Source organism: Mya arenaria, chromosome 9, assembly GCF_026914265.1.
Source record: "Mya arenaria isolate MELC-2E11 chromosome 9, ASM2691426v1".
Taxonomy (NCBI): Eukaryota; Metazoa; Mollusca; class Bivalvia; order Myida; family Myidae; genus Mya; species Mya arenaria.
In genome coordinates, this window is record NC_069130.1 from 52,927,768 (window position 1) to 53,071,946 (window position 144,179).

Here is a 144,179-nt window from a genome sequence, read left to right on the forward strand (position 1 = left end):
GTCATACTGTCATAGGATTTCCATTAAACAACCTGTTAAGACCATTTTAGTTTGTTATATGTTGGGCATGGCAATTTCAACAAATAAGCATCACAACATGTGCATTTCATGTGGACAATTGCATTGAATTTCTCTCCATTACGCCCTCAAATTAAAATAACATTAATAAAGTCGATTAACCTATTATCAATGAAGTGAATTATATCATAATAAATTAGTTTGTTAATCACATTTCATGATGACAATGCATAATCCATAATGGATGAGTTCATTTACCAAAGATCAATTGCGGCCTTGTTTTGCGACCTGTTTTGGCAAGAAACCGTTACCTCAAGTTATGGGAATACAGTTCACACTAACATGTCTGTCTTAGAACGTTCATTGTGACTATAGTTAAGTATTTATGCTGCTTAAAATGTAGCTAAAGAAAATAAGTGAACTTTTACACCAGAGAATAAAACACGATGTTTTGCCTCCCATACCAATCTTTGTACTGAGAAAGAGTCTTAACAATTAGCATAATCCAAGTCCTGTTTCTGGATACAAAAAGACAACACAAGTACTTTTATATTTTCTACATATGTTTACTGTAAATGCCGCTTGTGCGTATCGTTAAGCATCGTTATAATCATAAACGATACGAAGAGTTTTCACTACTTTTGTTAAGCATTTCCCATTGTTTATTTTTATTCAGCTGTTTCAACAACGATTGCTCCCAATCCTTGTTCGCCAAATTCTTGCTTGCATGGCACGTGCACGAGTCAGGGCACACATGTCACTTGCTCCTGTCATAGCGGTTATACAGGGTCAAACTGCAATCAAGGTAAAAGTTATTTCGTTTTGTAAAGTTCTATAGAAGGTCTGGTTTTAAAGGGTTTTCATAAGAAAACTATTTTGGATATCAATTGCATTATTTTACATTAGATTTCACATGAATGTATCATTTATTGTACTTTAATATTGGATTTTGGTTTGGCATAAAGGGTTGATGTTTCTACCAAATGCATAGTTCGAACCCAGATTTTATGCAAAATGTTACTTACCCGACATTTGCTGTAAAAAGCAAACCAAATCACACCTACAAATTTCGACATTAACTGAGGGCCTTGTTAATAATTCCACAAACGCTCCTATAAACTAATTTAAATATATCTCAAGCTTTTGCTGATTTGTTATCGAATGTATTGTTTACAAAGTCCTTTCTGAGTATTGTTAACACTATTTGCCAAGTAAATTCAGTGCATTTGATGTGAACTAAATTTTAACGAACATATATCTGATTGAACACGCATGTAAACAAAATAAACATTCTTTGGTTTCCATTCTATATCTGCGATGTTGAAGTAGCAATGAATTTGATGCCATGTATGACGTCACGCTTTATGAATTGTTGACTACGGAAATCTTAACGAACAGAATATCGAATTTGAAATAAAGTATAATGCTCACAGTAAACATATAAACTCAACATAATGTTTCGGTTTGTAATGAATAAACATGAATAATATACGTTTTCTCTTGTGTGATAATCTGTTGACGCTCTTTAAACGCATTTTGCAAGTATACCACAGATATTCACGTCCGCAATATATCCCTATATTAACATATATAATGGGTGTCGTTTCGTACTCAAATAATCGTATGCATAAAATTAACTAAATAATAAGGTTTAAAATGCAATTGCGTCCATTCCTCTGAAATGTATGTATTTACATTGTGTACGTCATAGCATTTTGTGCACACATATTCATTAATGCTAAAGCTGCAATATTACGGGATCCATGAAAGCCGAATCCATGTAGGCACGGTTCAGCTTATCGGGTGGTTGAACTGCAAATGTATGCATGGATACACAGGAAACAGGTGTGGGACAGGTTACCGTTTTACTTAATTTTATCGACAAAATCAGCAGGTCTCGCTTTACAACCACGGCATGCGCACAATTTAAATCATATTTATATGATTTAAATTGTCATAGGTGCCTAGATCCAGTAGATTGAGATTACTATAGTCAGAAAGCAAAAGACAGATATAAAATAAATGTTTGATTTGGCTGCATCAGGTTAATTTGCGGTATGTTTAGTTTTCACCAGCTTTTCATTTAGGAGAAAACTAAATGACAACAACTACTTTTTAAGATACGCAGTTGTATATATTTACCGTTACTGATGAATGAAGTTGTTTTTATCATTTTGTCAGTATAAAAAAGGGAACTATTTATTGTGATTTATTGTCATTGTTATTACCTATTAACAGTGAGTTTTAAAAAAGAAATAATTGGGTTAGTAACTTTCATTTTCATAAGTGATATTTGGTCTTATTATGGAGATGATACAACATATTTAACATATACTTCTATTCATTGTCCTTTTGGTAAAATGGTATATATAGTCTGTTCGGAGGAACAACGGATAAGAATGGGTGTAATTACTTTTAATGCCTCTCATATTACCTGTATAAACCAATTAGAACGCGTCTTCTTTTTTACATTGGCAAATAAAAGAATTCCTGCGCTTTTTGAAACTACATGTTTCCAAATATATTATTTTTTATATTTTGTTTAATAAAATCCACAGAATAAATGAATTCATACATTTTCTGTAAGCAAAAACAGACGTATTTGCATTTTAAACATAGACAAACATCGTACTTATACATATGATATTGTACACATACATGAAAATTTCAACGATAGTAGTCAGTTTTGATCAAATTAATTGAGAACAGAGAATAAGGCAGTTGAGTAATGGCTATTTCTTTTCTTATTTTCTTAACTATAAGAACAGTTCCTTCCCTTGTCATACAATAACCCACTTATGACTGAATATGGTATGAGTTCAGGGTAATTTTCTTGTACAAACGAGGTATATTCTAAGTAACTTCGATTACTTAACAACTTAAACAACCAGATTTTAAAGCATGCGTGTTCAAAAAACAGAAACAGGCAATATTCTACATAAATTCTCGTCATATAGTTTTATGTTAAACGTCGACTAAGAGTGCGGAAAGATGATGAATCACGCTGAAATTACGGAAGTAATAATTATTCTTCAAAATTAGAATTAAAACTGTGTGGATAATTAAACTTGAACAGAAAAGATTTGCTTCCTTCGAGTGTACAGTGCATTCGGCTATATTTATATATCTGTGCATTGTCACTATCATGGATGCATGTTAAAATCAGTCCAAAAATCATTACCCATAAATGACAGAGGAAAAGGTTTAATAAAAAGCAGAAGGGTACACGTATTACAATTCTGCAATGGTTTGATTGAGGACTGTGAGTCTGAGTTCAAGATAGCAGAGAACAGTTAAAGATAGGTATTTTCCAATCTATTTTTACCTGTAAAGCAGTATTATTATAAATTTCCAAAAACATCATGACGCGCATTTGGCTCGACAACCTCAATGCTGCTCTCGGCTTTTTATTTCAAGCTATTAAGTAACGGAATAAAAAAGTTATTGAAGAAAATCTTCAACGTCTGATATTTACAAACGTGGGAAGCGGGAATTTGATACTTTAAGGGTCGCTTTAGCTCAAAATACATACGGTTTTGCGATGGTTTCGCCTTTCAACATTATTCAAATGGGATATGTTTATTTTCTGATGCTTTCTTTGATGTACAAAAGCCTTCATTGCAGAATAATGTTGGTTTAACCACCTAAATGTGCGGCTGATAACACAAAATACACGTTCGAGCAATTTGTGTGAATACATAATACTTTATATATAAGCATATTTAAACTACGACGTGTATTCATTACATAATAAAACCACTTTAAAGCAATATTTACATTTCACCATTGGTCAAATGATTGTTTGTTTATATTACTATATGTGTTTATTTTTTTCATGTCACCAGATATGACTTAGCAGCCTAAATATCCCCTGTGCTTCAGTTCATGTATTAATAAAAGCCAGTAAATCCCGTGTTTGTTAAATATTGCTCCACTTTTTAAAGGGTTTTAATTGGCAACATTAGTTCAGAGCTGAATAATACAAATAAGAATATAGAGCCTATAAACGATATCCAAAGGACGGCTTGTTTACAAAAAAGTTTGTGAAAATACCCTGTGCTTCAGTTCATGTATGAATAAAAGCGTGAAAAAACGCAGTGTCTATAGCTTAATCTATATTAGAAACAAATACTTGTATGTAAAAATGTTGTTCCTCAGCTTTCTAGTCAAGCTGGATCAAAATCACTTAAACAGTCAATACATTTTTTTTATTTTGCTCTAAATTGATAGTGATGATAACAGTAGTATGCATTGTGGAGGTACAATCAAACAGTCTACAGCTGCAAAGCAATGATCAGCTATTTTCAATTGTTGTCATACATTTTTATGGTTATATTGAACCTTAAAATAAACAACTGCAACATCGAAGTATCTTGAAGGCTTTGCAAGAACCAACGTCATGTATAACTGCTGCCATGAAAATACTACTTTTAATTATTTAAGACGCTACAGTAGAGCTTTACTAAGATTCTTTTCTTTGTTCCTATGAAAAATTGCTTTATTTTACCCTGCATTTGATATTCAAGGATGATGTGGTCGTCGCATATGCATTCAGTATTTTTGGACAATGGCAACACAATTCACTTTAATAGTAAAAAAAGCTAATAGTGATTTGACATTGGACACACAATTAATCTTTGTAATTTTAAGTTCTTTGTTTCGAAAAGCAGTTTAAAAGTTTGGTACTAAATATATAATGATCATATCATTTTCGTTTCCAACGTTAAACACTCTTGAAATGAATTCGTTCGATTTTGTAAAATGATCTTGCTGCATAAAATCTATAAGATTAGGTAAAATAAAACACCTTTTGGAAACAGGGTTTTAGTAACTCATGTCGTAGACGCTGTTTTACCATAACTGGATATTGTATGGTAAAATAACACAATTTAATCTTCTAGAGTTCTGCAACAAAAGTGCTTAAAGGGACTGTACTCCGTTTGATGAAATAGCGAAAAAAAGAAAATTGTCGAAAACTGACATAAACTTGGTATTGATGTGTACAATGCATCAAAACTTACTAACTGAAGAACCTCAAAGTTTACAATTAATTTATTTTTTCGCGTTATTTTCGTAATTTTCCATTTAAAAAAGATTACTAGGTATTTTTACCTAGTAGAATCCATTCACGTGATATTACCAAGTTAGGAATATAGCTTAAATATTCCAACTGCTTAGTGTAAGCCTTTCCTTGCACAGTTGATACAACACTGGACTATAAGTTTGGCGACTCCAGTTCGAACCCGGTCTCCGACTCGATCTTGCTTTAACATTTTGGTATTTTTTACAATTCTGATATCAAAGAGAAAAACATTTTATTAAATAATTGTCCTAAGATTCGTTTAAAAAATATTTGTTTGGTGCATATCTGGTGTAGAGTCCCTTTAAAGCTGTTTTAGACTGGTTGTATGCCGATGCCAAACCATTTAGGGTTGAAGCTACTGAATGACGCTACTTAAAGATAACTGCACATCCAGCAGATAGCAGAAGTTCATTCCCTTCGAACCATTTGGGGTTGAAGCATAATCAGTTACTGAATGACGGTCTTAAAGATAACTGTACATCCAAAAGATAGCAGAAGTTCATTCCCTTCAAACCATTTAGGGTTGAGTTAATGCACACTTTGATAAGATTTACCTTTTACATTTTTTCTTTATTTAGGATTGTTGGGATAAGAGTGAAGTTTGTGCACGTAAACTGGTTTAAACCCCCAGTAAATTTGCGTTTTACTGACCGTTCCAATGCGGTACCTCACCATCCTTGATAAACCTACCTAGTTTTTTTTATATACGAGTATATATAGAATGTATGCACTGTGCTGTTTCTAGAGTTTTGTGTTGTTCTGCCATGTTTCTTGTTTGTATTTTTTGTTTTTGTGTTCTATGTCTCTGGCGTTTACACAGTTTATGTTAAAACATTTGCTACTGAGCTTCTCTATGTAGTTGTGCACATTAATATTGAAGCATAATAAGTTACTAGATGATGGTCTTAAAGATATATGTACATCCAGCAAATAGCACAAGAGTACTCTGCAAGTAGACTCGAACATTCGATTGCTGGCTAAATACTACCACATAGAGTACAGATGTACATACACTAGTTTTAGTTGTATCTTTTTAACAAACTCCATTTTTTAAATAAAATAATAATAGCACATACTACATATGAAATTCAATTTGCATTGGTTCAAAGGCGCTGATTACCATTTATTTCATGCTTATGCGTTTAAGAGTGGAAACTATTTATGGATGATAACTTGATTATTTCACTCTTGCCTTCACTCCTTAACTCACCAATTGATAATTAGTACACTTGGCTGAGAAGAAATTATCTAAATATTAAGTCAACTTTATTACCCAAACTTTTGCATAAAATATAACATTGGCCTTAAACCAAATGTGTTACGATTTTTATGTTATTAAACCTTCACTAAATTTATGATAAATTACAATTAGATATTTCATTAATAAGACAAATTTAAATTAGGTAATTGTATAGTAGTTCAAATGGCGCAACAGTAGCTACCCATTAATAATTATCCGCCATTTTTAATCACACCATAACACGAAACAAAGACGAAATATTTTTAAGTCTTAAAATATCTTAGAAAGTATTTGGCTGTTTTTCACTAGGCGTGTCTCTGAAGTGTAAGGTTGAGCTCTCGTTGACCTGTTTAAGCCACAATGAGTCCTTATTAGTTTTCACTGACCGTGCAAAGGCGGTATCCCCAATAACGATAGTTTGTTACTTGCGTTATGTCTGGTGCCTTGTGGCGTCATGTGTAAATGGTTTGTTTTTGTATATATTTTAGGATCTTCAATAAATTTCATGCTACTGGGATTATTGACGTGTTTTCATTTTTTTGTATTTTGTTTGAATCTAAATATTTTACAGCGTGCACGGACGCTATTAGCAACTGTGCTGACTACACATTGTCGGTATGCTCCAACGCCGATTACGCAACGTGGGTATCCACGAACTGTGCCAAGTTCTGCGGAAAGTGTAGTGAGTGTTATTAAATCCTTCCCTTATGGTACACTCCACCGCCGATTACACAAAGTGGGTCCACGAACTGTGGCCAGTTCTGCGGAAAGGGCAGTAAGAATTGTAGAATCCTACCCGCGTGGTACGCTCAAACACCGATAACACAACGTGAGTATCCACGAACTGTGGCCAGTTCTGCGGAAAGGGCAGTAAGATTTGTAGAATCCTGCCCGCGTGTTACGCTCAAACGCCGATAACACAGCACCAAGTTCTGCGGAAAGAGCAGTAAGTATTGTAGAACCCTACCCGCGTGGTACGCTCAAACACCGAAAACACAACATTGGTATCTACGAACTACGCCAAGTTCTGCAGAAAGTGCAGTAAGTGTTGTAGAATCCTACCATCTAAGCCTCAATACTGAGTACGCCTCATTACTATATAATAAATGTGCTAAGTTCTGCAGAAAGGGCTGTACGTAATATAGAACGCTATTAATGGTGAAGCCGAACAAACTATTAATCATAAAAAAGTATGTATTTTCTCGTGCTGTTGAGTAAAAGTCTATAACGCTAATAACTGATGAAAACAAATATTTCCGTTTTAATATTATATTTATTTTTGTTCCTGTTTATTTTTCTCTTTTTATAAAAATACCACTGTTATATATTTATATGTTCTGGTGAGATGTGTTATATTGCTTAACTGTATTAGCAAAATGAAGTGGACCAACTAACGCTGCGTTTCTCTTCAGGCTCTTCTTCCGGGGGCGGAGCACCACCACTACAAGGTTGGAAGGATCTTGAATAAATACTATTTATCAAATATCATACGATAAACTAACATAGGACTTTATGAACAAACACTACACAATCAAATACGTTCTTTCATGAATCCTCTACACATTTCATGTAACTTCAAGTTTGATCAGTACGAGGATCATTTTGGTTAATAGCATACAAACCACAAAAATAATCGCTTTGTTGTAAACTAGCAATATACGCTCCAAAGACACAAACTTTTGTTTAAGCAATACTAGTCATTCTCCTAACGCATCAGAGTGATTTGCCCTTGATACAGAACTGACACATTATGCTTTAAAATAATTTTCTAGTATAATATATTAGTCTTGGCTACTTTTCTTTTTAAGACTATGATAAAGAAAACAATAACAAGGACCTAAATCTAGAAAAAAACGCGACGTTAAAGCACAAGATTATTATTTTTTGTCAAAACATAACACCACCACCTTATTCGTATGGTCCAATTTCCTTAGACAGAATAGTTTATACATACTCCCCTCTATATACTTGGTAATTATTTACTAAAAAAATTGTCGCCACTCGTTTTTCCATATCCTTTTCAATAGCAGGAACATGCTTTAAAGTCGAAAGTGTTTCGCCGTCCATGACGGTGACCACCGTCAATATTTCATCGGCAAGCTTTAAATATTGCAAATAATTCAGGCCGAGATGATAAGGATCTTCAATGGCCGAGAGTAAAAAATAGGTTCATTTCGACCAAAGCGTAGGGTGTTTTGCGGAAACGAGGTACGAAGATACTCTCAACGGGGATAGTTGAAGCTTTTCATCAATAATGGTACAATCTATAGACGTTTGCGCATGTATATAGATAATCGAAGTTTTAATCTATATAGAAAAGGAAATGAATTACAGTAGCTTTGGAAGACAAAAGATACCAACAATGAAAAGCCCATGTCCGTTCTCAAATCAAATCTAAAATAACATACTAATTAATTATAAAGTCAATGTCAATATAAGAATGATAGTTTGATTTAACAAAACTTTCGCAATCTTTTGCAGGATGCGTGTACAACGGTTTAATCTACCAGCAGGGCCAGACGTGGAAAGATGCCTGCAAGTATACATGCAGCTGTGTGGATGGAGCATCAGGAAAATACCAGTGTCACGACCTGTAATTATATGCTCTTTGTGGTCCATTTCTCCCGCAACATCTAAAGTCCTTTATAACGGAATTAAGCTAAACTCACGTTTTGTGTGGGATAAATAGTTTACTTTTTACTGTTATTTTTTTTGTATAAAGCATGTTTACTTTAAATTAGGGATGCAAACGAATATTCGAATATTCGATCGAACGTTTGGTATTCGAATGTCAAAAATGGTATTCGAATATTTGATGTTTTTGTTGAATTAATAAATTATTAAATATTTTGCCTACAACTGTCATCTTCGTCTGTCTTGTTTTTACAACGATGGACCCCTAATGCCATAGGTGTGAACTTGATGACACTATACACGCGTCATATCGGATATATCGCCGGGAGCTATAAACAGTCCCCGTAATTTTGCATTTACTGGCTGTTAGACAAGTGAAATAAAACACATTCCAACTATTTTGGGTACATTTAAATGATCATGCCAATTATGGGTTTAAGAGATCGGCCTTTATACCAATGTTTTGTCTTCACTGCTAATCAAGCTTGGCGATATTGCTCAAATCTCCTTAATGATATGAAGGACATGTGCTATTTATGTGCTGTTTCCATGTTTTCAATATAACGCTCTTGCGTACAAAAATTAACTGTATGGTTTAACGTTTAAAGATATATGTCCTGTACTGTTGTACAATATCTAAGGCAAAAGCGACGTTTAGTCATGGTGTCGTTTTCTATAATTATATTTCGTAAACATCAATCCCAGAACGAGGCTGCAAGGCCCACGTTAGCGCATATCGTCATTTAACCGGGAAAAACGCAATTCCCCGATTTTATTTTGCATTGTTTACAAAAATGAACGCAGAGGAATTGGTACAATTTATTTTTTGTTAAAGATATATCGCTTTTTCTTGGGATATATTTTGAAAATGGGGAAATTTAGAAGCTAATATGTGGAACTATAAGGTTCCGTCGCGTGTACCGAATACGACCAGGAAGGGTAACAGGGCCCCCGCTATTACGTTAGTGAATAATAATAGTTTACTACAATTCTTAAAGGTTTATTTTGTTGTTCGAATATTCGAATATTCGATCGAAAGAATTACCGAATATTCGAATATCCCTTTTGCCATTCGTTTGCATCCCTACTTTAAATCAAGAAAAACGATGTTTTGGTTAATGAAAGTTCAAATTAGTTTTTTGGCTGAATTAAATATGATATTTAAAACTGCTATGCTTAAGCTATTTGAAAACTTAGGGACATATTTGCAATCGATAGTCTAATACCTTGTTGTAATACATGCAACCTATATTTGTTTTTATTAAGTCATGTAGTCAAGATCTATCTCACTTGGCCTTCAGATGACAGAATGCAACGTACACATACATCCAAAATTTAATAGGCCGATGCAGTTCTAGTACATCTATGTATACATATATATCGATATATCTTTACCGATACACAGGTGCGTAGCATGGATACTTCCTTCGCAGTGCCACCTGCACCCCCCAGCACCGGGCGAATGTTGCCAGACCCCAAGCTGCCCAATAGGATACTATCCCCAGTACCCATCTGGCTACAGGGACCACTAGATATCGCATACGAATGTAAGGTTTTATACGGAATAAAGTTACAAAAATGCGTCTGTTTTTCTATTTTTGTTAATATTGTGAATACAGGCAAAACTCTCATGTTTACTCGATGTTCTGGTTATGTAGAGCTTTTTAAGTGTGTTTGATTATGTATGAAATGTTTTGTATTTCGCCCATCATGAAAGTATTCCCATGGTCTCAATAACATTGACATATCGAGTTTTTAAGTTGGTCGGTTCTAAATAACACTTGAACATGTACAAACATTAAATTTGTCCATATATATATATAAGACATCGTCAGTTTCATATCTGAGAGTTCTAGGCTTGAGAAGACTTTCATTTCCATGTGGAAGACCAGACAAAGTCTGCAGGGGAAGTCCTTACAAAAATAAGCCATTTTGAACGAATACGTCCCCAAAAACCTATATCTATTACTCAGGGATTGAAATTGTTGTGGAAAACTTGTTCAGCATTAGTCCTGAAATCAGCATTGAAAGAGTTTGAATTCAGACTGTTGGACTAAACTACGAATGTATGGGACACAAAGACCATTTACACATACCAGTAGGGGAAGCGGGGGTCACTGACCTACCAATGTATGGGTCACAAAAACCAGTAGGGGAAGCGAGGGTTACTGGCGTACCAATGTATGGGAAACAATGACCACTTACACATACCAGTAAGGGTAGTGGAAGTCACTGACGTACCACTGTATGGGTCACAAAGACCACTTACACATACTAGTAAGGGAAGCGTAAGTCACTGACGTACCAAAGTACGGGAAACGAAGACCGCTCACAAACAGCAATAAGGAAAGCGAAGGCCACTAGTGCACCACCGTTAATAAAGTAAATTATACTAAAACGCAACAGTAAATGACACGAATGCTACTGAAGCATCTCTATAAGGAAAACGGGACCCACTAACGCACAACAAGTAACAAGAATTGTATAATAATTGTAAAATTGAACTATTCACATGTACGTTTATTCAAAGTCAATATATATATCTTAAATAATTAAATGTGTATTCATAAAAATTATTGAATATTGAAAAAACGTGGATATGTTATCATATAATTGACATAACTGATGTATATCTTGTGCATGAGACCTTTTGTTACGACAAAAACTATTCCTTTTGTCCTGGAGAAATAATTCACTATAATTGTATAAGTTTTTCCCCGAAACAGTTTTGAAATTCAAACTGCAAATTGGAATTTTTCAATTATGCAACGCACTCAGTGTACTTCAAGAATGCAATTTAAATCAGACCAAAAATAACGATAACTTTTTTGTTTTACGAGAAACAAATGTGCGTTTATTGTTGTTATTGTTATTCTAGCTCAAAGCGTTCCTGAGATTAAATAAGTGAGCTCCTTTCCTCCAAATACACCACCCAAACGGATGTATTACTGTTCATACCCTATAACATATATTTTAAACAGTTTGGGATTTATTTCAACAATAAATGATGCTGTATAAATATTGTTTTTTGCAGTTCGCCTCAAGGATTTAATCGGGAAATTTATCACTGTCACTTTAACAAACACCAGAGCATTGCATATTTGGCCAAGTGGGACAAGTCGCCTCCATCAGTCTGGGACAACACGTTTGAACGACAGCTTCGGTTATTTGGAAATACGATTTTTATCAGCATCAATTTATTAACGTTTATTTTGTTCTATGCATTGCACGTATTACTAGAGATGGAGCAATACAATTTATTGCAATAACAACATTGCGACTATCTCGATGAAAAGGATTATATTCTGAGTTTTATTTGCACTTTAAACAATTGGGTGATTTCGTAGTTGTAAAAGAGGTTTGGAAACTCTATTTGTATACTGGTATGTGTAGGATATATTAACACTATCAAACTTAAAACTCAAGTGGTTAAAGCGCTGTTTTAGATTGGATACTATTAAAGTTCCACAATTATTTCCGACGTGTGTAGCCATTATAAAATGTATCCATTGGGATTACAAAACGAAACGTATTACTGAAACAAGGTTTGAAATAAATGAATAAAAATATATAAATGTATAGATTACTAACAATATTGCAGTTTAGTCCATAAACTCTATGAATTTGTATGCAGTATTGTTCTATACATGGAACATAGTTCGCCAACAGTTTATTGTAACTTATATTTGAAACATCGAAGGTTTAAAACATTTTTATTGTTTAAGAATTAGACTTTAAATCTAAGATAAATCTAAGATATTTCCTTGTTTTGAAACAAATAGATATTTAGAGTCTAGGAAACCTGTGTTGTACTTTAGTAATTCCTCATTTGGATCCTTTGGAAGAACAAAACACATCTATGTGATTGATACTGATCATTAACAGTAATGTCTGTGCAATGAAACTTTCTGATACATCAACGTTTTTTCTTAATTTCGATAAAAGAGGAAGTAAAGTTTGTATTGTAAAATCTTGTACTGAAACTACAAAAATTGAAAATGATGGGAACAGTGCATTTTTAAGTGTACTATAACACATGAATATGTGTCCTTTTCTGCCATGTGTTTTTGTAACACGAACTTTGAGCCCTTCTAGTATATTTATATTCAAATCTTCCCTGACTTCATAAACAATCAAAAAACAAAAACATGATGGAGATGAAATTAAATCCAATTAGCGCCTAATCGAAGTTCACAGATATTGTATGAAATGAACGAGGTCTGTTCACGAAGCTCAAATACCTCTATAATAGTTTTTGCATTGTTTTAAGTATTCAGATAATGTTTAAAGATGATGTATATAAATGTATTATTTTAAATTTAAAATGAGCCATGGATTACCTGAATATATATATTTAACCTGATTAAAAACAATATTTTAAAGATAATTGCTGACAAGTTATTAATTGCGTCTAATCGCCGTCTGTTCGCACAAAATAAACAACGAATAGCATATGAATGTTTTGGATTATTGTATAATGCTATATTTAAAACATCTGTTATTTATATCAAGTCTTAAGACAGTGAATTTTTGTTCGACTGGACAAAGCCAATAATTTTATAACAGTAGCATTGAATATTTATTCGAAAAACTACAGAAATATGAAACCTTTCAAATACAATATATAAACCATATGTAAAGATTTATCAAGGATAATTGATTCTAAGCAAACACGTATTTAACAGTTATGTATAAACCATACGAAATACATGCACTGTGTACAATTTCACATTTTCATTAGGTTTAAACAAAAGTAGCATAGTTAATAAATAGCTTTTCCAAAACACACACACACACTCAATATCAAGACAGGTTACTTCGGAGTCAAAAAATGACAGATTAATCGTATCACGTATTTGTAAAACATCATTTAGCCATCAAATTAAATTATGTTTTCAACTCTTCAATGAGCATTACCATAGCACTTGATTAACTAGTACTTCTACAATGAACCAATCAATTTTCATATTTAATGAAAATTGATTACCAAAATTCTCATATCAAGGGATACAATTTGTTTAAATAAGATACATTAGCATCCACTAATATTTCATATTTTATTCAGGTTCTGACGAAAATGAATTCAATTTGCTAACACTTTATTTAAAGGCAGGCGATTTGGAAACAGTGGGTTATGGTCCCTGAGGATCGATTGAGTCTGTCATGTCTTACCATTTATCAATATTTCAATTTTCCGTATAAATAATTGTATCTGTGTATTTAATGTTAGTATGCTTTTGTCAATAGTTCATTGTCGTTTCGGTCCTTATCTTGTGCCCCTTAACAGAGTTTATGAGTTTTCGAATACTGTGCCTGTCCATATAGTTTGCTTGTATAATCAATATTGTTTTTACTTAAAAAAGGGCATTAATGACGGTTTCCAAGAGGAACGCGATTTAATTAATTTAATTAACTGTTTTATTATGGTAGCAGATGCTGACGTACTATGAGTACTATGCTTGTGTTGGCTATATATGCTGAGACTCATGATTATATTGTTTGTTTATGTCTTCCGTTAAGAACTCCCTATCTCAAATTACAAAATAATCAAATTACTGACAAATGTAGATATAATTTGTATCCAAAATAGCATTGCGACTAGTTTGTTTACGCCAACGTAATTGAGTTATTCCGCATAGCCAACGAAATTAATCAGCAGCCTCAAATATCTTGCATAACTGACAAACGAAAGAAAGGAGACATTTTAGATTAATAGCAAAATAATATGGGATATCAAACAGTTAATGGCAGTGTCATGTTGAGAACGAAAGTTTAAATCAGTTATATAATTCAGCATTTGGTTCTGTTTAAAAACAAGCATTCATTGCACATAAACAATGAAAGCATGGCAGGAATAACTTGCACACAGAAACAGACCACGCTTGTGGACAAACATTGAAAGTCTAAAATGAGAGAACAAGAAGAGTATACTTAAATCTATCAAATAGTATGTTGAACGATAACGCGTTCTTACAATATGGAAATTGTACATATGGTATAAATAGATGCAAATGCTATTGATGAGAAAACAGTTTTAAGATAAATAAATGAAATCCTTTTACAGATTCAGAAACCACGATATCAACGCGCGACGTTCTCAATGCTGCTTGCAAGTCGGTTGCTCTACAATGACGCACATTATCTCCGTCACTCCACCTTCCTTCTGCAGACATTCTGCTGAAAAACAACACATTAATATTTTGATTTACATTCCTACACACAAGTGCAATACTTTACATGTGTTTACATTGTAATATTAGTGGTAGTTTTTCTACAGTTCCTGAAACGTTTTTATGTGTTTCTGAAATTAATCTTGTCAGCATGTAAAGCTACAAAACACACGATGAATGTATACATTCGTCTTATATTTAATCTCGTCTTAATTGTTTTGAGAAAATTAAACAAGTCTATCTTGTTAATAATAGGAGCCGCTTAAACGAATCCTTTTGCCAAAGGACAAATCACATATACATACAAGCTTCTCTCCAGATTAGTTCATTGATTTAATTTTGAAAATCCTCACAATCAATTTGTTGATTACATTTATTGACAATATTGCGCAATAGCAAATCTTGCCCTTACGCAAAAAATCATCTGTCAGATAGAAAGCGTTTACTATGCGCTGTCGCATTTTATCAAATTGCAGATTTGGCCATATGGAGCAATCGCTTCCATTAGTCGTTGTGTGCATTCGGAAAGACAGCTTTGGGATATTGGGATGAAAACTTCTGTCACTTTCTATTAATTAACGTCCTTTACGGGCATGGTCGTGACATTGTTACTATACTTAGAATATTGCATGATTCCAAAAGCTACTTGGTATCATGTCGTGGTAAATGATTTTATAGCATAACGCACTCATTTAATTATGTTTTTGCTTTGACCGATGGTATCAAAAGCCAGTTATGAATCATTGTTTTAATTGTAGTGTAAAAATGTATTGCTGTTTAATAACCACATCACTATCTTCCGAAAATAATTGTATAGGATATGTTCTGAGAACAATTTGGAAGAAACCAGATTCATAAATGAGACGCTTTGCGCTAGAATACTGTCAGATGCTTTCTTTCCTTGCTTACAGATTTTCGATTATCTTCTCGAAAATCATTTAAACAAGTCTGCGAACCTTGAAGAGTAACTGATTTTTCTAAGCCATCCCTGACGTGTATATATACTTCAACTTCAATGTATAGATAATTCACATTTACAATTGTCCAAATCGTCTGTGTAAATTGTCCATTGAGTATTACAAGATATTCAAAATCAAATGTCGATTGATTCATATGTTTATACAACGCACACGCTTCATGTTGCGCGAAGTCAGAATTTTCTACAAGAACAAAATAAAAAAAAATAAACAGAACGAAATTTTATTAAAAAAAATCATTTGCTTCTGATGTGTTGCCTGCCCACTAATGGATAAATTAAGTAACATGTTGCACTTTATTTCTCTGTTTATTTCAGAAGTTTCTGTTTACTTAAAATATGCCAGAGATGTGGTCGATGTGGTCGATTCGGGGAATTAAATTCGGGGAATTAAATTAATTTCGAAAGCTATGTTGAATAACCAAATAGTTCAGGGGTCATGACATTAGTCTCCCAGTCATCACAGATGCAAATTATGTCTTCTTTTAGCAGCAAATGATTTATTTCGTAATTGGGATAGAGAGGCTGGCACGGTTGAATTAAAACACAAATACAATTATGTGTTCATGATATATAACTATTAAAGTACATTCATTCAGTCACGACTAACAGTAGATCACTATTCGTAATTGTTTTATAAAAGAAATTTGCCTGATTTCTGAACTGTTTTGATTTTTCTTTTAACCGAATAAGTTGATTGATGTACAATATATCAAATCTTGTAAATACTTGTTTCTATTTAAGCAATTGTATATCTCAGTTCTTGAGGGGTCCGACCAAAACAATTGTGCTTGTTTTATACTTTTCGGTAAACACTTTAAAGAGGCACAAAGTAAATTGATGCAAAAACATTTTATTTTTATATTTTAATACATTATAAAATTAGTCTGCAACATGATTTGTATCTATTTGAATGTCTGCATTAACCGTCACGGAGACATGTGTATATATTATTTCTTGATAAACTGGTTTGCATATTTAATACATTATTATTTAATAAATGCATACACATTTTAGCATTATGACGTTGTGGGTTTAGCTCTTTCAACAATACGCTGAATTGGTTCGATAAGTAAGGACACCTTAATGATGTCCTGTTACACGTGAAGTGGGGTTTGTATATATGCATCCGTCAGAACGGCGGAACGGTTGAGGTAGATTCTTGTTTTTACACAGAACGAGACGTGATGCGATATTCTTTCATCCCACTCATCAACTGTAAAATACGACCAAGCACATAGGAAACATAACAAACGAAACATTAATTCCGTGTGTAGGTCTATAAAGGAATACCAAGATTTGTGCTCCTTGGTTGACAACTGTAGGAAATACCATACACATTAGATATACTTTTGTGAGTATCACGAATTTTTTTTCCGATCTATTTGTACTATCGCAAACTGTAGACATATAATCCCCTCCCCCCAGCAATTATGTTTTGTTACGAGGTGCAACAGCTAAAACAGTCAACGAAAAAATATTTTATGAAATAAATCGAATTTTCCAAGTTTTCCCGTAAAAGGTTTTTAAAACGATATTTAAATGCATGAGTTAACAATTTTCCCTCTGTCGGTCATGTTTCTTCACCGACAGCGATTAGTGAGTGTTACCAAGGGAACAATCGTGTGGCATAATTCGGTTTCCGCTAAAACACACTTCTAAATAAACAATATGGTCATAATTGTACAGAAAACCAGCCCCTCCCCAAATGGTCATCATTTCAGGCAAATCCGTGGAAAACAAATAGCAGATGTCATCCGTGTACTTATTCTTATGAAAAAAAAATCAAAATGACACATCGGTTTTACCTAGTAATTATGCTCTGTTTATTAAGCAAGTGTATGTAATTAATGGCAACAATGTGAAGGGAACAGCAAGCATGATTCCGTTTATCGAATCTCCCTGAGATTAATATTAATAACTGGAAGAAATACATGTTATATGTGCAAAGTATGTTATTATAAAACAGTTGTAATCATGGCTAACTGGATTATACCGTAGACGCCCAAGGCAGACGCTATGTTTGTAATCTGTTATTGAGAATTTCTAAGCCACATGCTGGAGAAACAGTCTCTTGGAATACTTATTAAATTTTAAAATACTCAAATAAGTTCAATCAAATTGAATATGAAATTTTGTCTGCAATTCTGGCTCCATAAGCAACACACAGCCATGGAAAAAGCATTTAGGTATTCTTTTAGTAAAATCTATTCTACATTTTAGACATCAGTCGTATTTAATTTTCTCTGCTCGCTACACGGAAACATGAAACAAAATGCATTGGACATGATAAAGTGACACTCTTATTCAAAATCAATACTTACACATGTATAAAAGACATAAATTTTGACTGATTTACCTTCAACTACTTACTAAATAATGAATTTATGGGAAATATTAATTACTGATAACAAGATTGTAATCGTGTATTTAACAGCTGAAAATCCAACAATGTTAAATGATTGGTGACTGCTAAAAGATTTACTGTGATCTACTATAGTCTCATAAGGTAGAAATACCATGTTTTCTGCATCTTTCTTTCAAATAAAACCCGGTATCCTTCATAAGAACCATTGTTTTCGACATTTATTTATCTTTTTTTGTATATAAGAACAATTGTATTAATTGTGCTCAATCTTATTTGGGAGTAAGAGTGCATCTTTTATCAAATTTATGTTTAAAGTATATTTTTACAATGACAGTATCCTCGCGCAGAATACCTCTGGATTGAGTCACCCACGTACAATTTAATACATATATGTATTGCTGTTTCTTAAGATGGCCCTTAACCTTTGTCACTCGGTGGCAAAATTAACATATTTGTATTAGTGGTCTACAAATAAAAATATGCTCAGGTCTCTGGGCTGAAATCACTTATACAAACTGAGAAATATGCATTCCCATTCCGTTCCACTCGGCATTACAAAGCTATACTCACAAAACGTTGCAGGCCAAACGCCTGTCAACACTTTGATTTGAAGTTGATTTTGCAAACAATTTACTGTAGGAATGATTTAAGTAATTCATCTATTAGATAGACTATTCAACTTCAATCGGCCTGAATGAATTGAAGCAAGACAAATGATTATTCTACGAAAACTGCAATTTACCTTTTTCCACATAAAAGGCGAAACGGGCGTTAGAATAACATCTTCCTTCACAACGGCACGTGGTGGTTTCGTATTTCTGTCATCTTGTTTTCAATAGAAACAATGTTCTTTAAGTGTTTGGAGGAACATTTTTTGTCACCGACGTGTTTGGTAATGATCGTCATGAAACGACGCAAACTCGTTCAATGATTCTAACAGGAACAATTCAAAAGTCGCACAAAAAAATGTTTGTTATAATCTGAATCGATAAAATACTTCCAAAAAACGATAATAAATATTGCGCCTTTAAAGTACATAACACTTAAATGACACGCTTTAACATTTTATCCATATAATGAGTAGCTTATAAAAAATCAATTGTATTTAGAATGCAGGTACACTAAATTTAAAATTAAAGTCAACTCAATCAATTTTTTGAGCGGATATTCACAGCCGATATCCTCAGTGCTTTTAAAAATGCAAATATCTACAATGCTTTGCTTTGATTTAAAGCATAATAATATGTTCAGCAGAAACTGCGATGGGTAATTTAAACATATCTGACCTCATGTAACGTTTAATTCTGTCTGCAAAATTTCAAAATAAACGTTCTGGTAAGCATAAAGTATTGTATAGTAATTGGTGTTTGTTAAAATAAAATAGTTTTTGTATAAGCTGTAAGCAGCAAATAATTACAACATTGCACACTTATATGTAGTCCTTCTATTATTGATCTAACAAATTACTCATGTTATTTTGGTTTGGTAAATATATCTATATATTGATCTTGAAGTTAATCAAAAGTGTGCCTACTAGTACAAACTACTTTAACACAAAGCGAGCGTAATCTTATACACTTAACCGTCACTTGAAACCATATTGAACGTTTCGCTATTGTCTTTTATCATTGGAGTCGTTAACTACTAAATACTGCGTTTAAATGAATGATCTGTACACCTAATTTCACATGTTTTTGTTTAAGGTATGTATGCGAAAGTAATGGATAGTATATAAATACGAATTTTATAATTGACTCATTCAAAAGAAAAATTGTATTAATTTAGCAGTACAGTTTAAGTTACGTATACGGTGAATGTATGTTAGTGAAAGGCAATAATGTGTAAAAAGTGTATACGAGTGTTTAACTTATTCCAAAGTAATGGATAGTATACAATTACGTATTTACGTATCCAAAGTAATGGATAGTATATAAATACGTATTCTAATGTGCAAATATTGTATACTAGTATTTAACTTATTTCAAAGTAATGGATAGTATAAAAATACGTATACTAATGTGCAAATAGTGTATACTAGTATTTAACTTATTCCAAAATAATGGATAGTATATAATTATGTATTTTAAATTGACTTATTCACACGATTTTGTTTTACTTTATCAGTTCAGTTTAAGTTACGTATATGGTGAATGTATTTTACTGAAATGCGTTAATGTGCAAACAGTGTATACGAGTGTTTAACTTATTCCAAAGGAGACGTAATAAATTCAATAATAAACAATTAATCAATTTGCTGTGTGTCAATACAGTAGTGGCTGGATATAAAATGGGCTGTACACAATCAACGCCTAGCAGAACCCGTCAACGTCGCCGAGGGCGTGCAAAACACAAATTACCGCTTCCGCTGGAATCCAAGGAAATAGCGTACCAGAAGTCGGCTGCCCCACCACTTGAGGCAGCGACATTCTTTGCGCGGCGAGACCAGTTTCAGGCACCGGAAAGTAACTACAAATCGGAGCATATTGACCAAGTGGTGATATATTTGTAGTACCATATCATTACATCCGATGTGAATTTTAATGAATTGACAATACGAAGAGTCATGAAACATTTATAAAATCAAGTATCCGCTTTAAAGGGACTGTACACCAGATTGGCACCAAAAAACTTTTTTTTTCTGTAACGAATCTCAGGACAATTATTTTATAAAATGTTTTACTCGTTGATATCATAAGTGTAAAAAAAAATACCAAAATTAAAAAAAAATGTGTCGTAAACCGTGTCAGTTTTCGACAATTTTCTTTTTTTTTCGCTATTTTATCATATGGAGTACAGTCCCTTTAAATATATGTATATAAGTATGTATTATCATTGCACCTGCTTAATGAACGTGTTGATCGAATCAAAACATGATTACGTTTTTATATTCTATCTTCCCCTAAACACAGACAGAAATTCCCATCACGGTAGTCAGCCATATTGCCAGCAAGCAGGCGACGTACACAGGTATCTACAACGTGCGCGTCCACCATGCTGACGCCAAGGAATGCCGAATACGAGGGGCCGAATTCCTGCCAACCGGAAATCTTCTGCTAGTGGACTCAGTTAATCACAAACTCAAACTCTTAAGTTCAACTTTCCAGTACCTTGCACATTTTGTTTTCAATGGTACGTTTTCTTATTATATTTCATATTTTTGTAAACACTGATCCATATAACCATGTCTCCAAACTCATTTCGGGCACACTTACATGTAGTGTTGTTATTTAAAGAAACACTCGTATTTAAAACCAAAACATACACATTTATAACAGATATAAATTTTGAGTGATAAACCTTTAACTTCTTACTAAATAATGCATTCATGGAAAATATCAATTACTGATTACAAGATTGTAATCGTGTATTTAATAGCTGAATACGCACAAATATTAAATGACTGGTGAATGCTAAAAGAAGTACAGAGATCAGCTATCGTCTCATGAGGTAGAAACACCGTGTGTTCGATATTTATTTTTCCTTATCGATAAATTAAGACAAATGCATTAACTGTCGTATAACTTATTTGGAAGTAAGAGTGCATCTATAAGAATCATGAATAGCCAATGTTTCTTTTTTGTTCTATTCCATCTTAATACTAGTAGCGGCTTTATTTTAGGTTGTCCTCATGACTTGTGTCTACATTCCTCTAACCGTGACGGAAGTGATGTGTACGTCACAGTTCCGAGTGATCGATGCGTGCACGAGTTTTACGTGGAAGACAGGTTCATTATGCCCGGACGGAAGTTTTTCACGGATGGTTGGTGCTACGGTATCGCGGCATACAAACAGGTAATCAGTGAAATGTGAGTGTAAATCATCATGTGTACAATCGTTGGTTATTTGTACATGTTATCTGTTTATTTTTATTCGGAAATTATAACCAAATAATCTTACTGCTACAGTTTAAAGAAAGGCATTCGAAAAAGTAGAACATATCTGTTTCTTAGATGTTTTCTGAACACAGAGGGCATCCATCACGCAGATGCATCTCCACAAATTACAAAATAATAATTATACATTTATGGTATGACAGACATATCGAAAAAAGTTTTGTCTTATACATTCGTTATGTACATTTATATCAACAGGGCTTAGTTGTAAGTGTTGGTACCAAGGTTGAGTTCATCGATACAGACGGCACAGTGCTCAAGGTCCTCCAATACTCTACATCCGGGATGTCGCTGTTCGGGTCCCCTTTCAATATCGCAGTTACAGGGGCGCAAAACATCATTATAGCCGACTCCATTAAAAACTTCGTCACATGCATCACGCCGGACGGGAATGAAATATTTAGGTATCATAGTATTTGTAAGGATACATAGTAAATAAGTATTAAGATAATTTAAAGGCTGTCGTTCAAGTTTTCCAATGTGTATATCAGGTAAGCCCGATACTGTGGATATACTCTTAGTCTTAGTCTGATATATTATTGGATAATAGTGTAGATAATAGTGTAGATAATAGTGTAGATAATAGTGTAGATAATAGTGTAGCGTGATAATTATCAGATCGTGAGATTTGCAGATTTCACATTTCGGTGTGAAATGTAAGTGATAAGAAATGTAGGACTGATGCATTCAATGCACTTACGGTGGTAAACTATTATTGAAGACGCATATATTGTGTTATGTCCGCGTTTGTCCGTGTATTCTAAAACAGGGATATATATAATAAGATGAAAGAAACTGTTGTTTTTTTGCTATATTCCAGTTTATCGCAGTTTAATGTCATTTTGTATGAAAAAAAAATCTAATTAAACTTTGATATGACTTGACTAAATCAACATTATTTAGAACGGAAACTGTTCTGTTAGGAAAGTGACTGGTCAAAAATAAAGAAAATAAATATAACCGCATGATAAATTTAGATTGACGATGATTGGACAATTTTTATAGGTTTATAATAATTTATGCGACTATTTTATTAATATGTATGTGGCTTGGGGTGTTTATAGGGAGAGGGGATAACATACTAGTGTTTGATTGACAATTTGTGAGACGTTCTTTCCGTAATGTTTTATTGGCCATGAAAAAGGGCCGTTTCGTTATATTCTTAAACTCCCGGTACTGCATGATACAAACACCTGAGCAGAACGCGATTACGCACAATGTACCGCCACATCCTCATAACTGTCGCCGTCTTAAGCCGGGGCTTAGATCTAAACCGTTCGCATTAATGCGGTTCAAAGCAAACACCCTACCAGTTACACATACTGAAAGTATTATATTAAATCTACATTTGTAAAGTTGGATTATTTTTTAATGATAACGGCTTTATATTGACATTACTTTGTTTAAAATATCATCAACAAAATCGCTAAATAATCGCAGTTTAATTGATGATTATTACCTCCCTTTCATATATCCTAATAGTAACGTCATTATACTACGAAAAAGTAATCCATGCTATTTAATATCATGGTTAATTTATATAAATTAAACAAAGAGCTTATCTCGATGTTAATATCTAAATTGCACTAACATATCTCTGCTCTCTAATGATGGATAGCGTATATTCAAAACAACGTGCAATAAAACGCATAACAAAACTAAACAAGACGTCGACATTTTTACCGAAAACTGTAACAGTCTGTTAACGACGATTCTCCGTTGGTATTAAAGAATTACGGCATGCAGGAGATGACATAATTGCATTGTTTTATTTTAGATACAAGGCAATTGGGATACCACATTATGTAATGGTAGACGGGGACGACAATTTATATATATGTGGTAACTATAAACGTATTCGCTTTTTTGAAATGAAGACAAAACAAAAAAACTAATTCAGGTCGTTGGCACTTTTATTGTTCAATTTAAGGTTCATCTAGAAATCTGCTCGTATTACTGCTTCAGGGAATGAGAAAGGTGCTATTGATGTTCTCCACCAGGTGACGGTTAGAGGAGAAAAAGTAAAGAGTTTGTTGTCATGGAGACATGTAGGTTTTACGCCTCACTCCATCGCGTACCGGGAGAAAGATCAACTATTGGTTGTTTGCGGGGAGAATGATCGCATCAAGACTTTCAGGTACGATATAAGTGCATAATAAACTGAAACAGCGGTAAGCAACGGGTTATTGAGTTACTGAGATCCGCCTCGAAATATTTTAAGCGTAATATACTTAAGTGTCTTATTTTTTTTAGCAATATTACTTATTATATTATATTAAATTATAAATAAACACAGTAAGAAGTTTATCTTATTTGCGTTAAATATGATTCATTTAAAAGCCTGAAAACTGTTTCAAAAGATAATAATACACAATTTATAGCGTGCTGAGCTTAATTCTGTTATAAAGGAATTCAAATGTTCCGAGAAATTGAGGCCCGATGTTACAATATCATTTAGGCTGTCATGATAGATCTACATCTGATTTTAATTTAACACGTATTAAGAATAAAACGCATAGTGTTCTCTCACAATTATATAATGATATTTAGAATTATTACTACTGCCCGGTTAGTCATACCATGCCGATAGTTATCATTCAACCAAGTTATTTATTAACCTTACAAACCCAAACCCGATAAAATTGCAGACTGGAGACCCGGCGATCGGGAAAGAGTTACATGAACGACGCTATTATGGACTCCGAGCGGATCCAAACAGAACGTAGCACGCGAGAAGTTCAGGAAATGATGCGCAGGATACTTGATAGATAGCTTTTCCCTTTAAAACAGAACATTGTACCAACTAACTTATCCATAATACCAAATGTACGGCATATGTGTTTAATTTGGATTCATTATCTGAATATGGCGATTATATTTGATATTCTAACGAACTTTTGTGAATTTCAACTCTGAATGGTTGACAAAATTCATTTTCGGATTGTATAAAAAGGTTTTTAATACCGACATAGAAATTATGCTATGAACCCAATCTTAAAATGCGAATAAAACAGTTTGCACTGTTATTACAATGTTTTATCTACCCAAATACTTTATTTTAAAATTGCCCCTTCGATCAGTCTAAAAGTAACGTTGATGAGATTGAAACAGTAATTGGCGTGTTCACAAATCATACTGAGCAGGTGAATGCCGTACAAGAACTTTTGTCAGAGCGTGACAAAACTGCGTTCGGAAGTGTTATGGCCAAATCTGCCTTTTCCGTGAAAATCATTTATGGGATGAAATTTAAATCTACGATATGCGAAATAATAATGCAGAAATGTGCATTACATAGTTCGATAATTGTATAAAAACAAAAACGTGACACATGTGTAAAAAGGTAGTGACAGGACACAAAGGGGAATTTTGAATCCTTCACAAAGGTAAACAAAAGTTTTTACTACCAAACTGATTTGTTTTAGAGTATTTCATGTAAACAGACAATTTCCCTTTCTTAGATACAACATCTGTTCGGCAAATAAATTTTCAATTATCAAACATGGACGATAACTGGGGTACAATGCTCGACTTTCTAGCCATTGTGAAAAAAAAACCTAAGTGTACAATGCAAAGGATCATCAATGTTTAAACAGAGAAATATATTAAATAAAATTTCGGGAGTCATGGGCTCAGCTTGCCGCAGGGTATGAAAAAGAAATTTACCTAAACCACGCATAGTCAACTTGAATTGAAAATTGTCTAAACTGGTAAATTCTACATCATTGAGTACATGATAGAACCGGACGCCATTAACGTAACTTTTAATGCTTTGTACTGATTTTAAAGATCTACTCAAAAATTACACAAAAAGGCATAACGTGTCAATAGAGACTGGAAAATAGACGATGCCGAAGTATAGGCTTAACAACAGGAAAGCCCTTATCTGTGACCGAAAATTCCTGAGGATTCACAGTGCGCGTAGGCTGATCTCTGTGTGGATCTTAACTGGGATCGTAAGAGGTCAAATTCAGATCCGTCTGAAATTTATGAAAAACAAAAGCTCACTTAGCACACGAATTAAATTGTCAACAACAAAACACTTCACTAAGTCCAAATTAGAATACAAATGCCGGCATATTTGCACAAACAACAAATATATAAAGGCACTCAATTGTAAAATGTACATAATACTTTCATGCAATTTATATCAATCGGAACATCTCTGCCTGTATCTATCTCGGAGATGGCCGAGTTGTTATGATTGAGTTGGTATTTAAAATAAAAAAATACAAAATGATAAGCAGGGCTGTTATAATTTAAGGTTTCTTTATCAATTAAAGTGTACAGTTTTATAAAACATACTAAACTTCATATTTTATCATGCAACGTGGAAACTATTGAAAGCGTTGTTCTGCAATTTACGAACTAGTCCCTTAGTTGGAATATTTCTAAAGTAATATCAAATATTGACGGCGCCCTTCTGGGCGCCGACTAATTACAACCAAACACGTGTCTATTTCTGAAAGTACTGACGATAAAATATGATATAAAGTCATTGCATTGTGTACATGAACACGTATGGAATTGAGAGAAATGCAGAAAAACCGGCAAGAGTGGAGATAGTAGAGTTGATTTTGCTATGATTTAACCGCGATCAGCTTCAAAAGTTAACACAAATTGTTCTGTTTTGGTCGTTTGTATACAGACATAAAACAATCATGTTATGATATACTTGTTTGAACACGATTAAAGTTCAATGTGTCTATTTTAACAAAACTGTTTATTTAATATTTCCTTTCGAAATGAAATACGTTTACTGATTTAAAAAGTGTATGTACTGCAAAAGTAGTAACTTATATGATGAACGAACTAGCCGCATGGAAAGCTTTATCGAGTTTTGTTAGTTCCTGTATTTATTATTGCCTTGCTACATCAGCCATCGAAGAAACACAACTCGGCAAAGACTTTCACTTGAAAGCGAATTGATTACAGCCCTTATACGATGTATTCGTTTCGGTGTCAAATATGGTTTTCTGAATAGATGGATTTATGCAACCTTCATTTGTTTATGTGTGTATTCAAAAATATCAGCCTTTTATAAGTTTTCATTGAGATGAATTTATGTGGAATATGAACAATTGTATCATGAAGATACTTACTGTAATTGATCGAACTTCCGTATCGCTCTCATTGGTTAATTACATTGTTGTGGATGGGTTGCTAGATAGCGTGTTTGTGCGACCGACTTAAGCTTTTTAGTTCTGGTCATGACTCTGATGGTATACTTGTTATAATGAAAACTGCATATATGTGTATGGCTTTAAAATACTAGCGATCTAAAAATATTAATAACTTTCGTATGTTTTATTCTTTATGTCCTCTAAATCCCTTCAGAATTAAAGATTGAGTACACGTTGATACCCCTTAACATTTATCTTAAAGGTCCAGCATGTCATCTCAAGGCTTGATGTTCTGTTGAAGACGGTATTAAGCATTATTCATATGGCCGTAAACTCCTTAGGAGAACAGACCCCAATATCACATAAATACCCAAGTAAAATCACGGGGCTACTAGTCTTGAAGTGAAGCAATAGTTTTGACGGTGCTCCGTCAGACCTTTTTTGTGAAAATGTTTGTGGAAGAGTTTTTAGAAACAAAACTATCAATCAAACTCTAATAAAGGCCAGAAGACAGGGCTCTGTAAGTGGCGTAGACTGCGCTATGTTTCATACGAAATGGTGAAGAACTAGTGAAGTTATCTTTGTTGAAAGTATTCAATCGAAGGAAAATTTTGCCTTCCGACGTAGCATTTATGACGTGATTTATCACGTACTATACACACACAGAAGATAATGTCACAAGAGTTGCAGAACGGCACGAGGACACTGGATAAATTCAGGTCGGATAACGTACATTAAAAACACTTGAATGACATTCAGCCATTCCGTATCAGCTCATCCAGCATATTTCATCCTACGTGGGCACCTATGAAACTAACCTAATAACTATTTGTCTGTTTAAATTTTAATAATGAAGGCAAACGGACTATCTTGAAATCATATAATGTTGCTAATGGCTAATTGTTAGCACTTAAAACGTAATGTATTGCATTCAGCTTAAGTCACTAACCAGTGTTAAAAATCTTACGAAGCAGCCATGTACACGCTAAGTCTGCAAAAATCACTCATATCTTGCTGCCACGGCGTTCAAAGTTTGAATATAGCAGTCATTCATAATAGGTTAGAAATAATGAAAACATCATATTGAACAACTTTTCGAAATGATCTGTATATGTATATTGCTGCTACAACTCGTTGCCTATGCAATGGGAACCATTTCAACAAGCGGCTACAAAAAATACGACGGTAGTTCAAAACTAAAGGGGAAACCTTTGATGGTATCCTCTGCGCCGTCGGCCGTCCAGTGCATGACGCTGTGTGCTGGTTATCAGCACACTTCAAGCGAAGTGTGTTACGGGACTCGGTACAACGGCGGTACAAGCTAGTGTGAACTGATGTCACTTGGTTGCTTTGGGGCGGTGATATGGCTGCCAGACAATGAATGGATGATCTTTGTAAGACAGGTATGTAATCAGTGATGATGTAATACATATTACTCACATTTCAATGAATAAGCAACTACATATGTGACACATTTTATTGTCCGTGTTCCTATGCTATCCTATGGTGAAAGAAACTACGTATTCAAATTAATACTATGGTAGTGCTATAAATGCAATGTGAGTTTGAATTCCTAAGGTGGTCAGTATCATTCGATTTGAGTGTATATATGTAGATGCTCTCAGAATACTTCGATTCATGTTTCTTTTGAATTTCACCTCTTTGGCATTTTACCTATTGAACATTAATTGCGATAGTTGTCCGCATGCGTCAAACATTTACTCTGTTTTACTCTTGGCAACCATTCCATTGAAAACGATACCTTGTTCATTGTGTGTTATACCTTTTGATACGCTACGCTTACCTATTGCTTATACGACGCATGTTTTAATTGTTCACGGACAAGCAGCCATAGCCATATTGCTCAGCTAATTTCATGTTATAAACGCAATATTGCAAGTCGCTCAGGTCGTTGATGTAGTATCATATACTTATACCATCTTTCAACAGCTTATATTCCCTTTAACGCTCACTACCTGAATTTATTGTATAATGACTTATCGACGCTTATGCATGCAACCTATGAGGGCGGCTGGTATTCATGCGGAGGTTCCTGCTATTACTTTGCGCAGAACGCTGTGGACTGGCACACCGCAAGGGATATCTGCTTGCTGTTGGATGCGACACTAGCTGTCGTCACGGACTCGGTAGAGAATGAATTTGTATTGAACAAGATTGTATCTCTCACCAACTCTTGGTCGTGGATTGGAGGGTCTGATGAAGATGTGGAAGGCGTGTGGCGTTGGGTAAATGGAGAAAAGTGGAACTATACGTACTGGCCAAGAAACCCTTTTGATGAGAGCAAAGACTGTCTAATGGTACATGGATTCTTGGAAAGTTATGCGTGCAATGAACTATTGTTATACTTTTGCGAGAAACGATACTTTTAAGAGTAGCCACGACAATGTTAAAGACAACTTATAACTTCTTTTTAAGATTAGAATACAACCTACATTTACAGCCAATAAAATTGTAGATATGCAGTCATTTACTACTTAGGCCTAATCGTAAGAATTTCAACTTTCGCGCCTATTGCCATTCATCCGATACACTTTCACTGCGTCAGATTTTGCGGTGTCAATTTGTCTGCCAATGAAGTTGCACTACAAGTCAGTTCTATGACCTGAATTCAATAAAAATGATTAAGAACTATTTCCTAGTCCTGCAAACAAACAACTATGTTATTAAATCAGATGTAGATTTATTATTATTATTATTATTATTATTATTATTATTATTATTATTATTATTATTATTATTATTATTTTTATTATTATTATTATTATTGTTTTTGGTTTTTTAATTTCTTTTTTATTGCTTTTTGGTTTATTTCTGCTCGACATATACTTTAAAAAGTGTACATACTATATACTATTGTTTATATTGTCGCAAATGTTACCAATGGTACATGGTTTGAATTTAAAGTGTAAAGTCTGAATGAATAATGTAATTAGTTATAAAAGTATTATACTACATGGTGTATGTCTATTATTTTTTTTTGAATTTGGCACATGCTTGAATGATCATTTAAAATGTGTTTGTGTGCACCAAATAATTTCAAGGACCACAACTTTAATTTGCAAAATCATACAATGCGAAATAACCACTCTGCATAATAGTTGCTTTGTTTTACCTTCACAACTGCTTCCTTTTAAAACTGCCCCTTCAATCAGTTCAAAAGTAACGTTAATGCGATTGAACCAGTTAGTGTCGTTTTCATAAATCACATCATTGAGCATGTGAGTGCTGTATGAAGTAATATTCAGAGCGTGACGAAAATGCGTTTGGTAGTTTTTCGTTATCGCCAAATCGTCCTATTCCGTAAAAATTATTTAGGAGTTGTAAATTGAATTTACGTCATTCTAAATTGGACTGCAGAAATGTGCAGTTGTTTTTATAAATGCTTGTGAAATTAGAAACGTAGATGTTTTACAAGCAGACCAAAACAGTATATTTCAATAATGAGGCTCGTGCATCTCAGTAAATGTTGCATTAATGGGTTTGAATGATCTGTATTTTCCCGCATTATTAAAAAATTAAGCTGTCGCTCATTTCGATTATGTCTCGTTTTATTTCATTTAATATAATTGAAGTCTTCAATCAGATATTATATTTATTAAATGTATTGACTTTTGACACTTGCTTGAATGCTCATTTCGAATGTGTAAAAGTGAACAACTAATTTTACAAACGTCAACATAAATTTACAATATCGTATAATGCGAATTAACGACTTTGCACTGTTATAACTATGTTTTACCTACCCTACTACTTTATTTTAAGATTGCCCCTTCGATCAGTGCTAAAGTAACGTAGATAAGATTGAAACAGTAATTATCGTTTTCACAAATCATATTGAGCAGATGAATGCCGTACAAGATTTTGTAATTTTTTAATTGATCAAGCCACATCAACGAACGCGTGTTCCCGATATTTAAATATTGATAGGGTTATGGCAAAGCAGAGAATAGGAATCTTCCATTTGGTTCATTTTCACCTTTAAAGTTATATTTCTTATTACAATTATAATTATTATTATTATTATTATTATTATTATTATTATTATTATTATTATTATTATTATTATTATTATTATTAATAATAATAATAATTAGGGATGTCAACGAGTAGTAAAATTAATACTCGAGTACTCGGACGATCGTTCGATCGAGTACTCGGGTACTCGATTACTCGGAAAAATTGAATGTGTGTTCGCAAAGACAAGATTGTGTATACATGTATCGTTAATGACGTATATTGTACGTTGGTCGTATTATTGGTCATTTTCACCTTTAAAGTAAACTTTCATTACGTATTTTAACAAAAAAATGATATAAAAAGAAAACAAATGTTGTTTCAGGCTTTTAATTTGTCATATTCGTTTCATTTTATACAAGTATGCACTGCAGAAATGAAAAACAATCAGAATTACAATGAACGAAAATTAATAGCACACATAAAAATAGTGAACGAAATTCAATACGAAATTCAGTTGTTTACTCTACCAATCATTTATTTTAAATGATAGTTTTTCGTACTGTGTAATTGTTGTTTACCTCATTAATTTTCATAATTCTTGATTTAAAATATCAACCAATCAATTGTGATAATCATTGCAAAAATAGTTAAAATACGCCCATTAAGAAATCAGTTATCGTAACGGTCGATACTCTTTCGCTCGTTAGCGTCCATTGTTTGGTGAAATTGTTTGGTGAAGGTCTCTAATTGGTATACAATAGAATTGTGTAGGTGAAAGAACCGCTATCAAAACTTCGCTAATTGACATCAGTGCTAATTTGAAATAGGGGTCCTTTGTTGACAGTTTGCAACTATCACCACAACTGTCAACTAATTGATTGAGGTCAATTGTGTACACAGCGGGGATTAGAGGGACCGTAAATTGTCCTCTTGGCAACTAACCAGATCTGATATTTTGTCTGTAAATCGTGTATTTGGTGATTTTTATAGATTTCTAAAAAAAAAAATCGAGTACTCGAGTAGTGATTTGGTACTCGAGTACTCGGACGTTCGATCGAGTACTCGGGTACTCGTTGCCATCCCTAATAATAATAATTATTATAAGTAAAAGTAGAAGTAGTAGCAGTAGCTGTAGCAGTATTATGATTATCATTCTTTTATTTTTTTATTATTATTACTATTTTTATTATTATTATTATTATTATTATTATTATTATTATTATTATTATTATTATTATTATTATTGATTATTAATTATTATTATTATTATTATTATTATTATTATTATTATTATTATTATTTTTCGACCGCTATTTTAAGTCCCATAAATAACCGCTACATTGCCTTTAACCTCTTTGGCACAAAACATCGACATTAACGCTTAGTTTCAGAAAGATTTTCATCAAAATTAATGTATTATATAGTTTTTCTCTTCATTATTTGCTTTCATGGAAAATTTACCAGACTAATAATGTTTAATATGGTGTCACCTAACGCTAGCAATTTGCCATAAAAGGCTGCGTATATGTCAATATACCGCGCTCAAGCTAGGATTTAATATATGATTTTGAAAAACAATTTATTATTTGTGTCTCTTTTCTGCATGTAATAATGGCACATACGCACATATCAAGTGTCAGTCACTACAACGCGGGTACTGTATTGACTCTAATAATCCTTATCGTTTTGAATGGAAATAACTATCATTTTCAGGTCTCAAAATGTGTATCATCTGGTATCAGGTGAGCATTAAGGTGGTATTGAATTATTAAGGCTCATCTACACCAAGGAAAGCTAAGGAAATATAAACTCACAATAAACAAACACTTGAGTACGTTTATTGAGCGAGAACGGCAGCCCCACATTGTTATTTTTATCACCTATAACCAGATTCGACGACGGTTTTCCTCCGATAACTAGTTTGCTCCGGTGCGTTCGAACTTTAAAAAACGTCGATAAAGATAGTAAAAGTTAAGGGCATCAACATTTATCGAAAGCATAAGGATACTACTTACCAGGTTAAAACAGTATCAAAACACGGTGTTTAAGCCTCAAACACCTCATTTAAACCCCTTTTGACCCAATTAACGTTTACCCAGCTGTAAGCACGCTTAACCAAATAGAAGTTGATGACGTCATGCAAGTGCTTGTGTGTAACGTTAATTTGAATCAGCTGTGTGTGATACATGGTGCCCTTCTCAATCCACACGACTTGACACAACAGGGGGACTTTGAATGGTATATGTTTTGCAATAAGATCGGAATCTACGCGATCGGGCTGCAAACCATCAAGCGGGTTCTGAGGATGTCACACCATCACAATTGTTTAACGTAAACATGGTTATTCACTATTGACAAAACAACAATGTGATTACAAACAACACTATATTTTATATCGCAGATTTGACACAGATGGAATATATATATTTCTAAAGTCGTTTTCATTCGTAAATATCTTATAACCCAGGAGATTTAAAGCGTGTTTGCACTGACTTTCAATGACTTGTACATTGCTCCATTTGAGCTTTTTCCTGAATTCATTAGCAGAATTTCTGATGTCGTTTGTTATGTCGTTAGTATCAACGCTGTACGTTTCACTATTGTTTCTGTTTTCAATAGCTTGTTGAAGCATGTCGAAAAATGCTTTGCTCAAACGCTTTTGAACTTTGCTTCTATATACATCATCGAATCGATATAATTGTATTTTGTATTTATCAAAATGTGATAATACATTTTCTTCAAAAGGCATATTAAAAAAAATATAAAGCTTCATAACTGCATTAAACGGGTCTTCATTAATGTCCTCATACTGTATTACTTTGTATCGTGTTGGATATGTCTTTATCAGTTGATCCCCATACTGCACATCCATAACAATTCGTTCACATATCGATTTTGCAGCATCTTGAATACTTCTTTGGTTGGCAGTAATGGGCGACCATGGTCTCTCAATGTGTGAGGCAATTATAGCTCTAGGATCCCGGTAAAGCTGAACTACTTTCAAATTTGGCCTTTCGTAAAGCATTTTGTCAATGATTTGTGTTGATAATCTTAGAACCTTGGTCGTGATGAACGAACTGTTTGTACATTCATTGGTACTCATTTCCTTCAGGCATTGTGATTCAGAGTGGCTTGACTTCCTGCATGCTCTGTACGTATTCCATTTGAACCCTGAAAATGAAGTAGAATTGAAAAAGCTGACGAAAACCAATATTGAAACGATGTTTAACACATACATACGCTGTCGTATATTTGAAAGTAATTGATAACTAGCTTATTTCTCGCAACTCATACGTTTTTTTTTTTTTTTAATTTTATGATATTTAAAGAAAATAGTTCATTTTCCATTATATTCATAAAGAAAAACGTGATATTTCCTCGTTCTTTATAAAAACATACTATTAAAGCGTTGGTCACAATTTTTATTCAAAGCAATTGAATATTGACGTCATGAACATAAAACAAATTATGACGTCATCTTAGCAGAACAGACGGAATAATTTCAACTAAAACACAGTTTGCTGAAAGTATAGTGTTTCTGCTGTTCTTCTTAATGGAAATCATTTCCATCTCGATTCATTTTACTAACAATCGAAATTAGAGATATCTGAAGTATACGTATACGTTGCTGTAATCCATGCGCGCGGAAAGTATCTTGAATTTGTAGTATTACGCTCCTTATTCAACTCCAAAAGAATACGTTAGCAAGCTCTCCAAAACCACGTTTACTAAATCATGTTTTTCACTAGTTGAATACAATTGTGTATTATATGACGGCACATGACATGTCATATATAGCATTGACATATATATATAATACACATAAGATAATCAGTCAAACGTTGTGTTGAAAAAAAAAATTTCTGTTGATTTATTGCTATAATGCAGCTTTAGATGAAGTGTTGGATATTTCCAAACAAATATCATAATTATTCACTTGACTGGTAGTGTATTTAAGTTGTGTATGTATTGTCAACAACCCAAACCATGGAAGTGTACATGAGAATTACATTAATATATGACATTCAAATAAAAATAATCAATGTATTACCTGACAGTTTTGCGTTGATATTTTCCCGGAATATGTTAGAAAACGGAGGGCTTCCTAAACTACATGTGTAAATCTGCTCTAATGCCTGAACCGCAGGATTCGCTGTACCTTGCCTGAAACAAATAGCTATGTTAGAAAAAGTTGATCAAAGGTAGTTGTTATCGATCAAACAGACTTTATCAATACATATTGGAACCATGACTTAATTTTAAAGATAACATTTTAAATATGTTTTGTACGAACGTGAAGCAATAAAAGTAGGAAACAAGTTGATAAGAAACATAAAACATTTATAAACAAACACACACACGTGGGTAAGCATCTAAATTCAATAATCCAATAACATTACAGGAGCTCGGCAGTCAAAATTTAACCAACGAAACCTATAGGGACAGCTCTTTAAACATTCCCACTATGAAAACTTCAACGACAGACACAACAGTCAGCATTTAAACAGTGAAGTACATTGGAAAAAGACCCAACATGTAACATTTTAACAGAAAACTAAAAGTACAAGCCGAAAACCCACCACTTAGATATAAAAACAACCAGGACAAGCAAAGCAGTTACCAATAAGATAAGGAAAATTACAGGGACAAGCAAAGTAGCTACCATTATGATAATGCAAACTAGAGGGACAAGCCAAAGATCTTCCATTTAGATGAGGCAAATTACCGGAACAAGCCAACAAGCCACCATTTAGAGGAGGCAAACTACAGGGACAAGCCAAGCAGCCACCATTTAGATAAGGCAAAGTACAGGGACAAGCCAAGCAGCCACCATTGAGATAATGAAAACTAAAGGGACAAGCCCAGCAGCCACCATTGAGATAAAGCAAACTACAAGGACAAGCCAAGCAGCCACCATTGAGATAAGGAAAACTACAGGGACAAGCCAAGCAGCCACCATTGAGATAAGGAAAACTACAGGGACAAGCCAAGCAGCCACCATTGAGATAAGGAAAACTACAAGGACAAGCCAAGCAGCCACCATTGAGATAAGGAAAACTACAGGGACAAGCCAAGCAGCCACCATTGAGATAAGGAAAACTACAGGGACAAGCCAAGCAGCCACCATTGAGATAAGGAAAACTACAGGGACAAGCCAAGCAGCCACCATTGAGATAAGGAAAACTACAGGGACAAGCCAAGCAGCCACCATTGAGATAAGGAAAACTACAGGAACAAGCCAAGCAGCCACCATTGAGATAATGAAAACTACAGGGACAAGCCAAGCAGCCACCATTGAGATAAGGAAAACTTCAGGGACAAGCCAAGCAGCCACCATTGAGATAATGAAAACTACAGGGACAAGCCAAGCAGCCACCATTGAGATAAGGAAAACTACAGGGACAAGCCAAGCAGCCACCATTGAGAAAAGGAAAACTACAGGGACAAGCCAAGCAGCCACCATTGAGATAAGGAAAACTAAAGGGACAAACCAAGCAGCCACCATTGAGATAATGAAAACTACAGGGACAAGCCAAGCAGCCACCATTGAGATAAGGAAAACTACAGGGACAAGCCAAGCAGCCACCATTGAGATAATGAAAACTACAGGGACAAGCCAAGCAGCCACCATTGAGATAATGAAAACTACAGGGACAAGCCAAGCAGCCACTATTGAGATAAGGCAAACTACAAGGACAAGCCAAGCAGCCACCATTGAGATAAGGCAAACTACAGGGACAAGCCAAGCAGCCACCATTGAGATAATGAAAACTACAGGGACAAGCCAAGCAGCCACCATTGAGATAAGGCAAACTACAAGGACAAGCCAAGCAGCCACCATTGAGATAAGAAAAACTACAGGGACAAACCAAGCAGCCACCATTTAGATATGGCAATTTTCTGGGACAAGCCCCACAGCCACAATTTATATAAGGCAAACTACAGGGACAATCAAAGCAGCCATCATTAAGATAAGGCATACTACAGGAACAATCAAAGTAGCCACAGTTTAAATAAGGCAAACTACAGGGACAAGACAAGGAGGCACCATATAGATAAGGACACTACAGGTACAAGCCCAGAAGGCACCATTTAGATAGGGCAAACTACAGGGACTAGCCCCACAGCCACCATTCAGATATGGCAAACTACATGGACAAGACCAGAAGGCACCATTTAGATGAATAATAACTACAGGTACAAGCCCAGTAGACACCAATTAGATAAGGCATACTACAGGGACAAGCCCCACAGCCACCATTCAGATATGGCAAACTACATGGACAAGACCAGAAGGCACCATTTAGATGAATAATAACTACAGGTACAAGCCCAGCAGACACCAATTAGATAAGGCATACTACATGGACAAGCCCCACAGCCACCATTCAGATATGGCAAACTACATGGACAAGACCAGAAGGCACCATTTAGATGAATAATAACTACAGGGATAAGACCAGTAGGTGTCATTTAGATGAATAATAACTACAGGGATAAGACCAGTAGGTGTCATTTAGATGAATAATAACTACAGGGATAAGACCAGTAGGTGTCATTTAGATGAATAATAACTACAGGGACAAGACCAGTAGGTGTCATTTAGATGAATAATAACTACAGGGATAAGACCAGTAGGTGTCATTTAGATGACTTATAACTACAGGGACAAGACCAGTAGGTGTCATTTAGATGAATAATAACTACAGGGACAAGACCAGTAGGAGTCATTTAGATGACTTATAACTACAGGGATAAGACCAGTAGGTGTCATTTAGATGACTTATAACTACAGGGTTAAGACCAGAAGGCACCATTTAGATGACTTATAACTACAGGGACAAGACCAGTAGGTGTCATTTAGATGACTTATAACTACAGGGTTAAGACCAGAAGGCACCATTTAGATGACTAATAACTACAGGGATAAGACCAGTAGGTGTCATTTAGATGACTTATAACTACAGGGACAAGACCAGTAGGTGTCATTTAGATGAATAATAACTACAGGGACAAGACCAGTAGGCACCATTTAGATGAATAATAACTACAGGGACAAGACCAGTAGGTGTCATTTAGATGAATAATAACTACAGGGACAAGACCAGTAGGTGTCATTTAGATGAATAATAACTACAGGGACAAGACCAGTAGGTGTCATTTAGATGAATAATAACTACAGGGATAAGACCAGTAGGTGTCATTTAGATGACTTATAACTACAGGGATAAGACCAGTAGGCACCATTTAGATGACTTATAACTACAGGGACAAGACCAGTAGGTGTCATTTAGATGACTTATAACTACAGGGACAAGACCAGTAGGTGTCATTTAGATGAATAATAACTACAGGGATAAGACCAGTAGGTGTCATTTAGATGACTTATAACTACAGGGACAAGACCAGTAGGCACCATTAAGATGACTTATAACTACAGGGACAAGACCAGTAGGTGTCATTTAGATGACTTATAACTACAGGGACAAGACCAGTAGGTGTCATTTAGATGACTTATAACTACAGGGTTAAGACCAGAAGGCACCATTTAGATGAATAATAACTACAGGGATAAGACCAGTAGATGTCATTTAGATGAATAATAACTACAGGGACAAGACCAGTAGGTGTCATTTAGATGACTAATAACTACAGGGACAAGACCAGTAGGCACCATTTAGATGAATAATAACTACAGGGATAAGACCAGTAGGTGTCAATTAGATGACTTATAACTACAGGGACAAGACCAGTAGGTGTCATTTAGATGAATAATAACTACAGGGACAAGACCAGTAGGTGTCATTAAGATGAATAATAACTACAGGGACAAGACCAGTAGGTGTCATTTAGATGAATAATAACTACAGGGACAAGACCAGTAGGTGTCATTTAGATGAATAAAAACTACAGGGATAAGACCAGTAGGTGTCATTTAGATGACTTATAACTACAGGGATAAGACCAGTAGGCACCATTTAGATGAATAAAAACTACAGGGAGAAGACCAGTAGGTGTCATTTAGATGAATAATAACTACAGGGACAAGACCAGTAGGTGTCTTTTAGATGAATAATAACTACAGGGATAAGACCAGTAGGCACCATTTAGATGAATAAAAACTACAGGGACAAGACCAGTAGGCATCATTTAGATTACTAATAACTACAGGGACAAGACCAGTAGGCACCATTTAGATGAATAATAACTACAGGGACAAGACCAGTAGGTGTCATTTAGATGAATAATAACTACAGGGACAAGACCAGTAGGTGTCATTTAGATGAATAATAACTACAGGGACAAGACCAGTAGGTGTCATTTAGATGAATAATAACTACACGGATAAGACCAGTAGGTGTCATTTAGATGACTTATAACTACAGGGACAAGACCAGTAGGTGTCATTTAGATGAATAATAACTACAGGGACAAGACCAGTAGGCACCATTTAGATGAATAATAACTACAGGGATAAGACCAGTAGGTGTCATTTAGATGACTTATAACTACAGGGACAAGACCAGTAGGTGTCATTTAGATGACTAATAACTACAGGGACAAGACCAGTAGGCACCATTTAGATGAAAAATAACTACAGGGATAAGACCAGTAGGTGTCATTTAGATGAATAATAACTACAGGGATAAGACCAGTAGGTGTCATTTAGATGACTTTTAACTACAGGGTTAAGACCAGTAGGTGTCATTTAGATGACTTATAACTACAGGGACAAGACCAGAAGGCACCATTTAGATGAATAATAACTACAGGGATAAGACCAGTAGGTGTCATTTAGATGAATAATAACTACAGGGACAAGACCAGAAGGCACCATTTAGATGAATAATAACTACAGGGATAAGACCAGTAGGTGTCATTTAGATGATTTATAACTACAGGGACAAGACCAGTAGGTGTCATTTAGATGACTTATAACTACAGGGACAAGACCAGTAGGTGTCATTTAGATGAATAATAACTACAGGGACAAGACCAGTAGGTGTCATTTAGATGACTTATAACTACAGGGATAAGACCAGTAGGTGTCATTTAGATGACTAATAACTACAGGGTTAAGACCAGTAGGCACCATTTAGATGAATAATAACTACAGGGATAAGACCAGTAGGTGTCATTTAGATGACTTATAACTACAGGGACAAGACCAGTAGGTGTAATTTAGATGAATAATAACTACAGGGACAAGACCAGTAGGCACCATTTAGATGACTTATAACTACAGGGACAAGACCAGTAGGTGTCATTTAGATGAATAATAACTACAGGGTTAAGACCAGAAGGCACCATTTAGATGACTAATAACTACAGGGACAAGACCAGTAGGCACCATTTAGATGAATAATAACTACAGGGACAAGACCAGTAGGTGTCATTTAGATGAATAATAACTACAGGGACAAGACCAGTAGGTGTCATTTAGATGAATAATAACTACAGGGACAAGACCAGTAGGTGTCATCTAGATGAATAATAACTACAGGGACAAGACCAGTAGGTGTCATTTAGATGAATAATAACTACAGGGACAAGACCAGTAGGTGTCATTTAGATGACTTATAACTACAGGGATAAGACCAGTAGGTGTCATTTTGATGACTTATAACTACAGAGACAAGACCAGTAGGTGTCATTTAGATGAATAATAACTACAGGGTTAAGACCAGAAGGCACCATTTAGATGACTTATAACTACAGGGACAAGACCAGTAGGTGTCATTTAGATGAATAATAACTACAGGGACAAGACCAGTAGGTGTCATTTAGATGACTTATAACTACAGGGACAAGACCAGTAGGTGTCATTTAGATGACTTATAACTACAGGGATAAGACCAGTAGGTGTCATTTAGATGACTTATAACTACAGGGACAAGACCAGTAGGTGTCATTTAGATGAATAATAACTACAGGGTTAAGACCAGAAGGCACCATTTAGATGACTTATAACTACAGGGACAAGACCAGTAGGTGTCATTTAGATGAATAATAACTACAGGGTTAAGACCAGAAGGCACCATTTAGATGACTTATAACTACAGGGACAAGACCAGTAGGTGTCATTTAGATGAATAATAACTACATGGACAAGACCAGTAGGTGTCATTTAGATGACTTATAACTACAGGGACAAGACCAGTAGGTGTCATTTAGATGAATAATAACTACAGGGACAAGACCAGTAGGCACCATTTAGATGAATAATAACTACAGGGACAAGACCAGTAGGCACCATTTAGATGAATAATAACTACAGGGACAAGACCAGAAGGCACCATTTAGATGACTTATAACTACAGGGACAAGACCAGTAGGCACCATTTAGATGAATAATAACTACAGGGACAAGACCAGTAGGCACCATTTAGATGAATAATAACTACAGGGACAAGACCAGAAGGCACCATTTAGATGAATAAAAACTACAGGGACAAGACCAGTAGGCACCATTTAGATGAATAATAACTACAGGGACAAGACCAGTAGGTGTCATTTAGATGACTAATAACTACAGGGACAAGACCAGTAGGTGTCATTTAGATGAATAATAACTACAGGGACAAGACCAGTAGGTGTCATTTAGATGACTTATAACTACAGGGTTAAGACCAGTAGGTGTCATTTAGATGACTTATAACTACAGGGATAAGACCAGTAGGTGTCATTTAGATGACTTATAACTACAGGGATAAGACCAGTAGGCACCATTTAGATGAATAAAAACTACAGGGACAAGACCAGTAGGTGTCATTTAGATGAATAATAACTACAGGGACAAGACCAGTAGGTGTCATTTAGATGAATAATAACTACAGGGATAAGACCAGTAGGTGTCATTTAGATGACTTATAACTACAGGGACAAGACCAGTAGGTGTCATTTAGATGAATAATAACTACAGGGACAAGACCAGTAGGTGTCATTTAGATGAATAATAACTACAGGGACAAGACCAGTAGGTGTCATTTAGATGCATAATAACTACAGGGACAAGACCAGTAGGCACCATTTAGATGACTAATAACTACAGGGATAAGACCAGTAGGTGTCATTTAGATGACTTATAACTACAGGGACAAGACCAGTAGGTGTCATTTAGATGACAAATAACTACAGGGACAAGACCAGTAGGTGTCATTTAGATGACTAATAACTACAGTGTTAAGACCAGAAGGCACCATTTAGATGACTAATAACTACAGGGATAAGACCAGTAGGTGTCATTTAGATGACTTATAACTACAGGGACAAGACCAGTAGGTGTCATTTAGATGACTAATAACTACAGGGACAAGACCAGTAGGTGTCATTTAGATGACTTATAACTACAGGGACAAGACCAGTAGGTGTCATTTAGATGACTAATAACTACAGGGACAAGACCAGTAGGTGTCATTTAGATGACTTATAACTACAGGGACAAGACCAGTAGGTGCCATTGAGATGAATAATAACTACAGGGACAAGACCAGTAGGTGTCATTTAGATGAATAATAACTACAGGGACAAGACCAGTAGGCACCATTTAGATGAATAATAACTACAGGGACAAGACCAGAAGGCACCATTTAGATGACTAATAACTACAGGGATAAGACCAGAAGGCACCATTTAGATGAATAATAACTACAGGGACAAGACCAGAAGGCACCATTTAGATGAATAATAACTACAGGGACAAGACCAGTAGGCACCATTTAGATGAATAATAACTATAGGGACAAGACCAGTAGGCACCATTTAGATGAATAATAACTATAGGGACAAGACCAGTAGGCACCATCTAGATGAATAATAACTATAGGGACAAGACCAGTAGGCACCATTTAGATGAATAATAACTACAGGGACAAGACCAGTAGGTGTCATTTAGATGAATAATAACTACAGGGACAAGACCAGTAGGCACCATTTAGATGAATAATAACTACAGGGACAAGACCAGTAGGCACCATCTAGATGAATAATAACTATAGGGACAAGACCAGTAGGCACCATTTAGATGAATAATAACTACAGGGACAAGACCAGTAGGTGTCATTTAGATGAATAATAACTACAGGGACAAGACCAGTAGGTGTCATTTAGATGAATAATAACTACAGGGATAAGACCAGTAGGTGTCATTTAGATGACTTATAACTACAGGGACAAGACCAGTAGGTGTCATTTAGATGAATAATAACTACAGGGACAAGACCAGTAGGCACCATTTAGATGAATAATAACTACAGGGATAAGACCAGTAGGTGTCATTTAGATGACTTATAACTACAGGGACAAGACCAGTTGGTGTCATTTAGATGACTAATAACTACAGGGACAAGACCAGTAGGCACCATTTAGATGAATAATAACTACAGGGATAAGACCAGTAGGTGTCATTTAGATGAATAATAACTACAGGGATAAGACCAGTAGGTGTCATTTAGATGAATAATAACTACAGGGATAAGACCAGTAGGTGTCATTTAGATGACTTATAACTACAGGGTTAAGACCAGAAGGCACCATTTAGATGAATAATAACTACAGGGATAAGACCAGTAGGTGTCATTTAGATGACTTATAACTACAGGGACAAGACCAGTAGGTGTCATTTAGATGACTTATAACTACAGGGACAAGACCAGTAGGTGTCATTTAGATGACTAATAACTACAGGGACAAGACCAGTAAGCACCATTTAGATGAATAATAACTACAGGGATAAGACCAGTAGGTGTCATTTAGATGACTTATAACTACAGGGTTAAGACCAGAAGGCACCATTTAGATGAATAATAACTACAGGGACAAGACCAGTAGGTGTCATTTAGATGACTTATAACTACAGGGACAAGACCAGTAGGTGTCATTTAGATGACTAATAACTACAGGGTTAAGACCTGAAGGCACCATTTAGATGAATAATAACTACAGCGACAAGACCAGTAGGCACCATTTAGATGAATAATAACTACAGGGATAAGACCAGTAGGTGTCATTAAGATGACTTATAACTACAGGGACAAGACCAGTAGGTGTCATTTAGATGAATAATAACTACAGGGATAAGACCAGTAGGTGTCATTTAGATGACTTATAACTACAGGGACAAGACCAGTAGGTGTCATTTAGATGAATAATAACTACAGGGATAAGACCAGTAGGTGTCATTTAGATGAATAATAACTACAGGGACAAGACCAGTAGGTGTCCTTTAGTTGAATAATAACTACAGGGATAAGACCAGTAGGTGTCATTTAGATGACTTATAACTACAGGGATAAGACCAGTAGGTGTCATTTAGATGACTTATAACTACAGGGACAAGACCAGTAGGTGTCATTTAGATGACTTATAACTACAGGGACAAGACCAGTAGGTGTCATTTAGATGAATAATAACTACAGGGACAAGACCAGTAGGTGTCATTAAGATGAATAATAACTACAGGGACAAGACCAGTAGGCACCATTTAGATGAATAATAACTACAGGGATAAGACCAGTAGGTGTCATTTAGATGACTTATAACTACAGGGATAAGACCAGTAGGCACCATTTAGATGAATAATAACTACAGGGATAAGACCAGAAGGCACCATTTAGATGACTAATAACTACAGGGACAAGACCAGTAGGTGTCATTTAGATGAATAATAACTACAGGGACAAGACCAGTAGGTGTCATTTAGATGAATAATAACTACAGGGACAAGACCAGTAGGCACCATTTAGATGACTTATAACTACAGGGATAAGACCAGTAGGTGTCATTTAGATGACTTATAACTACAGGGATAAGACCAGTAGGTGTCATTTAGATGACTTATAACTACAGGGACAAGACCAGTAGGTGTCATTTAGATGACTTATAACTACAGGGACAAGACCAGTAGGTGTCATTTAGATGAATAATAACTACAGGGATAAGACCAGTAGGTGTCATTTAGATGACTTATAACTACAGGGATAAGACCAGTAGGTGTCATTTAGATGACTTATAACTACAGGGATAAGACCAGTAGGTGTCATTTAGATGACTTATAACTACAGGGATAAGACCAGTAGGTGTCATTTAGATGACTTATAACTACAGGGACAAGACCAGTAGGTGTCATTTAGATGACTAATAACTACAGGGACAAGACCAGTAGGCACCATTTAGATGACTAATAACTACAGGGACAAGACCAGTAGGCACCATTTAGATGACTAATAACTACAGGGACAAGACCAGTAGGCACCATTTAGATGAATAATAACTACAGGGACAAGACCAGTAGGCACCATTTAGATGAATAATAACTACAGGGATAAGACCAGTAGGTGTCATTTAGATGACTAATAACTACAGGGACAAGACCAGTAGGTGTCATTTAGATGACTAATAACTACAGGGACAAGACCAGTAGGCACCATTTAGATGACTAATAACTACAGGGTTAAGACCAGAAGGCACCATTTAGATGACTAATAACTACAGGGACAAGACCAGTAGGCACCATTTAGATGACTAATAACTACAGGGACAAGACCAGTAGGCACCATTTAGATGAATAATAACTACAGGGACAAGACCAGTAGGTGTCATTTAGATGACTAATAACTACAGGGACAAGACCAGTAGGTGTCATCTAGATGACTTATAACTACAGGGACAAGACCAGTAGGCACCATTTAGATGAATAATAACTACAGGGACAAGACCAGTAGGTGTCATTTAGATGAATAAAAACTACAGGGACAAGACCAGTAGGTGTCATTTAGATGACTAATAACTACAGGGACAAGACCAGTAGGTGTCATTTAGATGACTAATAACTACAGGGATAAGACCAGTAGGTGTCATTTAGATGACTTATAACTACAGGGACAAGACCAGTAGGTGTCATTTAGATGACTAATAACTACAGGGACAAGACCAGTAGGTGTCATTTAGATGAATAATAACTACAGGGACAAGACCAGTAGGTGTCATTTAGATGAATAATAACTACAGGGACAAGACCAGTAGGTGCCATTTAGATGAATAATAACTACAGGGATAAGACCAGTAGGTGTCATTTAGATGAATAATAACTACAGGGACAAGACCAGTAGTTGTCATTTAGATGAATAATAACTACAGGGACAAGACCAGTAGGCACCATTTAGATGAATAAAAACTACAGGGATAAGACCAGTAGGTGTCATTTAGATGACTTATAACTACAGGGACAAGACCAGTAGGTGTCATTTAGATGATTTATAACTACAGGGACAAGACCAGTAGGTGTCATTTAGATGAATAATAACTACAGGGACAAGACCAGTAGGCACCATTTAGATGAATAATAACTACAGGGATAAGACCAGTAGGCACCATTTAGATGAATAATAACTACAGGGACAAGACCAGTAGGTGTCATCTAGATGACTTATAACTACAGGGACAAGACCAGTAGGCACCATTTAGATGAATAATAACTACAGGGACAAGACCAGTAGGCACCATTTAGATGAATAATAACTACAGGGATAAGAACAGTAGGTGTCATTTAGATGAATAATAACTACAGGGATAAGACCAGTAGGTGTCATTTAGATGACTTATAACTACAGGGACAAGACCAGAAGGCACCATTTAGATGAATAATAACTACAGGGATAAGACCAGTAGGTGTCATTTAGATGACTTACAACTACAGGGACAAGACCAGTAGGTGTCATTTAGATGACTAATAACTACAGGGACAAGACCAGTAGGTGTCATCTAGATGACTTATAACTACAGGAACAAGACCAGTAAGCACCATTTAGATGAATAATAACTACAGGGACAAGACCAGTAGGTGTCATTTAGATGAATAAAAACTACAGGGACAAGAACAGTAGGTGTCATTTAGATGACTAATAACTACAGGGACAAGACCAGTAGGTGTCATTTAGATGAATAATAACTACAGGGATAAGACCAGTAGGTGTCATTTAGATGACTTATAACTACAGGGACAAGACCAGTAGGTGTCATTTAGATGACTAATAACTACAGGGACAAGACCAGTAGGTGTCATTTAGATGAATAATAACTACAGGGACAAGACCAGTAGGTGTCATTTAGATGACTAATAACTACAGGGACAAGACCAGTAGGTGCCATTTAGATGAATAATAACTACAGGGATAAGACCAGTAGGTGTCATTTAGATGAATAATAACTACAGGGACAAGACCAGTAGGTGTCATTTAGATGAATAATAACTACAGGGACAAGACCAGTAGGCACCATTTAGATGAATAAAAACTACAGGGATAAGACCAGTAGGTGTCATTTAGATGACTTATAACTACAGGGACAAGACCAGTAGGTGTCATTTAGATGACTTATAACTACAGGGACAAGACCAGTAGGTGTCATTTAGATGATTTATAACTACAGGGACAAGACCAGTAGGTGTCATTTAGATGAATAATAACTACAGGGACAAGACCAGTAGGCACCATTTAGATGAATAATAACTACAGGGATAAGACCAGTAGGCACCATTTAGATGAATAAAAACTACAGGGACAAGACCAGTAGGCACCATTTAGATGAATAAAAACTACAGGGATAAGACCAGTAGGTGTCATTTAGATGACTTATAACTACAGGGACAAGACCAGTAGGTGTCATTTAGATGAATAATAACTACAGGGACAAGACCAGTAGGCACCATTTAGATGAATAATAACTACAGGGACAAGACCAGTAGGTGTCATTTAGATGACTTATAACTACAGGGACAAGACCAGTAGGTGTCATTTAGATGACTAATAACTACAGGGATAAGACCAGTAGGTGTCATTTAGATGACTTATAACTACAGGGACAAGACCAGTAGGTGTCATTTAGATGACTAATAACTACAGGGACAAGACCAGTAGGCCCCATTTAGATGAATAATAACTACAGGGATAAGACCAGTAGGTGTCATTTAGATGACTAATAACTATAGGGACAAGACCAGTAGGCACCATTTAGATGAATAATAACTACAGGGACAAGACCAGTAGGTGTCATTTAGATGACTTATAACTACAGGGACAAGACCAGTAGGCACCATTTAGATGAATAAAAACTACAGGGACAAGACCAGTAGGTGTCATTTAGATGAATAATAACTACAGGGACAAGACCAGTAGGCACCATTTAGATGAATAATAACTACAGGGACAAGACCAGTAGGTGTCATTTAGATGACTTATAACTACAGGGACAAGACCAGTAGGTGTCATTTAGATGAATCATAACTACAGGGACAAGACCAGTAGGTGTCATTTAGATGACTTATAACTACAGGGACAAGACCAGTAGGTGTCATTTAGATGAATAATAACTACAGGGACAAGACCAGTAGGCACCATTTAGATGAATAATAACTACAGGGACAAGACCAGTAGGCACCATTTAGATGAATAATAACTACAGGGACAAGACCAGTAGGTGTCATTTAGATGAATAATAACTACAGGGATAAGACCAGTAGGTGTCATTTAGATGAATAATAACTACAGGGACAAGACCAGTAGGTGTCATTTAGATGACTTATAACTACAGGGACAAGACCAGTAGGTGTCATTTAGATGACTTATAACTACAGGGACAAGACCAGTAGGTGTCATTTAGATGACTTATAACTACAGGAACAAGACCAGTAGGTGTCATTTAGATGACTTATAACTACAGGGACAAGACCAGTAGGTGTCATTTAGATGACTTATAACTACAGGGACAAGACCAGTAGGCACCATTTAGATGAATAATAACTACAGGGATAAGACCAGTAGGTGTCATTTAGATGACTAATAAATACAGGGACAAGACCAGTAGGCACCATTTAGATGACTAATAACTACAGGGATAAGACCAGTAGGTGTCATTTAGATGAATAATAACTACAGGGATAAGACCAGTAGGCACCATTTAGATGAATAATAACTACAGGGACAAGACCAGTAGGTGTCATTTAGATGAATAATAACTACAGGGACAAGACCAGTAGGCACCATTTAGATGAATAATAACTACAGGGACAAGACCAGTAGGTGTCATTTAGATGAATAATAACTACAGGGATAAGACCAGTAGGCACCATTTAGATGAATAATAACTACAGGGACAAGACCAGTAGGTGTCATTTAGATGAATAATAACTACAGGGACAAGACCAGTAGGCACCATTTAGATGAATAATAACTACAGGGACAAGACCAGTAGGTGTCATTTAGATGAATAATAACTACAGGGACAAGACCAGTAGGCACCATTTAGATGAATAATAACTACAGGGACAAGACCAGTAGGTGTCATTTAGATAAATAATAACTACAGGGATAAGACCAGTAGGTGTCATTTAGATGAATAATAACTACAGGGACAGGACCAGTAGGTGTCATTTAGATGACTTATAACTACAGGGACAAGACCAGTAGGTGTCATTTAGATGACTTATAACTACAGGGACAAGACCAGTAGGTGTCATTTAGATGACTTATAACTACACGAACAAGACCAGTAGGTGTCATTTAGATGACTTATAACTACAGGGACAAGACCAGTAGGTGTCATTTAGATGACTTATAACTACAGGGACAAGACCAGTAGGCACCATTTAGATGAATAATAACTACAGGGATAAGACCAGTAGGTGTCATTTAGATGACTAATAACTACAGGGACAAGACCAGTAGGCACCATTTAGATGAATAATAACTACAGGGATAAGACCAGTAGGCACCATTTAGATGAATAATAACTACAGGGACAAGACCAGTAGGTGTCATTTAGATGACTTATAACTACAGGGACAAGACCAGTAGGCACCATTTAGATGAATAAAAACTACAGGGATAAGACCAGTAGGTGTCATTTAGATGACTTATAACTACAGGGACAAGACCAGTAGGTGTCATTTAGATGAATAATAACTACAGGGACAAGACCAGTAGGCACCATTTAGATGAATAATAACTACAGGGATAAGACCAGTAGGTGTCATTTAGATGAATAATAACTACAGGGACAAGACCAGAAGGCACCATTTAGATGACTTATAACTACAGGGACAAGACCAGCAGGTGTCATTTAGATGACTAATAACTACAGGGACAAGACCAGTAGGTGTCATTTAGATGACTTATAACTACAGGGACAAGACCAGTAGGTGTCATTTAGATGAATAATAACTACAGGGACAAGACCAGTAGGTGTCATTTAGATGAATAATAACTACAGGGACAAGACCAGTAGGCACCATTTAGATGAATAAAAACTACAGGGATAAGACCAGTAGGTGTCATTTAGATGAATAATAACTACAGGGATAAGACCAGTAGGTGTCATTTAGATGAATAATAACTACAGGGATAAGACCAGTAGGTGTCATATAGATGACTTATAACTACAGGGACAAGACCAGTAGGTGTCATTTAGATGAATAAAAACTACAGGGACAAGACCAGTAGGCACCATTTAGATGAATAATAACTACAGGGACAAGACCAGTAGGTGTCATTTAGATGAATAATAACTACAGGGATAAGACCAGTAGGTGTCATTTAGATGACTTATAACTACAGGGACAAGACCAGTAGGTGTCATTTAGATGACTTATAACTACAGGGACAAGACCAGTAGGTGTCATTTAGATGACTTATAACTACAGGGTTAAGACCAGTAGGTGTCATTTAGATGACTTATAACTACAGGGTTAAGACCAGAAGGCACCATTTAGATGAATAATAACAACAAGCACAAGACCAGTAAGTGTCATTTAGATGACTTATAACTACAGGGACAAGACCAGTAGGCATCATTGAGATTATAAGTATCTTCCATGGCCGAGAGTGTAAGATAGCTTCATTCCGACCCGAGCGTAGGGTGTTTTGCGGAAACGAGGTTTACCGGTTGTCCGGTTAGCGCAGTGGTTAGCGCACTCGCTTCTCACCTAGGCTCGATTCCTGGCCTGGGCGCATGTGAGTTTGGTTTGTGGTCAACAAGCCGGACAAGTGGGATTTCTCCGAGTTCTCCGGTTTCCCCCACAACACAAGACCACACTCTCGCGTAAAATCGTACCAACGAGAGTGATTAATAATAATATTTATTGTAAAATAAATATGTTTAAACTAAACTAAACAAAATTTAGTAAAAATGTATTTTTTTGCTGGAACTCTTTTGTGGTTAGTGAAAATAATTGCGTACGGATATGCGATAATGCGTGGTTTTCATGGATATACGCGCAGTGATTCAGAGTATGTAAATGGTCTGATCGGTCTTAAAATAGTTCTAAGAAGAGTGAAGCATTATTTCTTGAAAGGTGCGTGAAAACTGTTTTCTTGTGACATTTGAAGCGAGAAATAATTAACTAGCGCTCTAAATATAGCCACAAGACATGGTTTCCATGATGCGCTACAGACGATAGTCTTCAACAAGGGAGGTAATTACAATGTGGTGACCATTAAAAGAAGTTCCATACGGGCATTTTATCTTTGCCCGTGGGCAAGATAAGAATTTCTATCATGGTTAAATTAATGGCTCTACTTATCTGAGGTGGGAGAAAAGGCAAACTACAGGGTCAAGACCAATAGGCACCATTTAGACATAGAAACTACTAGGTACAAGCACAGGTGTTATTAAAATGCATACCTACAACCTGGTGTATAAGTGCTACACCTCGTATTCATATCCCGGAAGTAAAAGTCCTTGTCCATCCCCCAGAGAGGCTCGTACACATAGAATGTGTCAGAACGGAAGCCGAGCAGACGACCAACAAATGAGGATCCCGACCGCATGTAAGTGTTTATGAGTACTTCCGGTCTACCTTCGTTGATTCCTGTTTCAAGAATTTGTGTTTCATGTTAATGTTTAATTCGCAAGCTGACGGGCAACAGTATAAATGTGATAAATGTGAGCTCTATGTAATATTAAAAATTATAACATTAAGGGGCTAGACACCAGATGGTCCAAAACTCGGCAAATACAGTTTTTCCTCAAAACAATCCTAAAATTGTCAATGTAAGCTAGTAAGAAGCCGATGATACGTCACTTTACATGGTTGAAGTAATTAAAGTAACTATCATGTTGCTGCCTCATCTGTGTTTCCTCGTTTAAAATAGCGCATAACGGTTTCTTAGTTTAAATCATATATGTTAATGAGTACAGATAAGTTTACCGACTCCTTTTTTAAACATAGCGGGATTTTACATTGGAGCCAACCGCAGTAAATTTCGAATTGGAAAGATGCGCAAAAACTGCGAAAGATGCATGTGTCATAAGCGATGTAAAACATAAGTAAGTAAGATTCAATGCGTTGTACATGTCATTTTTATGTGAGTTTTTGACCAAAAAAATAAATATTGCAATTGTATCACCTGGTGTCTAGGTGTCTAGACCCTTTAATATTTTTCAGGTCAGATGGAGCCTGTTAATATATAGTTTTCAGATTGGTTCAAAAATACGAGGCAAAAAAAAAAATGCAAACTATAGGAAAATACTCAGAAGACTGATGTTTAACCATTTTTTCAAGATAAAAAACCTAGGCCATAGACAACCTAGTTATCCTTTAAAACGTCACAAGAAAATAAATCATATGTGAATTTATAATTAAAAATAGACAAATAAAAGTGTCGTTTCTTGGACACATTTTCCACAAGGTTTAATGCATTAATGTAAACAGAATTAAACAAACTAAGGTATATTCATCTGTTGGAGGTATAACTTCGATTTATTTCACTAATTCTAATTTTGACAATAGTTTGACTTGGTTAGGCGTACCATGACTTAAAGGTAATGTTTTTTCGATATAACATTAAAGTGTTTATAGTTCCTTTCATTTCTGAAAGACACTCCGACATAAAGAAAAGCGTGTTAGTGTATTTTTTTTATAATGGCATGTATCAAATCTGAAAACATCAGTGTATAAACCCCGCCTTTGAATAATTATTATTATAATACAAAACAGCATTTATTTTACGTATTCAACTGTTTCCTTGAAAGCATATGGTTCTTCAGTATCCATTTAATATTTAAACATTTTGTACTTGTATTTTCTCGATATAAACCATGAATACCTGTATCGGCTTCCACTTCTTCTCGTCCTTGTAGATTATGACTACCTAACAACTCGTCTAAGTGATGCCCTTTTTCAGGAGACTCATGCGGTCCTGGATTATGTTTTAAAACACAATATTATAAACCTTTTTTTGATAAACAAAGCATTGCATCTGGACTTTGAATTGTTTATGACATCAATTTATTATAAAATCTCATATATCAATTAGGTTTAATTGTGCATTTCTGATGATGATTATGATGATTAATGTTGCTGCTGCTTCTGATGCTGCTGCTTATGATGCTGCTGCTGGTGATGATGATGATGATTGTTTGTACAAAGCTTATAATACAACAGGTTTTTTTATACATATACGATTATCTTAATCAAAGTATGTAGAAGATTAACTTACCGTCGAAAAAGTAAAGCAGGTGCATCATCAGTGCAGACCCCAGTACAAAAAGCACCAGAGCGGAATACCTGTGAATCGCTCTTTTACCGGCTCGAATCATATTTTCAACTTAGTTATATCCTGTTTCACAGTCTCATGTTTGTTAAAAACATAATTTTAATCGACTAAAGGCTTTCACTTATGTCGAAGTTTCAAACTATATACTTGTAAAATAAATGAACTATGTAGACAATATTTAAAACAAAAGTATTGTCTTTTATATATATATATATATATATATATATTTGCAGATTTTCACCATTTCATTGCATATATCCCGGTGATGCATGTGTTTGTATCCATCCTATTGTATTCGTCAAATTAACAATCCCGTTATCTATTAAATTAAAAGTCAATTATATTTTGCATAAACGAATGTTTGTTTTATATGGATCGCTTCGGGTGAGTGTGCCCCAGGCTGATGTCGCGTATTTATCTTAATTTTATATCTATTTGAAGAAATAAATGTTAAAACAAACTGGCCATTTTTTCAGGAACATAAATTTAACGTGAAGTTAAAATTATATTTTGGAATTTGAATATTAAGTCTTTTTTGAAATCGGTATCATCTGTACATGCATAACATGTGTTCAGGGCTCGAGGGTTTTAAATTTCTTAGTGGCCAACCTTTTTATTTCAATGAGAGGGCAGTATTTCTAAAGGTCCCAACTAAAAACGCAGCAAGAAGTTATTTAATCAGGAGAAGCGATAGCTATAAACAGTGGCTGGCCCTTAAAGTAGGATTAAAATGTAAACCACTAAAAAGTTAAAGGTATGTTTTTTTAACTTTTTACACGAAATAAATGTTAATGCAACTGTGTCGCATCAAACTATTTATTTGTTTGTAAAAACATACAAACAACATTGAATCATTACGAATTGGTTCAACTCAGTTTTGAACCATTGAGATTAAAACAGTCTGTTTTTTCAAAAACATTGTATTAGACATTTAAGACATTTTGATATCATTATTTTATTTGATTCACGATTTATTTGTCGTATGTCCCCAACATATTGGTCGTTCATTTTGAAGGCGAAACTGTGTAACTCATCCGACTTGTATATGTGAGTGATGAGTGTCATTCAACAAGATGATTTAAATGATATTTGTATTGGAAATATAACAGTAATGCTGGAAGTACATAGTTAATTTTCTTTTTAATATAAATAAATCAAGTAAAGAACCACAAATGATGTGTATCGTTAGTATTAGGAAGACGTTAGTATGGGGAAGACGTTAGCATTGGGAAGACGTTAGTATGGGGAAGAAGTTAGTATGGGGAAGAAGTTAGTATGGGGAAGACGTTAGTATGGGGAAGACGTTAGTATGGGGAAGACATTAGTATGGGGAAGAAGTTAGTATGGGGAAGAAGTTAGTATGGGGAAGGGAAGACGTTAGTATGGGGAAGACGTTAGTATGGGGAAGACGTTAGTATGGGGAAGACATTAGTATGGGGAAGAAGTTAGTATGGGGAAGGGAAGACGTTAGTATGGGGAAGACGTTAGTATGGGGAAGACATTAGTATGGGGAAGAAGTTAGTATGGGGAAGAAGTTAGTATGGGGAAGACGTTAGTATGGGGGAGAAGTTAGTATGGTGAAGAAGTTAGTATCAGGAAGACGTTAGTATGGGAAAGACGTTACTATGGGGAAGACGTTAGTATGGGGAAGACGTTAGTATATATACCTTTGATGTACCGACCATGTTGAAAGAAAAAAGACAATACAATATATTTAAATCAAATGTGTAATTAACAAAATACCTACTCTACAAATACCTACATTTATATTGCTTCTTTTAACATCTCTTGCGTAATCAAATGTTAAGACAAAGTATATTTTCTTTTCCTTGGGCGAGCACTCAGTGGCTTGTCGAGTTTTAGTAAAAGTAAAAGTATGTCAAATATCTTTAAGAAAGGATATGAGCGGTCATAAAATGAAGCGTGTAAGACAGGTTCTCATTTAAATCTTTTTAAAGATCAAATAAAGATATAAATACCAGATAATGTAACAGAGTTTTTGTCTGATTAATGATAAAATTGCATTGGTGTGATGCGGTTAAAAAGGGGCGGTACTTCGCTCTTTCATTCATTAGTGAAGTGAAGAGTAGTTCCCTTTCTTATGTAAAAATTAGCGTGTTTTAAAATGATTTCGAGAAAATCCGAACTACAATAACTGGAGGCATTCATGCGGTTTAAAATGACACTTAACCAATGAAGCGCTAACGCCACCTCAATCCGTTGATGTTAACGACCCATTCGGAACTCCTCGGCTTTTTTCTATCGAAATTACCATCTGATGTATGCTGGTACATCAGTAGTGTGTTTCTTAATATTTTGAATAATATTATTAATTGATTGTAGCAACGTGTTTTTGTATATCTTAGTTTAGAATGAAATGGACTCGTCAAAACATAATTAAGATTACAAAGAGTTATGTCATTAAGTTTATCTCCTACATTGAAATTACTACGCGATCTACTTTCAGCGTAGTTAAAGTTCAAATATTTCTGACATTGTAAACCGTCCATATACATCCGAGGTTGTTTTCGATTTAAATTGGCGGATGAGGTCAGAATGGATTACGACTAAACACGTGTGTATTTCCGATAGTACTGACGATAAAATATTATGTAAACTTAAAGTCATTGCATTGTGTGGAAATGAGAGAAATGCACAATAACCGGCAAATATTGAGTGGAGATGGTGGAGTTGATTTTGCTACGATTTAAACGAGACTAGCTTCAAAAGATAGTACACAAAAAGGTCGGGTTTTGGTCGTTAATAAAAAGTCATAAAACAAACATGTTATGATATACTCTGGTTTAACAAGAGTATGGTCATTGTCTCTATTATAACAAAAATGTTTATTTGATATTTTCTTTCGAAACTCGTTAACTAATTTAAAAGTGTTTGTACTGTATAAATAGTAACTTAAATGATGAACTAAAAACGCCACATTGAGAGCTTTATAGAGATCTTGTTAATTCCTGTTGTTACAAACGTTTTATTACATTCAACCATCAAAGAAACACAGCTCGGCAAAGGCTTTCACTTAAAAGCGAAGTGATTACAGCCCTCATGTGGTGTACTCGTTTCTTTGTCAAATATGGTATTTTGAATACAAGTATTTACGCAACATTCATTTTTTATGTTCGTATGCAAAACTATCAGTATTTTATAAGTATTCATTGAGGCGTATTCATGTGGAATATGAAAATTTATATCATGAAAATACTTACTGTAATAGGTTAATAATAATACTAGTTATTTACACGTTGTCTCCGTGTGTACGACGTTAAGGCATAAGTGGCTGTACTTGGTACATGATTCATGAAGTTCTTGTAAGCTGAAATTATCTATTATATCGTTTGCACTAATCTAGATAAGCTCGACTGTGACGAAAGCTTATAGAATCACCCTCGAGCCCGTTTCCTGGGCAGAAGCCATTACTGTGTCCTTTTTGAGAGGCCATGAAAATGTACCCCAAGTGGGGATCGAACCCACGACTTTTTTGGTGAGAGGCGGACCAAATTAATGAGTGTCATATATCAGTCATTTAGCTAGATATTTGTGTGAATTGAATATTATTCAGCATTTAGGTTGAAAACTATGGTGATAGATAAAACTGATTCACTTGCCAGCTGTTAGCTCCCTGATTCAGGGTTTTATGAGTTACGATTCAGATTCTCATGAAACGGACCAATGGGCTTTATAAAATACAAACACGTGACTTTACGAGTATTAAAATATATTTACATTATGGGGAATGATTTAAAACTGGAATGATAAATAAATCATTATGACTTCGAGTAAAATGAATCAAAGCCAAATAAACCATAAAACAAGAACGTAATTATATACGTATTTTCAACAGAGATATGTTAAATGATATGTTGACAGTAAAAAACTCTCATATGGTAATATTGTATAGAATTCATAAAATGTATTCATTTTATACGCAACAACAAAAATAAATAGTGAAACAATTACTATTCGTATATATGTATAAAACAAAGATATTGAAAAAAGATCTGGTAAGTATGAAGCTGACATAGACCTGTTTAAAAAATTAACACGCCTAGTTAATATTTCAACAATGTTAGAAAATGTAAAAGGGATCAGGACAAGGTTCATCTTATATGTGCAAAACCATCAAGACTTCATTATTTTGTAAAATAAGTAAAATATAACTTAAATAAAAAATCGATCTAACATTTTATATTAAACAGATATTATTTTACTGCTTTATAGTTTAAAGTATATAAAACATGCAGCAACATGTATTTTGCAATGTGTTTCATGTACAAATAAAAGGTAAGGATCAGGTGAACATTCAAGTTGAAGATAAAACAGCCAATAATGTATATCATAAACTATGAATAAATGGAAATGACATTTGAACATTACAACTTCTGATTCCATCACTTAATTGTAAGTTAAAAGTTATACACGATTTCAAAACTGGAACAAATGGTGTAAGTAATATTGGCGCTCCCTTGTTTTCTAACATTTACACAGGGAAACAGCTTTGCATACACATATTTTCAATAACGTTTAACACTAATGAATATAGTAATCTATAAAAGGGCAACAACTCTTTACTAAATATGCAATATTTTGTTTATATCCCTGGATGACATTTATACAGTCAAAATAACGAAATAGCTAATTATAGACTACATGTTTATATTTCCATTAGAGTTCACTGCCCCTGGGTTGTCGAGACCATACTTCCGCTCCATCTCAAAGGTATTCTGTAAGGGGCGCTTATCACTGCCGTCATTTGGTCCCCAGTCTGCGTCAGGAGTTGTTATCTCCCTTAGTCTATCGATCAATCCGCCCTCGGCCCGTATAAATTTGTATACAAACGTGATCGGTATCGGCAAAAGCACGAAAATTGTTAGCGCCCAGCCGATTCCTTGGGCAAATTCAGGGTACGGAACATCTTTGGAAATTTGAGGGGGAGTGAATTTGACCATTTTGTACAGGAAAAGTGCCTACAAGAGAAATGAATTAAATATGTCAATCAAAATCAACAAAACACAGGTTTAGTATCGTTTATCGAAAGAAAACTTATATAACACTAAGCTGCAGTCAATTTTATTTTTGCGGACCTATCTGGTCAATGTTTAAAAAACGGAATGTTTAATAAAGCATGCTTTAAATGTTATAATGAATAAGGATAATCAATTATTAATGTTATGCATGTGAACAGTTTTGAAAATACAAGTATCAGCTGAACCCGGCCCTGTAACCATATGTGTGCAGCTCATGTTACATGACCAATAAACAGTAGCAGTCTTTATTGACAAAAATACAACTGATATTTACAACCATCAAATACTTGTTTGTAAAATATTACAAGCGAAATTGCTTAGATCCTTTGATAATTTTCATTCGAAATTGAAACAATAGCAGAGTATTGCTATTACAAATGTACGAGTTGCACTTACCCCGATTAGCAGCGGAGCGCACCCGGCCCAGCACACAGCCCAGAATATAATCGGGCGGGGAGGATGGCCCAACATGTATGTGCAGTCAGCGATAAACCGGTTCACGCCTGTGAACAGATATGTTATTTAAAATAATTGCATAATGGACATGTTTGCGCACACAACAACATAAGCAAAGGGAAGATCATTGTGTTTTGTTCTTCCTCCGTAAATATTACTGCTCTGTCTTAATTAAGAGCCCAAGTTCGGGAAGCGCTATTTTTGACGCAGTGTCAAATCGACCTGATTGTTATGCAATGCTTGAAGTAGGTTTTTTTAAAAAGGTTCAGCTAAAAGAACAATGTCAGTCTTTCAATGAAACAACACCCGTCTGAAAGAAGTTGATCATCGTAAGAGCATTGGAACACAAATGGGGAAGACTTGTTGCAGCCATAAAAGCTGAATCAAGCTGGTGCGCACTTAATCTGGCCGATCTCCTTTGACAATTATAGCTAATCCCTGTTTTTCCTATATTTTAGATTGTGCACATTTTCAAGGTTTCTCTTATCGTTCATTGTTGGTATACAACACGTTTTATGGCATAAATTGCACAACACGCAATAAATTAAACGCTGTCCTTGACAAAATATAATGAAACATTGTAGTCACCCACTATCTTGTGATTAAGATTACATATTCGTAGAAAACGGTTGTTTATAATTATACGTTGTACGTCAGTTGGTATCTACGTACCGTAAACCCACATGACGCCAATACATTCACACGTGGCCACAAACAGCACAGAGAAATCGGCACCGTAGGCGTCCATAAGCGTCACAATGTAGTCACCGGCCTGGAAGATTATAATATAAGACATTGTATAGACGGCACTTACATCATGGTGTCGCTCAATAGTTCAATATATAATCCACGTATAAAGATAGTAAATGTTGATTTAAATGTCTGTCTTTTCTTCAGAGAAAGGGCAGTACCACTACATTTATATTAAACGTTCATAACTGAAGTAAAAATGTATGGTTATCTATAGTAAAACCTATAACCGGTGTAACACAGGGCAATACAAGAAGGTAGAGGCTACAGTAAAACCTATTACCGGTGTAACACAGGGCAGTGCAAGAAGGTAGGTGCTACAGTAAAACATCTTACCGGTGTAACATAGGGTAATGCAAAAAGGTAGATGCCTAAGTAAAACCTACTACCGGTGTAACATAGGGCAGTGCAAGAAGGTAGATGCTACAGTAACACCTATTACTTGTGTAACACAGGGCAATGCAGGAAGGTAGATGCTACAGTAAAACATCTTACCGGTGTAACACAGGGCAGTGCAAGAAGGTAGATGCTATAGTAAAACCTCTTACCGGGGTAACACAGGGCAGTGCAAGAAGGTAGATGCTACAGTAAAACCTCTTACCGGTGTAACACAGGGCTGTGCAAGAAGGTAGATGCTACAGTAAAACCTCTTACCGGTGTAACACAGGGCAGTGCAAGAAGGTAGATGCTACAGTAAAACCTCTTACCGGTGTAAACACAGGGCTGTGCAAGAAGGCAGATGCTACAGTAAAACCTCTTACCGGTGTAACACAGGGCAGTGCAAGAAGGTAGATGCTACAGTAAAACCTCTTACCGGTGTAACACAGGGTAGTGCAATAAGGTAGAGGGCGACGCCGAACCCAACACACATGTGGCTCTTGTACTTCCGGAGCTTGGGGTATTCATCCTGTATACAAGTCATCACCGTCTCCAGAAGGGCGAACTACGGAGATAATATTAGTTTATCAGACAGGTGAACACTGTAATTGAAGGTTAGTCATGTGTGGTAGCACGCAGATTCACTCTCTGTGGATAAACGAATACCTCGGGCGATATATGGTTTACAGCAACATTTACATTGCTTAATACAGAACGCACTAACAAATACAACGTAAATGTTGTTATTAAATTCGAGTTTTGAAAGCCGTACCGATAAGAATGTACATACTACAACATTAATAGTAATGACCTAAAACTATAAGTTTACCTCACTATCCAGTCCAAGGGTAAACAACATGAAGAAGAATAGAATGGACCACAGCTGGGGAGGCGGAAGGCTAGTAAGAGCTTCTGGGTACGCGATAAAGGCGAGACCGTAGCCGCCCTTGGCCACGTCTTTAACCTCGACGCCGAGTTTCTTGGCCATACCACCAAAGGTGGTGAAGATGACAAAACCGGCGATGATGCTGGTGACGACGTCCATGATACTGATTAGCAGGGCGTCACTGGAAGGGTTGAGAGCATGGTTACATAAATGCGCAGATATAGGTATTTGTCCTTTCTACCATGTGGATTGCTAAACTATTCCGTGAGTTTAGTTTTCGGTCACATTTTCGATCCAATACTATTGTGATTTGTATACAAATTATCACATTGGACACCCTGTATATTTGTTTTATATTTGAAAATTGTTTCATATTTGAAATTTGTTTCATTTTCAATCATTTAAAAATAGATTGTATACATCATATCTATATGTGCATGTTTATTCATCAATTCCTGTTATATGTGTTTTCCTCATTATCTATTTATAGTTATATTCACATATCTTTATAACTTGATGCAATAAAGTATTGTATTGGATTGTGTTCTCACTTACGAACTAATGCATTTAAATGTCTTATTATTTTTCTATTCTGCATTTAGTCGTCATGTGATCAGTATATTTAAACAGAGACTTGGTCAATAGACAAAAAAACATAATGCAATAATGTCAATTATGTACATGTGTATAAAACAAAGGATTTAATTCATAAGTATTGTAAACCATTTACTCACCCATAGACATTGTTATTGAACTTGTTGTAACTGCCAAACATGAGGATACCTCCGAACGAGACGGACAGAGAGAAGAACATCTGACCAGCAGCGGCCACCCATACCTGGATGAAAACAGGAGTTTAAATGGACCGTTTACGTTATATAGGGTCAGACATCAACATATATTTTCGTGTGAAACAGAACTGATTGCTTGTTTCTAGGGCAAACATTGAGCTCTAAAGGTAATGATTAATCAAAATGCCACAATAAAGCTTTATTCTCACAGACCGACAGTTATTTTAACTCGTTTTTATATTTTTTTGTATTAAAATGAGCATTTTTTAGTAATGTCTGAGAACCAGTGATAAAAGATTGCTGACGAAGGATCAGATCGCAGTTTTCATATATATGTGTTAGAAAATTTATGTTTTATGCCAAAACACTCCTTTTTCACTTAAGCGTTAGTAACGCTTTTAGCCACAAAACTTCAATTTTCGAACTTAAATATTTAAAACTGCGATCTGATATTTTGTCACCAGTCTTATATCACTGGTTTCAACATATTTATGCATACATTTTATCGAAAAGCGTTAGTAATGGTATTGAGAAAGGAATTTATTTACGCTTGGATGAACAAAATTATGCTTTGGTTGGTATTTGCCAGTTGTATTTCTTCCTTAAACTAAGTAAAATGACTTAAATTAAAAATATCAGTTTTAAACAAAGAGTTGCCAAAATAAAAATGTGTGAGCGAATTTTTTTTTGGTATAAATTCAGTATACAGTGATTAAATCATTTTTATCATCATATATACTTTAACAGATACAATCCTCTTATTTCCATGATAATCATTGTAATATTCGAGCCAGCGAACGATAACATACGATACTATAAATGACATAAACTTTCAATTTTCTTGAGCAAGAAGTAATTCTTAAAAATGGTTTGTTTGTTGGTGGTCTACGATTGATTAGCTGAAAATTGAATTGATACTATATAATTGATTATTGACTGATTGATTCATTGACTGATTTTATTAATAATTGAACATTATTTTTCTGCGTTTCATTGATGTATGAAGTGTCGGAAAAATAACACCTAATTTGCATAAACACCGAAGGTTTGCATACACGAATGCTTAATGGAGAAATGAATGAATGTCACATGGGTTGTTTTATCCAATAGGATTTAAGCATTTAGTCGCACTTACTGAATTACTGTAATTATTATTTGATTGAACGTGTGCTAGAAAACGTATAACACATTGATTCAGTATATGTTTTGTAAAGCATAATCATCTTTCAAGTAATGAAAAAAGAATATTATTTTGGCATTACTCTCAACCTAGTTTTAACATATCTCCTTAGACCTCACCTCTATGTTAAGAAGTTGGTCCCATTCCGGAATGATGAAGTACTTAACACCATCAATGGCCCCGTCCAACAGACAGCCTCGCACAAGCAGGATAAGCAAGATCACGTACGGGAAGGTAGCAGTGAAGTAGACGACCTGTACGAGAACAAAGATTAGTTGTATACCTGTATACGTCAAGTTTAGATCAATACGTTATATTAATAGTTGAAGCCCGGAATTGCACATATTCTGGTTTTCCCAAGCTAATCCCCCGGAAAAAAACAAAATTGTACCGTTTTAATATACACACGTTACTTTGGAAACAACAGAGACATTGATCCGCTACATTAAATTCAATAGCCTGAATTTCAACTTTTTATTTGTACCGCCATGGGAAAACCCAATTATGTGAACTCCGGGTAACATGTATTAATAAACGTAAAGAATATAACACCTCAAATGACCCCATCCGCGAAACAACTGTAGAGCATCAGAATTTGCACTAGCTCGTGGAAAGAGGTACATCACATGGAATACCATGAGTTGGGTGCTTACTGTATCTTGGACTATATAACGTATATGGAGTGTATTGGGAATCGTATATTTTGTTTATGCACCAGTCAATTTTAACCACGCCCCCTCAGGTACCAGGGTGTACCGGGGATAGCAGGCGAAACGGGTCGTGTTTTTACCTTCCAGGTGGCCGCGTAGTGCCGAGTGAGTGCGGTGATATTTTGTTTTCGCGCCAAAAATAGCGGAGGATGGTAGGTATCCCGGGGTGCGGGGGCATTTGACGGGGATTTCAATAGCAAGTTGTGCCCGGAAGGCGGTGTTTTTACCCGGGTTTGGCTGGACCGAAAGTCGAAGTCCCCGCTATTCCCAGGACCGGGGGCGTGGTTACAATTCACTGGTGCATTAGCGAAATGAGGGAAACATTGTACATGATAGTAAGAAAACAAACCGATTCATATAGAGAGTACGGGTTGCAATTACATGTAACCTTGGCGACATACACTTGATTCCATACTGACACTTCCTGTAATTGGATCATGACTGTTAGTGTTCACGTACTTTGCCGGATGATTTAATGCCCTTGATGAGGCAGATGACAACGATAATCCAGGACATTAGAAGACAGAGGGAAAGCTGCCACATGGGTGCTCCTACATCTTCCGGGTACATGTTGGGTGCCCTCTGGATAACAGTTTTTCTGCAAGAGAAGTCAGTAATGTAATATACATGTCCTAAATTAGTCAATTTTAAAGATATCAGCTTAAAACTTCAGCATTTTATTTCCGAAACATAGCACTTTCAGAAAATGCAAAATGCTGAAAATGTCATTTTTCCTCATTAGGACTCATTTTCGCAGACTTGGTCACATATGTAATATTGGTTTATTAGATTGTTGCCATTGGCACGAAAATGTCACAGAGACTGACTATGAGCATGCTGCCTAAGAAAAGTGCTCGTTTAATTTAAAAGACGTTACGCTACGACAAGGAAATGAAATGAACCGAATGTTAAGGTTTGATTGTAATGATATTGGCTGCCATAGCGACGCTACTATTAATCATTGACACAACATGACAACACTAAGTAAACGTCTTGCAACATGGGTGTTAAGATTTAAATTATACACAAATGCTCGTCAGTATGTATTTCGAAAGAAGTTGCGTGGGCGATCGACTCAAAACATCGACGACAATACATTTGAATTAGCCAAAACATCGACGACAATACATTTGAATTTGCCAAATTCTAAAGTTACTTACTCAAAGTACAGCTCTGATACAGCCACGTTAGTGGTGTTGGTGCAGTTTACAGCGAGTTGTGAGTTGAACGAGGAGTCCGTGGTGTTACACAGGCACTTGCCCACCATGAGGTCTATGGTAGAGTTACCCGTGCACGGTTGAACCTGTTTTTGGGTTTTCTCCACGCAGCCTAGGGGTAGCCATTCCTGCAAAGGGAACATATGGGAATATTAAGATATATGCACGGGAGCAATAAGAGAAACCTTAGACATTGCATTTGCCAAACTGAATTTGTTGTTTGAGTTTTTAGCTTTAGCCATTTCTGTAAAAGATATAGAGCTCACTTCAGGAGAAATGACTGATGAAAGATTAATTACTCCACTGTAGCTGTACCAGTACGTGGTTATAAAAGGTCCTTAACAGATTGAAACCTTAGTTTTATCGTACAAACTAAGGCCAAGATAAGATATTTGCTAGATGTTCTTCTACTCTATTTTTTTTATGGGGGGGGGGGGTCCTTTTTGTTTGTTTATTTATTTATTTATTTTTCAAAGATTACTGTTTCACCGTTGAATATGTGTTCATGTTCTTTCTTATATCATGGTATGGAGAAACGCCGTTCCTTGGACATTATCGGACCAATACCAAAATACAGACCCCAATAATACATTTTATTTGGTTCATTAAAATTAAAGGGGCAGCGGAAAAAAGTGGCCGGCGGGGATGAAACTCTAGCAATTAATTTATAGTCGCCTAAAAAACTGTGACTTTCAAGCATGATTCATAATAGTGTTTTACTCGTTTTTATTTATTTTTTCTGCAGCAATGTCGTGTAGTGTTCATGAATTGACAATTCATATAAAGGTTTTATTTGAACCACTTTTTATACATAACTTGACACGGTTCGTTGACTTGTTTAAACGTAACGTTTGGCGGCGATGAGTAATCGTATTTTATTGCAAATATTGACTTTAAGTGCATGTTCATTCCATTTATAAAACCCATTAAATGCCTGTTTAACATCTTTGACGACACATAGGTGTGTTTTGTGTTAAACTTCAGTTTAGCAATACTTACATCTATTTAAGTATTGCGTAATCATGATTATAAATGGTATGTTATTATGAATAACTGCAAAAATCTCTATAATTTTAAGTACTAGAAAACTAAAAATAACAAGAACTTGTGTATGATTAAAGTGCACCAAATCCCTTCCTTATTTAAGATTGAGTACGCTTTGAAACCCCTTAAAACTGCAGTCTCACAGATTGAACGTTTTGACAACTATTTTATTTTTCGTCTTGGAAAGAGCCAATTTGCCATTTTTATGCGAAAATGTATGGAAACTAGTACTATAAGACTGCTGACAAAAAAATCAGATCACAGGTTTTCATATTTATAAAAAAATGATGTTTGTTGCTTTTGTTTCCTCAAAGCGTTTAAAAGTAACGCTTTTAGCCATAAATATTGATTTTCGAACATAAATGAGAAAAAAAAACTGCGATCTGATCTTTTTGTCAGCAGTCTAAATTGACTGGTTTTGAAATGTTTATACAAAAATTGGCTTATTCCAAATAAAAAAAAGTTGTTAAAACGATAAATCTGTGACAGTGCAGCTTTAAAGTCCATCTTAAAGGTCCATTATGTCATATCCATCCCATGGTGTTCTGTTGGCGACGGTTTAAGCATTATTCACATGCCACTAAACTACGAATGACATCAACTTCTTTTAATTAATGTTCTCGTAGGACTGTTGTCAGCATCAACCTTGACCAAACAAAGTTATATTTGAGGTAAAATCCCGGGGCAACTAGTCTGAAAGTGACCTAGCAACCTAACCAAAAGGACTTTTAAAGCGGCTCGTCCTCTTTCTGTGGGGTCGGACATCGAGAAAAAATGCCATTTGAAATGAGAACAAAATGCTTTTAACAAATGATAAAATATAATCAGACGTTGAATAATGAGTGTATTTTAAACAATTATTTGCAAATATTACAAAAAATGCTTTTAATTTTTTTTACAAATAAGAGTAAGCAATGCTATTTAAAAGTCAATGATTTTAGGCTTGAATTAATGACATTCTGTTCAAATACCTTCAACTTTAGTCCTTTTCAATTTTTACGTACATATTTACAGACAGTCCAAGATAGGGTCTTCTGCATAGAGGCAAAAAAGTAGTAAAACATGGTTTTAAAAGGGCCTTAACAGATTTAAACCTTAATTGTATCGTATAAATTACGGCCAATATAAAACCATTGTTTTAAACGGTGACGGGGGCTTCCATTTTATCTATTTATTTTTCTGTGAATGAGTCAGTTTCAATGTTTACTTACATCTTTACAGACAGTCCAAGGTAGGGTCTTCTGCATGGACGCAAAAAAGTAGTACAACGTGTAGGCCATGATGACGTTGTAGTAGATGGCCACAATCAGCGATATCAGCGCCATCGATATACCGACACCTGTGATAGGAACAATTTGCGAATCATGTAGGAGACATTATGAAATATATGTTCAACAGTATACATGCAATTGATACATAGAGTAACAAGAGAAAAATCACCAGACTTCAAGGCATGGTTTGGTAGTAGAAACTCGCCATAAAACAGGACAACAGGCTTGCAAAAGTTGCATTTCAGAGCACTGCAATCATTCCTAAAAATCAAATTACTACAAACCCTATGCCCATACCTTTTGCACTGGGGTTCATTGCCCACACTGCAGTTGGACCACGCCCCGAGTACTGCCCCATCACCAGTTCCATCATGTACATGGGCTTGCCGATCAGAATCTGCAGGATCAGGTAGGCGATAAGGAATGCGGCTGAAAATGTAATTGTTGTAAATGATGAGAGTTTTTTACCCAATAGAAAAAAAAATCCGTCAAAACATGCATCTACATAATAAGACTTAATAAACATTTCCGCTAAGCTTGTACGCGATTTACCAGACATTGGATACGCCCTGATCATTTGCGTTGTAACATTTCACTCCTCCCCCACCACACCAAAAACTAACAATAAACAAAAAAAATCGTTAAGGAAGTTTCTGTATTACTCACCTCCGCCATACTGATACGCGAGGTAAGGAAACCTCCACACGTTTCCTAACCCCACCGAGAGACCCACACAGGAAAGAAGGAACTCCCACTTTGAGCCCCACTGTCCTCGGTCGTCGTGGATCCCGGGGGTCTCCTCGTCCGTTTCCACATTAGCAGTGACTCCATTGAGCTCAGAGGACGGTGCCTGAAATGAATAGGTGAAATGCTAATATAGAGCGGATGTTCGAAATTACTTATAATATTACTTTCTTGGTACAAAAAAGCTAATTTTGTGTATAACGCTTTTAAATAAAGCAATAGAAATACTCAGTCATAGCAATTGTTTCGTAAAACGTGTGTCTTATATGGCGTTGTTGTTCTTTTAAAATAGAGTAGCTGGGTAAAAGATAGATACAATAAAATAATTTTGTTACCAGCTATATATAATATTAATTAGAATAAAAGTTAAATATTTATCATAGTAAAATTGAAATGAATTGTTGAACTACTAAAACATGTTTATTTATTTTCTCCCATTATGTCTGCTTAATTATTAACAATAATTTGTGACCGATCGCTATGTATTTATGTATAAAATTACGTTTACAAATGATCAAGGGTCATTTTGACCTATCACATTGACTATAATTGTTTGAATTGTTTAAAACGAAATAAGTTATATTCTGTTCTATTCTGTTTGCATAAGTTTGCATATACTGTTTAGGCCGATGCTGATTTTGACTTCTGCTGTTGTTGATGTTTTTGTGATTTTCCAAATTTGTCCATTTATACATTGATGTGATGTCTGTTTTTCGTGTGTTTAATGTATGCAATAAACTCAGTATTCGCATTCATTATGTTGTATAACTTTTCGCTCGATCCCCTAGCATATTTGGATAAAAAAAACCAAAGCTAATAAATATGTATAAGCCGTCAGGAGCTATTGGTTTTCATACTTACTGCTCTGTTTAGCATTCACTTAACCTACAATGAATTATATAGTGTCGCCACTGGGGTTGACTGATGTTTATTTGAGCAGCACAAATGATGAGAATGTTTAGTGTTTCAATCATACTAAAGCTAACTTCTTCAAGGAATCATAATTCCCAATGAAGTGAGTTTATAAAATGATATTTTAATTATATAGGTTTATATTTGAAGGCGTATTTGTATTACTTCAATAATAATTTACTGTTCTCTTCTGTTTTTATCAAGACATACATATCATGGAGTGAATGCGATAAGGTTCTAAGTGACATTAAATAAAAAAGCAGATATAACCTTTTCACTTTCACCCATCGATATAATACATACTCTAAAAAGAAATCTAAGTTATTACACCATTAGTGTTAGTCCTTCCCAGAAACACTACTACTCTTGTTCACTGATTATGTAATAGTAAAATGACATGAAGTAACATTTTAATGTTTAAGAATGGGCGGAGTAAGCGTTTTTGAACCTTATTGGCTGACACATTTCAACGCCAAATCTGACACAGGGAGTGTGTGTCGAATTTGTGGCAGTGGGTGAACCTTTAAACACCACGGGAAAGTTGACATTTTTAATGATTAAGCCTTGTACTTTGCAATTCCGATGGATTAATATGTAGGTTGTATTCTAAGAAAATGTAACCTAAATGGACAAAATGCATTATACAAAAACGTTCCTGTTATTTATGCTTTTAATGGATATGATTCCTACGGAAGGAACATGAACCATTGGGTTCGTCAACTTTCAATTGCAGGATGTATCAACTGAAGATGCAAATACCGATTAAAACTAAATCCTGCACCATAAAATAAGCTGAAGGAAAGAAAAAGGTTTTAAACCTGATTAACTAACCATGGTTTTAAACAACTGCCGTTCTTGTATGCAGAACATAGTGGATAATTGACAGATATAAAACACACAATAACATTCGTTATAGATGTATTAACAAATCAATTATAGTTTCAGACAGCTAACGTTATGACAGTTTACATGATAATTATTAGGTCAGTGTTCGGGCCACTAAACCTACAGACGAACACGCGTGTTAATCAAATACTCCCACACTACAAAAACGTCTTTTTAGATTTCAATATCACTAAGGTACATGCGTGTATACTTTTCAGTTATTGTACTTTATGGAATCATGTGCACGCTCCGTGAGGCGGGAAAATATCGATCAATATTATAAATTTGATACTCTTATATAACATACGCTACCGACATAAACATGTATACAAACACATTTCGAACTGACCGCTTGCACAATATTTCTAAACAAAAACCAATGTGACACAAGTTCCGCTGATGTTTGGTGATAAATGTTATTGCTCATTTCTACGAAACAAACGATATTTCGAAATACTACGGGGATAGTCCCCAATTAAATAGATGTCTTTTCTATTCTGACATTAATCATTTTTATATATCTAGTGATGTGTATAATAATTAAGAAGGGGGGGGGGGGGGGGGGGCTAGTCACCTTAGTAAAAAATATGTTATATAATAAATTCTAACTGAACAATGTAACTTTGTCATTTTTCACGATAAGCCACGACTTTATTGGTTGTCCGGTAAGCGGAGTGGTTCGATTCCTGACCTGGGCGCATGTGAGTTTGGTTTGTGGTCAGCAAGCGGGAAAAGTGGGTTTCCTCCGGGTACTCCGGTCTCCCCCACAACACAAGACCACATACTCTTGCGTAAAATCGTGCCAACGAGAGTGATTAATATAATGTTGTAATATCTTATTTCACAATCGTTGTAAAATTAATAAGTTTAAGCCTTATATTGGAGACCGATAGGCGATAAAACTGACTGTAAAGGAAGGTTATAAAGTACAGTTGTCCACATATATCAAGTCTATTTATCTGCATCATACCCGGATGTTGGCTTGATGGACCTAACTCATAATATAAATCACTGACTACGATGGTTAACTAGGATGAGTCACTTTGAAAACAAGAAATGATATCATCTTACAATATTTTGTTTAACAATGGCTAATAACGAAGGAGCGGTTTACGGCAGTCTTAACTAGCACTTGTGGTGTACATGTCCGTGTGAACAGTAAACAACGGGTATGTTTACAGCGAAGAAAACCTTAAAATTGACACCCTATAGCTACTTGATAAAGATTTTTAAAAGATTTGTCCTGGTGTTTTATTTTCTAAATATGTCATAACTTTTGGATACATTTTAATATAAATGTATAGAATATAGCTTGTTCGTAAGTGTTTATTTAAAGTGACACTTTTATTCAAAATCATTACATACACATGTATAACAAATATAAATTTTGAGTGGTAGAACTTTAACTACTTACTAATTCGTAAGAGTTTATTTAAAGTGACACTCTTATTCAAAATCAATTTATACCCATGTGTAACAAACATAAATTTTGGGTGATAATTCTTTAACTACTTACTAACTAATACATATTTTTTATGGAAAATATCAATAACTGATACCAAGATTGTAACCGTGTATTTAATAACTGAAAACGTAAAAATATTAAACTATTGGTGAATGCTAACAGATTTACTGCGATCTACTATCGTCTCATAAGGTAGAAATACCGTGTTTTATGCACATTTTTTTCTCAAATTTAACTCTTTCATAAGAACTTTTATTTTTGACGTTATTTATCCTTTTTGGAATATTAAAACAATCATATTAATTATGGTAAATCTCACTGGGGGGTTAGAGTGCATTTTAAGTGAGCAGCCTTGAAGGCGATCGAAATATTGGACAAATACCTTTAAAGCTTAAACATTAAAAACCTGCGTGATATTTGGCTTTGAAAATTTCCACTGGATAAAACTGGCTTGATTACTCATCCCCAAAACCAGATTTCAAAAAGACTTTTTACCAAATTTAATGGTGAAAATATACGTGATTTAATGATAATCTCATGGTCATACACCAATTCATCATGGTGGGTTGCGCAATCTGCTCAACGATCAATAAACCATAGGCGGCTGTATCAGTCACGGAGGGAGGGAAACAATTTTATATATCATAAAAATGTCTCCGAAATTGTTTTCATCCCTTCATCCCTTCGCCAATTAACCTGAACGTTTTGAGTCATAAAACGAACTAAATGGGTGCATACCTACATTTGTCCTATACGCATGGATAAAACAAAGAAAATAAATAAATAAAGTCTTTTGTTATATAATACACGCAAGTCTTTATTTATCCATTTTAATATAACAACGATTAACAATATCAAATGGCTTTTGAGAAATAGGCCTTTTATCCAGTGATATCGCAGTTTAGCTTATCCTATTATTATCGTTAACAACATAGTAAAAAAGTCAAGAATTATATAACAAAATGAGGTTTTGTCAGCATCGCTAACTGACACTGCCGCCTATAAACGGCAGAAACTACCGCCTCCGCTAATATTGTACATCTAATTTTATGTGTGAACGCGGCCTCATTCTCCTTCAATAAATTGCACCTAATGAACTTTTACTCCTTGTGAGACTTTTGAATTCATGTTTATTTAATAAAGAAAAGTCAGGCAAAACAATACATTGAATAATGTTCTAATGTCCTGGTTACATAAAATGTGCTCATGTTCAAATGATTTTTTTTCTTAATTAAGGTTAAAATATACAAAATATTAATTGGGTTATCAACGTCATTGAAAGTAACATTAATATACATATAGTAGAACCCTGTTGGCTCGAACTCGCTTGGCTCGAATTCCTCGCTGACTCGACTTGGATGTAAAAGAACCGATTTCTATAATTATACTGATTGTAAGCATTCCTGCTTGGCAGGATTTTCGTGAGGCTCGAGGAACTTTCGCCGGTCCCAAGGAGTTCGAGCCAACGGGGTTGTACTGTATTGTTTTTCTTATTTAATATTTGAAAAATGGGTAAAGTGGAGTACTTTATTATAATTGAACTTAGCGAAATGTATTGCGAAATTGCACTTGTAAAAAAAACATAAATCCCCTGATATATTGACTCTTTTTTATTGAACGTGATAAACTGTACGCCCCTCTATTCTTGTCAGACTGCGCAAATATATGACCGTGTCGTAAACTCCGCTTGGCGTTCCATTAAAGACTTCCTGCGTCATAGTCTTAGTGGTCCAAGCCGATCACATGTGTGTGCTTTCAAATAAGCTCATATCGTTGTTATGGTTTATTGTTAGAGGTTGCAAAACATGACGTGTACGTGCACGTGTTCTTGTAGCAACAAGTGCATGTATAAAATGCCGATGAGATATCAGCGAAATTTCCCCTTAAAGGGGCTTGACACCAGTTTGTCCAAAAATCGGCAAATACAAAAACCTCAAAAACAATCCTAGACGTGTCCATGCGAGCTGGTAGGAAGCTGATTAAACGTCATTTTACATGGATTAGATCATAAACGCAAGAATCGTGTTGTTGTCTCATCTGTGTTTCCCCGTTTAAAATAGCGCATAACGGTTCCCGGTTTAATTCATATCGATTTATCTATTTTCCAGTACAGATAAATATACCGACACTATTTTAAAACTTACCGGGGTTGGGTGGGGGGACTCGTTGTAGACCACCGTAGGAAATTTCGAATTGAAAATGCGCAATAACTGCGTAAGATTCATGTGTTAGTAAGTAAGATTCAATGCGTTGTGCACAGCGATGTCAACTTTGACAATTTCTTTTTCTCTTGCATTTGTATCATCTAGTGTCTAGTCCCCTTAAACTCGCATATATTCGCAAAAATAACTGATCACTTCTCTCGTGCTATTAAACATGTTTTACAACTTTACAACTTGCACGCACCTGGATGACGGAAGTTAACGTTTACGTAACCGTACAAATAGTGTTTCAATACCTCTATAATATGTCGCTTTTGGGTTTTCATAATATGCATTTTGCCCAAAGCACGCACTTTTAAAAAGGTGACTATCATAAGAATGTTGAACATAATTTTTGCAATTTAAACGACTTTTAACGCATGATTTGCTCAGTCGCTACATGATCCCCATGGAGTACTTAAGAATTATATTGAATGCAGTATGAAGACTATCCATTTGAAACACCGTAAAGGCTTAGTAAATCGGTGCATTAAGAAGCAAGGCAATGAGACATCACTTTGAACTCTGATACCTTTCAATTTCATTATATAAAACAGACACCAAGTGTTTGATTAATCCCTAAACACTCGCTTTGAAAATATCTCAAAAACATCCCATCACTATTCATGTATATACATGTCCTTATGCACCAGTCAATTGTATCCACGCCCCCTCCCAGGTCCGGAGAAAAGCGGGGACTTTGACTTTCGGACCAGCCAATCCCGGTTATAATCCCCACCCTCCGGGACAAACTACTGGTAAAATACCCGCCTAATGCCCTCGCACCCAAGGATACCTAGGTTAGGCCCATTCCCCGGTACTCTTGGGGCGAAACAAAACCACCGCATTTACTCGGCACTGCGGGGCCACCTGACAGGTAAAAATACGGCCCATCCCCCCCGCTATCCCCGGTATAACCCCCGGATCTGGAGGGGGGGGGGGCGTGGTTACAATTGACTGGTGCATTACATTTAAGAATGTCTTTAATTCTAAGACTAACTAAGAGGCCCTTATTACCATTCCACGGTGACGTTATAGCAAGTTATGCTGAAGCAACGTACGTAAGCCAGGGGAAATTCCTAGTTGACGTTTCAACAAGTTACGCTGAAGCAATGTACGTAACAACACTGATAATGTTTTTAACTGTAAAGGTATAGAAAGCGAAGCTATGCGTTCACGTCGCCGCGAGGTCTGTTGCTGAACTAATGTCTCGTGTCGGGCAACACTCTGGAATGACAACGCTTTTTTGTAACATTTGTTTCCTACATGTATATAGACATGAGTAATGACACTTTCTCCCCCAAGCTTAATTTTAAATTTACTCAATCATAACTCACGATCCGAAACACTATAATTAATTAATGAACCTTTGAAATGAAAATAAGATGTTCCTATTATACAATAAAGCTTGTACATTCCTTTCTAATTCTTTTTGCTTATGTTGAACCGTAATGTTCACACTTACGAATATGTCACCTATAGGTGAGAAAAAAGTTGCCTTAGCACCTCCCCCCTTCCCCCTCCCCTCAAGCAAAAACGAATAAGTCTCATGTAAAATAACAGCTGTAGAGGTATTGTTCATACGAATACGTAACTCTTCAATATTATCTCAACTCAACTCAACTCAACTCAACTCAACTCAACTCAGTGTATCGCATGAAATATTTAAGAACTCACAACATATGATGATATGAATCGCCTAATCGACACACAACATGTCGTGATATAATAGATCGTCAAATCGGCACTCAACATGTCGTGATATAGATCGTCAATTCGACACACAACATGTCGTGATATAGATCGTCAATTCGACACTCAACATGTCGTGATATAGATCGTCAATTCGACACTCAACATGTCGTGATATAGATCGTCAATTCGACACACAACATGCCGTGCTATAGATCGTTAAATCGACACACAACATGTCATGATATAGATAAACAATTCGACATAAAACATGTCGGCGAGTCTACAAGTTCGCATTATCAGTATGTACAATATGCGCTTCCATATTAAGTGTGTTGCATAGGTATGTGATAACTATATAAGGAAGATATAAAATTGTTTACTTAAGATTGAAATCGCAATAAAGAGTCACTTATTTGCATATTACATTTCACTTATACGTTGTTCTGACATTAAAGGTCCTGGCGAATATTATGACTTACTTTATTCGCTTTTGAATAATGGAACATTAACTAGGTTGATACAATACCACGCAATGGAAACATTTAACCAAGCGAAGTAAAGCCTAAAAAATCTATCATAATTAAACAGTTAAAAGTTCACATTAACTTAATTGCATTCCTCAGTTTTGACAAGGTCTGTACATCTTTCTGCCCTCGGGTTGCCATTAAATATGACAACTAGCTGCTGGTTTTGTTTTGACATGATCAAGCATTCAAAATAGGATTTTTAAGGAAACTCTCGTTCTTCAACATCTCATTATAATTAAATATGCATAAATACATATATAAATGTATACCCTTATGAATGCTTTTTTATTATTTCTACAACCTGTTTAACTCACATATCGCATCTTAGTTCATGCATAAGTTATGATGTTTTAAATACTGATCGTGTTTTATCAAAGAGACATATCCACGACATGATTATTAAAATAAGACTAAAACTAAACAAATAAATAATAAAATAGCTTACCCCATTCGAATTGCCTTTATTTACTTCGTAGGACGAAGGCATGATCAACAATGCACACTTTTCAGAATATGATAAATCCTACTTAGAGCTTCAACGGCATAAGGCGAAAATAATAAATAATAAAATTAATTATGAATTTCTTATCAGTTTAAGAAATACGCACAGGATTTCGTTTTGTCAAAATATCATAAAAATAACAAATAAAATCAGTTTAATCCTCTTGAAACATAAAACGCGAAATGTTGCTCGGAGCAAGAGGCTTTCATTTTAATATATGTAAATCAGCATACGGGGATTTTCCCTTTCGACCAATCCTAGGGGAGTTACCTGTGATATTTCATGACGTAATAACACAGGTAAACACTTTGAGATTGGGATTGTTAAACATAGAAACAAGACTTTACTGATGCGAACTGATTTGGTCGACTGGAATGAAACAATAAAACAGTTTTAAACGCACGTATCTTTTGATAAACAACTACGAAAGTTGACTCAATATATTGCCACTTGCTCGATAATTAACTTAATATATATCAAAACCTCCTTCTGATTTCTAGCGTGAAAATGAAAAAAAAACTTTCCGTTAAAGTAAATGAGTGCACATTTCATGAAATAAAAATACTAGTTTAATAAAACCGTATTACACACTCTGTAAATATATCTTACCTGTTAAAACATGAGGTGAAAAATGCAAGTGTGCGAATTATTAATAACTTTAAATGCTTTTTAAAATTAACCGGGTTAATGTACAATCGTGTTTATGAATGTATAGTGCATTAATTAACATAAATTTGACATTTTAATGCGATATTCTTATGTTAATAATTTCATTCCAAAGGCCATGTAATGTCAAGGTTAAAATATGAACATTTGCCTATCATTCTTTAAAAGTACTAGTTCCTGAGTATTTCTATAGCATGATCATGCCATGAAAACAGTTTAACCTTCGTATTCTCATGCTTTACATGGTAGCGTGGACAAAATATCACGTGACGTGTGTTCATACAAATTATCATTATATACATGAAAGCGTGGACCGAACGTCACGTGGCGCGTGTTCCTATGTATTATCAGGTTTTTCATTGAAGCCCGCATCGAACGTCACGTGGCGCGTGGTCATGTGTATAATTTTTCTATACTTGAAAGGGTGCGGAGAACATCTCGTGGCACGTGTCCATGTGTATTATATTTTTATGCTGAAAGCGTGCGCCAAACGTCACGTGGTGCGTGGTTATATTCATTATCGATTTATACATGGAAGCATGCCCCGAAGGTCACGTGCCGCGTGTTCCATATGTATTATCATTATACATACATACATTGTGTACCAAACGTCACTTGGTGCGTGTTCATCTGTGTTATTATTATATTTATTGAAGCCTGCACCTAACGCTACGTGGCTCGTGTTCCTATGGGCCGAATTCAGAACAACCACTCTCACTCACACTCAATGCGTTAATCCTCTGTAAACACATAACGGTCCAGATATTTTCCAGTGAAAAATATATCCGTATTCACAGGTGTGAGTGAGACTCAAGTGTTTTGCGTGAGTGGGACATTTGTGAGTGCTCGGCTAGGCCACTTAAACAGCCCTCGAGGATTGGTTGTGATTAGGAATTAAATGCGTGTGAGGGATAAATGTACATGACAAGTAGAAAAGGTGAAATATATAAGATTTTGGAACACACAAGGGATTCCTCATTCCCAGAACATATTTAAGAGACCGGGGGAATCCATTGAAGTACGTGTGCTTCAAAAACGTTGCCTTCTATAAAAATCAAATTTTCAAAAATATGCGCCTATCATACACATTGTATTTGTTTTGTTTTGCCCAGCAAACTTGATGGTTGGGTATCATCGATGGCTGCAAGAACATGCAGCTAAATATACGAGAAGTTAGCAGCCTAGCGGCATGAAGTTAGCGGCCTAGCGGCGTTAACTTGGCGGACTAGCGGCCTAAATTTGCTTTTTCAAAAAGTCGATCAAGCATGCCATCGGCCTAGTGGCGTGTAGTAAGCGGCCAAGCGGCCTACAATTCCCAAAAACTCAATCCAGCCCCCAAAAGGAGGAATTATTGATATTCGCTAAAGGATGTAGATTTATGAATATAACATTTAATTAATCATTGGGCCGAATTCAGAACAATCACTCTCACTCACACTCAATGAGTTAATCCTCTGTAAACACATAACGGTCCAGATATTTTCGAGTGAAATGTATATCCGTATTCAAAGGTGTGAGTGAGACTAAAGTGTTTTGCGTGAGTGGAACATTTGTGAGTGCTCGGCTAGGCCACTTGAACCGCCCTCAAGGATTGGTTGTGAATATAAATTGAATGAGTGTGAGTGAAAAAAAGTACATGGCAAGTAGAAAAGATGAAATATATCAAATATTTGGAACAAATAAGGGACATCCTCGTTCCCAGACAATATTTAAGAGATCGGGATAATCCATTGAAGTACATGATCATTCAATAACGTGGCCATCTATAAACAAAAAAAAAATCAAAAGGATGCGCCAATCATATATTTGTTTTGTTTCGCAATGATTTTGAACGCCCAGCAAAGTTGATGTTTTTAATTCATCGAAGGCTACAAAGACAGGCAGCTAAATGTACGCGAAGTAGCAGCCTAGCGGCAAGAAGTTAGCAGCCTAGCGGCATGAAGTTAGCAGCCTAGCGGCATGAAGTTAGCGGCCTAGCGGCGTGTGAACTTGGCGGACCAGCGGCCTAAATTTGTTCTTTATTTCAAAGTAATTGTTCATGCGTTTAATTGGGAAATATGATAAATCAATGTGTTTTTATTCGTACATAAACAGAGCGGTCTCAAATTGTTTTCTAAATAAAAGCATTTTTCTATGAGTTTTTTCTACGCTATATGCATCATGCTGGAGCGTTTTTTTTTCTTCGAAAATTCGATCAAGCAGTCCAGCGGCCTAGGTGCGTGTAGTTAGCGGCCTGGCGTCCTAGTGGCCTAAACTACCTATAAACTCAATCAAGCAGCCACCAAAAAGGGGGAGATCCTGTTATTCGCTAAAGTATGTGGATTTATGAATACTAGTATAACCTTTAATTTATCATTGTTTTGGAAAAGAACTCATATAAAATGCTTTGGAATAGGAAACAAATTCAGGCCGCTAGGCACTTAAGCAGCTAGGCCGTCAGGCCGCTAGCTATACGCCTCTAGGCCGCTAGACTTTATGTTCACGTTTTTACGCAAGGTTCATGTTTATTTCAAAGCGTGGTCAGTGAATTGATATGTATTGTCAAGCCTAGCTATAGATCATCATCATCATCATCATCATCATCATCATCATCATCATCATCATCATCATCATCATCATCATCATCGTCGTCATCATCATCATCATCACCATCGTCATCATCATCGTCATTATCATCATCATCATCACCACCACCACCACCATTATTATTTTTATAATTATTATTATTGTTGTTACTATTATTATTATTTTTATTATTATAATTATTATTATCGTCATTTTCATCCAACATTTCTTAAGTTGTTTTTCACTCCGAGGTGTAATTTGCCCATAAGAGGTAGATTCATTCGTTAATTCTATCCATGTGTTATTTTTAATTAAGTGTTTTTAACTCTCATAAAAAAAAAAATGTTAAGTTTCAGAATCACAATTATTGTCATTTGTTTGTCGCCATGTCTACCAAAAAGGTACTCAAATCGCAAATAAACATATATTTACTGTAAACATCGCCATAAGCAAACAGATAATCCGCTATGATCATGAAAACATACATGTATTTGTACTGTATTGGTCACTTGATGAAGTGGAGTGTTAGCGAGGCGTGCAAATACAAACAGATCACTTGAGTGTCACTCCCCTTATTTCGCTCAAGTGATCACTTGAGTGTCCCTTACGGGAATGTGGTTGGAGTGTGAGTGAGAGTATACGTTCTGAATTCGGCCCTATGTCTTATCATTCTATCGTGACATGGAAGCGTGGAGCGAAAATCACGTGGCGCGTGGTCCTATGCGTTATCATTCTACACATGGAAGCGTGGACCGAGTGCCACGTTGCGCGTGGTCATATGGAGGCGTGGACCGAGAGCCACGTGGCGCGTGGTCATATGCATTATCAGTATACACATGGAAGCGTGGACCAAAAGCCACGCGGAGCGTGGTCATATGCATTTTCAGTATACACATGGAAGCGTGGACCGAAAGTCACGTGGCGCGTGGTCATATGCATTATCAGTATATACATGGAAACGTGGACCGAAAGCCACGTGGTGCGTGGTCATATGCATTATCAGTATATACATGGAAACGTGGACCGAAAGTCACGTGGCGCGTGGTCATATGCATTATCAGTATATACATGGAAACGTGGACCGAAAGTCACGTGGCGCGTGGTCATATGCATTATCAGTATATACATGGAAACGTGGACCGACAGCAACGTGGCGCATGGTCATAAGCATTATCAGTACATACATGGAAGCGTGGACAGAGAGCCACGTAGCGCGTGGTCATACGCATTATCAGTGCGGTCATACGCGTTATCAGTACATACATGGAAGCGTGGACCGAGAGCCACGTGGCGCGTGGTCATATGCATTATCAGTACATACATGGAAGCGTGGACCGAAAGCCACGTGGTGTGTGACATATGCCTTATCAGTGTATACATGGAAGCATAGACCGAAAGCCACGTGGCGCGTGGTCGTATGCATTATCAGCATATACATGGAAGCGTGGACCGAATGCCACGTGGAGCGTGGTCAGGTGCATTATCAGTATATACATGGAAGCGTGGGCCAAAAGCCACGTGGCGTGTGATCGTACGCATTATCATTATAAACATGGAAGCGTGGACCAAATGTCACGTGGTGAGTGTTCATATGTATCATAATGCCAAATGAAATGATGCAACAAACGTCACGTGGCGTAAGTTCATATGTTTGACCATTCTAAACATCATATACTTTTGATAATGTATGTGAAATGTAGAACACGCAAGAGCGTTGTTTACTTTTACACAATTGTAATAAGATATGAATGCGGATGTAGCTTGTTTAGAAGGCACGGTATCAAAGCAAAGGTCATTATATCTGACTATAACATCTCTCTAACTATCTATACCACATAATGCAGAAAAATGTACAAAAAAATTCCGAAGCCGAGAATGATACCATATCTTTATTTGTAGCTATTCAAAAGAAACCACAACAACTATCTCGTAAATAAGTGCAAACACTCCAGGTAATAGTTTATTTAGCCTGAAGCTAATACTTTAAGAGAAGTACAATTTGTTTTACTGCTGTGAAAATTACTAACTTGGTATAATAAACGACTTTCAAACCCTTCATCTGGTGGTGAAAATAACAGGGTTAAAAGCGATGCACCGACGTTTGAATGAAGGTCAAAACGGTTTAACATTTCCAATCAAACTGTGAAAATGATATCTTTGTTTAGTAGTGAAATCGACTCGTTTAAGATTAAGGTGGTTATGTCCAGTTGGTTTATAAAATGTCTTATTTATTCTTAAGTATTTATTTTATATTTATATCTTTACACTAGATACGGTAATGCTAAGGACGTAATCGTAAGTGAAAGCATTACTCTAGTTCCTATGTACAGTCGAACCCCGTTGGCTCGAGCACGCTTTGCTCGAAATCCTCGTTGGCTCGAATTGGATGTAAATGGAACGATTTATATATACTGAAGGTAAGCATTCCCGCTTGGCTTGATGTTTTTGAGGCCGTTCACAGGAAGTTCGAGCCTACGGGTTACGACTGTATATAAACATTGTCAGACTATACATGTCTTTTGACTATCCGTATATAATTGGTCGTACCTAGAACATTATAACGTAGTATGTGAATTATGACTTTTTTTCTTTCAGGTTTTATAAGAATACGTGTTCAAACATATCATACAGAATTTTTTTTTCTTTCAGGTTTTATGTGAATACGTGTTCAAACATATCATGCAGCATTTGCATCATTTTTTGAATTTAAGTGCATAGTACATCAAGCAAAAAAGGGCAAAAAAATCTCAAACATTTTAAATGAATTTTATAACTGCAAAAGAACATCGACTATTTTATATAAATATTTCATATGACCTTCCATATTGAATACGTGAGTATATGTGTTCATAACACACTATATTAAAACACATATGCTAAAAATGTGTACCTTTTCTTTTCCCATTTCAGAAAGATCCGTTTCGACCCCAAACTATCACACCATTGAATTTTGATCAACAAGTCCTCAATACAGTCATTGAAATCGGAGTGTCCCGCCCAAAAATGAACACTCGGGGCTTGTAATACCGCATTGACGACTTTACGGCAATAAAATGACCAGTTATATTGTTGTCGGTAGGTCAGGGTCGGTCAACCATTCTGCCGACAACAATTGTGTGTGTTGGACTATTTTTTACGGCCATCAATATGTTTGTTCGTGAACAGAAACATTTAAGTTTAGGGGAAAATAGCACGAAGAAAATTAAAGCACATAAACTCATTTAAAAAAAAAATAAAACTATGAATTTTTCATCCAAAAGTGACTCAATAAGGTTGTATGTCTTTTTTTTAATGAGAGCCTCAATGAAAGCCATCTCATTTATATCATGAAATGAAATTGATTCTATTTATGTACCAGCCAATTTTAACCAAGCCCCCCCCCCCCCTAGGCCCGGGGAAAAACGGGGACTTTGACTTTTTTTCCAGCCAATCCCAGGTAAAATCGCCGCCCTACGAGGACAAAGTGCTGGTAAAATCCCCACCAAATGCCCCCTCACCCCGGGACATTTTGTAATCTGAAACTGAATTCTTTCAAAGTGGGAGAGAATCAGGATGAGGCGCCATTTTTATAAATATCCCGCGAGATATCGTTAAACTTCGGGAAAAGCTTGGCTAAAACGCGGACGCAGACAGAAATTTCCAGGCACAAAGACACGGCCTATTTCCGGCTATTTTCGGCGCGAAAGCAAAACCACAGCATTCACTCGGCATTGCGGGGCCACCTGCAAGGTAAAACACTGCCAATTCCCCCAGCTATCTCTGGTATACCCCCGGACTTGGGGGGTGGGGGCATGGTTACAATTGACTGGTGCATAAAAAGGAAGAACAAGACATCTTAGTATGTTTAATAATTTTTCGGAACAGTCATCACTAAAATGTCGCTTGATTAATATAAATTGTGACGTCATTGCCATTTGAACTCCTCGTTACGATTGTTTTGACGTATCACAGCCAGTTCGTGAAAGAGGCACGAAGTTGTAGACACCTGTGATGTCAGTAAAATTCTATGTTAAAGGGTCAAACGCATTTTAACTCGTTTTCGCTGTTACATCAATGACGTCATCGTCATGATTGGCAGTACAGATTCTTCTTCGAAAATCGTCCTAGATATTTAAATGAAAATTTAGTAGTTGTCGAGATTTTTTCCTTAATAAAGGAGAGATAAAAAAACAACAGAAAAGCGTTGGCGCTGTTGTTTAGGTTGTGTAGACATAACTATTTATACAGTCATAATACTTAGACCTTTTACGGTAGGGCTTGACTTTAAGACGTATATACGAGGAGTGTAAAACTAACATGTAATATAACATACTACGCCTCATTAAGCAGATAACGCACAATGACAACGACAAAGTTAATGTTTTACATGGGACGTGGGAATTATATTTACCAAATCACTTACCGTGAATTTTTAAATGCGTGTATTAAATTTTATGTGTATGACTGTGTTACTGAAGGTAAATAATTTTTTTTTTTAGAATTAGATCTTGTTTTTGTTTGTTTCATTAATAATTGTGTTACAATGAAATGGTTCAGTTTAAAACGTAGCTTAAATGATACGTAATACTGTAGGAGGATCCGCTTCGTTTAAGGTTTTAAGTCTTAACTTTAAAGTCTCATTATATTTAAGTAATGTACACTTTTTAATTTATAGCCATTTCCAAATGATTTATTTAAACCTTTTTGACATCTTTAGCCACAAGAATGATAAAAAATGTATTTATCGCAATTACAAAACAAAAAGCAAATCTTAATTTAGCGCTCACAACGTCATTACATTACATTAACTGTGTTTTCATCTTGAAAACACTGACTCAAGTTAAGTTTAGGCAAAAATATTTTAATATCATTCTCGATTACGGCTAAGATCGCTAACGAAGCGGCCACAAGTTTCGATATAAATCATCATTAAGCAAACTAATAAGGTACTCTTAGGGCTTAAAAAGTTCTGCATTGCTAATGTTTTGAGATTAGAGGCCGTAATTAATCCCATCACGGTGATGAGCGTCTCTGAAGCCACCGATATTATCTGGGGCTGGACAATATTCAGTTCAATCAGTGACGACGCCTGAACCGCCAATACTGACAGACGTCAAAAAGATGCAGCGGCGCATCGGAAATGAACAGGCGTTTTGAGTGTCCGTTCAGACCGAATACAGCTACGGTGATGAGCAAGCATAAGTTTATGAGCCCCAGAATCTGCTTCACTATTCCGGGAACCAGGCCGATTATGACATCAACCTCGTTCACGACAAAGACGTTCAGTACCTCCTCCACGCCATGTATCCACGTCAAACATTAGTTTAGTTTAAAAATATTTATTTTTACAACGATTGTGAAACAAGTTATTACAACATTAAATCAATCACTCTCGTTGGACTGATTTTACCCGAGAGTGTGGTCTTATGTTGTGGGGGAAACATTAACATCAGGTATGCGGTAATAGCAGCCATAAGTAATGCCGTTCCTACCATATAGTAAACATTTTATGGAGACAACTAATTTTTAAGAAGTATGCACTCCCCTTTGCCAACATAGAGCCTCTGTTGTCAAAGGGGAATTCACCGCTTTCTTGTCGCAATTTTTTCGGACGCTTATTGTCGCCCTTGTCTGATAAATATCATCGGTTCCATTAAAGTATCTAATTATTGTATCCTCACTGTCACTGTTGAAAATCGGGTCTTTATTAGTTGTTAATTGTAATTTCTATGCGGGTTTAAATGGATGAGAATCGGTGTGAGCTTAGAAGAACGCCTCATTTTACTTACAATTTTATTTCGTTGAAGCTAAATTCGCTTAAAACGCAGGTAATGCACCAGTTAATTAATTGCAAACCACGCGCCGCCAGGTCCGGGGATATACCGGGAAAAGCCGGGAAAATGGACCGTGTTTTTACCTTCCAGGTGGCCCAGCAGTGCCGGGTGAATGCGGCCGTTGAATGGGCCTTACCTAGGGTCCCTGGGGTGCGGGGATTTTACCAGCAGTTCGTCCCTGCAGGGCAGGAATTTAACCCGGGGTTGGCTGGACCGAAAATCAAAGTCCCTGCTATTCCCCGGACCTAGGGGAGGGGGGCGTGGTTGGTCGTGGTTACAATTGACTGGTGCATAAGTCAATCATTAACGAAAGCAACGCGGAAAACAAAATGAATAGATTTAGTGACGTAGCCTAATAAATGAAATACATTGCATTATATTCTAGGATCTGAAGGGCTCTTGAAGGTGATGAACTTTCACATGTATATGTACACAATGATTCGAATTGCTGCGACATGTATGCTCGTTAAATTATTCTTTTTCGTCTTTTCTAAAAAGTCTGCAATTTGCATAACATGCTTAAACAATTACCCGCTAACGCACATGGGAATCAAAATAGCGGCGAGAGCATTACACTCGATCATGCGGATAAGACGGATAAGGCTCAAGACCACAGTTATCTGCCCCCCGTTGACCATAAGGCTCAAGACCACAGTTATCTGCCCCCGTTGACCCGGATCCGGATGTTAATACAGAAAAAAGCGTGCTTGTGTTCAAGTATCAATATTTTATTAAAATTGAATGAAAAAGAAGCAAAACATATTCTTTTTGCAGAGAACTTGACTGAATTTGACACTCTATTGCAGAAATTGATAGTTTTCAGTGTAAATATTGGAAAAATCATAGCTTGTGGAAGTCTGAAAAATAGTTATTTTTAAAAAAAATACCTACTTTCACTTTCAATTTAATGTTTGGAAATAGTTCCAAATGATGGTAACTAATGAATGAAAGCCTCACTTTCAATTCCAAAGTATAAATAGAGGGATTTTTAAACATAGGAAGCAGACCCAGGAGGAACTGTTGAAGAACCAGCCAGACAGCTCCCCCCCTCCCACCAAGCTGTCCACCGGGCCGAGCTGTACTTGGTGTTTGTCAACATGCTGTAATTTGTAAGTAATTCAAGATTTTATAATGGAAAATTGTATCCAAACTGAAGTATAAAGTAGTAAGTTTGGTCATATAAGCCCATTGAGACTGTTTGTTCCATTCCTAAATGAATTTCTTTCATGTTGTCAATCATTTCTGATGTGGCTTTGATAATAATATTATTTTCTAATGAAACTGCTGTCTTGTATCAGTCTTTGGTCTGTATTGTGCATCTATTCACACATTTTGTTTGCTCTTTAAGCAAACATTACATCAATTGCAAATTCTATAAGCAATTAAACAAAACTTACTGCACATAGGATGTAGAATGATGTTTTATTTAGTGTGCATATGATGTTCAGCTTATGGACAAGAAAACATCTACTTTAACAATCACAGCAACATAATGAGATCCCAATTTTAAAGAAATAATGCCACCTTTCATTAATTCATTAATTCATTCTATCAATCATTCATATATATTCATTAAATCATTCATTTATTCAGTTTATTCATTGAAAAACTTGACATTTCTCAAGGCAAAAGAAATAAAAAGTGAGCAGCTTTAATAAAGAATAGAGCATTTTCCAATCATGCATTAAAAAAACAACCTTAATACATTATAAATGTTTTAAAAACCCTAATGTATTGCTTATTTTAATAGCCAGCCTGGTTGCTGTAGCCACAGAGGAATTTTCAAGGACAAGAACCAGTGCTGGTAAAATGTGGTCTCGTGTGGTTTTCCATACCGGCTCTCGGCAAGGATTTTCAAGAAAGGAATACCATCTCCAATTAGAAGAAATTCTAAGCATGTCTGGTTTGAATGCTTTCAAAATGCATCTGGGAACTCAATAAGATGAGATTTACCTTTGAGTTGTTAAAAACCGATTGCAAAATGTCCAAAAGACTATATATTTTATTAAATTTGTCCTGAAAATCTTTGAATTCATGAACTTTTCTGCATATTTATCACATTTATGACTATATTAAAGGTTGTGTATGCCTCAAATGAGTGTTTACATGTCTTTTTCAACCTTTAACAGTAGTGGCAGATAGTTTTATTTGTGTAAAACATTGCTTTTGTGTCTTGCTTGCAGATCATGATGTGCCAATAAGCTCCAGTTAGCTGCAGCCTTTTCCCCAGGCGGTAGTCCTGCAATCTGAATCCAGGAGATGCAACTCTGAATCCAATATTTCAGAAGAATGAAGATGTTAGTCAACTCTGTAGTACTTGTTTGTGTGTAAATGATTCCAATGAGTGAGATTTATAGCAAATCAGGTGTAAATAAGCAACTTATAGACAATGGTGAAGTGCTATACTTTGAATTTAATGCCAAATCTAGCCTTCAAAACAGATTCTTAAAGTTTTTTTGTTTGTTTTTAAATGGGCATAATAATGCTATCTCTGCATTTTCTACATCATGTAGCCATCTCATACATGAAAACACTAGCAGTTGTCATGAATCTTTAAGTTTTGGTGTTTTCTTGCCATTTCCTTTGTTGCGCCATTTGTCCCGGAAGCCAACAATTTGGCATATAGTGTCGTTTAGACTGTCTATTAACACATGATCACTAAATTTCTTGTGTTAAACTGAACAGTTCGGTTACCTTTGTATATAAGTGGACCAGAAAAGCAAAATTTTGACAAGTTGAGGCATTTCAGTTTGGCTCTATGTCATTTTTTATATAAAACACTAAGCCGATGAAGTGGAAAAACCTTATTTTGCTTAGAAAAAAATCTTAAAAGAGTAGGCAGGCCATTTTTGTAGTGCTGTTCTATAGACACCATTGAAAGCTACAAGGAAAACTTTACTTGGTCAAATTATTCCAATGCATAAGGAAAAAATGGCTCTTCAAAGGTTTGCGGCTTAACATTTGAGGGAAATGGCTGTTTCTGCTTTTTATGAAAATACCACAGGAGCTAATATTTGTCTCATTCATTTAGTGTTTGATATATCATTGCCAAACTTTCAGTATGTGTTGCTTATAGCCTGAAGCTGAACTATAGGAGTTTTGAAGTCTGTTTCTGAAAATATGTTGCTTAGATAGGCTCAAGACCACAGTTATCTGCCCCCCCGTTGACCAAGATCCGGATGTGAATACAGAAAAAAGAGTGCTTGTGTTCAAGTATCAATATTTTATTAAAATTGAATGAAAAAGAAGCAAAACATGTTCTTTTTGCAGAGAAATTGACTGAATTTGACACTCTATTGCAGAAATTGATAGTTTTCAGTGTAAATATTGGAAAAATCATAGCTTGTGGAAGTCCGAAAATTAGTTGTTTGTAGCCGATTGACTCCTTGGCAGAAGGGTTATGCATTTGAACTCAATTTTAACAGTCGGGTCAATGGTCAACATGGTGCTTTCTTGTGATTATATTTTGTGTCTTGAATTGTTCTAGAGATGCCATGTTCTTGTTTTTCAATTGGGATGTGTATAAAGTCAAAAGCCAGGTTAGTGTCTATATAAAACATATAGTAAAAATAACTGTGGTCTCACGCCATAAGTGCACCTGGCCCCAATATCACAAAAATACTCAGTCAAATCTCAATCTCAGTCTCAACTCATTTTTATCTACATTAAAACATACATGTAGTATGATTAAATATCTTGGATTTTTTAAATATTTTTCAATACGTATTTTCTCATATAATGTTTTGAAATGGTTTTGTCAATTATTCAAAGAAAACTTGTTTTAGAGCAAACAATATAGGTGAATTGTACTCAAGTACAGTTTTGGCTGTAGACTTATTTTCTCTTTGAGCCTAAAGTTTAAATCAACACACTAAATGATATATATTTTTTGGTTTTAAACGTATGAACACATATATTATTTTAAGAACTTTCTTATTTTATGTGGTTAACCGAGTTGAGACTGAAATTGAGTTTTGACTTAACCTTTTAGTCTTAATCTTTAGTTTTTAGCATAAATATTAAGTCTTATTGTGATACTAGGGCCTGAAGCTTTGAAACATGTTTTTTTTTTCCTCTGAAATTGATACATGAAGATCCCGAAGTGATAACTTCTGTAATGTTACTAGTAAGGTTACATCCATACTCTTTGTAAGCGGATAATATACTCACTAGACTGATACTTCCTTCTTGAAACATGCTGGCTTGTGTGTGTGTATTACAAGATTTAGGCATTGCGGCTACCGAGACGTTAGGCGAGGTAACTCGTGTATTGACCTGAATTTGTGTTTGAATAATTTGCTTCCCTTCGCATGGAGTATACATAACATACAAAAAGACCATGATTAATGCATCTTAATGCAAATTAAACGCATAGCTATTTTAATTTATGAAGAGTTGTGATTTGCTGCATGGATTTGTTTAAAGGATGTAATAAATAATCAGTCTATTCATTAAATAAGTTTCATACAGATGATATTGAATACAAAATTAAGGTTGTTCTTGGATGACATGATACTACGCTGTTACACGTTTTTGTATAGGTAGCGTTAGGTTATTTTCCGGGCAGCCTTCAATAAAAAGACATCAAAGAAGTTTTTGAATCAAAAGTGACTGATAGGCTGTACTGATTCATCTATTTCATATTATGACTTCAAATTAGTAATATTTCAATAAAAAACACAATCCATACCAAAAAGAAGACATTTCAATATTTGATTTGTTATAATTTTCGAAACAGTCATTATTTCATCATCGCTTAGTCTTTGCGTGCTTCATTTAATATACACTGTGACGTCAATGACACGTGGCCTCCTCGTGGCGAACGCTGTGACGTAAAGAATCACAGCCAGTACGTGTATGCTGATGGTGATGTAAAGCACGAGGTTGTAGTCACTGGTGATGTCACGGAAATATCCTGAAAAAGTAACAACACTTTTTAGCTCGTTGTATTATGATACAATTTGCGTTGTTGTCGTCGGCGCGGATCTATATAACATTATTCAAATGAATCTTGGTACGCATGTTACAGGAGACAAAACGCCAATTATATTGATGCATGGAAGGCTCATTACACTGGTTTCAAGAGGTTTTGGGTCATGTCCCATTACAAGAGAGACAAGCGTCGCGTTCGGACTGTAGCGCTATTGTTAAAGTTGTTAAAACATAAACGTAGCATTGAAAACTCTTTTTATTTTTAAACGTTTCTGCAAACTGGTCAAGTGACAGGTAATTACATAATGCACCACAATGATTTATAAACATTAGCCAGTATAACCTCAAGGACGTACAAATGTATATAATATATATATGTATATATAAATATATATCGAACCCGAAGGCTCGATTGTTGGACCATTGTCATAAGCATTAAAACAATGCGACGGTATCATTTTCACTGCTGAATTTGACTGAATTATGTTTTGAATAGCTATTTAAGGCATATGTGTATGACTTGTTTAAGTTAATTGCGTTCTGTATTTAAATCACGACGTTACGCAAAATAAGTAGAATGTTTAGCTTTCTGTAATTGATCATACTTTGGCGACTTAGTTAAAGATATGTTCTTTTGTGGCTTATATAACGCAAACAAAAATACTCTGAAGTGTTCAACATTTTAAATTTTCTGCTTACCCAAAAGAGGCCCAGACGCGGCCGTCAGCAATCCCATCATAGTAATGAGCGTCCCTGACGCCACCGAGATGAGCTCGGGCCGGACAATCTTCAGTCCGATCAGGGACGACGTCAAAACGCCACCGAGGGATACACCAATTAAGGCGGATGCCAGAAAATACAAAAGCGCACCGGAAGAGAGTAGAATTAATGAGTGTCCAGTCAGACCAAATACCGCAACGACGATAAGTAAGCATGAGTAACTTAGTCCCGGAATCTGCTTCAAGAAGCCGGGAACTAAACCTGATATTACGTTTACGCTGTTCACGACAACGAAGGCATTTTGCCCCTCCTCACGTGACAACCCGCGAGAGGCGGCTATGTCAAGCTGTAACGTCAGATAAGCGTTAATAGCAGCCATCAGTAATCCAGTTCCTACCATATTAAGCACATTTTCTAGAAACAACACTTCTCTCATTTCAAGAACTACTTTCCGAGCAGTAAACACTACCTTTTGCCAATATAGAGCCCCTGATGTCACGGTTGTATTCACCGCTTTATTGTCGCCATTTTCAAGGTCGCTGATTATCTCCTTTGGCTTATCATTGGTACGACTTATTATCTTAATATTGCATTTTTCATTGTCATTTTCAATGATTTTGTCTGGGATTTCTGATGTCATTTTTCTAGGCTGGTTCCAATAAATGAGTATGGATATAATCCAAACATTAAGGAAGAGACCACCGAGCACAAGAAATGTTCCCATGAGCCCGAAAACCTCGACAAGTCTGGGCAACAGAAATGGGTAGAACACACCGGCAAGCCCGGTTCCGGTGGAAAGGATGCTCAGGCAGACGTGACGTTGACGTCCGGTAAACGCTTTACTGATTGTCGTGATGCAGACGACATTGAATAGACTGATACCCGAACCTGGATTAAAAAAAAAACATAGATGAATTACATGGACATTCATTATTAAACATATAAAAAGAAAATGTTGATTGAATGTAAGATCGCGATATATATATTACCTCATGAACCTCCAAAATAAATAATTCATTCATGGCTATGCTTCTCGTTAAATATAGATTTTGATGCTCACTTGGTGAAATATATTTTGAAAACAAATCACACTTAAGCAAACAATTTAATTATTTCGACATAAATACGATAATTATTAAGCGCTCTCTGACGTCACTCTTTACCCACAGTTCTCTGATAGGTGGCACTGTTTTTAGCGCTTTTATTGTGAAGCGCGCCTCCAGCCGTGCGATAAGATATTAAATTTGTCCTGTTAAAATAATTAATTATTAACAAACTGGGGCGTATGGTGTTATGCGGTTTGAACCACTCACATGTAGTGCAAATATCCAATATTGTTTAAAAAAACATGGTCCAGTACTCTGTAAAACAGTCCGAGCGTTCTTTGTATAGATTAGTCCTGTGAAATTCCAGCAAAATTTGACCAGGTCTTTTTAGAAGAAGCCCGCGCAATGATCTCTTTATACACTTAGTGTGTATTTTTTAAGAGCGACAAATGGCCATAACACTGTAATCTAATAGTCAAAGTGAACCCTTCCGACGGCGTTCACAGCTATGCTTGATATAATTCACTACCGTAACGTTGAAGTATCTGGATTCAGCTTGACCGTCTGTCTGTAGACACAATATTTTGCACGATTTATGTCCCAAATTTCACAGGAGTGTTTGGTATTAAGCAACGTGGTGCATGTCGTCAGAGTTCGCTCTGACTAGAGTTATGGTTATTTCTTTAAATTCATGTGTACATTGATATTCTTGGCTGTGCACACTTCATCTCGAAACTTTATCTCCAAACCCCTGCTGGCTAGGGTACATACGGTACCGTAACATACTAAACAACATTATAAAGAAACACCAGTATCAACAGAAAATACTTTGAAGTACATATACCTCCAACCAAAGCGAGGCTGATATACAGATGCTCTAGACGCTTGGCGTAAAAGCTGCACGTAACACCTGTTGGAATCAAAATGGAGGCGATAATCGAAGATCGGAACAATCCTATCCGTCGAATTAGGGCGCCGCTCAATATTCCTGGAAAATGGAAACATCTTTTTAACATGAGTATATCCATAAGTGATAAGTTTTGTTATACCTTTAAGGTTACCCCCATAATTAATTTCAATTTCTGCCCACTCAACATACTGGCTCAAAGTTGATCAACCTAAAAGACGATTATTAGAATTTTGTTGTTTATGTTATTGTAAATATTAAGTCATCGCTGTGTCTATTAAATGAAGATCGATCTACTGACGCCCTTATTCATTTCATAATCGGAGCTGATAGTCCAAATTAGCTTGCACTTATATATTTTAAAGTAATTTTCTTCCCCTCACATAAAAACATACTTACATACAAAACTCGTGTTTTTGGACTTGAACTATTTAAAATAGATTTTTTTACCTAAATCATGTCTGAAATTCGCATTTTTTTTTATTGTTTGTTTATACTGATCCAGTCTAAGTTCCAAATACATATAAGTTATAACAGTGTTAATTTAAAATAATATAGAATATAAAGCATGCTGGAAAGCATACAAAATGCGACCGATACGTATACATTGTGAGCATACCACGTGATAAATTACGTCATAGATGTTACGCCAGAAGGCAGTATTTTGCTTCGAATGAAGACTTAAAAAAAATATAATTCACCATTTTAAATGAAACATGGCACAGTCTACGCCGCTAACGGAGCCTCGCTTTCGGTCTTATACAAGAGTTTGATTGAGAGTGTAGTTTCTTAAAACACGTCGACAAACCTTTTCACAATACGGCCGTCTGACGGAGCATTGTCAAAACATTATTTTGGAAACAAGTTTGTCGAAGTGTTTCATGAAACTAATCACCTTATTAAACTCCGGTAATAAAACGAAGGCGTCGCTCTTTAAGCGGCTTAGACTGTCCTTGTTTCATTTAAAATGGTGCAGTCAAAGAAAAGTTATCTTTGATTAAAGTCTTCATTTGAAGCAAAATGTTGCCTTCTGACGTAGCATTTATGACATTATTTATCACGTGGTATACACACTAGTACATAATGCTTAAAGACTTGACCAAGAGTAATATAACCAGGATAAACCTAGTGAGTTGACGACGCCCACGAGGCCCGCCAGTAGACCGGATGTTGCGGTGCGTCCCCGCTGAAAGTGAGCCTCAATGTCGAGATAGAGGGTGCCCATCGTAAATGAGATGCCGACGACGGCGCTGTACCCGACAAAAATGAAACACATCAGCCGCCATCGACCTGACCATTTGCTGAAATATTGAAATGTTGTTTTATCAAAGTGGTTAATCGGCGTGTGGATCTAGAAAATAGTTATTAATCATTTATACTGGAGCATTATTGTAATTGGGCTTTATAACTTTCAATAAGCTTAATGTTTTCGGCGTCGAAAAAGGCAACAAATTCTAGTTTATTTCAAACGTTGAGGCCAATCTGGTTTTTAAACAATTTCGAGTCTTAAATTCAGTTTTCTTTGTAGATGTAAATATTATGTTAATTCACTTTTCTTTGTGGATGTAAATATTATGTTTGTTTTGGCAGTACCTTGTAAGGAAATAAACAAAGAATACAAAGTATAGATATGCTTGCCAAAGTGACATGGAATTGGAAAATGAAATAGGATAATTGATGAATGATGGTTTCCGATAATGTTTGAGTCCTAGTATTTCACAACATTAAAAAGCCACTTATTTTTTCTCCAAATTTGTAAAGGGCACGTCCCCACATATACATGTATGTTCATTATAAGCTGTGTTATTTCATGCGCACATTTCATTTTGCACAATTACACACTGAATGGTGTTAAATTATCACTTGACTCTTGAGTCATACTTCAAATCATATATACACATTGTCGTAGCTACATAAAGGACATTCAACTGTTCCGAAAATTTACCATATTAAAAAGTAAATAAATGACATTATGGAAAAATTGATTTCACTGAAAAGTAAAAAAAAAATGACACTATCGTGCGTTGAATGGCATGTACCTTCTGGGGTAGATATTATAAGTAACGGAGTTTGTAGATGACCCGATATGGGATATACGGGGCAAAGGAAAGAATATCGGGTGAGAGGGAAGCTCGAACCCGAATACTATTTCCTGCGCCCCGTTTATCCCATATCGGGTCACCTACTAACCCCGTAACGTAAATATCATGTCGACAACATGTTTACATTTTTTTTAAACTTTATTTATTCATCGGAAAATAGAAGATGTAAATTGTGTGTACCAATATGGAAATATATGGAGTCACCGCGTGACCAGTCCAGGACCAATGGCTTTGCGTCGTTCATGTTGGAGGCGTGATATATTAGCTATTACAATATGCAACAACTGATCCGAAGTCTTTTTAGCTTCTCTGGCGGTCATTTTTCACGATTTTCATCAAATGATTTAAAGCGTTAATGAAATTCAAAAGTCAGTAAAATCTTCTTATCTCCCTAACCCTTAAAATGTTGGTCATGTAATGCCACACAGCGTAGCTCTTAATTATGTTCCTACTAGTTTGTTTTTACTTACTAGACATAATATCGAACAAAATGCTATATGAATGTCATGCCTTTTTGTTTCGCTGTTTATGTGCAAACTGCCTTAAACCAACTGCAAACGATTCTACTACTACTACTACTACTACTACTACTACTACTACTACTACTACTACTACTACTACTACTACTACTACTACTACTACTACTACTACTACTACTACTACTACAGCTACTGCTACTGCTACTGCTACTACTACTACTACTACTACTAATACTACTAATACTAGTACTACTACTACGTCTACTATCACTACTGCTACTACTACTGCTACCGCTACCGCTACCGCCACCACCACCACCACCACAACCACCACCACCACCACCACCACCACCACCACCACTACCACTACCACTACCACTACTACTACTACTACTACCACTACCACTACCACTACCACTACCACTACTACTACTACTACTACTACTACTACTACTACTACTAGTACTACTACTACGTCTACTACTACCACTACCACTACCACTATTACTACTACTACTACTACTACTACTACTACTACTACTACTACTACTACTACTACTACTACTATAACTCATACCACTTCTACTGCTGATACTGCTCTTACAACTACCATTACTTCTGCTACTGCTGCTGCTATTAATGCTTCTGCCACTGCTACTGCTACTGCTTCTGCTACTGACGATTATAGAACAAGAAAAAAACCCACACAATTGTTCCAAAATCGTTTACATCAATTAAATTAAATGTTAGAAACGCAGGGAAGTAATTATGAATATTAGCGTACTCAACCACAAGCTATAAAGTGGTGTTTTAAAGGAAGAAATCAGTTGAAAATGCTTTAAATGATCGCTTCAATCATAGATATTACACTAATATATCATTTGAATCTTAAAATTCATATTCGCTGTGATATTAACACGGATTTATGCACAAGAATGTCCTACCTGCTCTCCATGTCTTTATTTGAAACGTATCATTTGTTTGCGTTTTTGGTTAAAAATTTACACTATTCGTTGGCTTATATTGCCCACATTGTTGGGTGTTTATTTCCAAATGAAATGTAAAACTTTCCTTTAATGAAACACCTGTTATACTTGACCATTAAAATATTGTATAATTTAAGTGGTTTTTGTGTGGTCAATCATTAGTTGATTGGGCGTGATCCATTGATAAGCCGCTACGATCCGAACATAAGAGCAGCAGGGGTGCGGCGGGTACTTGTTGGTACCTTTGTCTGATGAAATAAACATGAACGCACAATTGTACCAGTTGCGATATTAGTTTAGTATACTTACTATAAGTATGCACATCTCAATAGTCATATTAAGAAATTGTGCCATAAGAAATACATGTACTTTTACTGTAAATCATTGTTTAATGAACGTGTGTGTGCTTATAAGCTGCGCATATTAAAAAGTGTATTAAAGAAACGAACGTTTGTCTATTTAAAACACTAACAATGAAATCTGCAAAATTCCATGGAAACAATCTTTTTATTATAAGAACATTAACACTGAAATATGCAAAAGATAATTACAACAACGCTGTCAGTTTTGCATATGGTGGGCTATGCGCTGTATCTAAGAATACCACTTACACATATGGTATGCTATGCGCTGTCTTAAAATATAACTTACATATGGTGGGCTATGCGCTGTATCTAAGAATACAACTTACACATATGGTATGCTAGGCGCCGTCTTAAAATGTAACTTACATATGGTGGGCTATGCGCTGTATCTAAGAATACAACTTACACATATGGTATGCTATGCGCTGTCTTAAAATATAACTTACATATGGTGGGCTATGCGCTGTATCTAAGAATACAACTTACACATATGGTATGCTAGGCGCTGTCTTAAAATAAAACTTACATATGGTGGGCTATGCGCTATATCTAAGAATACAACTTACACATATGGTATGCTATGCGCTGTCTTAAAATGTAACTAACATATGGTGGGCTATGCGCTGTATCTAAGAATACAACTTACACATATGGTATGCAATGCGCTGTATCTAAGAATACAACTTACACATATGGTATGCTATGCGCTGTCTTAAAATGTAACTTACATATGGTGGGATATGAGCTATATCTAAGAATACAACTTACACATATGGTATGCTATGAGCTGTCTTAGAATGTAACTTACATATGGTGGGCTATGCGCTGTATCTAAGAATACAACTTACACATATGGTATGCTATGCGCTGTCTTAAAATGTAACTTACATATGGTGGGCTATGCGCTGTATCTAAGAATACAACTTATACACACTGTAAATCCAAGTGTTAAGTTTAAGAACATGATTTGAACACCCAAATGCAACAGATATTGAACGCGTCTTTCCGTTCAAAGAGTGTTCTAAACCTTAACACTACTGTTCAATAATTGAACATCATGTTCAATATTTAACACTCCCAGTGTTAAAAATTGAACACCTCAAGTGTTCTATAAATTAACACCGGACGCGTTCAAATTGGATGCAACAGATATTGAACACTTAGAACACGTTCAAAGGCAAAGTGTTCAGCTTTGGAACACATAATGTGTTCAAAATTGAAGTTTTCGTAATCTTGACAAAATTGGAAGTGTTCAAATCATAACACTAGTGTTCAAATACATTTAACACCAGTGTTCAGATGGCATGGTTATAAAAGATTGAAATAAATCATATAACATAAAAACAATTTTATTGAAAGGGATTGTTATAACAGACACAAACAAACCCTAAATGATATTTCTGAAATCATCACTCAACAAACGAAAATCCACATAAATGGCAGAAAAATAATACTCAAACAATACTTATTCACGCAGCTTGTTTTAATACATTTTACAATAAAATTGACAATTTCACTGTACATGCAACATACAGTGATACTGAAATGTTTCATTTATTAGTTAAAGGACAACAGGTTAAGCAGTCTATAATAAAGATCCAAAAAGTATATATTTTATAATATATTATATACACTGTATTTCAAAAATATATGACAATACATGACAAAACTGCATATCCTTAGAATCAAATTTTTAGTATCACTATGGCATTAAAAACATAATGTGAAACATTTTGTAAGATAAATATCAACTCAAAACCAAACAGTAACAAATTATTGTTCAGTTGATGCCTCAAAAATCGGTATGAACAGTTTCGAGTGATACAATTATTTCTCTGAAATGGACTAAGTGACATTCATTTGAAACACTATGCACCACAGTCCATTTTGACAACTTACTGTTGAAGGAAGCCCAGGAACATGGCAATAGGTCTTGGGTAATCAATGTCAAAAACATAGTTTACAGCCAAAAGCTGTATAATATAAACCATATAGCAATCTCCATAACATTTTATGGTTACATCGTCTCTTGTGATGTAAGCACAGTTGACATCTCCTTTTAGGATCGTTAATGTAGGGGCTGTACCGGTTTTCGATTTCTGCAAGACATCTATTTCTGTGTTCGCTTCACACTATAAAAATGAGGAACACTGCATATCAATTTAACGAGTATGTTTCAAAATAATCATTCAACCATAGTTGACAGCAAATTCTAGTGATCAAATTATTGCTGTTCATTCTTAAAACAGCAACAAATGCCACCAGTTATTCCAACTAGGTTTCTGCCAATGCTATAAATATATATATAAAAAACATGTTGATGTATAATATGGTCAGAATTAAGACTCATTTCCTTAATTTAAGCTGTAATGTACTGAAAATTGCCATAATTACCAGGGGTTTCAAATGACTCAGCGGTTCTATTGTTGTAGGACTACCTGGATACTTTCTTACAGTCCCTTCTTCATATCATATGACAGGGTGTTCAAGTCCCCGCCTACTTTTACTACTTTTACTGTATGTATTAACTGTATGCATAAAAGGATTACCTCGCACACTTGAATTGTGGGTTGATGGCGTTTTGTGCCCTGTTTCCCCCCGGTCAAACTTCGTCTCGCTTTCAATTAGCTGCAGGGATCCAAGGACAATACTCCAGATCTCATTTCGTTTCTGGAATGATGGAAGTTGAAATAATTTCTTTATCAATAAAAACATGCAATTATTTCCTTACCAGCACTAATATGTTTTGCAGAGACATGTGTATTAACGATGTAATAAGTCAACACTTTTGTCATTTAACCATTGAATACATTGTGAACAGACAAGAATGAGAGAATGTCCTATATATTTAATAGTTCTTTTTTACCTTTCCATCATCATCAGCATTCAATGCATCTGGCCCCAAAACCGTATCCATTAGCCTTTGAGTAGCCCGCACCAAAACTTCTGTGTTTCCTACAATGTCTGCAAATTCTCCCCCAAACATCTTCTTGAACTCATACAGCACCTTAAAAAGAACTTATGTTTGAAAAGGTGTACAAAACATTTTGACGAATACTTTGATCATGAACTTTTAAACTGCTATACGAATATTTTGCATGTTGTCTATTGTAATTTGAGAGCAGTAATTCATTTCAATACTGAAAGCTCTTTATGTGTTATGGCACTATCATTTTCACAACCAAGCAGATAAAAAGGCAAGGATGTTATAATAGACTCCCTGATGTTTTCTTTTTTTAAATAAGTAACATAGCAATCACACTAACGATCTTGCCCAGCAGATCAGAACTACTTACATATTTTCCTTCTCCAAAACAAGGCACCGATTCAATGACACTCTTAAGGATGGTCGTATTTGTTTTCAACAGCTCACATCTGTATCTTCTAGTTTCATCTAGAGCAAGCAACTGAAAAACCAGGGTCATCCTTGTGATAACGTATTGTATGATTTTGAAATGACAGAAATGTATCAGCAATAAGACAACACATGTTTACATGTAAATCCAGACGTTATATCATCATTCATTTTCAGTAAAACGATCGAAGTGATTAATTTTATACTTTTCAATTTTATATGCAATGCAATGAGTTTTCGCGAGGAAATAAAATCAGAATAAACATTGGATTAACTGGTGATTAAATTGCGGCATGTGCAATACAAATGGCACTGTTAATACATGAGTATAAAGGGGTGCGTTTTAACCATGCATGCAGTATCTGTTTGTTTGAAAAGTATGATTAAAAGTAAAAAATATCTAAAATTACCTTTCTTCTATTCCAATCTAACACGCTCTGTTACCCAGAATTCCATGAACCGGTTGCGCTATTTTTAGCTTTGGCTTTCATTGTGATAACGGCTGGTGTGTTCAAGATTGGACGCGATTTGAACGCTGGTGTTCAAAAGTTTTAATTCAGTAAAAAGTTCGTTCAAATTACTCATTTTCAAGATCGTTTGTAAAATATGATATATTTAAATATAATTTACATCCACTTTAAAATCACCTGAACACATTTTAAAGGCAATCTTTATGTCAAGAATTTTTTGTACACTTGAAGCGTTAAGAATTTGAATACCAAAGTGAACACCCGATACAAATTAATCAAATGTTTACACTTATTTGAACACGTGTGTGTTAAGACTTGAACACTTGTACGTTAAAATGTCTAAAATTGAACGCGTCCGGACGCGTATACCGTCCGGTTAATTAGCAGTGCATATGGTATGCTATGCGCTGTATCTAAGAATACAACTTACACATATGGTATGCTACGCGCTGTCTTAAAATGTAACTTACATATGGTGGGCTATGCGCTGTATCTAAGAATACAACTTACACATATGGTATGCTATGCGCTGTCTTAAAATATAACTTACATATGGTGGGCTATGCGCTGTATCTAAGAATACAACTTACACATATGGTATGCTATGCGCTGTATCTAAGAATACAACTTACACATATGGTATGCTATGCGCTGTCTGAAAATATAACTTACCTATGGTGGGCTATGCACCATATCTAAGAATACAACTTACACATATGGTATGCTATGCGCTGTCTTAAAATATAACTTACATATGGTGGGCTATGCGCTATATCTAAGAATACAACTTACACATATGGTATACTATGAGCTGTCTTAAAATATAACTTACATGTGGTGGGCTATGCGCTATATCTAAGAATACCAGTTACATATGGTGTACTATGCGCTACCCTTAAAATATGACTTAAATATGGTGGGCTATGCGCTATCTAAGAATACTCCAAACAAATGGTGTGTTATGAGTCTTAAATAGCGTAAAGCATATCACATGTAAGTTGCATTCTTATAACGTACATAGCAACTAACGTGTGAGTTGTATTCTTAAATAGCGCATAGAATACCACATGTAAGCTTCTTTTTAGAAATGAATTGCGGGGTTGATGTCACTATCGGGGTATGAACGCATTTGGGCAAGGCAATGTGCGTGGAGTCCGAAGGAGCTTCTGGAATTTTAAATAATTCTAAAACGGTTGGTCATAAAAGTAGGAAAAATACACAGAAAGCAAATGGCGTTCTTTTGGTAAAGCTGATTGATTAGATCGATTATGACCTGACTTTGCATATGCAGAGTAATTATGTGGCTGAGTAATTAAGAGTTTAATAATCAATTATACAATTGTAAATATTTCTTATCAATCTTGATTTAGTAAACGGAAAAAATGTAAATGGTTGTGTTTAAAGTAAATCAATTTAGTTTGTAATATCCCAATAGTTTGTATGTACGTAAGGTGCTTCATTCGTTAGAGAAGAAATATGAAAATCGATCAATCAAACTAACATAACCTGTTTGTACGCGGGTTATCAGTCTTCAACTCCACCATTTTTCTTACAAATAAGTGTGAGACATCTTAAAAAGTATTGCATTAGAAAAAATAGTTAAACTTCGTTATTGGACACGTTGGTATGTCGTACACCCATGTTGACCACAGTCAGTGTACACGTAGGTACGTAACACGAATGTAAATGCATAGCAGGTATTAGATGTAGCCATGTTGTCAATTCATTAACATATGTTATTTGTGGGGCGGTGCAAATTTCTTTATACTAGCACTCGAGCGAAGTCCATTCGGCGAATTTACTGATATATATATATATATATATGAGTGTACACGTACATTTCAATCGAGCGAAATATCTTTAATTTTAAAACTAGGTTACCCAAAGCTTAACATTAAGTTAATGTATTGAGCCTTAAACGATTTCAAAATTGGCTTCTTCATGTTACATGACAGTAGACGAGACTTTATTAAATTGATTCTTAATTGAAATTTCGACATATATTCGTAGTGTATTCATACTTGATTTAACTAACCACAAATGAATACTACTGTTACTGTATTCAGGAGAAACCACAATGGTTATTAAACATATTCTGAAATATATTTACACGGAAAGTTATATTAACAAAGTTATTGAATGCGATTGCATTTAGTTTTTTAATGAACACACGAAAAAAACGAAATTAACAAAAAGCAAGCTTGGTTATTCACTAGCTGGGATAGATAAGTGTGCCATTATATCACATCCTGTACTCAGCTACAGGAAGAAAACTACAAAGACAATACTCCAGCAGCCTTACTCTGACCAGAGACACTTATTAAAGAGACACAGGGTGGTTGTATATCCATTTATTTTTAACGAAATGTTTGGTTATGTGTAACGTGTTATGTTCTCATCGACGTTGTGAGTATCTGGTGTTATGTTTGCTTGGGAAATGATCTCACTTGAATTTAAAGCTATTTGATATGTAAATGTAGTTAACACAGCACTTCTTACACATTACAACACGTTTACTTAGATATTCAGATATTGTGTGTTGTTACATGTAAGAATTACCTTGTAGGATCAGTCAGCATTACAGAGACGTTTATGTTTAAACAGGTTTTCGTGATCGCGCACCCTTAATCCCATGTCAAGAAGATTACATATAAACACAAGGTCATCTTACCTTCAACTCAGTTAGATCTCACCGTTGGAGAAATCATTCAATGATGCTTACTTTATAAAATGGAAAAAAAAAGAACCTGAAAAAGTTTCCTTTTAAAATAAATATAAACGACATTGAAATGTTACTATTTATCAACTTCTAGCAACTGGATTTATGCTTTAACAATAAAAGCACGCATTAATAATACTGCGGGGTATTGAACACATGCATTTCTAACACCAGTTGATGTCTGGTGCCCCGCATTTCTTTACCATGAAGAAGAATTGTATTAAGATCGTGCAGTATTCCAAGCACTCTTGCAGTTTGGCTTTTGACTTAGTTATTGAAAAAAACACGAGGAAATAAAACCGTCGTGGTACCACATTCAGAATCGAAAGTGTTCAGTGCCACTTGCATTTCACTTAATGCATTGTTATCAATCTGTTTATTGATTTGAGTTAATTATGCGAATAATAATATCGTTATCGGATTTTTATATATATAGTGCACATTTAGATTCTTGTTTGTACGTAATCTCCAGAACATGGTCGTATTGATCATTTGTTCTTATGAGTGAAACGAACAATTCTTTGATGGTCTGTTGAAGATTTAAGTGTTCGTGTTCGGTCTTTTCTTTAATAATTATTTCAAAGTGTCAGTGCAACTGACCTCATAAGACCACAAGATTTTTTTTACTAATCTTGAGCAGATTCCAGTTGTACAAACGCTCATGAAACATAACTTGCAGTGAACTTAGTTCTGATTGTATTATGTCTCAACATTACTATTGCAGCGAAGATAACTCTTTTAGTACCATGAGACTTACAATTTTACTTCGTCAACCATAGATTCCAACAAGTACCAGCCGCTTCCCTGTTGCTCTTTTCGAATCGAAACTGCTTATCAGTGGATCAAACCCAATCAGCGAATAAATGACACACACACACACCGCTTAAATGATATATTATAATGGTCAAGTAACATTAAAATAAAATATCACTGTATAGTTTTCTTTCACAAAAAAGAAGAAATGTAACATTGTATTCATGACGAGTATGCAGGTTCTTTTTATGCATGCTTATGCATCGATTCATGGCAGTATCATAGTGAATATTAATGTAAGATTTAAATGTTACGTTATTGTAATAATATACATCATGTCAGCATGACTGAAGTGATTAGTTAAGTTTATCATCAAGAACTTATTAATAAAATGTAAAGAAAATTTTACTTATTTAAAAAAAAACACGTAGTAGCATGCTGTTAACTTAACCAAAATATAATTTGACACTTTGATACTAAAGCCACTATCTATTTCGTACCGTTTGTACTATCTGAAAAGATAGATTAAATAACGCTCACGTCCCTTACAGAAAAAATACAAAGTGTAAGACGATCTTATGCACAGAGCGCAGCACGTCTGACTATATTCAGTATCAAAATGTTAATTTATTCACGCGACAAAGAGTTTATCTTTTTATTCACTTCTTTCAGATCTTGCAATCCGACCAAATGCTTTGCGAATAGCATTTCTAAAAATCAAATTTAATACCGTGTTAAAATTATCAATATTATACGTAGATAATGGAGAGAAGGTAGGACAGTATTGTTTATATTGTGTATAATAATATCATATTTATTTGGAATCTATGTATTTAAACGTAGAGGCGTAGCTAGACCAGAATGAACTTTTAGGCTCAACTTGCTAGGTGGGTCCAGGTGCATGGTCCTCTTGTCATAAGGTACATACATTTTTAATCAAAATAGAGCTATATTTTACCGGAGTGGGAAATATTGAATATCAAAACGTTTGATATGAATAAAGAAGGAATGAACACGTAGGTTTTGTCTTTTTTACAGGATGACATTTATGTTTTTAAGACAGACATATTTAGTTATAACCTTCCCGATATTACTGCAACATCATATCGCTCAGAAAATAAGAGAGGTATTAATACTAAATGTGTATTATACGTAAGTTACAGCAGCTTCATCATTATTTCCAATGTATTTTGTACAACTAAAACTATTGACACTTTATCACAAATGTTCATTATCCTCAACTGCTATATAAACGCGTTGAAATTAACAAAGGAGTCAAATTTGCTCACGTGGGTATATTTGTCCCCAAGGCGAAAATTTGGCCATGGACAAATCTTAACTTTCAACAAAAGTGTCCATTTCAAATTGACAAAATTATGAGTGATTCTTTTGTAGTGATGTACTAGTACAGAATAAATTATTCATCAGTAATAAAATTTTATTTTCAATTCCAAGATTCTTTGGTAAATACATAACAATTTGTATTCTATGTTTCTTTCCTAACAACCTACCACAACCTACAATGAAAAGACATTTATTGTCGGAGGAGATTTTAATACTGTTCGAAACTGTACCCTAGATAAAAAGAATGGCAAAATAGACACACACAGAAAATGAAGAGAAAGTATACATAACATGATCGATTCTTGTGACCTAGTGGATGTGTGGCGATTACTCCATCCTTTCTATTTGCAAATTTGACGACAGCTCTTTTTCTTTGCACCACCGTAAAGTGGTTGAGCTGGCGTTTAGAGGCCGTGATATTCAAGAGTTGAATTAAACATTTGTTGATTACCACATTCTACGGATCAGTGCAAGAAAACAATTAAGTTACCTTTTTAAATTGTACATAATTTAGCTATCGAATCCGTCATAAGGTTCATACATTTTTAAATAAAAGAAAGTCAATTAATCAAACGATCTTTTACAGGAGTGGGAAATATATATAACGAATTACAGAAGGAATAAACATTTACAGTTTATGTATTTTATAGCAGAATGACAATTTGTTTTAAGATACACATACTTAGTTATAAGCTTCCCAACATTATTGTAAAACAATATCGCTAAGAAAATAAGAGAGGTATTAATACATATATGTTTATTATACGTAAGTTATAGTAGCTTTGTTATTATTTCTAATGTACTTTGTACAATCCAAACTATTGACACTTTACCAAATACGTTCATTGTCCTCAATTGCCATATAAAAGCGTTCATATAACAAAGGGGGCAAATTTGCCCATGCGGTGTTATTTGCCCCGTAGGCGACAAAAATCGCCCATGGACTAATCTTAAGTTTTAACAATAGTGTCCATTTCAAATTTGCAACATCAAGAATGAGTCTTTAATGTAGTGATGTACTAGGAATTAAAACATCTTCATAAATAATAATATTTTATTTTCAATTCCAAGATAGTTTGAAAGATACATATATTAAGTTGAAATCTATTTTTCTTTCCTTACAACGCCGAAACAAATATATAGTATTTTAAAGTACTATTTGCATCTCGAATAAAATTAAAATCCACAACCGTTACGAGAGAAAGCAACTCGAATGAGTAAAGAATTAACACCTATTATTATTCGCTCGATTTATGAACAGCTTGGCTTCGATAATTATAACAAAATAACGTTTAAAATAAACTAGAATGTGTTCCTTTTTCGAACGACCGAGGTAACATGAAACTGATAAAGCTCGAAATGTCGAAACGATTGGCTTTAGAACTCTCTGTAATATAAATGCCCACATACAAAAGGTTAATACATATGTTGCTATATAAAGTAACAGATTTGTACAGGGATGTTTCGATTATTTGCATGACTAAGCGATTATCAGTTTTGCCACCCAGGCCGATTTTCGATTATAATGTCGAAACATCTGAGGTTATAACTCTTTGTAATATTAATACACACATACAAAAAAGTAACACTATTGCGAAGATCTTCACGGTGAAAAATCATTGCAAAGAAACACAATTTTAATATTTCAGTAAATGGTCAGGTCGATGGCGGCTGATGTTTGTCATATTCCTTGCGTTCAGCACCGTCGTCGGAATCTCATTCGCGATGGGCACCATCTTTCTCGACATTGAGGCTCACTTCCAGCAGGGACGCACCGCTATTTCCGGTCTAATAGCTGGCCTTATGGGCGTCGTCACCTCACTAGGTTGGTTAATCTTGTAATTCTGGCTTTTTAAGCTTTCTTACCAATTGCTCCATTAATGGATACGTCCCTAAATAATGCTAAATGTCTTATATTGATTTAAATAAGCACTGCGCTTTTTATTTTTGTATCATAAGCATGTGGTGAACAGAATGTTGAACGAATTGGTTTAGCTCTGTGTCACCTATTTTGAACGATTACAAGTCCAAAACATAGTGAGTTTTGCATTTTATGTATTGATGCGACGGGAAGCAAATTATCTGAAAGAATGATTGCACATTTACGAGTTACTTCACGATTGAGGAAGTCGGTAGACCCGCATTAAAATTATAGACTCAGTTAAGACTAAACTTTGACAATAAAACAGACAACATGATTCCATGAATTGTTTTAATAAGATCTTACTATGATCCAGTATTAATAGTGAGTCGACACCCGCCAACAAATAAAACGGGGTTGACCTTAGTCGTATTATAAAGATATATTAATATCTGAAAAAAAATGTTTTCATCTTCCAGGAATAGTAAGCGGCGCCGTAATTCGTCGAACAGGATTGTTCCGATCTTCTGTTATCGCCGCCATTTTGATTCCAATAGGCGTAACGTGCAGCTTTTTCGCCAAACGTCTTGAGCACCTGTACGTCAGCCTCGTTTTGGTTGGAGGTACCAAGTGAAGCATGTTCTTCGATATTCGTGTATCTGTGTTACATTTGTGTCACATTACCATATGTAAAATGCACTACATCTATATCGCTGCAACAGTTGTCATAAAAAACTGCGTTATATGTGAACTATTTAAAACATCAGTCCGAAATCAGTGCTATTCAACGCTACAACACACGTTAAGTTTTTTTAAAAAGGCGCTTTCTACCTTCTTCAGCAATACTTAATACTCAATAAGGTGTATATTTTAAGACAAATGGTGCAGCATTCAATATTTGATGTATACGTTACGACAAATGGTGCAGCGTTCAATATTTGGTGTATACGTTACGACAAATGGTGCAGCGTTCAATATTTGGTGTATACGTTACGACAAATGGTGCAGCGTTCAATATTTGGTGTATACGTTACGACAAATAGTGCAGCGTTCAATATTTGGTGTATACGTTACGACAAATAGTGCAGCGTTCAATATTTGGTGTATACGTTACGACAAATAGTGCAGCGTTCGACATATAGTAACGTAATATTTGTGTAATATTACTTTGTGTACGGTCAAATGCATTTTACGTGCCATGATGTACTAGAAGTAGGAACTACAACTGTATTGCGTTTAAGGCCACGTTACTTAATAAGTGCACAACTAATATACGGCCGCACTGCCTTATTTTAACGATCTTCCTAACGTGGTTTCTGCGATATTTCTTGTAGGTATCATGCTGTCGAATCCTTGCAATACAAGTCGTAATACTTTGGGGATATTATGATAGGACTCTTTTTTGGTGACCTGTATCACGTTGAATTCGGTGTGTAAACACATAGCCGTTGATACCGCGGGCCGAGACGTTGACATGTTTCCTCACCGAACGATACGTGATACATGTCACCAGAAAAACTTTTTATCGTAATTTCCTATTTATTATATACCTGTTTATTTAATTATTCCTTTTATTTTCGGTTTCAATTTAATTTAAAGTAACCGCCATCTGTCAAATGCGCGAATGAATTCGAATGTGTTATGTAGTTTTGTGTAATGAAGTCAAGGGAGGCTACTACAGCGAAACGAAGTCAGAAGTTACATAATTTACTTTAATGAGCAAAATAAGAACAAAATAGTTTACAAATTAACAGATTGCTTTAAACAGAACAGTAATTAATGTCACATCACAAAATAACAAAAACAACAACAAAAATATACTTATTTTGCGGGATACACTTATCCTCATGTCCTGTAGACGTAACGCGACCATTTTAAACAAAGGTAATATTCGTGGGATTTTTTTCATAAAATGCAGAATTGAGGGAAGTTCGTGAGTCAATCATTTTTTCTATCGATGACTCGAATTCGCCTTCTTCTTTGTATTGAAGAGCTGCACATAACTTTGATAATAACATGGATAATGCAACACTTTATGGATTTCGTAATGGCTCACTGAAGCAGCTATCCAGTAGCTGATAGAATGGGAGCGTTCTCTGTTTTGCTTATCCTCACGGTCTTTTGAGGAACCTGGATTTTTACATACTTCTGGAGCGTGTGTAAAGTTAGATAATTTAACGTATCTAAAAGTTGACTGGTTTTACCAGTTGTTTGTTTTTGGTCACGCTATTTTTATCAACGTGAAAGTAGTTAAGAGATAACACACGGTACTCGCATGATACGGAATCAGAAAACGACAGTATCACGATACGGATTTTTCAATAAGGCGTGTTGAAATTTCTCTGTTGGACATGGTAAAGAAATTTGATAGGAATTTGATTAAAAACGTACTCAAAGTAAAACGTGATACTTGTACAAATAGACCTTCATGTTATATTTAATTCAAACACCAATTTATATCCATGTGGTAACATTCTTTATTTTAAATTTCAGGTTTGGGTATTAGTTTATTATACGTCGTTTGCATCACGACCATTAGTCAAGCGTTTACAGGACGAAAACGTCACGTCTGCCTTAGCATTCTTGGCACAGGAACCGGACTTGCCGGTATATTCTATCCCTTTCTTTTACCCAGTCTTGTGGAGGCTTTCGGGCTCATGGGAACATTTCTTGTGCTAGGTGGTGTCTTTCTTAATGTTTGGACTATACCCGTTCTCATTTATTGGAACCAGCCTAGAAAAATGACGTCAGAAATCCCAGACACTACTTGTGACAATGACAATGCAAGTTGCGGCCCGAAAGCGGTGAATACTATTTGTGCATCAGGGGCTCTATATTGGCAACAGATAGTAAATGCTGCTCGGAAAGTAGTTCTCGAAATGCGAGAAGTGTTGTTCCTAGAAAATGTGCTCAATATGGTTGGAACGGGATTACTATTGGCTGTCAATAACGCTTACCTGACGTTACAGCTTGACATAGCTAGCTGGCGCGGGTTATCACGTGAGGTCGGACTGAACGCTTTCGTTGTTGTGAACAGCGTAAACGTAATAGCCGGTTTAGTTCCAGGCCTACTGAAGCAGATTCCGGGACTCAGCTACTCATGTTTGCTTATTGTCGTTGCGGTGTTTGGTCTGGCCGGAAGCTTTCTAATTCTACTTTCTTCTGGCGCGCCTCTGTATTTCTTAGCGTCCACCCTCATTGGTGTCTCCCTCGGTGGCGTCTTGACGTCGTCCCTGATTGGACTAAAGATTGTCCGACAGGAGCTGATCTCGGTGGCGTCAGGGACGCTCATTACCATGAATGGATTGATGACGGCCGTGTTGGGGCCTCTTTTGGGTAAGCAAATTGCAAACGCTGCTGCAAAACATCTGAGTCTATCTGCGTCTTTAATTCTGCGTTATATGCTGCAAAAGAAAAAAGATTTGACTTAGTCGAAAGGTATTAACCATTCAAGAAAGCTAAACATAGTCAATATGTACAACGTCGTTTTTAAGTTTAAAATAGAACGTCTTTAGAGTTAACGACCTAAAACAGCTCTGCCATAGATATATTAGTTTGAAATATGGGTATTCTGGTTTTGCTTGTCACTTGACTTTTCTTCAGGGGTGTTGTCAAGCAAGAATTATGCAATGTTACGTTTACATCTTCAACATCTACAATAACGCTTCGTCGCAAATGCGACGCTCGGCTTTCTCGTTCCAGTTTCCTTAGTGACATTACTTGAAATCTACCAACCAGAGTAATGAGACCTGCCATGCATGCACGATTAGTATCTTGCAACATGTGTACAAAGATTCATTAAAATACTCGAATTTCAATGAGCTAAATTTTGTTTATACCTTTTACAGGATACTTTCGTGACATCAGCAGTGACTACAACCTCATGCGATTGACGTACTGGTTGTGATTCTTTATGTCACATCATTCCTTGCGAGAAGGCCACGTGGCTATGACGTCACAATGGATAAAAGACGAGACACCCTAAAGGCTGAACTTATTTCATTCCATGATAATAAAGAGATGCCTCGGTACAGCCTTCATCAGTGATTATTAACATAAATTTAAAACTCGTATGTGTCACTTTGGATTTATTTCTTTAAAGAAATTGTATTGGTTTGGAATTTATTTCATCTGCTGCAATGTACTTAAGTTTCCAAAACCTTAACGTTTTTACTCTTGCTTAATATAGATGGCAGCAACACCAGGAAAGTTGTAAACAGAACCGTTGATCGACCCTGACCTACTGACAGCAAAATAACTGTTATCCTAATCCTAATGCTGTATACTCGTCCAGCTCGTTATTAAGAACTGGAATTGTTTTTGAAAGATTTTTGTATTTAATATTTTTTGATCGTGATACGAATACCAATCAAAGGTATTTGAGAACCAGGAACAAATTGTATACATGATACTTACAGTGTTACGAAAGATAATTTTTCAGGTCATGCTTATATTGAATAAGTAGAATTTAATGTCTTAACTCGAAATCTGCACACTTTTTTTCCATTAATCCTGGTGTTCCAATGCCGTTATAGTTTGATTCACAATAAATATTGCACCTTTATAAGTTGAACAACATTTGCAAAAATGCAACAAAAGCGTTAATGTTATCCTCAAAGACACATTTTATTCAATCCAAAAATTTAGAACTGTTCTAGTACTGGTTGACTTTTAAATATAGAAACTTAAATTTTATCCAAAGACCCAAGATCAAAGAAGTTTGCTCTTATATATAAAATAGGAATGTTCTATAAGAATCTTGTTAATTCTAAAACATTTAGACATGAGATAAATAGAGAATTTATGAACATTCTAAACATATCCCCCCAAAAAAACAGTCCAGACCTATAATAGGGTTGCAACATGAATCTAGACCAGCTAACAAAATAGAATTCAACTATATAATAATGCATCAATGAATTTAGAATACATACCTGTGTAAAAATCGAAATGAAATATTATGAATTTTCATGTCGATTTGTCGAAAACAGTCGCGAGAATGACACTGACATGCATCATTGTTATATTAAACGTTTTATTTGTCATCTAAATAGTGATTGACTTGCATGTATGCATTGCATAAAACTCAAATGGTTAGTAATTGTTTACGTCAAAAATACAAAGGTGTACCGTATAAATATAAAACATTATATTTCATTGTACTATATTGTCATAGCATAACTCTTAAAGGTGCAATAATTCATTGTTTCGCTTACATTTACATTATTTGCTCTGCCGGTGTTATCAACGGTGCATTTGCGCCGCCAATGTCTGTCCCGTTAGTATGAGGTTTCATTTAACTCAGGTCACGCGTGCATTTCATGCTTGACTACTTAATATATAAAGCGATGATATTTATATTCGACAGAAATAAATATTTCTTTAGACCATTTTTGACATGTAAATAATAATATATTTTTGACATTACATGTGAAACATCTTTATTAAATACAAACACAATATGATTATTGTTAACTATCTGGATTTGTGACCAAAATTGAAAAATACATTTGAAGTGAGTTTGTGTTTTTTAAAAGATTCATTAACGCTTGAAGAAAGTGTATGTATTTGTTTCTCTCAACTCCTATGTGGAATTTTAAAACAAGAGAATGTTGTTGTTTTTTTCCAAAATGGGAAAATAAAGATGCATGCTTGTATTTTACTAGCGACCATAATAACGACAAATATAAACGTTTAAAATATGATATTTGATAATTAAAAAGTTAATCTAAATTAATCTATAATTTTCATGAGCAGGAATAACATACATTTAAGATACTACTAAAAGATGTAACCATTAATTATATGATCGATGCATTTTATTAATCATTTGATACGTGCTGACGGCGATCTTTTTATTTAATTTTAAGTGATCTCTACGCAAACAATGCAGCTTATTTGTGAAAGCTATCAAGGTTTGATGTAAGGAACCTGACATCTAAGAATGTTTCTTTTATATCGCCAATTACATTATATGTTCGAGCTCCGACAAACAATATACTGATTTGCAAAGAACAGGAAATAGAGGGTTTCATATGCCGATGCAAGTTTGGTTAATTCACAAGTACAGTTAGTTCATTGCAATCACAGACAAAAAACTAGAGATTGCTTTTTTGAATAAGCGCTTGTGTCCCCTATTGTGTGGTCGTAGCTAATAAAAAATAAATGATGGACATGAAATTTGTAATTTTGGACTGGAGACAAACAAACAGTGAAGTTTGGTTTCTTCACCCGTATTAAATAGTGAACATCTACTGTAGAGATCAGTGGTCCTATGAATATTAAGACTGTGTGTGATAGATGGATGTCAGGAGTACCATTTAGTTTTATTTCAATCTGGAGTATGCAATCATCACAGATGGTTTGTGGACAGCTGACGACTGCATATGTGATGTTATGGTAGCTGTAATGTTTTGGAATTACAACCTATTCTTTGAAGTTGTCATTTTTATCTTCACCTCAAGGTCACGGCGACCTTGACCTGTGACCTACTGATGACAAAATAAATATGTTTCATCTCCAAGTCATGACCAACTAGCATACCAAGTATAGAGTCTCTTGATGCAAGCGTTCTGGAGTTATTGAGCGGAATCCGTTTCTTCACCGTAATATCACGATGACCTTGACCTTTGACCTACTGATCTCAAAATCAGAGTCATCTACTAGTCAAGACTAACTAGCGTACCAATTATGAAGTTCCTGGGTACAAGCGTTCTTTAGTTTTTGAGCAGAAACCATTTTAAGCTTAAGGTCACCGTCAACATATCTTTTTTACCTGAAGGTAACCGCGACCTTGACCTTTGATCTTTTGATCTTAAAATCAATAGGAGTCATCTACTAGTCATGAACAACTAGAATACCAAGCATGAAGTTCCTGAACCAAAAGAATCTTTAGTATTTAGCGGGAACCTTTTTTTTAACTCAAGTGTACCGCGACCTTGACCTTTGACCTATTGATCACAAAATCAAGAGTGGTCATGTACTTGTCATGACCAACCAGCATACCAAGTATGAAGTTCCTGGGTTTCAGTGTTCTATAGTTATTGAGCGGAAACGAAGTGTGACATAGAGACTGACAGATATGACAAATCAATATGCCTCCCCATGAATGGGGGAGACTATAAGTATCTTCCATGGTCGAGAGTGTAAGATAGGTTTATTCCGACCCGAGCGGAGGGTGTTTACCGAGTTTCCTCAAAACACCTTGCGCGAGGGTAGGGATGAATTTATCTTACACGAGCGGCTATGGAAGATGCCTTTTCACCCACCTCAGTTAAACAAAATAAGGTAAAAATGTATTTTTTGCTGGTACTCTTTTGTGCTTAGTGAATATAATTGCGTATGGATATGCGGTAATTCGTGGTTGTCATGGATATGCGCGCAGTGATTCAGATTATGTTAATAGTCAAATCGGCCTTTAAATAGTTCCAAGGAAAGTTAAGCATTATTTCTTGAAAGGTGCTTGAAAACTGTTTTATGGTGACATTTGAAGCGAGAAATACTTTATAAGCATTCTAAACATTGCCACAAGACAATGTGTCTATGATGCTACAGACGACAGTCTTCAACAAGGGAGGTGATTACAATGTGCTGACCATTAAAAGGAGTTCCATATGGGCATTTTATCTTCGCCCGTGGGCAATATTAGAATTTCTAGCATGGTTAAATTATTGGATCTACTTATCTAAGGTGGGAGAAATAACAATCCGTTTGGAGGACTCTTTACTACTAGGCAGTCGCCTTATGAACGAATATAAAAACTTATACCCTGGCCTCAGATTCTGAAGTAGAAAAACAAAAGTACAAGGCAGAGGCGAGGGCCAACCGCCAGTTGATTTCAGAATAATGCAATAAAAACACAGCGCAAGATCATGGCCATACAGAAAACAAAAAGCGTCACATAGCAATTTTACAGTTTTATTGCATTAAAAAGATGGGTGGAACAACACTTGAATTGAGTATATTTATTCGTACAGGTTTAATATCCATTTAAACCTCAATTTATGTTAAAGATCAATACAACTGTAGCCTTCGTTGTCGCGCATGGTCTGTTAATACCGTGTTAAATTATTAATTATATAATATATTTGTGATCATGCAGTTTTGCATATTTTTTTTCTGGTATGAGCGATCTTAACGAAATAACGCACACAAGTCAGCCTACTTGCTCAAAATCATTAGAACTCATTTGTCAACTACAACTGTTGTTTTATCATATTTTTCACCGCTTGATCTTTCTTTTACTTATGTTCCACTATAATCATTGCAAACCGGATAAATAATTTGATAAAACCCTTTAATCCTACAGGAATTTCAGCGACATTCGAAGATCAACAGCCAATACAAGCCACATGAAATCCTGATCTTCTACTGAAATATGAGCAGCAACTGGAGCAAGACAGAAGACGTTTGGTGAAAATCCAAACAATCTATTTAGAGGATGGTCACTGGACACGAACAGTCCAACCACACGCCACACTTAAAGATGACCTCTTCCTTTAAAATATATTAAATGCCCCTCTCCTCCTTCGACAGTTTCCTTCCAGAGTAGATCAATCTGTTATCTGGAATAGGGAAACGAGTTTGCAAAAAATATTATTCCTTGACTTAATAGTTCATACAAATAATAATCATGATTTAGGAAACTATAAAAAGTCATTGTATAAAAATCATAGCTGCTGTTTAGTGCTGTCGATATTGCCACCTACTGATGTCTGACTATCTAATACTGATCACTTGTTCTAAACTGGGTTTGATTAGTAACATATCTATGAACATATAGCGTTTGTGAATTGAAACGTTCAAACTATGACATTGCCTTAAATGAAAAAGCACATCAGATGCGAGGGTGATATCGTACATTGTCGAGCCTCGGAAAATAATTTCAAACGAGACCCAACTTTATTTTTTTACCGTTTCTTGGTTTTTAATAATCCACAAACTGTATATATTAACGTACTGTTTCTGCATGCATTCTAATTGAGCAATTTTCCGGAAAAGGTACCCAGATAGGTGACCGAGGACCTTTATCATCAGAATTCTTATATCTAAATAGATCATCATCCCTGGGTCCTGGATCTAAATATAGTATTTAGATTACACCAACTTGTTTTAAATAAAGCATACCCCAATGAGTATGCTTGTATCTGATCGTTGGAAGAAGATGATCAGTGATAGAACTTTATAGAATTGAAAACAAATCTGAAAAAGTTTCCTTTTTAAATTAATCTAAACGACTTTGAACTGTTAACCTATATCGACTTCTAGAATCTGTTCAGTGTCACTTGACACTTGCGTTTTCTTTCAGTGCATTGATGTCAATCAGTTTAATAGCAGTATCAACCAAAACATCGTTGTCAAATTATCGGACATCGAACAATGAACTAATTTAAGTTGTTTTTGCTTACTTGTTTGGCTCAGAGCTCAAAACCAAGGCGCACGAGGACGCTCTCTAAAATAACAAAATGGGATAGCTTAATGGGTTGTCTGCAAGTGTTTCTTTAACATTTAACCAGACCAGCCCGAATTATATTCGACAACATCCTAATTATATCTCCGTATTGGTTGGTAGACCTTTTAGATATTCTAGCCATTTGATTGTTTGTCTCGTACATGTATGCGCACAGACTGAAATATAACTGAAAAAAGTGATTTTATTGCTGTGATTAGAGCCTAGCATATTTGTTCGAAAACATCTATATATCTGTTCGGGTAACGTGTTTATAGTTTTATTGCCGTTTGCTTTTCTATTATATCCTAAAGCAGTTTTCTTACACATAGTGCACATATAGCTTCTTGTGTGTACGTACTCTAGATATCGTGGTCGTTTTTATTCTTTGTTCTATTAAGTGAAACAGTCAATTCTTTGATGGTCGTTTCAGATTGAGGTGTTAGTGTTCGCATGATGATTCTTTAATAATGATTTGCAAGTGTCAGTGCTACTGAGCTAATAAGACTACAAATCGTTCCTTTACTGATCTGGAGCATATTGCACAACAGCTCATGAAACAACGTCTTGCAGGGAATGTAGTTCTAATGAATTATTCTTTAACCTGACTTTTGCGACTAACATAATTATAGTAGTACGCTACTGGGAACAATTAGACTAACATGCTCACTTCGTCAGATAAAGGTACCATGAAGTTGCCACCGGAACCCTGTTGCTCTTTTCGCATCAGTGGGTCAAGCCCAATCACCGAATAAATCACCACACACACACACACACCGCTTAAATGATATTATAATGGAAAAAAATTAAGACTGAAATATAACGATCTTGTAATACTATACATCATGTCAGCATGACTAAAGTTATAATTTAAGTTTATGATCAAGAACTTATTAATGAAATGTAAAGAAAATATTACCTATTTCTAAACAAAGCCACGTAATTGCATACTATTGACTTAACTAAAACAAGAGGGCCATGATGGCCCTAAATCGCTCACCTGAGTAAAAGAGTTTAACCTTTGTTATTAATATAGCTTGTTTCTCAAAGAATATTGAACAAGAGCTGTCAAAGTATGTGACAAATGCCCCCCAATGTGACATTGATCTATGAACAAGTACATAAAAAGTTGATCTTGCCTTTATGTGTCAAATACATATTGCAAGTTATATTAAATTGCCTCTGTGCATAGAAAAAAACAATCATACTAAATGACAGCCAACACTCTTTATGTCCTCATATTCAGCGTTCCATTGTGAATAAACACTTAGTGTATCTTTCACCTTAGAGGTAGGGACATGGGTCTTGCACACGACACGTTGTCTTGGTATGTCGAAAACATATGTCATGTCATTTTAAAATCTGTCCATATAAGAGTAAGTCACAGCACGGACACGACAGCCTATATTTTCCTTCAGGTTGCCATGGCAACCAGAGTTCTGCATGGAATTATTTTTTTTGAACAATTTTGAAAAAGCACCAACCAAGGATCATTCCTATGAAGTTTCATCAAAATTGTCAAAGCGGTTTAGGAGAAGAAGATGATTATAACCAATTGTTGACATTTTCCTTTAGGTTGCCATGGCAACCGGGACAAGCAAAATTATGTGAACAAATTTAAGAGAGGTCCATGCAAGGTCACTTCAAACCAAATTTGCTGAAGATCTATCAAGGGTTCATGCGAAGAAAATGTTAAGTTTTTTTTAATAATTTTAGCTCTGGTGGCCCTTAAAAGGGGCCCAAACAAAATTATTTGAAAAGACCTGACAGAGGCCCTTGCTAGGATGCTTCAGACTTGAAGATCCATCAAGCAGTTAATAAGATCAAGTTGTTTAAAGGTTTTTCTATTTTTTGCTCTGGTGACCCCTAAAAAGGGCCAAACAAAACCATTTGAACAAAGTTGAGAGAGGACCATGTAAGGATGCTACATATCAAGTATGGAGCCATTCTGACCTTTACTTTCAGAGGAAAAGATGTTTAAGTGACAAGACAATGTGAAAACAAATGACCCCTGAGCAAGGCCAATTTGACCCCGGGACAATAATTTGAATACCTTTGGTGTAGGTCCACTAGGTAACACTATATACCAAATATGAAAGCTCTAGGTCTTATATTTTGGAGAAGAGGATTTTTAAAGTTTTATTATATAAGACAATATAAAAATATTGAAAACCTAAGCCTATGAACACGGGGCGTGGCCAATCTTGACCCCAGGGCTAAAGTTTGAACAATCTTAATAGTGGTCCGATAAACAATGCTTCATACCAAATATCTAAGGCCTTCGCCTTTTGGTTTCGGAGAAGAAGATTTTATAAGTTTTCATCATATACATATAAGGAAACCCATGACTGCCCGGGTGGGGCCATTTTTTGACCCCAGGGCCAAAGATTGAACAATATTGGTACAAGTCAACTAGATGATATATCATGCCAAATATCTAAGCTCTTGTCACTACTTGATTTTACGTGTGTATCTATATATGTATATTTGTTATTAATTGTTGTATGTGGCCCATATTGAAAATTGGTATGTGTACTAAATATGTTATCCAGTTTAAATTAAGACGTTACTTGTGTTTGTGAGTTCGGAGAAGATTTTTTAAGTTTTCACTATAACACATATAGAGAAAACCCATCAGCCCCGGGGTGTGGCCAATTTTGACCCCAGGGCCATAATTTGAACAAACTTTGTAGAGGTCCACTAGACGATGAATCATGCCAAATATTTAAGCTCTAGGCCACGTAAGTTCAAAGGAGATGATTTTTGAAGTTTTCACTATAAACATATAGAGAAAACCCATGACCCCCGAAGGGGATGGGGCCAATTTTGACCCCAAGGCCATAATTTGAACAATCTTTTTAAAGGTCCACTAGACGATGAATCATGCCAAATATCTAAGCTCTAGTCCAAGTAAGTTCAAAGGAGAAGATTTTTGAAGTTTTCACTACAAACATATAGAGAAAACCCATGACCCCCCGGGGCGGAACCAATTTTGACCCCAAGGCCATAATTTGAACAAACTTTGTAAAGGTCCACTAGACGATGATTCATGCCAAATATCTAAGCTCTAGTCCAAGTAAGTTCAGAGGAGAAGATTTTTGAAGTTTTATCTATAAACATATAAAGCATACCCATGACCCCCCGGGGCGGGGCCAATTTTGACCCCAGGGCCATAATTTGAACAAACTTTGTAGAGGTCCACTAGACGATAAATCATGACAAATATCTAAGCTCTAGGCCAAGTAAGTTCAAAGGAGAAGATTTTTTAAGTTTTCACTATAAACATATAGAGAAAACCCATGACCCCCCGGGGCGGGGCCAATTTTGACACAAGGGCCATAAGTTGAACAATCTTGGTAGAGGACCATTTGGTGATCCTACCTACCATATATCAACGGCCTAAGCCTTGTGGTTTGGGAGAAGAAGATTTTTAAAAAAATTCCTTTCCATTGCCATGGCAACCAGAGTTCTGCATGGAATTCAATTCTTTGAACAATTTTCAAAGGGGACCACCCAAGGAACATTCCTGTGAAGTTTGGATGAAATTGGCTAAGCGGTTTATAAGGAGATGTCGTTTAAAGTAAAAGTTTACGGACGGACGGACGGACGGACGGACGACGGACGCCGGACAAATTGTGATCACAAAAGCTCACCTTGTCACTATGTGACAGGTGAGCTAAAAATAACTGAATACTTCGATACAAAGGCCACTATCTAGTTCACATCGTTTGAACTCTCTGAAAAGATAGACAGACAAATAAACAAAGGAAAAAACAACAACACTACATTAAATTACGCTCATGTCTCTTTCAGACAAAACTATAGTACAAACAGATATTATACACAGGGCGCTGCGCGTCTCACGATATTCAGTATGGTAATTTATTAACGCGACAAAGAGTTTATCTTGTTATTCATACCGACGTTAAAGGGGCTAGATACCATATGATATAGTTGCAAGAAAAAATGAAAATTGTCAAAAACTAACACAAAATTCACATTTTTGTGTACAACATATTGAATCTTACTTTGTATCATATCGCTTACGACACATGCATCTTGCGCGCATTTTAGGCGTATTTGTCCAATTCGAAATTTACTAGGGATGTCTACCATATAAATAGTTTAAAAATAACGTTGGTATATATATCTGGACTTATAAACAGATCTGACGTAATCTGGGAAACCATTATACGATATTTTAAAGCAGTACAATCACAGATTTACCATTTTGACACATTTTTGTTTTGCTTTGGAACGTGCCAATTTATGCGAAAATGCATGAACACCAGTTATTTATGACTGCTGACAAAAATCAGATCGCAGATTTTCATATTTAAGCTCAAAAAATGATGCTTTGTGCATATTTCTTAAACCGGTAATAACGCATTTAGACATAAAACAGTTTTCGAATCCAGTCCAATACAAAAAAATAAAATAAAAAGTTGTCAAAACGTTAAAGCTGTGAGAGTGCAGCTTTGAACGAGGAAACACAGATTTGACAGCAACACCTTTGTTGCTTTTATTCTGTTAACCATGTAAAATGATTATTACCGGCCTCTTACTAGCTCGCTTGGACAAGTCTAGGCTTGTTTTGAGGAAATACTGTATTTGCCGTTTTTTGGACTATCTGGTGTCTTGCCCCTTTATAATATATGTGCTCAATTCTTTGACATCTTGCAATTCGACCAAATGTTTTGCGTATAGCACTTCTAAATGACACATCTTATACCGTGTTAAAATTATCAATATTATACGGAGATAATGGAGAGTAGGTAGGACAGTATTATGTATAATAATATCATATTGATTTGGAATCTATGTTTTTAAATATAGGGGCGTAGCTAGACCACAATGAACTTGTAAGCCAAACTTGCTAAGGGGGCTCAGGTGCATTATCCTCTTGAGATTGTTTTATACAGTTGTCGATGGACAAATCAAACTTTCATTAATAGTGTCCATTTAAAATTTACAGAATTAAGAGTGATTCTTTAACGTAATGACGCACTAGGACTTTAAACACTGTGAGAATAAATTATTCATCCATAATAATATTTCATTTTCAATTCCAAGATACTTTGGAAATACATTATAAGTTATATTATATGTTTCTTTCCTAACAAGGTATCTCCATTCATATATACTATTTCACAGTAATATTTAAAACTGAAATTAAAATAAAATCCTCAACGAGGGTTTTAGAGAGAAACATATTTTACAACTCGAATGATTGAAAAAATAACACCTTTTGTTATTCGCTCTACTTTTGATTAGCTTGGCTTTGAAAATTATAACATTATAACGTTTGAAATCAACTAGAATGTGTTTCTGTTTTGAGAGACTGAGAGAATGTGAAAATGATGAAGCTCGAACCCATCGAATGTCGAATCATTTGAGGTTAAAATGCCTTGTAGTATAAAAGGCAAAATTCAAAAGTGTTATATTATTATGAAGACCTGCACGGCGATTACTCTTTGGAATGAAACACAATTCAATATTACAGTAAATGGTCAGGTCGATGGCGAATGATGTGTTTCATATTTCTCGCACACTCCGCTAGCGTCGGTATCTCATATAGCACCTTATATCTCGACTTTGAGGCTCACTTTCAGCGGGGATGCACGGCTACTTCAGGTCTATTTGCGGGCCTCATGGGCGTCGTCACCTCACTAAGTTCGTTTATCCAGTATCTCCGACTATATTAAGCTTTCTACCAATTATTCCATTAATGTATCTTTATGCTCTTATGCGTATGACATTGCTAAAGTTTTTAAATTCATTAAAAAAGCACTGTACATTTTTTTTTGTATATCAATCTTTGTGGGACTGCTTTAATGTGATGTTTAAGCACTGTGTCACCTATTTTGAACTGTTACACATCCAAAACACATACAATTTTGCATGTTATGTATAAATGCGAGGGGAAGCAAATTATCTTTAAAATATTTGCACATACACGAGTAACTTCACGCAGGAGGAAGTCAGTAGGTCTGCATTAACTTTATAAACTCAGCTTTGACCGAACATTTACAATAAAGGAGACAACATTATTCCAAGAAGTATCTTATATTAAGACTTACTTTGATCCAGTTTAGCGCGTGGACAGCCGTAATAAATATGAAGGGGGTAACCATAGTTGTATTACAAAAGTTATACCAGTCCTTAGATATGTATTAATTTCAGAAAAAACCCAACTGTTTTCATCTTCCAGGGTTAGTAAGCGGCGCCTTAATTCGTCGAATGGGATTGTTCCGATCTTCTGTTATCACCGCCATTTTGGTTCCAATAGGCAGCTTTTTTGCCAACCTGTTTGTCAGTCTCGTTCTGGTTGGAGAGAATTTCCTTCGATATTCCTTCGTAAAAGGCATCTTGGCGTCGTCAGGGACGCTCATTATCATTAAAGGATTGCTGACTTCCGCGTTTGGGCCTCTTTTGCGTAAGCCAAATATGAAAATGCTGCTGCAGAATCTGTGAGTCCATCAATGTCTTTTATTTTGCGAAATATGCTACAAAATAACAAGTCTTTGACCTAGTGGACAGGTATAAACCATTCCTGAAAATTTAACATAGTAATTATGTACAACGTCGTATCTTAATAAAAAATAGAACACCAATAGAGGTAGCGAACTATAAACAGCTCTGCCAGATAATATATAAGTCAAGTTCAGCTGTGTAAATGAAGCCGTCACATTGTTTTTAAACAATATGACAGTAGACTCGCATATCAGATATTTGGTTCCAATATATATATACAATTCTACCTCCTTGAAATTTAACTGGCTAATTGTACAGCAATGTGGGTAGTGTGGTTTTCCTTGCCACATGACTTTTCTTCTGGGGTGTAGTCAAGTATTAGGACTATACAATATTACGTTCACATTTTAACAACATCTTCAATATCGCAACGTCGCGAACGCGACGCTCGGCTTTCTTGTTCCAGTATACTTAGGGACATTTTAAACTTTTAAATCCAGAGTAATGAGCCCTGTCGTGCATGTACGGTTAGTATCTGGCAACATGTGTACCAAGATTCATTTGAAAAGTTTCTCGAGGTTGGAATTATGAAGTTTTTGAACAACGAGGCCGACACATACGCATATGTGTATCATAGTATCATAATATAAAGAGCTAAAATGTGTTGTGTCCTTTTACAGGATACGTTCGTGACACTACCTGTGACTACAACCTCGTGTTTTAAATCACCATCAGCATACACGTACTGGCTGTGATTCTTTACATCACCGCGTTCGTCACGAGGAGGCCACGTGACGATGACGTCACAGTATAAAACAATCGAGACACCACAGAGACTGAACTAATTTAATTCGATGATATTAAAGAGATGGCTTAGTACACCCTTCATCAGTGATAATTAACACAAATTTAAAACACGTTTTGTGTCATGTTGGAATTATACTTTTAAGGAATATGTTTTGATTTGGAATATATTTCATCTGCTGCAATGAACTTTACGTTCTTTTCAAAACGATTACGTTTCTACCCTCGCATTGTAAAGATGGCTGTAATGGAACGCAAATCGAAATTCATAAACCTAATATAAAGTTGTATAAGATACATGTACCAATTATTAGCCATGATATACTTAATACATGAACCAGTTAATCTCCATTGTAAACTTAATACAAGAACCAAGTAATCTCCTTGATATACATGAAACATGTACCAAATAATCTACATGATTTACTAAATACATGAACAAATTAAAGTCCATGCTATACTTCATACATGTACCAATTAATCTCCATTCTATACTTCATACATGTTCACATTAATCGCCATGCTAAACTTCCTACATGTACCAATTAAAGTACATGCTAAATTTCATACAATCATGTACTAATAAATCTCCATGCTATACTTCATACATGTTCGCATTAATCGCAATGCTATACTTCATACATGTACCAATTAAAGTACATGTTATATTTAATACATGTACTAATTAATGTCCATGCTATACTTAATACATGTACCATTTAATCTCCATGCTTTAATTAATACATATACCAATTAATCTCTATGTTGTACTTAATGCATGTAACGATTATTCTCAATGCTTTACTTAATACATGTTCAAATTTATATCCATGTTGTACTTAATGCATGTACCAATAAATCATCATTAATCTCCATGTTGTACTTAATCCATATACCAATTAATCTCTATTCTATACTTATTACATGCACCAATTAAAGTACATGCTATATTTTTACATGTACAGATTCATCTCCACGCTATACTTTATACATGTACCAATTAATGTCCATGTTATACTTAATGCATGTACCAATTAATTTCCATGCTATACTTAATACATGTACCAGTTAATTTCCATGCTATACTTAGCACATGTACCAATAAATCGTCATATTGTACTTAATACATGTACCAATAAATCTCCATGTTGTACTTAATCCATATACCAATTAATCTCCATGCTATACTTAATACATGTACCAATTAAAGTACATGCTATATTTTTACATGTACAAATTCATCTCCATGCTACACTCCATACATGAAACCTCTTAAATCTACTCTCTTCTGGCGAGCCTCTGTATTTCCTATCGTCCGCCTTAATTGGTGTCTCCTTCGGTGGCGTCTTGACGTCGTCCCTGATTGGACTAAAGATTGTCCGACAGGGTCTGATATCGGTTGCGTCAGGGACGCTTATTTCCATGATTGGATTGCTGATGCCCACGTTTGGACCTTTTTTGGGTAGGCAAAACATGAAAACGCTACTGCAAACCTACTTAATCCATCATTGTCTTGTATTTTGTGCTATATGCTGCACCCCGCTCTCCCCAGATCTTCGACTAAGTTACCCGGTAAGAACCAGATGTTAAACTCTCTTGTGATTATGTACTACGTCGTAATTAATTAAAAATACATTGAGGTATTGACCTAAAAACAGCACTGCCAAATAATATTTCTCAAACTTAGCAGTGAACATGATGCCGCCACATTGGTCTAACAGCAATTCAGCGATTCGGGTTTGATATATATATGTTATACAATATATAAACAATTGGACTTTCTTGAATATAAGCTGGCCAATTGCACTATTAAGGATTAAAATTCGCTTGTCGAATTTTAATGCTTATATTTACATTTATTTAAATCTACATTTCTGCTAAAATAAATAGATTATTCAAGGGTATTTTCTCTTTTTTCTTTCTCTTGTTGTTCTCAACCGTGGGTAAATTAGAACAGCTATCGTAACCTAATTTTATACAAATATACAAATTGAGTTATGAAAAATTAACATAACAAGAAAACAACAAAAATATCGCCACTTACAAAGTTCTCATTATATCTCGCGTGATACGAGATACTAGCGTTTGTTAAATCACGAGTTTTCAAATTGGAGAGAAATTCCAGTCAATTTACTTGTTGAGCATTATTCTGAAGAATCAGTTGGTGTATGAATCATGCTGGAATACGGTGTTGGACAAATCAGCAAGTGCATTGTGATTTCTTTGGAAGTAAACAATTAATGAGGATGAAACGTCTCTGTGGAAACGATAGTGGCTGTGGGTCGGGTAACGTGAACTTTCGCGGAAGGAAAGACAGAGGACGCGAAAAGACTTGGTGTTGAACTGAGCTTTTTCTTCTGGAAGTTGCTGGGTGCACTAAAATATGTTATTGTTTCATTTCCTCAATTTCATGTTTTGTCAGATGCTTTATTTTTACCAAATGTCAATTCCAAATTCCGAAATAAGTTGTCAGTTTTATTTTTACGAAATGTCAATTCCAAATTCCGAAATAAGTCGTCATCATTGTTATTTAATATTTCTTCAACTGTTCCAGCCATCATGGAATCATCTACATTAAAATCAATTGATTTATCGCTGCTGATTTTGTTTTAACTGCTTTACTGCAAATTACAGTTTTGCCAATAATTTTACTACGATTTCATTGAAAAAATCCGTAGTAAATATGCCGCGCCCATTAGTATTTTTGCGCCCAATAACAGGACAGAAGTACTCGATTTCGATGTGAAATGCCATTGCACTTTATACAGAAATAATATGAAATTGATAAACAACAACCATCGTTAAGGAATGAAGTGTTAATGAAAATATATAGCGATGGTGCGTAATATGGTTTCGCATTTCACCTGTATTCTCTTCAATAACGTTTTCAAGTAGGATTTATTAGGATAGGATTTAACAATGTTACGTGTATATCTTAACAATTTTTACCATTGCGCTTTCTTGTTCAAGTTAACTATGGGACAAGACGCGAAAACTATCAAAACCAGAGAAATGAGCCCTGCCATGCATGATCGTTTAGTATCTGACAACATGTGTACCAAGCGAAAAAAACGCCGACGACAACGACATGATAATACAACAAGCTAAAATGTATTAATACCTTTAACAGGGTACCTACGTGATATCACCGGTAACTACAACCTCGTGCTTTACATCACCATCAATATTCACGTACTAACTGTGATTCTTTTAATACAGCATAGCATTCGTTACGAGGTGGCCACTTGGCAATGACGTCACTGTGGTGAGAAAATGAGACACCTGAAAAGCTGAAGATGTTTAGAAAAGGATTACAAATACTAAACTGTCTTCTTTTCTATATGAATTAAGCTGCTGTTGAAATAGTACTCATTTTATTTCAGGGTATAAAATATATACTGCAGGGTATTGACACTTGACACTTGCGTTTTCTTTCAATACATAAATATCAATCTGTTTGTTAACGTTATATATTTGAATGAATAATAATACGAATTACAATACCGTTATCGAATCAACCAAAATGTAGTTGTCAACTCATCGGAAAATGAAAGTATTTAAGTTATTTTGGCTTTCGTGTTTTTTGCTGATAGCTCATAACCAAAGCGCAGGCGGACGCTGACAATAATAACAAACCTTCAAGTGTTTCTGAACATTTAGCCAGACCAGCCCCAATAATATTCGACACCATCCTAATTATATCCCCGTCTTGGTAAGTAAATATTTTTTTTCAAAATATTCTAGCCCATGTCTGTCACAATGCATATCTGCGCAAAATCCCCAATATTACTGCAAACATGATGAAATTTTACTGGAGTAATTAGAAGCTAGCACATTTGTGCAAAACAAAAAATATATTCTGCTCGGTTTATATTTTTATAATATCATGTCCCCTTGATTTTGTAGATATCCTAAAGCAGACCTTTTGCCTATGGTACACATATAGCTTCTTGCTTGTACGTAGTCTACAGAGCATGATCGTATTGCTTCTTTCTTCTAATGAGTGAAACGATCATTTCTATGATGGTCTTTCAGATTTTAGTGTAAGTGTTCGGATGATGTTTCTTTAATAATAATTTGCAAATGTCAGTGCTACTAACCCAATAAGACTACAAGTTGTCTCTTTACTGACCCACACAAACGTTCATAAAACAATATAAGTATTTCTTAACATGATTTTTGCGACGAACATAGTTGGAGTAGTACGCTACTGCTAACAAATATACTAGCATGTTTACTTCGTCATAAAAAGGTATCAAGTAGCCACCGGATCCCTGTTGCCCTGTCCGCATCGAATCGGCTTATCAATGATTCAAGCTCAATCAACGAATAAATGAATACACACTAACCGTATAAGTGATAAAATAGGTTAATGGTCAAGTATGACAGGTGTTTCATTACCAGACAATTTTATATTTCATTTGAAAATAGAAATATAACATTATGATGAATAAAATCCTACGTAAAGTAGACAACTTAAAATGAAAAAAATAATTATATCCATAACGAGCAGGTAGACTATTCTTATGCACTCTTACCCATCAATCCGTGTGAATAACATAGTGAATATAAATTTTAAGATTTAAACGTAACGTTATAGTAATTAAATACATTTCAGCATGAATAGGGTAATATTTTAAGTTTACCAACAAAACATATTAATCAAATCTAAAGAAAATATAAACTTTTTGTAAAAAAACAACTTCTTCATAGGATACGGCTGACCACAAAATGGATCTGATATTAATTTAAGTGTCTTTATGACTGCCGTAAACGTTCATAATAAAATAACCAGATACCGGGTACACAAAAGTCAGTTTCTCCAATTTCAAATCATAGACAAGAATATTGCCTTCACAAAAAGTGTCCAAAAGCGGTTATACGAGCTTGTTTCAGTTGAAAAGTACACTTACACTGTAAATCATTTACCCCTTAGCTATTTTGGGCAAGTTATAAAAACAGGTTTCAATGGATAAATGCAAATGAAGCCGATGATCGTTTTTTGTCATTGCTTAAACGGTGTTGAATGATGTCAGCCATATTTCCTTGTCCATGTGATTTATGTATTGTTTTTTTCTTATGGTTCCTGATCTTCATTTTTTAATTTGAATACAAATTGAGTTGAAGGTAATATGACTTTAGAGATAGATGTGTTTTATATACCATCTTCTTGATATGGGATTAAAGTATGGGTGCGCGATCTTGAACAGCTGTTTAAACATAAACGTCTCTGTGTTCCTGACTGTTCATACGCGGTAATTCTTACATGTAACAACACACGGTACTTAATAATTAAGTAAACTTGTTGTAGTGCGTTAGTAGTATAATGTTACTACAGGGACATATCAAGTTGTCTAAAATTTCGTTAGAGATCCAGTTTAAATAAACATATTCAACCAAATATAACACGAGAGACTCACAACGTCACAAGACAACGCATCAAATCACACCTAATTAAACATATCGTAAAAACTAAATGGTTGGACAACCGCCCTGTGTCTCTCAGTAAGTGTCTTTGATCAAAGTAAGGCTGCTGAAATAATGTCTCTGTAGTATTATTTCTGTAGCTGAGTACTGGATGTAATATAATGACAGAGTTATTTACCCCTGAGAATTAATAAACAAAACTCGTCTTGTAGTCAATAATGGCTACAAAAATTGAGTACATTATCAATACGAAATTATTTCATGAAATACCATTATGTATCTTTGTATGACGTCTAGCCTACTGTAGTGACTCATGCAGAAGCCAATTTAGTAATCGTTGAGAGCTCAAAAAAGCAATTTCATATATATTCTCTCGGTAACCAAGTTTATAATTTAAATATATTTCGCTCGTTTGGAATGTGAAACGATGGATGATTTACTTGAATGTTAGGTTAATTGTTTGAAATAAATGTATTCACATTTACCAAGTACCTAGCTTAATTGATAATAATTGCAGTTTAACAGCTTCATACTTGGGCGCTGTAAACGTCGCATAACAGCATCGCCACATAAACGAAATCGACCACGTTTATGCGGTGATTTTCAACGCATAAACAGGACTTTCTTATGTGACAAAAAGGCACACTTTACCGCATAAAAAACTCATAATAGAACAATAACAATAGTGGTTGATAAAGTTTCATTAAGATCGGACTTTGTTTTTTGAGTCCACTTAACCAAGCTTTGAACTAGACTTTTTGAGACGTAAATTCTGACAAAGATTTAATAGACCAATATTTAGGCAAAAAGCTGCAGAAACAAGCTCAGTAGCAAAAAGTTAAAACATAAACCCGGTTTAATGGCACTTGGTAAACGCCAAAGACAAAGAACATAAAATCACAAACAAGAAACATAGAAGAACAGCACAAAACTCCACAAACAGCACATTGCATACATACTATATATAACAAACAAGGTATGTTTATCAAGAATTGTTAGGTACCGCCTTGGAACGGTACGTAAAACGTAAATTTACTGGGGATTTAAACCAGTTCATGTGCACAAACATCACTCTTATCCCAACAATCATTAATAAAGATGAAACGCAAAAGTAAAATCATATCAAACATCATCATCATCATCATCATCATCATCATCATCATCATCATCATCATCATCATCATCATCATCATCCTCATTAGCATCATCATCATCATCATCATCATCATCATCATCATCATCATCATCATCATCATCATCATCATCATCATTATCATCATCATCATCGTCATCATCATCACCATTACAATCATCATCATCATCATCATCTTCATCATCATCATCATCATCATCATCATCATCATCATCATCATCATCATCATCATCATCATCAACATCATCATAACCATCACCGTCATCTCCACAATAACAACCACCACCATCATCTCCGCAATAACACAATCTCCACCACCATCATCATTCATGCACCAATAAATAAATGTAAGTGACTCTGGAGACTCCCATGTCACAAGATTTCGGGAAGGACGGACGGACATCATCATCATTATCGTCATCATCATCGTCATCATCATCACTATTACCATCATCATCATCATCATCATCATCATCATCATCATCATCATCATCATCATCATCATCATCATCATCATTACCATCATCATCATCATCATCATCATCATCATCATCATCATCATCATCATCATCATAATCATCATCATCATCATCATCATCATCATCATCATCATCATCATCATTAACAACGTCATTACCATCGTTTTCGTTGGAATATTAGAACTTTATTTTTAGCTTTATAATAAATGGTTTAGTTATCCTCTATATGTGGCAAAAAGGCACAGTTGTGCCACATATAAGCAATTTATGCTTTATGCGTTGAGCGTCGTCGCATAAACATGGTCGCCATGCTTATGAGTTCAAAATCACCGCATAAACGAGAAAAAACGTTCATGCGGCGATGCTGCTATGCGGCGTTACAGGGCCCCCGTAGTCTTCGATCTCCGATCGTTCCTGATGTGACCCTCCCTTATTTCAATGACAATTGTCTAAAACACCTAATAATACATTTCCTAAGATAGGTTGACTATCGGGTCAATGTATACATGCATTCATATTTCGAAAGTCATGAATTTAGTAACGAACTTGAAGCTGCACTGAATCGTTAGCTTAGTTGTTTCGAATGAAGCTTCGTTGGCGTAATACTGCTATTACATATTTCTACAAACGTTCAAGATATAAAGTCTAACTAATTAAAAATGTTGCCAGAACCAAATTGCACAGGTTTGGACAGGGGAGTTGGTTGGCGTGCAACTTTGATGTCATTGCGGCTGCAGTATAATCTTTAAACTCTGCAGTCAGTGCAAAACTTGTAGTTGATATACAAAGCCATACTATTTATTTTTGTTTTGTGAAAGTAAAACAGTTACCTCGAAAAAGAAGATTCAAAGAAGGAACGTTTAATTTTTCTAAGTAATACACTAACAAAAATAAACCATCAGAAACACAGTTTTTGCACATAAATATTTTAGAAATCAATAATAGAGTTTCAAAAAAATAAAAGAATAATGTCTCGCAAGTAGTTTAAAATTATCAATTGGCACACCTTATACATTGAATTGGAGATCAAAATAGCTGAATAGCATTTAGCATATTTACATTAGACAAAAAATGCATTAGCATTTTCACTTATCTTTGAACAAAGTGACACGAGTGTTTGTCAGAAGGATTGTGAAATTTTAAAAACGGTTTAGCCCAACCAGTTCATATGAAATGTCCATGCATATGCGATGTCTACGCAATTTACCTAAAAACATAAAAGTCAAAAATTGAAAGAACACAAGAACGAACGTGGTGATGTTTTACACACGTGCAAAAAATGTACAATGATTTTTTTTATAATCGTTTCAGTCCATGTAAATATCATAGTGAATATGAATTTTAAGATTGATGTGTAACGCAATTGTAATACAACCCATCATGACAGCGTGACTAAAGGGATAATTTATAATTACCAACTTAAGATAAATATCATAATGTAAAGAAGATCTTAATTATGCATTTTCAAAACCACTTCATAGCCTGCGGTTGATTATAAAAAACATCCTACTTCAATCTCATTACTATACATATTTTATACTGTCTGAAAAGATGGGCTGGCAATTCAACAACAAAAATTAAACACTGGCTTAAATTACGCTCATATCTTTTGCAAAAAACATACATAATACAAAACGATATTATGCACAGCTTGAAGGATATTTAGTTTGTTGATTTAATAACGAGACAAGGAGTGTATCTTTCTATTCATAACAACAAAGCCCTCTACTCTATAGACTTCTTGCACTCCGACCAAATACGTTGCGAATAGCACTTCTAAATAACAATTGTAATACCGTGTTAAAATTATCAATATCATACGGATATAATGAAGTCTAGGTAGGACAATATTGTGCATAATAATACCACAGTGAGGGGAAATCTGTATATCTAAACGTAGGGGCGTAGCTAGACCGGAAAGAAATTGTAGGTCCGACTTGCTAGCTGGGATCGGGTGCATGATCCTCCAGAGTTTTCTACAATGCATGTAGGAGCGTTTTCCGGCATATTCACGCCCTCGTAACGCAAGTTCCACCACTTTACTGTGGTGCAAAGAAAAAGAGCTGTCGACACTTCCGTGGTGGAGCTGTGCCCTATGTTTACATGAACAAACGTGAGTATAATTTATATTTTATTTAATAATTTCATTTAACGGACATATTTATAAAATCGGAGAATGTGGTACCGTGTAAGAACACTTTTACTGTAGGCTGGTTACTATTTCGTTTCAATATTGTACAAACTGTTGTGCCAGGAGCTTTTCTCCCTAATCGGACTTGTGCATATTTTGAGATCTGATTGCATAGCAAGAACATTTCGGTGCTAACACACCCCGTTAGAACATTCCTACGCATGCAAACATAACTGTTATGTATAGTACCTATGCCGGAACACAACAAAACTGATAAGCACTTCTTAAAAAGAAAAAACATGCACATTTTTATAAAAGTGGTGGCGCTGATGCCCTAGTGGTGGCGCTGTCGAGTAGTGTCGGCGCTATCGCGTATGTTTTGCGCTTGAAGTGATATACAAATTTAACGCTTTTGGAATGAATACAAAGGTTGCTATGTTTATCAGATAGATACGTATAGTTCTATGGAAATATTAACAGCGCCTAGCTATTTGTTTTCCAAATAGGTTTCAATAAGGTTAATGTAGTTCGCGTAGAGTTCTGATTCCGCAAGAAGTCTGCATAACCAGCATAACAATAAATGATACACATAGCAACTTTTGTATTCATTTTAAAAGCGTTAACTTTTTTATATTACTCCAAGCGCAAAAACATACGCGATAGCGCCACCACTATCCGACAGCGCCACCACTAGGGCATCAGCGCCACCACTTTTATAAATATGTGCATTTTTTTCTTTTTAAGAAGTGCTTATCTGTTTTGTTGTGTTCCGGCATAGGTACTGTACATAACAGTTATGTTTACATACGTGAGAATGTTCTTACGGGGTGTGTAAGCACAAAAATGTACTTGCTATGCAATCAGATCTCAAAATATGCACAAGTCCGATTCGGGAGAAAATCTCCTGGCACCACGGTTTGCACAATATTGAAACGAAATAGTACCCAGCCTACAGTAAAGGTGTTCTTACACGGTATCACATTCTCCGATTTTCGAAATATGTCCGTTAAATGAAATTATCAAATACAATATAAATCATACTCACCTTTGTTCATGTAAACATAGGGCACAGCTCCACCACGGAAGTGTCGACAGCTCTTTTTCTTTGCACCACCGTAAAGTGGTGGAGCTGGCGTTTAGAGGCCGTGATATTCAAGAGTTGAAATTAAACATTTGTTGATTACCACATTCTACGGCTCAGTGCAAGAAAACAATTAAGTTACCTTTTTAAATTGTACACAATTTAGCTATCGAATCCGTCATAAGGTTCATACATTTTTAAATAAAAGAAAGTCAATTAATCAAACGATCTTTTACAGGAGTGGGAAATATATATAACGAATTACAGAAGGAATAAACATTTACAGTTTATGTATTTTATTGCAGAATGACAATTTGTTTTAAGACACACATACTTAGTTATAAGCTTCCCAACATTATTGTTAAACAATATCGCTGAGAAAATAAGAGAGGTATTAATACATATGTGTTAATTAAACGTAAGTTATAGTAGCTTTATTATTATTTCTAATGTACTTTGTACAATCCAAACTATTGACACTTTACCAAATACGTTCATTGTCCTCCATTGCCATATAAAAGCGTTCATATAACAAAGGGGGCAAATTTGCCCATGCGGTGTTATTTGCCCCGTAGGCGACAAAAATCGCCCATGGACTAATCTTAAGTTTTAACAATAGTGTCCATTTCAAATTTGCAACATCAAGAATGAGTCTTTAATGTAGTGATGTACTAGGAATTTAAACATCTTCATAAATAATAATATTTTATTTTCAATTCCAAGATAGTTTGAAAGATACATATATTAAGTTGAAATCTATTTTTCTTTCCTTACAACGCCGAAACAAATATATAGTATTTTAAAGTACTATTTGCATCTCGAATAAAATTAAAATCCACAACCGTTACGAGAGAAAGCAACTCGAATGAGTAAAGAATTAACACCTTTTATTATTCGCTCGATTTATGAACAGCTTGGCTTCGATAATTATAACAAAATAACGTTTAAAATAAACTAGAATGTGTTCCTTTTTCGAACGACCGAGGTAACGTGAAACTGATGAAGCTCGAAATGTCGAAACGATTGGCTTTAGAACTCTCTGTAATATAAATGCCCACATACAAAAGGTTAATACATATGTTACTATATAAAGTAACAGATTTGTACAGGGATTTTTCGATTATTTGCATGACTAAGCGATTATCAGTTTTGCCGCCCGGCCGATTTTCGATTATAATGTCGAAACATGTGAGGTTAGAACTCTTTGTAATATTAATACACACATACAAAAAAGTAACACTATTGCGAAGATCTTCACGGTGAAAAATCATTGCAAAGAAACACAATTTTAATATTTCAGTAAATGGTCAGGTCGATGGCGGCTGATGTTTGTCATATTCCTCGCGTTCAGCACCGTCGTCGGAATCTCATTCGCGATGGGCACCATCTTTCTCGACATTGAGGCTCACTTCCAGCAGGGACGCACCGCTATTTCCGGTCTAATAGCTGGCCTTATGGGCGTCGTCACCTCACTAGGTTGGTTAATCTTGTAATTCTGGCTTTTTAAGCTTTCTTACCAATTGCTCCATTAATGGATACGTCCCTAAATAATGCTAAATGTCTTATATTGATTTAAATAAGCACTGCGCTTTTTATTTTTGTATCATAAGCATGTGGTGAACAGAATGTTGAACGAATTGGTTTAGCTCTGTGTCACCTATTTTGAACGATTACAAGTCCAAAACATAGTGAGTTTTGCATTTTATGTATTGATGCGACGGGAAGCAAATTATCTGAAAGAATGATTGCACATTTACGAATTACTTCACGATTGAGGAAGTCGGTAGACCCGCATTAAAATTATAGACTCAGCTAAGACTAAACTTTGACAATAAACCAGACAACATGATTCCATGAATTGTTTTAATAAGATCTTACTATGATCCAGTATTAATAGTGAGTCGACACCCGCCAACAAATAAAACGGGGTTGACCTTAGTCGTATTATAAAGATATATTAATATCTGAAAAAAAAATGTTTTCATTTTCCAGGAATAGTAAGCGGCGCCGTAATTCGTCGAACAGGATTGTTCCGATCTTCTGTTATCGCCGCCATTTTGATTCCAATAGGCGTAACGTGCAGCTTTTTCGCCAAACGTCTTGAGCACCTGTACGTCAGCCTCGTTTTGGTTGGAGGTACCAAGTGAAGCATGTTCTTCGATATTCGTGTATCTGTGTTACATTTGTGTCACATTACCATATGTAAAATGCACTACATCTAAATCGCTGCAACAGTTGTCATAAAAAACTGCGTTATATGTGAACTATTTAAAACATCAGTCCGAAATCAGTGCTATTCAACGCTACAACACACGTTAAGTTTTTTTAAAAAGGCGCTTTCTACCTTCTTTAGCAATACTTAATACTCAATAAGGTGTATATTTTAAGACAAATGGTGCAGCATTCAATATTTGGTGTATACGTTACGACAAATGGTGCAGCGTTCAATATTTGGTGTATACGTTACGACAAATGGTGCAGGGTTCAATATTTGGTGTATACGTTACGACAAATGGTGCAGCGTTCAATATTTGGTGTATACGTTACGACAAATGGTGCAGCGTTCAATATTTGGTGTATACGTTACGACAAATGGTGCAGCGTTCAATATTTGGTGTATACGTTACGACAAATAGTGCAGCGTTCAATATTTGGTGTATACGTTACGACAAATAGTGCAGCGTTCAATATTTGGTGTATACGTTACGACAAATAGTGCAGCGTTCGACATATAGTAACGTAATATATGTGTAATATTACTTTGTGTACGGTCAAATGCATTTTACGTGCCATGATGTACTAGAAGTAGAAACTACAACTGTATTGCGTTTAAGGCCACGTTACTTAATAAGTGCACAACTAATATACGGCCGCACTGCCTTATTTTAACGATCTTCTTAACGTGGTTTCTGCGATATTTCTTGTAGGTATCATGCTGTCGTATCCTTGCAATACAAGTCGTAATACTTTGGGGATATTATGATAGGACTCTTTTTCGGTGACCTGTATCACGTTGAATTCGGTGTGTAAACACATAGCCGTTGATACCGCGGGCCGAGACGTTGACATGTTTACTCACCGAACGATACGTGATACATGTCACCAGAAAAACTTTTTATCGTAATTTCCTATTTATTATATACCTGTTTATTTAATTATTCCTTTTATTTTCGGTTTCAATTTAATTTAAAGTAACCGCCATCTGTCAAATGCGCGAATGAATTCGAATGTGTTATGTAGTTTTGTGTAATGAAGTCAAGGGAGGCTACTACAGCGAAACGAAGTCAGAAGTTACATACTTTACTTTAATGAGCAAAATAAGAACAAAATAGTTTACAAATTAACAGATTGCTTTAAACAGAACAGTAATTAATGTCACATCACAAAATAACAAAAACAACAAAAAAATATACTTATTTTGCGGGATACACTTATCCTCATGTCCTGTAGACGTAACGCGACCATTTTAAACAAAGGTAATATTCGTGGGATTTTTTTCATAAAATGCAGAATTGAGGGAAGTTCGTGAGTCAATCATTTTTTCTATCGATGACTCGAATTCGCCTTCTTCTTTGTATTGAAGAGCTGCACATAATTTTGATAATAACATGGATAATGCAACACTTTATGGATTTCGTAATGGCTCACTGAAGCAGCTATCCAGAAGCTGATGGAATGGGAGCGTTCTCTGATTTGCTTATCCTCACGGTCTTTTGAAGAAACTGGATTTTTACATGCTTCTGGAGCGTGTGTAAAATTAGATAATTTAACGTATCTAAAAGTTGACTGGTTTTACCAGTTGTTTGTTTTTGGTCACGCTATTTTTATCAACGTGAAAGTAGTTAAGAAATAACACGGTACTCGCATGATACGGAATCAGAAAACGACAGTATCACGATACGGATTTTTCAATAAGGCGTGTTGAAATTTCTCTGTTGGACATGGTAAAGAAATTTGATAGGAATTTGATTAAAAACGTACTCAAAGTAAAACTTGATATTTGTACAAATAGACCTTCATGTTATATTTAATACAAACACGAATTTATATCCATGTGGTAACATTCTTTATTTTAAATTTCAGGTTTGGGTATTAGTTTATTATACGTCGTTTGCATCACGACCATTAGTCAAGCGTTTACAGGACGACAACGTCACGTCTGCCTTAGCATTCTTGGCACAGGAACCGGACTTGCCGGTGTATTCTATCCCTTTCTTTTACCCAGTCTTGTGGAGGCTTTCGGGCTCATGGGAACATTTCTTGTGCTAGGTGGTGTCTTTCTTAATGTTTGGACTATACCCGTTCTCATTTATTGGAACCAGCCTAGAAAAATGACGTCAGAAATCCCAGACACTACTTGTGACAATGACAATGCAAGATGCGGCCCGAAAGCGGTGAATACTATTTGTGCATCAGGGGCTCTATATTGGCAACAGATAGTAAATGCTGCTCGGAAAGTAGTTCTCGAAATGCGAGAAGTGTTGTTCCTAGAAAATGTGCTCAATATGGTAGGAACGGGATTACTATTGGCTGTCAATAACGCTTACCTGACGTTACAGCTTGACATAGCTATCTGGCGCGGGTTATCACGTGAGGTCGGACTGAACGCTTTCGTTGTTGTGAACAGCGTAAACGTAATAGCCGGTTTAGTTACAGGCCTACTGAAGCAGATTCCGGGACTCAGCTACTCATGTTTGCTTATTGTCGTTGCGGTGTTTGGTCTGGCCGGAAGCCTTCTAATTCTACTCTCTTCCGGCGCGCCTCTGTATTTCTTAGCGTCCACCCTCATTGGTGTCTCCCTCGGTGGCGTCTTGACGTCGTCCCTGATTGGACTAAAGATTGTCCGACAGGAGCTGATCTCGGTGGCGTCAGGGACGCTCATTACCATGATTGGATTGATGACGGCCGTGTTGGGGCCTCTTTTGGGTAAGCAAATTGCAAACGCTGCTGCAAAACATCTGAGTCTATCTGCGTCTTTAATTCTGCGTTATATGCTGCAAAAGAAAAAAGATTTGACTTAGTCGAAAGGTATTAACCATTCAAGAAAGCTAAACATAGTCAATATGTACAACGTCGTTTTTAAGTTTAAAATAGAACGTCTTTAGAGGTAACGACCTAAAACAGCTCTGCCATAGATATATTAGTTTGAAATATGGGTATTCTGGTTTTGCTTGTCACTTGACTTTTCTTCAGGGGTGTTGTCAAGTAAGAATTGTGCAATGTTACGTTTACATCTTCAACATCTACAATAACGCTTCGTCGCAAATGCGACGCTCGGCTTTCTAGTTCCAGTTTCCTTAGTGAAATTACTTGAAAACTACCAACCAGAGTAATGAGACCTGCCATGCATGCACGATTAGTATCTTGCAACATGTGTACAAAGATTCATTAAAATACTCGACGTTCGAGTTATGAAGTTTTTCTATAAAGACGCCGACACAAACGCCGACGACAACGACGCCATAAGTATGTCAGTACAACGAGCTAAATTTTGTTTATACCTTTTACAGGATACTTTCGTGACATCAGCAGTGACTACAACCTCATGCTTTACATCGCCATTACGATTGACGTACTGGTTGTGATTCTTTATGTCACAGCATTCCTTGCGAGAAGGCCACGTGGCTATGACGTCACAATGGATACAAGACGAGACACCCCAAAGGCTGAACTTATTTCATTCCATGATAATAAAGAGATGCCTCGGTTTAGCCTTCATCAGTGATTATTAACATAAATTTAAAACTCGTATGTGTCACTTTGGATTTATTTCTTTAAAGAAATTGTATTGGTTTGGAATTTATTTCATCTGCTGCAATGTACTTAAGGTTTTTACTCTTGCTTAATATAGATGGCAGCAACACCAGGAAAGTTGTAAACAGAACCGTTGATCGACCCTGACCTACTGACAGCAAAATAACTGTTATCCTAATCCTAATGCTGTATACTCGTCCAGCTCGTTATTAAGAACTGGAATTGTAAGATTTTTGTATTTAATATATTTTGATCGTGATACGAATACCAATCAAAGGTATTTGAGAACCATGAACAAATTGTATACATGATACTTACAGTGTTACGAAAGATAATTTTTCAGGTCATGCTTATATTGAATAAGTAGAATTTAATGTCTTAACTCGAAAAGTGCACAATTTTTTTTCATTAATCCTGGTGTTCCAATGCCCTTATAGTTTGATTCACAATAAGTACTGCACCTTTATAAGTTGAACAACATTTGCAAAATAAATGCAACAAAAGCGTTAATGTTATCCTCAAAGACACATTTTATTCAATCCAAAAATTTAGAACTGTTCTAGTACTGGTTTACTTTTAATTATAGAAACTTAAACTTTATCCAAAGACCCAAGATCAAAGAAGTTTGCTCTTATATATAAAATAAGAATGTTTTTGAAGAATATTTACAATTTATCAAGAATTTTCACTCAAATTCTATAAGAATCTTGTTAATTCTAAAACATTTAGACATGAGATAAATAGAGAATTTATGAACATTCTAAACATATCCCCCCAAAAAAACAGTCCAGACCTATAATAGGGTTGCAACATGAATCTAGATCAGCTTACAAAATAGAATTAAACTATATAATAATGCATCAATGAATTTAGAATACATACCTGTGTAAAAATCGAAATGAAATATTATGAATTTTCATGTCGATTTGTCGAAAACTGTCGCGAGAATGACACTGGCATGCATCATTGTTATATTATATTAAACGTTTCATTTGTCATCTAAATAGTGATTGACTTGCATGTATGCATTGCATAAAACTCAAATGGTTAATAATTGTTTACGTCAATAATACAAAGGTGTACCGTATAAATATAAAACATTATATTTCATTGTACTATATTGTCATAGCATAACTCTTAAATGTGCAATAATTCATTGTTTCGCTTACATTTACATTATTTGCTCTGCCGGTGTTATCAACGGTGCATTTGCGCCGCCAATGTCTGTCCCGTTAGTATGAGGTTTCATTTAACTCAGGTCACGCGTGCATTTCATGCTCGACTACTTAATATATAAAGCGATGATATTTATATTCGACAGAAATAAATATTTCTTTAGACCATTTTTGACATGTAAATAATAATATATTTTTGACATTACACGTGAAACATCTTTATTAAATATAAACACAATATGATTATTGATAACTATCTGGATTTGTGACCAAAATTGAAAAATACATTTGAAGTAAGTTTGTGTTTTTTAAAAGATTCATTTACGCTTGAAGAAAGTGTATGTATTTGTTTCTCTCAACTCCTATGTGGAATTTTAAAACAAGAGAATGTTTTGTTTTTTTTCCAAAATGGGAAAATAAAGATGCATGCTTGTATTTTACTAGCGACCATAATAACGACAAATATAAACGTTTAAAATATGATAGTTGATAATTAAAAAGTTAATCTAAATTAATCTATATTTTTCATGAGCAGTAATAACATACATTTAAGATACTACTAAAAGATGTAACCATTAATTATATGATCGATGCATTTTGTTAATCATTTGATACGTGCTGACGGCGATCTTTTTATTTAATTTTAAGTGATCTCTACGCAAACAATGCAGCTTATTTGTGAAAGCTATCAAGGTTTGATGTAAGGAATCTGACATCTAAGAATGTTTCTTTTATATCGCCAATTACATTATATGTTCGAGCTCCGACAAACAATATACTGATTTGCAAAGAACAGGAAATAGAGGGTTTCATATGCCGATGCAAGTTTGGTTAATTCACAAGTACAGTTAGTTCATTGCAATCACAGACAAAAAACTAGAGATTGCTTTTTTGAATAAGCGCTTGTTTCCCCTATTGTGTGGTCGTAGCTAATAAAAATGATGGACATGAAATTTGTAATTTTGGACTGGAGACGAACAAACAGTGAAGTTTGGTTTCTTCACCCTTATTTAATAGTGAACATCTACTGCATGAGATCAGTGGTCCTATGAATATTAAGACTATGTGTGATAGATGGATGTCAGGAGTACCATTTAGTTTTATTTCAATCTGGAGTATGCAATCATCACAGATGGTTTGTGGGCAGCTGACGACTGCATATGTGATGTTATGGTAGCTGTAATGTTTTGGAATTACAACATATTCTTTGAAGTTGCCATTTTTATCTTCACCTCAAGGTACGGCGACCTTGACCTGTGACCTACTGATGACAAAATAAATATGTTTCATCTCAAAGTCATGACCAACTAGCATACCAAGTATAAAGTTTCTTGATGCAAGCGTTCTTTAGTTATTGAGCGGAATCCGTTTCTTCACCTCAATGTCACGATGACCTTGACCTCTGACCTACTGATCTCAAAATCAGAGTCATCTACTAGTCAATACTAACTAGCGTACCAAATATGAAGTTCCTGGGTACAAGGGTTCTTTAGTTTTTGAGCAGAAACCATTTTAAGCTTAAGGTCACCGTCAACATATCGATTTTACCTGAAGGTAACCGCGACCTTGACCTTTGATCTTTTGATCTTAAAATCAATAGGAGTCATCTACTAGTCATGAACAACTAGAATACCAAGTGTGAAGTTCCTGAACCAAAAGATTCTTTAGTTATTTAGCGGAAACCGTTTTTTTCAACTCAAGTGTACCGCGACCTTGACCTTTGACCTATTGATCACAAAATCAAGATTGGTCATGTACTTGGCATGACCAACCAGCATACCAAGTATGAAGTTCCTGGGTTTAAGTGTTCTCTAGTTATTGAGCGGAAACGAAGTGTGACGTAGAGACTGACGGATATGACAAATCTATATGTCTCCCCATGAATGGGGGAGACTATAAGTATCTTCCATGGTCGAGAGTGTAAGATAGGTTTATTCCGACCCGAGCGTAGGGTGTTTACCGAGTTTCCTCAAAACACCTTGCGCGAGGGTCGGGATGAACTTATCTTACACGAGCGGCTATGGAAGATGCCTTTTCTCCCACCTCAGTTAAACAAAATAAGGTAAAAATGTATTTTTTGCTGGTACTCTTTTGTGCTTAGTGAATATAATTGAGTATGGATATGCGATAATTCGTGGTTGTCATGGATATGCGCGCAGTGATTCAGATTATGTTAATAGTCAAATCGGCCTTTAAATAGTTCTAAGGAAAGTTAAGCATTATTTCTTGAAAGGTGCTTGAAAACTGTTTTATGGTGACATTTGAAGCGAGAAATACTTTATTAGCATTCTAAATATTGCCACAAGACAATGTGTCTATGATGCTACAGACAACAGTCTTCAACAAGGGAGGTAATTACAATGTGATGACCATTAAAAAGAGTTCCATACGGGCATTTTATATTCGCCCGTGGGCAAGATTAGAATTTCTAGCATGGTTAAATTATTGGATCTACTTATCTAAGGTGGGAGAAATAACAATCCGTTT

At 35.5% G+C, this 144,179-nt stretch overlaps 7 protein-coding genes and 1 long non-coding RNA gene across 12 annotated transcripts; 4 read left to right on the forward strand and 4 right to left on the reverse strand.

Moving 5' to 3' along the window:
* The first annotated feature begins 20,133 nt into the window (after positions 1-20,133).
* Positions 20,134-25,356, forward strand: LOC128203544 (uncharacterized). Of its 2 annotated transcripts, XM_052904998.1 has the most exons (8): positions 20,134-20,192; positions 20,760-20,983; positions 21,399-21,618; positions 22,109-22,281; positions 22,581-22,786; positions 24,160-24,224; positions 24,348-24,519; positions 25,031-25,356. In XM_052904998.1, the coding sequence occupies exons 2-8, from the start codon at positions 20,777-20,779 to the stop codon at positions 25,152-25,154; spliced, it is 1,167 nt and encodes a 388-aa protein (XP_052760958.1). In that variant the 5' UTR covers positions 20,134-20,192; positions 20,760-20,776; the 3' UTR covers positions 25,155-25,356. The 2 variants fall into 2 exon arrangements, with proteins under 2 accessions (XP_052760958.1, XP_052760957.1); XM_052904997.1 differs by lacking the exon at positions 20,134-20,192 and having other exon boundaries at positions 20,330-20,983.
* A 4,205-nt stretch (positions 25,357-29,561) lies between these two features.
* Positions 29,562-58,146, reverse strand: LOC128246177 (carbohydrate sulfotransferase 3-like). The gene is made up of 8 exons (XM_052964366.1): positions 57,885-58,146; positions 56,222-56,241; positions 54,042-54,063; positions 53,581-53,673; positions 52,157-52,343; positions 35,532-35,644; positions 34,394-34,651; positions 29,562-29,716 (listed from the first exon to the last, which is right to left on the reverse strand). Exons 1-8 carry the CDS (start codon positions 58,144-58,146, stop codon positions 29,562-29,564), a joined length of 1,110 nt encoding a protein of 369 aa, XP_052820326.1.
* LOC128245483 (sodium- and chloride-dependent neutral and basic amino acid transporter B(0+)-like) lies at positions 57,727-76,907 on the reverse strand. The gene is made up of 13 exons (XM_052963665.1): positions 76,627-76,907; positions 68,419-68,602; positions 68,050-68,181; positions 67,693-67,820; positions 65,381-65,565; positions 64,680-64,818; positions 63,630-63,764; positions 62,274-62,377; positions 61,483-61,720; positions 61,090-61,218; positions 60,198-60,297; positions 59,466-59,572; positions 57,727-59,009 (listed from the first exon to the last, which is right to left on the reverse strand). Exons 1-13 carry the CDS (start codon positions 76,666-76,668, stop codon positions 58,689-58,691), a joined length of 1,944 nt encoding a protein of 647 aa, XP_052819625.1. The 5' UTR covers positions 76,669-76,907; the 3' UTR covers positions 57,727-58,688.
* Positions 76,908-84,305: 7,398 nt separating this feature from the next.
* On the forward strand, positions 84,306-87,799 carry LOC128245605 (uncharacterized). The gene is made up of 3 exons (XR_008263192.1): positions 84,306-84,371; positions 86,726-86,836; positions 87,478-87,799. It is a non-coding gene; the product is annotated as an uncharacterized LOC128245605 (long non-coding RNA).
* A 2,700-nt stretch (positions 87,800-90,499) lies between these two features.
* LOC128246178 (monocarboxylate transporter 1-like) lies at positions 90,500-94,557 on the reverse strand. The gene is made up of 4 exons (XM_052964367.1): positions 94,458-94,557; positions 93,270-93,413; positions 91,359-92,267; positions 90,500-90,642 (listed from the first exon to the last, which is right to left on the reverse strand). Exons 1-4 carry the CDS (start codon positions 94,555-94,557, stop codon positions 90,500-90,502), a joined length of 1,296 nt encoding a protein of 431 aa, XP_052820327.1.
* A 4,377-nt stretch (positions 94,558-98,934) lies between these two features.
* Positions 98,935-100,689, reverse strand: LOC128246179 (uncharacterized). The gene is made up of 4 exons (XM_052964368.1): positions 100,561-100,689; positions 100,131-100,271; positions 99,814-99,934; positions 98,935-99,396 (listed from the first exon to the last, which is right to left on the reverse strand). The coding sequence occupies exons 1-4, from the start codon at positions 100,687-100,689 to the stop codon at positions 99,392-99,394; spliced, it is 396 nt and encodes a 131-aa protein (XP_052820328.1). The 3' UTR covers positions 98,935-99,391.
* Positions 100,690-105,236: 4,547 nt separating this feature from the next.
* LOC128203742 (monocarboxylate transporter 6-like) lies at positions 105,237-113,286 on the forward strand. Of its 2 annotated transcripts, XR_008256034.1 has the most exons (6): positions 105,237-105,334; positions 107,555-107,730; positions 108,246-108,389; positions 110,260-111,102; positions 111,615-111,794; positions 111,956-113,286. XR_008256034.1 is itself a non-coding variant. In XM_052905272.1 (5 exons), exons 1-5 carry the CDS (start codon positions 105,324-105,326, stop codon positions 111,671-111,673), a joined length of 1,233 nt encoding a protein of 410 aa, XP_052761232.1. In that variant the 5' UTR covers positions 105,237-105,323; the 3' UTR covers positions 111,674-113,286. The 2 variants fall into 2 exon arrangements, 1 of the variants encoding a protein (XP_052761232.1); XM_052905272.1 differs by having other exon boundaries at positions 111,615-113,286.
* Positions 113,287-133,173: 19,887 nt separating this feature from the next.
* Positions 133,174-142,475, forward strand: LOC128203741 (monocarboxylate transporter 6-like). 3 transcript variants are annotated; one of them, XM_052905270.1, is made up of 6 exons: positions 133,400-133,538; positions 136,064-136,239; positions 136,756-136,899; positions 138,847-139,689; positions 140,274-140,511; positions 140,615-142,475. In XM_052905270.1, exons 1-5 carry the CDS (start codon positions 133,510-133,512, stop codon positions 140,486-140,488), a joined length of 1,407 nt encoding a protein of 468 aa, XP_052761230.1. In that variant the 5' UTR covers positions 133,400-133,509; the 3' UTR covers positions 140,489-140,511; positions 140,615-142,475. The 3 variants fall into 3 exon arrangements, with proteins under 3 accessions (XP_052761231.1, XP_052761230.1, XP_052761229.1); XM_052905271.1 differs by lacking the exons at positions 133,400-133,538; positions 140,615-142,475 and adding an exon at positions 133,174-133,390 and having other exon boundaries at positions 140,274-140,512; XM_052905269.1 differs by lacking the exon at positions 140,615-142,475 and having other exon boundaries at positions 140,274-140,512.
* The last annotated feature ends 1,704 nt before the right edge of the window (positions 142,476-144,179 follow it).

Bases quoted from the DNA above. Each gene is read 5' to 3' on its own strand.
- LOC128246178 (XM_052964367.1), bottom strand. From the start codon at position 94,557: ATGGGCACCCTCTATCTCGACATTGAGGCTCACTTTCAGCGGGGACGC. The intron at 93,414-94,457 runs GTTTATCCTGGT...TCCATTTTCCAG, and splicing joins GGGCGTCGTCAACTCACTAG to GAATATTGAGCGGCGCCCTA. The intron at 92,268-93,269 runs GTATATGTACTT...TTTTTAATCCAG, and splicing joins CAGCCTCGCTTTGGTTGGAG to GTTCGGGTATCAGTCTATTC.
- LOC128246179 (XM_052964368.1), bottom strand. From the start codon at position 100,689: ATGACCCTGGTTTTTCAGTTGCTTGCTCTAGATGAAACTAGAAGATAC. The intron at 100,272-100,560 runs GTAAGTAGTTCT...GTTCTTTTTAAG, and splicing joins GTTTTGGAGAAGGAAAATAT to GTGCTGTATGAGTTCAAGAA. The intron at 99,935-100,130 runs GTAAAAAAGAAC...CCATCATTCCAG, and splicing joins ATGCTGATGATGATGGAAAG to AAACGAAATGAGATCTGGAG.
- LOC128203544 (XM_052904997.1), top strand. From the start codon at position 20,663: ATGTGCAAACAGTGTATACGAGTGTTTAACTTATTCCAAAGGAGACGT. The intron at 21,619-22,108 runs GTACGTTTTCTT...GCTTTATTTTAG, and splicing joins TGCACATTTTGTTTTCAATG to GTTGTCCTCATGACTTGTGT. The intron at 22,282-22,580 runs GTAATCAGTGAA...TTATATCAACAG, and splicing joins GTATCGCGGCATACAAACAG to GGCTTAGTTGTAAGTGTTGG.
- LOC128203742 (XM_052905272.1), top strand. The intron at 108,390-110,259 runs GTACCAAGTGAA...TTTAAATTTCAG, and splicing joins CAGCCTCGTTTTGGTTGGAG to GTTTGGGTATTAGTTTATTA. The intron at 111,103-111,614 runs GTAAGCAAATTG...TACCTTTTACAG, and splicing joins CGTGTTGGGGCCTCTTTTGG to GATACTTTCGTGACATCAGC.
- LOC128246177 (XM_052964366.1), bottom strand. From the start codon at position 58,146: ATGAACCTTGTCCTGATCCCTTTTACATTTTCTAACATTGTTGAAATA. The intron at 56,242-57,884 runs GTTGAAAATACG...CAACGGATTGAG, and splicing joins ATATCATTTAACATATCTCT to GTGGCGTTAGCGCTTCATTG. The intron at 53,674-54,041 runs GTATTCCGCTCT...AACATAATCCAG, and splicing joins GGTAAAAGAGCGATTCACAG to GACCGCATGAGTCTCCTGAA.
- LOC128245483 (XM_052963665.1), bottom strand. From the start codon at position 76,668: ATGCCTTCGTCCTACGAAGTAAATAAAGGCAATTCGAATGGG. The intron at 62,378-63,629 runs GTGAGGTCTAAG...GTTTTCATCCAG, and splicing joins ACCAACTTCTTAACATAGAG to GTATGGGTGGCCGCTGCTGG. The intron at 61,721-62,273 runs GTGAGTAAATGG...CAACCCTTCCAG, and splicing joins TTCAATAACAATGTCTATGG to TGACGCCCTGCTAATCAGTA.
- LOC128203741 (XM_052905270.1), top strand. From the start codon at position 133,510: ATGATCCTCCAGAGTTTTCTACAATGCAT. The intron at 136,240-136,755 runs GTTGGTTAATCT...TTCATTTTCCAG, and splicing joins GGGCGTCGTCACCTCACTAG to GAATAGTAAGCGGCGCCGTA. The intron at 139,690-140,273 runs GTAAGCAAATTG...TACCTTTTACAG, and splicing joins CGTGTTGGGGCCTCTTTTGG to GATACTTTCGTGACATCAGC.